The sequence below is a fragment of the Procambarus clarkii genome, chromosome 25 (genome assembly GCF_040958095.1).
Source record: "Procambarus clarkii isolate CNS0578487 chromosome 25, FALCON_Pclarkii_2.0, whole genome shotgun sequence".
Classification (NCBI taxonomy): Eukaryota; Metazoa; Arthropoda; class Malacostraca; order Decapoda; family Cambaridae; genus Procambarus; species Procambarus clarkii.
Window position 1 is genome coordinate 4,338,504 of NC_091174.1, and position 121,896 is coordinate 4,460,399.

The 121,896-nt window shown below is 41.5% G+C and overlaps 6 protein-coding genes across 15 annotated transcripts; 3 read left to right on the forward strand and 3 right to left on the reverse strand.

Annotated features, from left to right (window-relative positions):
* The first annotated feature begins 21,886 nt into the window (after positions 1-21,886).
* On the forward strand, positions 21,887-28,013 carry LOC123756407 (uncharacterized). 7 transcript variants are annotated; one of them, XM_045739535.2, is made up of 4 exons: positions 21,887-22,063; positions 24,225-24,574; positions 25,286-25,442; positions 26,423-28,013. In XM_045739535.2, exons 2-4 carry the CDS (start codon positions 24,286-24,288, stop codon positions 27,786-27,788), a joined length of 1,812 nt encoding a protein of 603 aa, XP_045595491.1. In that variant the 5' UTR covers positions 21,887-22,063; positions 24,225-24,285; the 3' UTR covers positions 27,789-28,013. The 7 variants fall into 7 exon arrangements, with proteins under 7 accessions (XP_045595491.1, XP_045595494.1, XP_069187280.1 ...); XM_045739538.2 differs by having other exon boundaries at positions 24,230-24,574; XM_069331179.1 differs by lacking the exon at positions 21,887-22,063 and adding an exon at positions 22,316-22,423.
* Positions 28,014-28,153: 140 nt separating this feature from the next.
* On the reverse strand, positions 28,154-33,888 carry CRIF (growth arrest and DNA damage-inducible proteins-interacting protein CRIF). The gene is made up of 4 exons (XM_045739542.2): positions 33,458-33,888; positions 31,832-32,064; positions 30,231-30,330; positions 28,154-29,544 (listed from the first exon to the last, which is right to left on the reverse strand). Exons 1-4 carry the CDS (start codon positions 33,659-33,661, stop codon positions 29,290-29,292), a joined length of 792 nt encoding a protein of 263 aa, XP_045595498.1. The 5' UTR covers positions 33,662-33,888; the 3' UTR covers positions 28,154-29,289.
* Positions 33,889-34,185: 297 nt separating this feature from the next.
* On the forward strand, positions 34,186-91,435 carry alphaCOP (coatomer subunit alpha). 4 transcript variants are annotated; one of them, XM_045739532.2, is made up of 22 exons: positions 34,186-34,309; positions 36,581-36,679; positions 74,040-74,187; positions 74,750-74,830; positions 75,783-75,990; positions 82,398-82,624; positions 82,792-83,031; positions 83,268-83,362; positions 84,043-84,178; positions 85,400-85,516; positions 85,702-85,841; positions 85,936-86,143; positions 86,486-86,665; positions 86,948-87,181; positions 87,435-87,677; positions 87,835-87,966; positions 88,243-88,387; positions 88,891-89,117; positions 89,264-89,458; positions 89,623-89,727; positions 90,279-90,578; positions 90,736-91,435. In XM_045739532.2, exons 2-22 carry the CDS (start codon positions 36,600-36,602, stop codon positions 90,970-90,972), a joined length of 3,678 nt encoding a protein of 1,225 aa, XP_045595488.1. In that variant the 5' UTR covers positions 34,186-34,309; positions 36,581-36,599; the 3' UTR covers positions 90,973-91,435. The 4 variants fall into 4 exon arrangements, with proteins under 4 accessions (XP_045595488.1, XP_069187282.1, XP_045595486.1 ...); XM_069331181.1 differs by having other exon boundaries at positions 75,783-75,969; XM_045739530.2 differs by lacking the exon at positions 34,186-34,309 and adding an exon at positions 34,394-34,506.
* On the reverse strand, positions 40,407-47,144 carry LOC123756406 (uncharacterized). The gene is made up of 2 exons (XM_045739534.2): positions 47,022-47,144; positions 40,407-41,778 (listed from the first exon to the last, which is right to left on the reverse strand). The coding sequence occupies exons 1-2, from the start codon at positions 47,028-47,030 to the stop codon at positions 41,281-41,283; spliced, it is 507 nt and encodes a 168-aa protein (XP_045595490.2). The 5' UTR covers positions 47,031-47,144; the 3' UTR covers positions 40,407-41,280.
* Positions 91,436-95,149: 3,714 nt separating the features above from the next.
* On the forward strand, positions 95,150-113,543 carry Cpsf100 (cleavage and polyadenylation specificity factor subunit 2). The gene is made up of 18 exons (XM_045739529.2): positions 95,150-95,320; positions 97,553-97,701; positions 98,439-98,598; positions 99,675-99,780; positions 100,773-100,861; positions 102,348-102,504; positions 102,815-103,002; positions 103,358-103,480; positions 104,520-104,620; positions 105,324-105,488; positions 105,942-106,086; positions 107,261-107,381; positions 107,744-107,865; positions 109,193-109,345; positions 109,822-109,960; positions 110,509-110,573; positions 111,021-111,158; positions 112,848-113,543. The coding sequence occupies exons 2-18, from the start codon at positions 97,553-97,555 to the stop codon at positions 112,938-112,940; spliced, it is 2,214 nt and encodes a 737-aa protein (XP_045595485.1). The 5' UTR covers positions 95,150-95,320; the 3' UTR covers positions 112,941-113,543.
* On the reverse strand, positions 113,532-121,176 carry LOC123756402 (uncharacterized). Its single transcript, XM_069331182.1, has one exon. The coding sequence runs from the start codon at positions 121,174-121,176 to the stop codon at positions 118,924-118,926; it is 2,253 nt and encodes a 750-aa protein (XP_069187283.1). The 3' UTR covers positions 113,532-118,923.
* Between the last annotated feature and the right edge of the window lie 720 nt (positions 121,177-121,896).

Consider the following 121,896-nt stretch of genomic DNA (forward strand, 5'->3'; position numbering starts at 1 on the left):
ATAGTGATGGTGGCCCTGGTCGTGGTGGTTCTGGTATTGGTGGTGGCCCTAGTATGTGTGGTTCTGGAAGTGGTTGTGGCCTTGGTGGTTGCGGTTCTGGTAGTGGTGGTGGCCCTGGTGGATCTTGTGGTGGCCCTGGTGGGGGTGGCCATGGTGTTGGTAGTGGCTCTGACGGTGGTGGCCATGGTGGTGGTGGCTCTAGTGGTGGTGGTCCTGGTGGTGGTGGCCCTGGTTTTGGATGCCCTGGTGGTGGTGGCACTGGTGGTGTTGACCATGATGGTGGTGGTCCTGATGGTGATGACTCTTGTGGTGGTGTCTCTGGTGTTGGTGGCCCTGGTAATGGTGGACCTGGTGGTGGTGGTCCTAGTGGTGGTGGCCCTGGTGCTTGTGACTCTAGTGGTTGTGAACTGGTGGGTGGTGGCCCTGGTGGTGGCGGCCTTGGTGGTGGTGGCCCTGGTGATGATTACTCTGGTGGTTGTGGCCCTGGTGGTGGTGGCTCTGGTGGTGGTGGCCATGGTGGTGTTTCTCGGGTGGTGGAAGCCTGGTGGTGGTCCTTGTGGGTGCTGCCCCTGGTAGCGGTGATCCTGGTAGGTGGTGTGGCTCTGGTGCTGGTGGCTCTGGTGGTGGTGTGGTCCTGGTGGTGGTGGCTATGGTGGTGGTGGCACTGGTGGTGGTGTCTCTGGTGATGGTGGCCCAGAGCTGGTCCTGGAGGTGGTTTTCCTGGTGCTCGTGGCGTAGTGATGGTGGCTCTGGTACTGGTGGCTCTAGTGGTGGTAGCCCTGGTGGTTTTTTCTGATGGTTGTGGCTCTGGAGATGGTGGCATTGTTGTGGGGCTAGTGTAATGTTTGCCCTGGTGGTGTGGGCCTGGTTGTTGTGGCTCTGGTGGTGGTTGCACTGGTGGTGGTGGCTCTGATGGTGGTGGCCCTGGTGTTTCTCCTGGTGTTGGCCTTGGTGGTGGCCCTGGTGGTGGTGGCTCTGGTCGTGGTTCACCTGGTTGTTGTGGCTCTCTTGGTGGTCGCTCTGATGGTTGTGGCCCTGGTGGTTGTGGTGACTCTAGTGGTGGTGGCCCTGGGGCTGTGGTGACTCTAGTGGTGGTGGCCCTGGTAGTTGTGGCACTGGTGGTGGCCATGGTGGTGGTCCGGGTGGTGTTGGCTCTCGTGATGGTAGCTCGGGTGGTGGTGGTCATGGCCCTGGTGGTGGTGCCCTGGTTGTGATGGCCCTGGGGGTGGTGGCTCCTGTGGTGGTGGCCCTATTGGTGGTCCTGGTGGTGGTAGGTCCTGTAAGTGGTGGCCCTGGTGGTGGTGGCATTGTGGTCTTGTCTCTGGTGATGGTAGCCCTGGTGGTGGTGGCTCTGGTGGTGGTGGCCCAGGTGGCGGTGGCACTGGTGGTGGTGGCCCTGGTTGTGATGGCTCTGGTGATGTTGGATTTGGTGGTGGTGGCTCTGGTGGTGGTACTGGTGATGGAGGCTCTGGTGGTGGTGGTGGCCCTGGTGGTTCTCCGGGAAGAGTTGGCTTTGGTGGTGGTGGCTCTGGTGGTGGTGGCTCTGGTGGTGGTGGCTCTTGTGGTGGTGGCTCTGGTGGTGGAGGCTCTGGTGGTGGTGGCCCTGGTGGTGGTGGATCTGGTGGTGGTGGTCATGGTGGTGGTGGCTCGCGTGTTGAGGCACTGGTGGTAGTGACCCTGTTGGTGGTGGCTCTGGTGGTATTTGCAATGGTTGAATTGGTGCTGGTGGTGGTGCCCCTGGTGATGGTGACCCTGGTGGTTGTGGACCTGGTGGTGGTGATCATGGTGGTGGTGGCACTGGTGGTGGTCCTGGTGGTGGTGACCCTGATGGTGGTGGCCCTGGTGGTGGTGGCACTGGTGGTGGTGGCACTGGTGGTGGTCCTGGTGGTGGTGGCCCTGGTGGTGATGACTCTCGTGGTGGTGTCTCTGGTGTTGGTGGCTCTGGTGGTGTTTCTGGTGGTTGTGGCTCTGGTGATGGTGGCATTGGTGGAGGTGTCTCTGTTGGTGATGGCCCTGGTGGTGTTCCAATTTGTGGTGGCCCTGTTGGTGGTGGTTGCTCTGGTGGAAGTGGCCCTGGTGGTGGTAGCCAAGGTGGTGGTGGCTCAGGCGGTGGTGGCCCTGGTGGTGGTCCTGGTGGTGGTGCCCCTGGTGGTGGTGACCCTGGTGTTGGTGGCTCTGGTTGTGGTGGCTCTGCTGGTGGGCCTGGTGGTGGTGGTCCTGGTGGTTGATGTGGTGGTTGCTCTGGTGGTGGTTGATCTGGTGGTGGTGGCCCTGGTGGTATTTCTGGTGGTTGTGGCTCTGGTGATGGTGGCATTGAGGGTGGTGGCTCTGGTAGTGGTTCCCCTGGTGGTTGTGGCCCTCTTGGTGGTTGCTTTGGTGTTGGTGGCCCTGGTAGTGGTGGCTCTGTTGGTGGTGGCCCTCTGTGATGGTGGCTCTGGTGGTGGTGGCCCTGGTGGTGTTGGCACTTTGTGATGGTGGCTCTGGTGGTTTTCCTGGTGGAGGTTTTCCAGGTGGTTGTCCTGGGTGGTGGCTCTGGTGGTGGTGGCACTGGCGGTGGTGGTCCTAGTGGTGGTGGCTCTGGTGGTGGTGGCACTGGCGGTGGTGGTCCTAGTGGTGGTGGCTCTGGTGGTGGTGGCACTGGCGGTGGTGGTCCTAGTGGTGGTGGCTCTGGTGGTGATCCTAGTGGTGGTGGCTCTGGTGGTGGTGGCACTGGCGGTGGTGGTCCTAGTGGTGGTGGCTCTGGTGGTGATCCTAGTGGTGGTGGCTCTTGTAGTGGCTCTGGTGGTAGTTCTGGTGGTGGTGGCCTTGGTGGTGGTGGTCCTGATGGTGTTGGCCCTGGTGGTGGTGGTCCTTGTGGTGGTCCTGGTGGTGGTGGTGGCCCTGGTGGTGGTGGTCCTGGTGGTGGTGGTCCTGGTGGTGGTGGTGGCCCTGGTAGTGGTGGTCCTGGTGGTGGTGGTCCTGGTGGTGGTGGTCCTGGTGGTGGTCCTGGTGGTGGTGGTCCTGGTGGTGGTGGTGGCCCTGTTGGTGGTGGTCTTGGTGGTGGTGGTCCTGGTGGTGGTAGTCCTGGTGGTGGTGGTCCTGGTGGTGTTGGTCCTGGTGGTGGTGGTGGTCCTGGTGGTGGTGGTGGTCCTGGTGGTGGTGGTCCTGGTGTTGGTGGTCCTGATGGTGGTCCTGGTGGTGGTGGTGGCCCTGGTGGTGATGGTCCTGGTAGTGGTGGTGGTCCTGGTGGTGGTGGTGGTCCTGGTGGTGGTGGTGGTCCTGGTGGTGGTGGTCCTGGTGTTGGTGGTCCTGATGGTGGTCCTGGTGGTGGTGGTGGCCCTGGTGGTGATGGTCCTGGTAGTGGTGGTGGTGGTAGTCCTGGTGGTGGTGGTCCTGGTGGTGGTGGTAGTCCTGGTGGTGGTGGTGGCCCTGGTGGTGATGGTCCTGGTAGTGGTGGTGGTCCTGGTGGTGGTGATGGTCCTGGTGGTGGTGGTGGTCCTGGTGGTGGTGGTGGTCCTGGTGGTGGTGATGGTCCTGGTGGTGGTGGTGGTCCTGGTGGTGGTGGTGGTCCTGGTGGTGGTGATGGTCCTGGTGGTGGTGATGGTCCTGGTGGTGGTGATGGTCCTGGTGGTGGTGATGGTCCTGGTAGTGGTGGTGGTCCTGGTGGTGGTGGTGGTCCTGGTGGTGGTGATGGTCCTGGTGGTGGTGATGGTCCTGGTGGTGGTGATGGTCCTGGTGGTGGTGATGGTCCTGGTGGTGGTGATGGTCCTGGTGGTGGTGGTCCTGGTAGTGGTGGTGGTCCTGGTGGTGGTGATGGTCCTGGTGGTGGTGATGGTCCTGGTGGTGGTGATGGTCCTGGTGGTGGTGATGGTCCTGGTGGTGGTGATGGTCCTGGTGGTGGTGGTGGTCCTGGTGGTGGTGATGGTCCTGGTGGTGGTGATGGTCCTGGTGGTGGTGATGGTCCTGGTGGTGGTGATGGTCCTGGTGGTGGTGATGGTCCTGGTGGTGGTGATGGTCCTGGTGGTGGTGGTGGTCCTGGTGGTGGTGGTGGTCCTGGTGGTGGTGGTGGCCCTGGTGGTGGTGGTCCTGGTGTTGGTGGTCCTGATGGTGGTCCTGGTGGTGGTGGTGGTTTTGGTGGTGGCCCTGGTGGTGGTGGTGGTGGTCCTGGTTGTGGTCTTGGTGGGGGTCCTGGTGGTGGCGGCCCCTGGTGGTGAAGGGGAAGAAAGATGAGGGCAAGAAATGGGACGGAAAAGACAAACGAATAAGATGGAAGAAAGGTGAAAAAAAGGGAAGGTAAGAGAGAATAGGAAAGAAGAGAGGATGAAATAAAGGTGAAGAGGTAACTGGTGATGATGAAGTGATGAAAGAAATGATGTGAAAGAATTGTGAAGAAGATAGAAAGACATATGGAATGCTATATCATGTGGTAGGTGAGCACGACGGGCTCACCATACCCGTGCTGCTTGCAACTTTTAGTTCCCAGAAGCTGAATCTATAACAACAACAAGCGACGGTCTCGCTTCATGCAGGTCGGCGTTCAATCCCCGACCGTCCAAGTGGTTAGGGCACCATTCCATTCCCCTGTCCCATCCCAAGCCCTTAACCTGACTTCTTCCCAGTGCTATATAGTCGTAATGGCTTGGCGCTTTCTTCTCAAAGTTCCCTGTCCCCATTACCCATGATAATGGGTATCCTAAGCGAAGAGAATAGATGAATGGTGTCGGCGGCCTTACCCCCCCCCCCCTCATGTACAAAGCCGAATTTCGAAAAGTTTCCCCAAGCTCAAGACCAAGTTCCAAGTTCCATAACTGAAGTTCAGACCAAGTTCCTATGACTCAAGGCGTTCAGTCAACAGCACTGACACTCGGGCTTTATTTTCTTCAAAGAGGATGCCCACATCAGCCATCAATCATTCATCGGCCGACCCGCATATATAGCGTCTTCTCGTAGAGAGGAGAAGGGAAGTCAGATAAGAGGGGGACAAGGAGGAAGGGAGAGAAGAGGGAAGGAGAGCAAAAGAAAAGGAAGAGAAGATGAGAAGGGAAATTAGAGGGAAAAAGTAGGTAGGGAGGGAGGGGGAAGGGAGAGGGAGAGGGAGAGAGAGAGAGAGAGAGAGAGAGAGAGAGAGAGAGAGAGAGAGAGAGAGAGAGAGAGAGAGAGAGAGAGAGAGAGATTTGTATTACTACAAAGTCATTCTGCAGCAATAATATTATATGATAACGTCAGAAATGTGGTGGACAAGCCCGTTTTGGCCTCAGATGTAAGATACACACACACACACACACACACACACACACACACACACACACACACACACACACACACACACACACACACACACACACACACGCACACACACACACACACACACACACACACACACACACACACACACACACACACTAACAATCTCAGCGTATACGATAGCCATAATAAAATAAGCTATAATACCGTTGTATTCACCCTACGTGAGACCAATCGTTGAATATGCAATTCCGGCATCGAATCCATGAGAAAATTACGAAACAATAACAGAAAATCTCCAGAGAGATATGAAAACAAGGTTTGTTCCTGAACTACAAGGCTATATAGTAAGATGAAAGTTTCTTTAGTTCTTTAAAGAACTATAAAGTAAGACGAAAGGATTAGAGAACTTGGCCTCAACACTGAAATAAAGACGCCATAGGTACCATGATCACGACGTAGAAGTTTTAGGGAGAATCAATGACGCAGTCAAAAAAATGCTATATTCAAATTATGTAATGACAGAACACAACAACAACATGGATTTAAACATGAGAGACAAGTAATGCGCAGAGTTGTTATATCTATCTAGGTAGTGTGTGTGTGTGTGTGTGTGTGTGTGTGTGTGGTGTGTGTGTGTGTGTGTGTGTGTGTGTGTGTGTGTGTTGTGTGTGTGTGTGTGTGTGTGTGTTGCAAGAGAGGAATCACCTTGCAATATAAACAAATATTCATCATGCATTATCAACCACCTCTCCAAACAATGAAAAAAACTTCTCGACGACAAGAGAATTCAAACTCTTTGCGTCCGAAATCAATTTCGAACCAAAATGATCGTTTTTTTTTATAAATTCACAAAACCAAATTGTGCCTCACAAAACAATTATTGTCCTGGTGGTCCGTGAACAACAACAAGTTCAAAACAACTGTACTAACGCAGAAATAGACTAACCTCTCTTGATAACATAATGTAAACAGTAGAGTACAAATTATTTTCACATTTTCTTTTTTTTTAGGGGGGACTAATGTGTTATTTTCTGCATCTTTAGGCACCACGTTTAGCGAAGGTTTCAGTTGTTTGGTCCTCTCGTGGAAACTGCGAGCAAAAAATGTGAACGAACACAAACTTTGGAAGCTGTCTCACGCACACACCATCACTGGTGTATGTTATGAGCAATGGAAAGGTGTAGGGGACAGAGAGAGAGAAAAGAGAGAGAGAGAGAGAGAGAGAGAGAGAGAGAGAGAGAGAGAGAGAGAGAGAGAGAGAGAGAGAGAGAGAGAGAGAGAGAGAGAGGAGAGAGAGAGAGAGAGAGAGCAAGAACAGAAAGAAAACGAGAAAAAACTGAATGAGAGAGAAGAATAGAGTGCGAGAGAAAAAGTAATACATTAAAAGAGAACGAGAAAAGAACAGAGTGAGAGAGACGAACAGACTAATATTCAAAAACAAAATAACAAATAAGGGAAACAAAGAACATATCGGATAAACGAGAGTAAAGGGTAATAATACATCATACATCGAGAGAAAACCATATACAATACCCTGGGCAAGGAAGAATACAGTCACTAATCTGGACACACTAATAAATGTAAACAAAAGATTAGTGCCACAACCCAACAACGAGCGCCCCAGAGGTCAGTTCTTCGTCCTAAGCCACTCGAAGTGCCACTCGAAGTACCACTCGAAGTGCTACTCGAAGTGCCTCTCTTGCCTGCCCCGTGACCAACCGGAACATCAGAGATTGTCTGGCACCAACAACATCTTCCCTTCACGAATGGAAAACAAATAAAGGAGAGACTGGAAAAGCGAAAGACTGGCACGACTGCAATCCCGCTTGGAGACTGGAAACTGGAAGAGGACCAAATTCTGTCTCTAGCATTTGGAACACTTACAATTTTAGTTACGAAATATTTAAAAACTTCGAACTTAGATGAGTCACAATAACGTGGCTGAAGAATGTTGACCAGACCACACACTAGAAGGTGAAGGGACGACGACGACGTTTCGGTCCGTCCTGGACCATTCTCAAGTCGATAAAAACTTCGATGTTCGGATACTAAGAACATTTATCGAGTGCTGAAGACTTCAATATAAAAGGTGAGAATCCCTGCGACTGGACTACACCCGACACAGAGGGTGTATCGAACCCGGATAACAAGCAACAACTCAACTCTGGAAAATTGAATCATTGACTCGTCTCCAACTCCTTTGGGGGAGGCCAAATGTAAAAGACTTGGAACTCGGTTCAATACATAAGACCGGTTGAAAGACGCGCGCAATAGAAAGCGAGTATAGTAAGTCTGATGTAAAAGACTACTGTTAAGACTATTAAGACTATTCAATAGCTCGGACGGTAAAGCTTCATCCTCATACATGTGGGGGACCAGGGTTCGAGTCTCCTAGAGTCCAGGGGAATGAAAAGTTTGATGTATTTACATAACAGAATTATCTAATTGATCGAGTAATTGTGAAATTTAAAATTGAAAAATGGTGATAGTGTGGGGAGGGGGGGAGAGCCTTAAACTTCGTATAATTTGTGAATTCTGAAAAGCTTGAACGTATTTGGGTCGGTAGAGCGACGGTCTCGCTTCTTGCAGAACGGCGTTCGATCCCCACTGATCCACAATTGGGATCCACTGTTTCTTTGCACATTGTGCATGTCCCAGCACCTATCCCATCTCCATATCCATGACGAGTGCCACACCGTCAAACAGGCTGACCGCTTCTTGCTCTTAATTACGGAGGGTAGAAATAGCCTAAGATACTCTATCCCTTTGAGATGTATTTCTTTCTTATCTCAATAAACATACTTGAACTCTTAATTACCTCTCAGTGAACGCAGTTCAGAATAACCACGAAACAACGCTTTTCGTAACTCTTCTTCTTCCTCCACCACCTTCTCTTCCGCCTCTAAACTAAACTAAAAAAAAATACACCAAGCCATAACGTCAGGCGGAAAGTTCCAATATATCTGGAATGTCATAATGTTCGGGTGCCTGGAACCTGTTTCAGCTACTGGAACAATGATTCACTGATCATATGAAGTGCTGGAACGATGACATTCCTGGAACTCGCTTAAAAACAAATGATGGCGGGTGTTTGACGATTAGAGAAACGCTAGCAATGGGTGCAATTGCTGACGAAGTTCGTTGACAGTACTGGAAGGACGGCACATTCTTACTCTAGGGAACTGTGGTGTTGCTGGTTTACTAGACATTTGCCATGTGCCCTGGGAAACAATACATTAGCGTGTGAGTGGAAAGTCCAACAGGTGTGGTCTGCAAGGCCAAACAGGTGTGTTCTGCAAGGCCAAACAGGTATGTTCTACAAGGCCAAACAGGTGTGTTCTACAAGGCCAAACAGGTGAGTTCTACAAGGCCAAACAGGTGAGTTCTACAAGGCCAAACAGGTGAGTTCTACAAGGCCAAACAGGTGAGTTCTACAAGGCCAAACAGGTGAGTTCTACAAGGCCAAACAGGTGAGTTCTATAAGGCCAAACAGGTGAGTTCTACAAGGCCAAACAAGTGAGTTCCACAAGACCAAACAGGTGAGTTCTACAAGGCCAAACCAGGTGTTCCGGATCATCAGCAAAGGGTGCCTAAAGGCTCAAGAGTACTTACCCAAGGGAAAACTTTAAACGGTATACATTAAGAACGCCGAATCGATGAACTTCCTAAAGTTCGATTAAGTTACTAGGACAAGAACAAGTTATTTAATTATAAAATACCTGGAATTAATTTTGGATGACTGACAACGCAAAGTTTGGATATTCATTAGGAATTTTTCATCGATAGAATTTTTATTATTCGCGATGGGGGGGCTGGAACTATGGAATATTGTACTCACCTAGTTGTGCTTGCGGGGGTTGAGCTCTGGCTCTTTGGTCCCGCCTCTCAACTGTCAATCAACAATTGTGGACACGCTTTGATGCTTAAATATTCCTGCGTGTATGCACTTTGAGGTCTTCTGTTCCAACCACTTGAACTGGACGGTAGAGCGACGGTTTCGCTTCTTGCAGGCCGGCGTTCAATCCCGTACGGTCCAAGTGGTTGGGCACCATTCCTTTTCTCCGTCCTATTCTAAAACCTTATCCTCACATACCTTTCTAAGTGCTATATAGTCGTAATGGCTTGGCGCTTTCTCTTTATGAAAGAGAAAGAAGAAAGTTTCTTCTTTATGAAAGAAGAAACCTTACTGAAGAAGTCTGCCAGAAAGCATTCAGGAAAAGAAAGAAATTTTTCCAATAACCTGAAAAATGCAAACACCTGGAACTCTTTTTTTTACTACACTGAAACAGTGTCAAACTTTAGACACTCCGAAAGTGCTGGAACAATAGACCACTTAGAACTTAGTCCCACTAAAGTTTGAACCTCTCTCTCTCTTGCAAGAGTATAGCCATGAAGAACCTGTTATACTAAAACCATTAACTGCCCAGTATACTCAACCCGTCCTCATCAACAAAGACCAAATGCTCGTTAATCCAGTAGCCAAACCCCCTTGTTTAACAATGGAAAAACGGTTTGCACAAGTTTAAACAACTGATGACGTTCGAACATTTCTCGGCCAGTGCTTCGCTAACGACCTCTGTTCGAATCACATACGCTACAAATGCTTCTAGCTCGGGCCTAGCCTAGGAGCTAGCCTCTTAGCCTAGCTCGGGCCTAGCCTAGGAGCTAGCCTCTTAGCCTAGCTCGGGCCTAGCCTAGGAGCTAGCCTCTTAGCCTAGCTCGGGCCTAGCCTAGGAGCTAGCCTCTTAGCTTAGATCGGGCCTAGCCTAGCTCGCGCCAAGCTTAGCTCGGGCCTAGCCTAGCTCGGGCCTAGCCTAGGAGCTAGCCTCCTAGCCTAGCTCGGGCCTAGCCTAGCTCGTGTCTAGCCTAGGAGCTAGCCTCCTAGCCTAGCTCGGGCCTAGCCTAGGAGCTAGCCTCCTAGCCTAGCTCGGGCCTAGCCTAACTCGCGCCAAGCTTAGCTCGGGCCTAGCCTAGCTCGTGCCTAGCCTAGGAGCTAGCCTCCTAGCCTAGCTCAGGCATAGCCTAGCCCGAGCCTGCTAAATCTCTCACCCACATACTGCCAATATTAAGTACTGCCAACACAACCTCAACTCGGAACATACCCTGATCAAGGCCTAAAACTATCCACAAAATTCTGATGTATAATAAAACAAAAAAACTTATTTTTGAGAAAACGAAAATTTTGAAAAACTCAGCACGTAAAATGTTATGGTTATTTCTTAGGGTTCGGCCTAAGCTTGGACGAGCACAGCTTGAAGACGTATAGATACTTCTTAATAGATACTAGAGAAGAAGACATACTATAGTCAAGAAAAGACCTCTACACTAAAGCCATGAAACACCCGAATATAATAATGATATAAAATAATCCGAAATATCCCGTAGCCTCTTTGGAAATCCCGGTGGAAATTTTGAATTAACGAAACACCAGGAGGACGTCTGGAATCCTGGAAATGGCGGAAGCTCAGGCGCTCGACCTGGAACCCCTGAAGTGGGGAAATGTCTTCGAACGCGAAGGTTCGCGAACGCGAACGCCAACACCGTTGAATATACCGGGAATATTGGAATACTGGAATATGTTATGACAAATCCTAATATACCCGTTTAATATTTACAATGATCATTCAGCAATATTATATTTCATTGGAATATATTTTTTGTACCGTCCATAGATGGTCTTTTTATGATGAAATAACTGCCTTGTGGTCATTTACCAGACCAGACTAATTTTGAGGTCACCAGGCCAGCCTGGTCTTGACGCCAGCAGACCAGCCTGGCCTTGACGCCAGCAGACCAGCCTGGCCTTGACGCCAGCAGACCAGCCTGGTCTGCTAGCAGTGGCCTGTGGGGCCTCGTAGCCTGGTGTGGGGCCTCGTAGCCTGGTGTGGGGCCTCGTAGCCTGGTGTGGGGCCTCGTAGCCTGGTGTGGGGCCTCGTAGCCTGGTGTGGGGCCTCGTAGCCTGGTGTGGGGCCTCGTAGCCTGGTGTGGGGCCTCGTAGCCTGGTGTGGGGCCTCGTAGCCTGGTGTGGGGCCTCGTAGCCTGGTGTGGGGCCTCGTAGCCTGGTGGATAGCGCGCAGGACTCGTAATTCTGTGGCGCGGGTTCGATTCCCGCACGAGGCAGAAACAAATGGGCAAAGTTTCTTTCACCCTAAGTGCCCCTGTTACCTAGCAGTAAATAGGTACCTGGGAGTTAGTCAGCTGTAACGGGCTGCTTCCTGGTGTGTGTGTGTGTGGTGTGGAAAAAAAAAAGTAGTTAGTAAACAGTTGACTGACAGTTGAGAGGCGGGCCGAAAGAGCAAAGCTCAACCCCCGCAAAACACAACTAGTAAACAACTAGTAAATACACACACACACACACACACACACACACACACACACACACACACACACACACACACACACACACAAGAGTAATTACACACATACATGACTTTAGACATACATTCTAAAGACACCCCACACACACACACACATATATATATATATATACGCAAACCATTACGCATCAGGGCGTCCAAATATCAATAACATGCTAATAATCAGCACTTATTGCGTATTTTCCAGGCATACGCATCTGGGAAGTTTGCCCGACTCATCACCGAACTATCTGTCATCTCGGGGCCTAAGCATGGCGTTGAATATGTTCATATTGTAAGCCCTGTAACCGCTACAAGACTCCCCCCCCCCTCTAACCACAACCACAACAACCACAACAACCACTAACCACCACACAACATCCACCAACAAAACCTCCTTTAAAGTGCTCCGAGGTAGTTTATAGCTCCCGCAATTTATATGTATCAGCCTTAAAGCTTTCCGGGGCCGCGTAAGCACGATGGAAAGCAAAGGGCAGACAGGCGAACTGGCTACAGGCTAGTAAACACACACACACAGACACAACAGTCAGATACACACAGACACAACAGTCATATACACACAGACACAACAGTCAGATACACACAGACACAACAGTCAGATACACACAGACACAACAGTCAGATACACACAGACACAACAGTCAGATACACACAGACACAACAGTCAGATACACACACACACACACAGACACAACAGTCAGATACACACAGACACAACAGTCAGATATACACAGACACAACAGTCAGATACACACACAACAGTCAGATACACACAGACACAACAGTCAGATACACACAGACACAACAGTCAGATACACACAGACACAACAGTCAGATACACACATACACAACAGTCAGATACACACAGACACAACAGTCAGATACACACACACACACACATATAACAGTCAGATACACACAGACACAAAAGTCAGATACACACAGACACAACAGTCAGATACACACAGACACAAAAGTCAGATACACACAGACACAACAGTCAGATACACACAGACACAACAGTCATATACACACAGACACAACAGTCAGATACACACAGACACAACAGTCAGATACACACAGACACAACAGTCAGATACACACAGACACAACAGTCAGATACACACAGACACAACAGTCAGATACACACAGACACAACAGTCAGATACACACAGACACAACAGTCAGATACACACAGACACAACAGTCAGATACACACACACACAACAGTCAGATACACACAGCCACAACAGTCTAATACACACACACACAACAGTCAGATACACACAGACACAACAGTCAGATACACACAGACACAACAGTCAGATAAACACAAGGCGAAACAGGCTGAACGTGTTGGTACACAGCACGTCCGAACAGACAGGCGATCTGAATATGTATGATAACAGACAACACAAAAGGGACGGAAAAATGACAGAACAGATTAACAAGTTAGCAAATAGAGAGAGACGGGTAGAATGGATTGACGGTTTAGCAAACACTGATTGACAGAAGGATGAGACAGTTGTTTTTTTCAGGTCTTAATATATGTGAGGGTCTTGTGATGCAACACTGGTGGGGGTACCAAGCTGGTGGTGCAACACTGGTGGTGGTACCAACCTGGTGGTGCAACACTGGTGGTGGTACCAACCAGGAGGTGCAACACTGGTGGTGGTACCAACCTGGAGCAACACTGGTGGTGGTACCAACCTGGAGGTGCAACACTGGTGGTGGTGGTACCAACCTGGAGGAGCAACACTGGTGGGGGTACCAACATGGAGGTGCAACACTGGTGGTGGTACCAACCTGGAGGAGCAACACTGGTGGGGGTACCAACCTGGTGGTACAACACTGGTGGTGGTACCAACCTGGAGGAGCAACACTGGTGGGGGTACCAACCTGGTGGTACAACACTGGTGGTGGTACCAACCTGGAGGTGCAACAGACCTTTAACAGAGGCATGAAATAGGACCTTTAACAGAGGTCTGAAGGAGGACCTTTAACAGAGGTCTGAAGGAGGACCTTTAACAGAGGTCTGAAGGAGGACCTTTAACAGAGGCCTGAAGAAGGACCTTTAACAGAAGTCTGAAGGTCGACCTTTAACAGACTCCTGAAGGAGGACCTTTAACAGAGAGGGAAAGAGTCGATCAACAGAGGATATTGCATGCATCACTTAATGCAGGTCGGCGTTCAATCCCCGACCGTCCAAGTGGTTGGGTACCATTCCTTTCCCTCCGTCCCATCCCCCAATCCTTATCCTAACCCCCTTCCATTCCCAGTGCTATATCGTCGTAATGGCCTGACCCTTTCCCCTGATAATTCCCTCCCTCTCAGTACGTTATGTTAAACATCATTGTGTCTGGCCAAAACCTGGGCGGGTGACCTCGAAGACTCTTTCTGTGTTTGTCAAACATCTTTAAATCTGGCGGCTGTTCTTACCTGAGTTAAGAAGTTCAGTTCCACGAGGTCTCCTTGCCTCAGGTATTCAGAATTCTCATGCAACTTTATCCCTCTGAACACACTCCAACGTCACCCATGTAAATATATATATACTCTGGGGGGGTTAATTTCAGAGTGTTTTGACTAGTAAGTTGTTTTTGGTTCAGCCTCCTTGGTTACAAGTCTTGTGTCTGAAGGGAGGTGGAGGAGAGTGGTTCTCGTGGGGGCGACGGGACAACGCTACGGGACACGTCTACCCCCTCTCACACCAGGACACACACTGACTGACTCTCCCACGGCGCCTACCGGCCTTCACACACCCTTCATCTGCACGCAACCGACCAAACAACAAACCCACCAACCAGCCTACCTATCCTGGCCTGTACCTGTCTGTCCTTCTAACCTAATACACCTGCCTACCTAACCTACCTACCTACCTATCTACCTATACTGGCCTGTACCTGTCTGTCCTTCTAACCTAATACACCTGCCTACCTAACCTACCTACCTATCCTGGCCTGTACCTGTCTGTCCTTCTAACCTAATACACCTGCCTACCTAACCTACCTACCTACCTACTTACCTACCTACCTACCTACCTATCCTGGCCTGTACCTGTCTGTCCTTCTAATCTAATACACCTGCCTACCTAACCTACCTACTTACCTACCTACCTACCTACCTACCTATCCTGGCCTGTACCTGTCTGTCCTTCTAATCTAATACACCTGCCTACCTAACCTACCTACTTACCTACCTACCTACCTATCCTGGCCTGTACCTGTCTGTCCTTCTAACCTAATACACCTGCCTACCTAACCTACGTGTCTGCCTGCCTGTCTAACCTACCTACCTACCTACCTCCTTATCTAACTTACATATTTGCCTACCTACCTCGCTTATATTTACCTGCCTGCTGGCTTACCTAACAGACATACAACAGAGATCACCTTCAACACTACAGTTACTTCACGATCAGGGTTAACTCTACACAGCAACTAGACAAAGACAGCCTAACACTACAAACGCCAAAGTAACACATGTCTAAGAATGTGTGTAAGGAATTTGGTGAAGGAAAATGTTATTGTGTCACCCTGATTGATTACCATTATACGTGCAAACGGTCAAGAAACCGGTCGGTCTAAAACCTGTACCACCATGAACTAGGTTAGCGTAGGTTAACGTAGGTCAGGTTAGGTTAGGTTAGGTTATCTTGAGATGATTTCCTGTCTTGTGATTCAGGTTAGGTTAGGTTATCTTGAGATGATTTCCTGTCTTATGATTCAGGTTAGGTTAGGTCAGGTTAGTATAGGTTAGATCAGGTTAACATAGGTTAGGCTAGGGGTAGGATGGGATGGGTCAAATTCAAGGCGCCATTTGATAGTGACATTCATTGCTAAGAAATGTAAATAATATGTCACTTGCAATTGACTTATTGATAACCATAACAATAAAATTACTGCATTATTAAGCATAACCACATTTAATGAACATTAATCTAATTAAATCCAGTTAAATCTAGACCATTTGAATTAAATCTAGTTAACTCAATTACAAATTAGTAAATGTAGTTAAATCTAGATATTTTTAAAATATACTTTGACACTATGGATACTTCCACCGTAACGTCACTCTGAGGATGCAATAAAATAATTATTGGCTTAATTTATTAAATAAAATCATGACTCGTCAGATGCTTCAATGGCACAAGAAAACAAATATGATTTTAATACATAATTTAACACAGCAATATTGGACTAGTATTATGTATTAATCGTATAGTATGTATTTGTACGCTGCAAATTTAATGTAGAAGTTCCACTTGCGGACTTGTTGGAGTCTGCACCAATATTGTAAAGTTAATAATGCTGGGGCGTGTTTGAGGCTATATAAGATAGCGGCAGACTAGGCTATATAAGCAGCAGACTAGGATATATAAGATAGCGGCAGACAAGGCTATATAAGCAGCAGACTAGGATATATAAGTTAGCGGCAGACTAGGCTATATAAGTTAGCGGCAGACTAGGCTATATAAGTTAGCGGCAGACTAGGCTATATAAGTTAGCGGCAGACTAGGCTATATAAGTTAGCAGCAGACTAGGCTATATAAGCAGCAGACTAAGCTATATAAGTTAGCAGCAGACTAGACTATATAAGTTAGCGGCAGACTAGACTATATAAGCAACAGACTAGGATATATAAGATAGCGGCAGACTAGGCTATATAAGCAGCAGACTAGGCTATATAAGTTAGCGGCAGACTAGGCTATACAAGCAGCAGACTAGGCTATATAAGTTAGCGGCAGACTAGGCTATATAAGCAGCAGACTAGGCTATATAAGTTAGAGGCAGACTAGGCTATAGTCCGCTATATTGAAGCACCTATATTACAGCTCCCCGGATGTACAGTGACCAGATTCACGAAGCGTTACGCAGGCACTTACGAACGTGTACATCTTTCCTCAATCTTTGATGGGTTTGTTTACATTTATTAAACAGTTTACAAGCATGAAAACTTCCCAATCAACTGTTGTTATTGTTATAAACAGCCTCCTGGTGCTTCGTTAGCTTGTTATTAACTGTTTAGTAATTGTAAACAAAGCCGCCAAAGATTGAGGAAAGATGTACACGTTCGTAAGTACTTGCGTAACTGCTACGTGAATCTGGCCCAACATATTGGAGTACCAATCTTACGAAGCTACAGGATTTTTATGACAAATATATTTCTTAATAGGCCTCCGAAAATACGCATATGGCCACAGGTATATCGCGCAAAAAAAAAATATATTCAATTGCGTATGTCACAACAAATCAAGTAGTTTTCTTAAATAATTTTGGCCCACACTATTACAAACATTCAGAGCCACAAATCAGTTATAATGACAAATTGCAGAACAAAGCAGTGTGAAAATAGGAGCTGAATACACACAATTTAAGAATATAAATAAATAGGGTGGTGGAAGAAGGGGGGGGCAATAGAGAGGTGATGGTGAGGGGTAGTGGAAAGGGTTACAGAGGGCGGTAGTGGAAAGGGTTACAGAGGGCGGTAGTAGAAAGGGTTACAGAGGGCGGTAGTGGAAAGGGTTACAGAGGTACATAAAGAGATGTAAAACGTGTGAGCTTAAAGGAAAAGTGAAGTTGAGAAGAGAGGAAGAAAATGTTCTCTTCAAAGAGAAGGGCTGAAGAAGAGAGAAGGAAAGTTGATTAGCGAGGGAAAAAAAGAGATGAAGTGGAGAGATAAGAGACAAACAAATATATATGAGAGAGAGAGAGAGAGTGAGAGAGAGAGAGAGAGAGAGAGAGAGAGAGAGAGAGAGAGAGAGAGAGAGAGAGAGAGAGAGAGAGAGAGAGAGAGAGAGAGAGAGAGAGAGAGAGAGATAAGAGGTTAGAAGCACTTGAGAAAGGGAGAGAGATGTTAAAAAACAAAACAGCATATAGACATAAAAATAGAAAATACGGTGAATAATAATCTTTAAAAATCTGAGCTGAGATGAAGCAGCAGACGGCAGATGCAGACTCCAGGATGCCCACCACCACACCAGCATACAGTCCTCCCTGACACCTATACACCCTCGTTTGACGGGTAAAATCGTAAAACCGGGCTCACCATAGCCCGTGCTACTTGGAACTTCTTGTTCCAGGTAGCGAATCTTTAACAACAAGGGTAAAACCATTTCATGTTTGTACCACACACCAAGAGCATAACAATGACCATTCACACAATCGCATCAACTGTGCCAATACCGAAGCTGGACCGTGGACACGACACCTGTCCGCCCCAATGGAGATTTTAATCTATTAGGCTGGATAATAGTCGATTAAGGGGTTAGATATCTTTTGTTTCAGCGGCGTTAGTGAATCGCAGTTTATTCTAACTCACACTAATTGTGTTCTAACTTACACTAACTGTATTCTAACTCACACTAACCGTATTTAGTCATATTTTCTACAGAGTATTTATTTATATATATTCTATTTAGTTTCTATAGAAGCATAGAAAATTATATTTTCTATGCCTCTGCTCACAAGGTTTCAAATATGCAGGCGATGAGTCACAATAACGTGGCTAAAGTATGTTGACCAGACCACACACTAGAAGGTGAAGAGACGACGACGACGTTTCGGTCCGTCCTGGACCATTCTCAACTCGATTGTGGTCCAGGACGGACCGAAACGTCGTCGTCTCTTCACCTTCTAGTGTGTGGTCTGGTCGACTGCTTCAACGTTCTGGAGTTTGTGTATCTAAAACTAGACTAGCTCCTCAGCTTCGCCAGTACCCACAAGTTATCTGTAAACATAGATATGGACAGGCAAACCACGCTAAAGACGGGCAAGTAAGCAAACTGAATGACAGGCAAATAAAAAAGAACGACAGGCAAACAAACATAACACGCCAGCAAGCAAGCAAACATAAAAACAAACACCTGACCCGCAATGGTAAGCTCAGTTGGGTCACAAGTGTTTGAGCGAGAGTTCGATTCCTGCACTGAACAGGAATCGAACCGTTTGAGCACGTTTCCTTGCACCTGCTACCGCTGTTCACCTGGGAATTAGGCGAGTGTTGTGGGGTGGCAACCTCAGGGAAGGTCAGGCGTTGGGTTAGATTACAAAAAAACACCAGTAAACAGTCACCCGAGAGTAAGGGAACTGTTGTGGCTTGAATACTGAGGAAGTCAATTGTTAGCTTCAATGCCTGAGGCCAAACGAGCTTCCTGTCTTCTGAAGAATTTAAAGGTGGCATCTCCTCACTACGAATCATAACTAAAGAAAGCGCTCTTGAGTTATTAGACCACATCATATGGTATTCTGGGAGATTGGTGGCTATACTACGTCTAAAAATTGATTGATTGGTGAATATTAAGCCACCCAAGAGGTGGCACGGGCATGAATAGCCCGTAGCCAGTCTAAAATTGTATTCAAAGAGATTATAAACAGTCCTCGTATGAGAGAGGTAACTGCCAAGCAGCATTTTCTGAATCATTTAACGCTTATCATTTACCCTTGCCTCGAGAACGCAGACATTAATGTTTCAACCGCTAAATGGCCGACGTTTACCGACCTTATCTCGTGTATTTGGAAAACAAATATGTATCAAGACAAGCATATTTACCTCCCCCCTCCGCCAACCTCTTTCTTCGACAAATGTTGTTTTATTATATATCGGTTTTATTTTCTCCTCATGTTGATGCTACCTATAACCTTTCCACGGGCTAAATATATGTGCAAATTGTACATATAGTTGATACAGTTATCATAATAATAATATATTCACAAGAAGGTACAATGGGTGGGTGAGATTACATAAGATTGGTGTTTGTATATTCATGAAAAGCCTAGCGTATAGCGTAAGCCACACGCATAATATTTCAGGCAGAAATGTTTGCCCGAAACGTTCGGGGGTTTAGTTTGTGGTAGAGAGTATAAACACCTCGGGTCTTCTCTCACGCTCCCATAAGTTCACATTTTAGACAAGTTAGCGTAATGATGGTCCAAGGAATGGTGAATTAATGGAAGGGGGAGAGCTGTGAGTGTGTGGGAGGGGAAGGAAGAGGAAGATCATGATGTTTACTGACTGAGGGAAGATCTATGGGGTTGTAGGCATGGAGAATTTGTAGGTGAAAAGGATTTGTCTAATGTGGTTTAGTGGGCGGGAGGATGAATTTGCATATAGAATCGAGCAACAAGGCAGGATGTACTGTATATAAATATAGGATCTAGGCTTAAGGTAAGTTGGATTTACATGTAGGATCTAGGAACAAAGTAGGATGCATTTACGTGTAGGATTGAGGATCAAGGAAGGACAGATAGGGATAGGGATATCCCCCTATATATCCCTATAGGGATAGGGATATCCTCCCATAGTATAGAATAGGGAATAGGAAAAAACAGATAGGGAATGGGAACAATATTTATTTGTTTTGAATTTGTGAAGTAAAGGCAGAGCCCTGGAGCAGGACACGCGTAAAGTGGTGGCCAGGACGGTCAAACTGGCCTGAATATTGTACAAGTAAACATTAAAGCCGAAGTAAGCAACCAAACATGGCGCTCACGTACCCGTTCACTCACTCACTTATTCACACACTCATTCGCTCGCTTGCTCACTCACTTACTCATAAACAATGGCCAGATATTTATGAATCCAGCCGCCGAATGAAAAACGCATTTTAAACACGACTCACAACTAATTACGTTGGAACAGTAACAGAACAACGTTCTCTTCCTGGGTTCGAATCGCATCTCCCTAAATGGTTCACCCATATACTGTAAATACAAATAACCATCAACAGAACCAAAATACACATAACCTAACCTATCCTAGGTCTAACACTACACTATAAAATTATATAAATATAAATGTACACCTCTAGTTTCACTGGAACATTATCTAACACAGTGCACAGTTACAAACCCATTAAGATTTCAACTTAGATTCAACAGAGCTAAAGAAGTTGTTAAACACATATGGCAAAATCTTACTGAAGCGACCATACGAGTCATAAATACTCATGCACCGCCCAAGTAAAACAGAAACAAGCAACACTTAGTGGGCCAGCCAGAGGCTTAGGGCCCGCGCAGGAATATCCCTGCAAAAAAAGTAATAACTGGAAGCCCTAATTCCTCTTTGTGGCACAGTTACAGCCCCGGTCCTGTATGCCAGGTAAGTCTTCTACGGGCTCACCATAACCCGTGCTACTTGGAACGTTTTATTCCCAGTAGCTGAATGTAAAACAACAAACAATCCTCGCTGTGGTTGTGCTCCACCGCGATAATAAGTTCAAGTTCAAGTATGTTTATTGAGACAAGAAATAAATACATCTCAAAGGGATAGAGTAGCTTAGGCTATTTCTACCCCCCCCCCCCCTTAAACCGCGATAACGTTTCTTTTTCTTGTTAGGTCTTAATAATATCGTGCACTTTGATCTTAAATATCGTGTGAGTTACATTGTACATGATACTGTGTGTCCTGCTATGTTCTAAAACACTCCTATCCGTGGAAATGATGAATATTTTCAAACGAAGAGAATTTGTCCTACCTTAGTTGAATATTGAGGCCGCGATGGACTCTTGTTGATGTTGACCAGACCACACACTAGAAGGTGAAGGGACGACGACGTTTCGGTCCGTCCTGGACCATTCTCAAGTCGATTGTGGTCCAGGACGGACCGTAAACGTCGTCGTCCCTTCACTTTCTAGTGTGTGGTTTGGTCAACATATTTCAGCCACGTTATTGTGACTCCTCGCCTGCGACTCATTGTTTACCTCTAGATGCTGGCGGCCCCTTCTAATCTATTTGCCTTACTATGGTATTTACTGTCCAGAAAAAGGCCTTCCGTATCCTCCGCAGAGGTCGGAAGACCGTCATCATCCAAATGCATGCCAATGTATGCATTTGGATACTTTGAATCCAAATTCAAAGTGGATTTGGATTTGAATCCAAAGTGGTTTCTTTGAATCCACAGCTGTATCGTGGTTTTCAATGGAAGAAACGCTGACCCTAATTGACAATTGATTGATTGATTGATAAAGATTAAGCCACCCAAGAGGTGGCTGGGCATGAATAGCCCGTAATATAGAGACCGTTGTGGGCCTCTTCTTGAATCACTTGTGATATGTATATGTATTTGTACTTACCTAGTTGTGATTGAGGTGTGACTCTTTGGTCCCGCCTCTCAACTGTAGGTTCCTGGTCTTCTTCAGCTCTATCATATCTAAATTTGAAATTGTGTATGGAGTCAGCCTCCACCACATCAAAAGCCAGTAAGAGTATGGTAGCTGCACAAATGCGGATGTACGTCATGTATTAATAAAAGAAATGGAAGAGTGTGGTGAGTGACACCTGGCGGTGAGCGACCACAACACCAGATGTAAACAGTTGTGTTGTGTGTGTGATGGAGGGCGACTGTGCTCTCCTCGGGAGGACGACACTGCAACACAACCACGCATTTGAGCTGTGACTCGACCTCTTATATTCCTCTAATAGGAATATGCTTTCATCTATAGGCCTACGTCGACGCATATAAGGTGTGACTCGACCTCTTATATTCCTCTAATAGGAATATTCTTTCTTTAGGCCTACGTCGACGCATATGAGGTGACTCGACCTGTTATATTCCTCTAATAGGAATGTGTTTTCATCTATAGGCCTACGTCGACGCATATGAGGTGTGACTCGACCTGTTATATTCCTTTAATAGGAATATGCTTTCATCTATAGGCCTACGTCGTCGCATATGAGGTGTGACTCGACATGTTATATTCCTCTAATAGGAATATTCTTTCTTCTCTAGGCCTACATCGACGCATTTGAGCATTGACTCGACCTGTTATATTCCTCTAATAGGAATATGCTTTCATCTGTAGGCCTACGTCGACGCATATGAGGTGTGACTTGACCTGTTATATTCCTCTAATAACATATTCTTTCATCTATAGGCCTACGTCGACGCACTTGAGCATTGACTCGACCTGTTATATTCCTCTAATAGGAATATGCTTTCATCTATAGGCCTACGTCGACGCATATGAGGTGTGACTCGACCTCTTATATTCCTCTAATAGGAATGTGTTTTCATCTATAGGCCTACGTCGACGCATATGAGGTGTGATTCGACCTGTTATATTCCTCTAATAGGAATATGCTTTCCTCTCTAGGCCTACGCATATGAGGTGTGACTCGACCTGTTATATTCCTCTAATAGGAATATGCTTTCTTCTCTAGGCCTACGTCGACGCATATGAGGTGTAACTCGACCTGTTATATTCCTCTAATAGGAATATGCTTTCATCTATAGGCCTACGTCGACGCATTTGAGGTGTGATTCGACCGTTATAGTCCTCTAATAGGAATATGCTTTCATCTATAGGCCTATGTCGACGCATTTGAGGTGTGATTCGACCTGTTACATTCCTCTAATAGGAATATGCTTTTATCTCTAGGCCTATATCGACGCATATGAGCTGTGACTCGACCTCCCGCTGGCATATATTCTTCCACTAAGGGAATATACTCTCATTCGAATTGGCAGGGCATATACGGCTTAGTCCCGTCGCTGCCCGTAATAACAGCAACAGTGTTTGGAGTGCTGTTGTCTTGTTCTGTTTTCACCGCTTTAGTTGGTAAGAACTTTGACATTGTTTACATTGCAGCGATAGTAGAAGCTATGGCCGAGAGTTGTTGGGCTTGTGGTGTGCTCTCCGGGAGTGGGAGGCTCTTGGTGTGCCCTTGGGGCATTGGGTGCTCTCAGGGAAGGGTGGACCTCTGGCTCTTGCTACCCCGGAGGTCACAGGAAGACGGTGATGAGCTTTTGCTCGGCTGGGCTAAACTTTAGTATTGGCCATAGTAATTCTTCCATTAGACTGTGACTTTGTTCGGCTACTCAGCATTCACAGGATTTTTTATGCTTCGATGATCTGGGAGTCGCTCAATGTCTATAGGTAGTCTTCCAGTTCTCTGTGGGGTGGGTGTCTGGCACTCGCCTCTTTGGGGGAAGTTGAATAGAGGTTTCCATGTACATACCTGCAAACCTGTACATATTTGTCATAGGGCAAATATGGGCCTGTTTCCCAACACAATGAATTATTTTTATCATTTTTATCAATCGGAAAGCTAGTTGTGTCAAAAGACTGGGTACAGCTTAACTATACCCCACTCTCACACTCCAAGCTTTCTTTATCAAAGGTCAGCCACTCTCAAAATGGTGTGCTAAACTGTAATTGAACATAGATTATAGCAAATTAATAATCTTTATCAAGAGACGTTAACGGCACTTTCTTGCACCTTGCAAGATCACACCATTCCAAACTATTAAGATAAGATATTTATTTAGGTAAAGGTACATACATTGAAAATGAGTTACAAACATAATGTCGGATTAATAGAACTAGTACTGTACATACAGTGCCTGAAGGCACTGTACCACGTAGAAGTGTACTACGTATACTATCAGTGCACGTACATACAGGGCATGTACATACATACATACTATCTGATCTTAGATTGCCAACAGTTGTAGAAACTTTTTTTGCTCTGTGTTGAATGTGGCCCTGGAAATTATTGTTTAACCATCTAGTATTCTTATCTCATTTTGGTACAATATTGAGTTATGAATTCAACTAACAGTTCATAGCAGAACATGTGTGCTTATGAAATTAACTTTTTTTTTTTTTTTTTTTGCTGACCTAGTGAAGATGAAAGTATATGGCAGAAGAAAAGATTCTTAAGATGCTAATACTGGACAGCCAGCATGGGAAAACACAGCCAAAGAAGACAACTAGTACACAGCAGGTGGGAGAGAAAGGCCATTCCTCAGAGAACTTCAGGCTGGCTGGAGGAGGTAACTATAGAGCAGTGTGACAGCCCACAGATAGATGAAGCAGATAATGATCCAGCTGATGCCAATGGAGAAGACGTTGGCAAGGATCAAAACTCAAGAAATGTAGGTGAACTGCATATTGAGGAAGTAGACGAGTGTGGAACAAAATTTGTCGTTCACAATTCACAGGTCACTAAGAGAGAAAAACATCAACATTGTCGTAAGTTCTTCATTAGCAGTTACTATACAAAACAAACCTGTTGTCCCACCATCAAAATCTGGTGAACATTTATTGACAAATATTTTATCTTTCATTTGTAGCCCCCCTTAAAAAAGCATTTGTCATTTGATGACTATTATTTATAATTAGTAACTGAAGCCATTAAAATAAAACTACCTCTTCTTTCGTCCAGGATGAAAGTGGGAAACAGGGTAATAAGGTATCCCCCCCCCCCTCTCCTTGAAAACTCTGCCAAACACAAGAATAATGCATTTCTTGTCTTATAATATTTTATTCACAGATGACTACAACACTATACAGATGAACATTAAATACATACAGTACAGTATGTATAAAGTTTTTATAAAAATTCTATAATTATCCTCAAAAAATTGATAATTTTTTATAACTCAATTTCATTTAGACTGGTCATGGTCAGTACAGTAATATCCTTGCTAATTGCATGGTTAGTAGTTGATTCCTAATGGTCCAATTGGTTGAGCACCATTCCTTCTGTCTGACCACATATCCCAGTTCTTAGTCTGCCCTTGTATGCCTTCCAAGTGATGTATGCAGTAGCTTAGCACTTTCTCCAAATAATTATTGTACTGCACCTTGTTTTCCATTTTCTAACATCATCATCATTACTCTGCCACATGACAAAATTCAAAATAAAGAGGGTTGTGCCATGAATTCTCTTGCCATTAACAGATCGAGTGAGAAACAAATCCAGTAGCAGCCATCGTCCACCTCTCGAGGTGTGGACACGACGTACAGGCAGACCTTCTTGCCCTGTCAATAGTGAGAGAACAATACTAACTGAAAGGAAAACAATTCTTTATGGACAAACTCCAGCTGCCATGTGCCAGTGAGTAGCACCATCCAAAAGATTAAAACAATGCGCATGTATGACTTACTGGTTGACTTTACCGAACATGGAAGTAGTTCTCAGAAGGAAACTAAGGTCTTACACAAGTCAATTTATGAAAACTCCTTACTCCCAGCAATTTTTCCATACAGTACTGTATTGCTATACATTATGATGATTTTTCTTGAAGTTTCTAAGAGAAACTTAGTTTCTTTTATAATATTATTTTGCATTTATTTTTACTATACAGCATATGTTACTAGTTATTATTACCCCTCCATTCCATTAATTGGATAATGATTTTTCTCATTTTGTGTATTGTATTATATTTTATCAAGTTTTCTCATAAAAGAATGTCTAATTTTCATTTATATTTTTAAGTTGACTGAGTTTGTAAAAAGCTCCTTATTGAGCATGTTATTCTGCTGGTCCAAGAGGCTTAGATCTTTTCTGTCATTCTGAAGATCATAACTCGGGCAGGAAAATACATGGCACCAACACTGCAGGGACTAATGCAACCCTGTGGGGGTCATAGGTGCTGGGAAACACTGGAGGAACTATTAATCCTTCAAAGACAACAGAGGTCAAAATTATGTTCTCAAACTCTAGAATCAGAGTCGCAATGATATCACTGATGGCAACCAGCGAGAAGCTCTGATTATCCTAACCTGTCACAAAAAACAGTTTTGAGTTTTCGAACAAACATTCGACTTTTTATCTTGGCTCGAAAGGTGCAAATTCAATAACTTCCAAACACCTTAAATGACTCTGCAAGGATGTATTAGCTGCTGTGGTGCTGGTGCTCAATGTTTTCTTGCCTGATTGATAATGATCTATACCATTGGAAGTGGCAGACAAGGTAAACTCATAAACTTTCCTTCTCATTGACCTCTGCTAACAGTGAAGTGTCTGGTTGATCCAACAAAATTCCATAGTTCATACATTCGTATAACCACAATTGTATGCCCTTCATCTTTCAGAATCCAATTAAATGCCATGGCAGAAGCTGCAGGAATGTCAGTAAGTGAATTTGCAAGACATATAATGGCAGGTGACACGCACAAAACTTTGCAGCTTCTGAGAGAGTTCCACACGCCTCACGTGCCTCAACTTACCCAGCTATTTGATGAGCTTGATGCTTGTGCCTTGTCAGAAAGCCCCTCAGAACAGCCGAATCATGGCAGTGGAAACTTCTTTTTGGATGATGAAGCACTTGTTGAGAATGAAGAATACTTTATATCAAATAGGAAAGCTGTTGCAAGAGTTGATTGTAACACCTTAAAAAATAATAGAGTTGGGTGCAAGACTTCATTAAGAGCCGAGTCAAGGAAATGTGACACATGCACAACAATTCCAAGTGTTAGTAGAGACAAAAATTATTTAAACAATAAGAATTCTGAGCAAAATGATAATTGTTTAGAGTTGGAGGAAGTGAACTCTTTTAAGAAAAATGGCTCGAGTGTCAAAGTAAGAGGCAGGAAAGGATTTAATCTAACTCCAAGAGAGGTAATAATGGATACCATTACTGTCATACCAGACACAGAGAGTGATGCTACTGCAGGCAGTGAAAGTGACTCGGAGATGGTTGTTAATGATTTAATTCCACACGTACCACAGCCAAGTGAACACCAACTGGCACGTGCTCATATGGTAAAGCCTTCACACCTTAATAGAATTAGTGTTAAAAGTAGTAGCTTACTTTCTGATCCTCCAACTTTGTCAACTGCTTCACTTGGTTTTCGAAAAAGCCAGTTAAGAGAAGAGAGCTCCGATTTAAATTCATTTGAAAGACAACAAAATCCCACACATGAGATTTCTACTCAACAAACAAACAAAATGCATGACAGTGATTACAATACAGTGTTGGCTGGATTATTTGAAGATGAATTATCAGCACCTCAAGTTCTTGAAAGTAATCGGCAAACAAAAATTATAAATAACAATTCACACAATCTTCAGTCAGACAAAACAGAATTGTGTGAAAATAATCCAAGGAATGCAAACAGTACTGGGTACTACAACAGAGTATTGGATACTCTCCTATTTGGGGAATGCACTCCTCTTCCACCTTTACAGTCGGGGTGCCATAATAAGACTGCAACTAGCATTGAACAAACTCGTCCAACTCTTGCATCATCTCAGGATAATTTTACTGCCAGCTCCAGTCAATACTCATCATCTGATATTGATAAATTGTTGTTTGGCTCACCACCAGAGGAAGTAAATAAAGAACTCAAGGGAAAGGTCAAACAATGTTTACAAACTGCAAGTGATCAGCAAAGTCAAAGGCCCATAACATTATCCCAAGAGTTGAGTGAATCTCCATGGGCAACTCTTGGAATTTAATCGACTTGTACAGAATATGTTTAAGAAAGATAAAAATCACAATAATTTGCATGTGATTCTTTAGTACTATTTAAAGTAAAGTAAAATGATATTTTGCCTAAATGCATAATTTCACGAGTTTATTCAGTGGCAATTTTATTTCTTATTAAGTAGTAATATTTCTTTCATATATTTTGGATCTCACATATAATGTATGCAAGATTTTAATAAATATTTTATGAATTATTTGCTTTTCTATGCAATTTTCTTGAATTAGCTTGTCCACCTGCCAAGACATGATACACACACGTACACACGTGTATTTACTTATGCACTCAATCACACTGTTTTTATTCAGCTTTTAGGATTTGAATAATAAACACGTGCAAAATTTCAGTAATTGTGTAATGAGAGGCAAACATATTTTGAGTATATACAATATGTAAATACATGCAGAATTCCAACTAGGAACACAATTAGTTGTGACAGTTTACCATTGTAAAAGAAAAATGTGTACATAACATAGATACATCTTCGGCAGAGCTATGATTTTTCATTAGCTGGACCCAGATTCATAAAGCAGTTACGTAAGCACTTACGAACCTGTCCATCTTTTTCTCAATCTTAGGCGGCTGTGTTTACAATTATTAAACAGTTAACGAGCTCAGAAGCACCAGGAGGCCGTTTATAACAATAACAACAGTTGATTGGGACGTTTTCATGCTTGTAAACTGTTTAATAAATGTAACCAAAGCTGTCAAAGATTGAGGAAAAATGTACACGTTTATAAGTTCAGTACTTGCTAACTGTTTCGTTAATCTGGTTTTTGGTGATCAATAGCTTCCTCTTACTGAATATTGAAATGCCAGAGAGTTGTAAAAGCCAAACAGACTCTTGAGCAAATAAAACATCACAAAACATAAGTGGATCAAAATAAGCTACCATCTAAGGAAAATTTGGTACCTTTGGGTAAGAAAAAAGCAAAAAATTGTTGCCGCTGTGTAAACACCCCAGATGCACCTGACCACCAAGTGGCAGCTCAGGCAAATCTGAGTTAGGTTGTTTACACTGTGGCAATGATTGTTTGCCATGTTACCTGGAAGTACCCAACTTACAGCAGTGGCTTCTCATGTTGTATTTATGCTATCGGATGTTTTCTCTCTTGGTTTTGGGGTAGATCTCTGATCCCCCAAGCTCCCCCTTGCCTTGTAAAGAGTGCACTAAACTTTGATTCTGGCTCTCAGTAGGTAAGGCTGGGTCTCGGAGGTCTTGGCTAGACCAGTATTAAGCTCAAGATGCTATTGAGGAGGGATGGGGGTCCTTTCCAGAAATATGTAACACACAAAATGTTTTAAAATATTTCCCCCTTTTTCTATACAGAGCTCTTTATCCTGCTCTGATACTATGCCTTTGTTCAACAACAAAATAATACCAGTAAGTACAAACATGTTCTGTATACAGCTTAGTCATTTCTTTCTCTACTTTTGATGGTTTTGAAGCACTCTTTAGGACAGCGGTATGCTCACACTATGGATGTCCCCATCATGGAATCTGGATCATCACTAGTGGGAGTCTTTTGAGCACTTTTACTCTCATCACTCTGATTCAGTAATTTCTGAATCATACGTTGCTGTTTTTCCAACTTCTTTGCAGCTTTCTTTTCTTTCTTCTCTTGAAGTTCCTTTTGTAACAGAGCCTCCTTGAAGCGCTCGTCTTTTGGATCAATTCGATAACCAAGAATTGATCGTACTTCCTCAATGAGACGTTCCCTCTTTTCCTATAAAATTAAAAACATTGATTAATTTAAAAATGAGAAATAATTTTAAATCAATACCGTAAAACAAAATATTATAGGTAATTATCAAAAAATGACCTACATTTTAACCTATTAATCTAACTTGTTTGGCAATTAAAAAATAATTGTCAGAATATATACTATATAATATTCTAGTATGAATGATGTGTGGTCCATAGCAAATATATTTCATTATAAATAATAATAGCCAAGTGAGGTGTGTGGGTAAATATAGAAGAATGAAAGGCTTAGAAAATGGGCAAACATTTTGAGTGATAATCAGGAAGCGGGCATTGAGTGTACACAACACATCATATGAGAGCTTGTAAAAAACACTGTAGACCTAGTCATAAGTAGAAGTTTGATGCTGTGGATGATTTCCTGGTGTGTGGCAGTGTTTGATACAATGAAGAGATGAATGTAAAATTTATATATTTAGCCTTCTTTTTCGATGTTTGACATGTCTACAAATACTTAGGAAGCATAACAAATGGGCAACAGTTGGACTTGCTCTTCTATATTACATCCCTCACCCCATGCAAGTTGAAATGAGGAAATGAAGATAATGATTAATGTACTTTTCTTCCTTTCAATAAAAGTAAATACAGTAATCTATCTCAATAATTTGGATATCTCCGCTGCTGGAACTGAAAATAAAGAAAACCTACCTTAGCTGCCAGCGCCTCTTTTTCCTTCTTTTCTATACGCTGACGTACTTCTTTCTTCCATCCTTCCAACTGGGCCATATTACGAACCATGGTTTCCTGACTGCAATTATATTTAGTTATTAATGAAGCTTTTGATAACTATAGTCAGATTAAGTACAGTATTACTGCATTGGGATAAAGAAATATATACACAATATACTGTATATGATACTAAACAGGAATGTTTATACTTGCAATAACTTTATGTTCAGCTCTTTACTGTCATGTTCTTATTGTTACACAAAAAAATTTGCTTATGTTTGTATTATTGTATAGTATAAAAAAAAAAGACTAAATTACTTACATTATAATTTTGATATCACTATAATATTGAAACAATGTTCACAAATTATTGATCTATTGCTTGATAAAGAGAAAAAGATAAATGCATATACAAATTTATTTTCACAATGCATGCCAGAGCATATTACTTCTAATCAATAACAATACTATTGTATTTTTTTGCTGCTCCATGATGGAGTTATATTAAGCAACCACTAATGTTGAGCACTAAATGTTATAAGATTCTCAAAGAAATTACCATAAACCACAGAGAAAATGCAAGCAGCAACACACATGGAGTGCTGCAGGGTACTAAGGTTAAGTACAGGGGAGCCGGTCAGCCGAGCGGACAGCACGCTGGACTTGTGATCCTGTGGTCCTGGGTTCGATCCCAGGCGCCGGCGAGAAACAATGGGCAGAGTTTCTTTCACCCTATGCCCCTGTTACCTAGCAGTAAAATAGGTACCTGGGTGTTAGTCAGCTGTCAGGGGCTGCTTCCTGGGGGTGGAGGCCTGGACGAGGACACTAAAAAAGCCCCGAAATCATCTCAAGATACCCTCAAGATAGGTCTTTACAAAATTTCACAATTGGGTGTTTATGCAGTAAGAGGAAACACACTGTAGCCATGCAATGAGAGAGGCTCTTGCAAGAGTGCCATTTTTTGCAGGAAAAGATTACAAAGTAAAGAATGTAGGGCTTGCAAAGGCCAGTGATCATAATGCAGTACAAGCATGAACAAGGACTTTGATGTTTCATCATAAAGTATTGTAGGCCATTTTTATTGTTATCAGCATTCAGTCCATCCTCCTGTTTATGTAGTACTTAAAGTAATGAGGAGGACTATCGTACATACATTGACATAAAAGGCAATTAGAAAGTAGAAATCGCTACTAATGAATTTGGACAAACCGGAAAATATTTTGTACTGATGTTGCAAAGAAAACCTAACTTAACCTTCATGGATCTAACACATGCTATCTAAGGCCAAATAGAGTACTGTACAAATATGTGCTATACTAGGCCTAGGAATATTTAAGTTTGGTTTTTAGCTTTATTTTTTAAGACTCTATATTGTGAACAGTAACAAATCCTACTATCTATTTGTCCATTACGTCTATGTATGTACAATGGTCCACATAGTTACAAAAAGTACTATCTAAACAGGAGAATGGGTTGCAGAATTCGTATAATGGCATAACACCTATTATAAGTCCTGGGTTAAGGAAGAACGAAAGGCTCCCGAAGTATGTACCTTAAAAAACCATTACATACTCTCTTACCTTTTTAGTATAGCCTCCTCCTCTTCTCTCTTTTTTTCCTTGGCCATACGAATCATCTCTACCACAGAGTCTGGATAGGCAACTCTCTCCTTTTCAGCATACATTGCCATTTCCTGTTTACTTGGCCATAGTTTGGCAGGACTGATGCCACTTGCAAAGCCATAATTGCCAAAGAGTTTACGCTGATAAGATAATGCAAGTACTTGCTCTTCATCTTCTGTTAAAGGTAGAGGCTGAAAAATAAACAGTTTGTTACAATGTACAAAAGGTTCTCAGTTATGGATACTGTACTGTACTAAAGATACTAATGCTAAATTAAATTAACCTATGTTGCATGTGATGCACAATATTTACAAGAAATTAGTTATATATATAGTTAGAACATTAATTTATAGTTAAAAATATCTTAGTTGTATATTACTACAATGTATCATTACTTAATTTAAAAAATGCAGAAATCTAAACTTAATATTTGTTTTTAAATAAACATTAAAAGATTTGTTTTTTAAATACTGTAATTTCTACAAAATTAGCTACAATTTCTGTTCATTGTTAAAATAATATTTAACAATATTTGGAACAGATTTTAAATATTTTTTCTGGAAAATAATAGTAACATTTGTATAATAATAATAATGTTTGTAAATTGTGCCCCGTACGGTAATTGGATGCAGCAGTCTTTTGATTACATTCATAAATAGATGCCCGACTCCAACCGAATCTCACACCTGCTGCTCATATACTGTAGTACCTGGTGAGTGAGGTTAAGTGGTACAATTCAATCATACAGGCCCTCACCTCTCAATCCTGACCTAACCTCTCAACCCTCACCTAACCTCTCAACCCTTGTGTAACTTCTTAACAATAGTAGTAGTACTGTAGTAGGCATCCATCAGTCTCGGGAGACTATGGAGGTGCGCTCTGGTTGTCGGTCTGGAGTGGCCTCTCCAGGGCACAAAGCCAGGGTAGGTCGATACAGGGAAGAAGCTGTCGCCCATGCAACAGGTCCCCTCCTCTCCATGGTGCCGAAAGTCTCCAATGGAATGGCAAACGCCAATACGATTGGTTCCAGTGCTGTTGCAGAAACTGTCAGAATGAGGTTGAAGGCAACAACGAACTGCCCCTAGGGGCTCCAGCTCCATAGTTTACCTTGAGGTTGGCAAAAGAAGGCACAGGGACTCCAAACCTGAAGACTGTCGTGGTCGAGGCTGGAGAAAAACCACCCCAGCAAGGTCAAGAACGACCACAACCTCCTGTAACAGAGCTTGGGCCACATGAGCCCCAGGAGGTGGATGTATGGGCCTCACATCTATTGGATCCAGACAGAGATCATCACAGCCCCCTTTCACCTGAGGCCAGCTTCCTTCATGACCCAGCAGAAGGAAGAGAACTCTTCCAGTACTCAACAAAACTGTTCTTAATATATGAGTGGGTGTGGGTATATATGAGTCAGTATAGTGTGAAATAGGATTTGTCATAGGCCAATAGGCCTTTTGCAGCTGCCTGTGGTTGTGACAAAAAGATATACATACACAAGATTACTAGCATGCATATTTCAACTGGATGGTAATGTACTTACTGTACATAATTTTGGGAAAAGTATGAGGGATAGTATTGGTCACTTACCTGTTGGTGAAATTTTGCATAATGCCATTTCCGTAATCTGGATTTATTTCTTTTCTTCTCAATTAAGTCCTCCTCCTCCTCTTCATTATCTGCCAATTTTTCCTCGGGAACCACTGGGACCTGCTGGAACAGTGGACAAGTCTGAGTGGCTAGGCTTCGACCACCTCTCCTGTAACCCGCTTGTATTACACGGTACAAACTCATATTTCTCGAGTTTCCCACTTCTGGGGGGTGCTCGGGGAGGGGCTCCTTCTGAACCCTACTGTCCCCACAAGGCTCTCAAGAGTACTCTAGCAACTTTGTAGATCTTAGCCTCCAATTCCACTAGAGTACAGGATAAGTACAAAAGTAATTATTATGATTTCTTCTGAATTCTGAGTTAGTCCTTCCGGCGTTCCACACAGCTGTACCGTGTTTACACAACTACGAGTCTAATTAAACTTTTAGGTCAAATGCACTATACGCTGGTGAATAATATATATATATAAACTATTTATTATATAATATATTTAATATATAGATATATAGTTCGGTCTGTTAATAGTGTTTCATATACAAAATTTTACTTGCAATTATTTACGCTCGTAATATCATTATGCCGTCACTTTATGGAAAGATTAAAATATTTCTAGATATATATAATAAAAAACCCTAATAATTAATCACAAATAACAACGAAGGACATAGGCAATTATTTTATTGATAAGTATTAGCTCAGGCTGAGTAATGAGAGAGACATGGAGGAAGAAATGAAAGGTGGTAGCCCTGAGCGAGGAGTCCACGTCATAACAAACGGAGTCAGCCCGTCAAGTGTCACACCAAAAACATACCTTTATTGTCCCTGTTGACCAGGTGAGACTCTTGGCTTCTCCTGTACTCGTGTATTAAAGCTGAAATGAGCCGTGTTGTTTGTGGTTGGTCTGTTTTAAGGCTTACTTTTGCGAGGAGTTGTGGAAGAAGTGGTTGTTGGTCACTCCGGCTTGGCAGCTCTCTGGTGCTGAAGGGCTGCCAGAAGGGAATATGAGTTTCGAGTCACGATTAATGAGAAGGTTTGTGAGTAATAATCACATTCCCATATCATAGTGACTGGGCCTAGAAGTAGGCAAACGAGTCACACTCTCCAGTACTGATTTATTTTCACGTATCACCTTTTTCCTGAACCACCCCTCCTCCCATAGCAGCCTTGTTTGAGATTGCATTCAAGAATACTGTTATTAAGCTTTACATTCTTGATCAATGGAAATTATCCAGGAACTTTAATGTACCTATTTCTGGGGGCAGAGTCTGCCACCTTCTTGGTAGCCAAGGAAGCTCTGACACCTTTGTCGAACTACCTTTGCCCGACTCTTGCCCCTCGGTGCAGGAAGTGGCTACAGATAATCTTCCCACTTCCTGCTGTTTTGACCCGATTCCAGAATGTAATGTAATTTTGCCAGAAGTCTATTGTCTGTTATAGAAAAAAACTTGCAATTGGTGAAGTATATCTATGAAAGCTGTAATCTTAATATTCTCAATTTTAATTTTATTTAAAAATCCTTAAATAGGACTAACAGACAATAGATCAATCGTTGGTGTATTGGTTTGCATTATGTTCAAATTCCCTGTTTATTAAATTAACAATTAGTTAATAGTATAATCAGAGATGGATCCAAATGCAGATTCATATTTGCACTTGCAAATTGTAAAATTGTAATTTTTTTAATGAGAACTCATGGTTAAGTATCTGAACCTTGGTATTTATAGTTATTACAAGTACATGTAGCTCTCAAACCCATCGTGGTAACACACAGTGATTAACAGAGGAGTTTTGTTATGCGAGTTCACTGTTTTAACACTAGCAGTCTGACCCGTCGGCACATACCCAACAGTAAATTTCTGGGCATCTCAACGTTCCGTTCAGCAATGACAAAATGCTTTGCGTTATGTTAGTTTTGAATTATAACTATAAATTGTATTAAAATGCCCATAAATGAGCTTGCTAGAGTATAGATTAAAAAAAAAAAAGTTTGATAATTATTCATGATAGAGCTAGGTATGCAAATGTTTAACAACATTTTGACATACTAGTTTTTCAACAATTTTCATGTATTTTTTTAACAAAAACTAAAATGTGTTCATGTGATCAGTCTATATCACTATAGATATAAAACGTTTTTCAAATTTTCTAGCAGGTAATTTGCAAATCGCTGTGAAAATACTCACAAGCAGATCTATTATCTAGTGATAGTTGCTTTGTCAATGTGATTACTGGATGGTCCCCTGATACTTCAGTTTTGTTTTTTTGATAGACCATGTTCATACTGTGCTTTGTCCATAAATGATTTTGGGAATTTTCAAGATGGGCAATGCATTGAAGCTTTTGTTTTAAGTATGGATGATGCGTTTGTGTTGCAAGAATGCTAAAGTACTGTACAAAATTTTGGGTTTAAAAGCCATGTAGAATATCTGGCAATTAAATTATAAAGCTTTTTGATTAGATGATAATCTGCATTTCTTGAAATGTTATCAGGTTTAACATTTTGTAAGGTACTGTAATTTATAATTTAACATAAATATGCTGGTATACCTATTTTTATTTGTTGGTAAGCTAGCTTTCAGAAGTGTCTACATACAGGGTCTTTGACAGGTAATGAAAATGCCAAAATTTAGGCATTAATTGTATTGAATTAAAACATCTTGATCCAAATATATTTAAGACGAGGATCAAACCAGCATTCTTAGTAATCCCAGATGTGCACCTTATCGTGCACCCGTGATAGTTAAAGATTGTTTAACCTGGGATCTGTCTGAATCCACTCAGTCTGGAGACAACATGCTGGAATACAACCCAAGTTTATCATTAACCTGCATACATTCTGGTTTAGGTAATGGAGTTCTCCACTAAACACTGCCTTCACATACACAGTGGAATCACAATAACGTGATAATGAGAGAATCTTTAGAGCCGTTCAGGGATTGAACCAGCAATGCTGTTCCCAAGATTTTATCAGATACAGGTATCCCATTGTGATTGCATTGTGTACATTTAAATACTTACATTTCAGCCTAGTATATGTACAAAGGAAAGAACTTTTTTTATCAAAGTGCATTTTTTAATGGCATACCTTTATTTTTTAATTTCAGTTTTGTTGATGAGCGCACAATGTTAACAAAATTTGAGACCAAGAGTGCAAGGGTAAAGGGTTTATCCTTTCATTCCAAGAGGCCATGGGTCCTAGCCAGGTAAGATAACCATTAAACATTTTATTTTTATATTTTGTAGGATAGTTGTCTGAATATACTGTACTGTGGTGTATTTTTTTTCAAGCTGATGGCCTGAAAAGGTAAGTTAAATTTTGTAAATTGTAGAATTGTGCATCTATATTTTGGTCTTGAAGAAAATTATGCAATTATAGCCAGTGATTATGTGAAGAATATGGTTATCATACTTCTAGTCCTCGTATGTAATCTATTTCCTGAATTGCAAAGATTTGTTAGTACAGGGAGTCGCTAATTTAAGATGCATTTCAAGAGGGATTTGCAAGTCTGTTATTCAATTCAGAAAAGATTTACCATAGGTATAATGCTATAAGTAGAGAATGCAATCCTAGACCACCAGGTCATCTTGAGATAATTTCGGGGCTTGGCGTCCCCGTGGCCCGGTCCTCGACAAGCCTCCTTTGTGTTACACACCCCCCAGGAAGCAGCCCATAGCAGCTGTCTAACTACCAGGTACCTATTTACTGCTAGGTAACAGGGGGCATCAGGGTGAAAGAAATATTTTGCCCATTTGTCTCCGCCTCCACTGGGGATCGAACCCGGAATCTCAGGACTACGAATTCGAAGCGCTGTCCACCCAGCTGTCAGGCACCCTGTTACCAGACTAACATATATAACACATTTTAGGTGACAGTTCAGAATATATCAATGTTTTATTTTACTTGAATAATGAAGTTGCTCTGCTTGGTTTTACTTTGTTTTTGAGAACTGAGGCAGTTTAATTGCTTGAATGTGGTACAGTATTTGATACATGGGTGGCAGAAGTTATCTTCAGTGTCCCTGGGTACTGTTGATTGCTAGAATGATATTCGTTCTCCCTTTCCCCTACCCCCCAGGGATATTCCTGAGTGACCATAAGCCTCTGGCTGGTCCACTAAGTGATACGGTACTCATTTTTAGTTTGACCTGTTTAGGCGGTGTACGAGTTTAAGATTTGTATGTTCCCTTCAGTAAGACTATGCCCAATGTGCTTAATAACTTCTGCCCTGTTAAATCATACTTGGTATGTAATTCTGCACTGTTAGATAATATTCCAGTGGTCTGTCGGGCATTTCTCCACAGTGCTAACATTTGTTCTCATCTTCTGGAACTTTTAAGCTTATTTCCCATGCACATGGTTATCCAAACCCGATGCAATGTAAGTGTTTTTGATACAGGCATTGTCAAAACTGAGCAAAATTATTAAAGATAACATTCACACTCTTGCTTTTCCCGCTCTTTTAGCCGATTTACTTAGCCGATTCTGAGTAAATGTTGTTACAGTCGCCAAAACCCCTTCAAATCAGCTTTTATGAACAGTATTTACCTTGATAAACATAAAAAAAAATAGTCCACAATTTGTCCACAAAAACTGTCCAATGCACAGTAGATATCAATAGGATAAAAGAATTATAATAACTGGGGTAGTGAGTCAGACGAACGACACCCCCAGGTATGTGGACATTCTTGTGGTGCCGCACACAGCCAGTCAACCATTCAGATGGAAAAGAAGCACTGTTCACATTAAGGGGATGCTTGAGCAGGTTAGAGAGCAGATTAGAGGGGGGGGGGGAGGCTGCAGCTGTCATGGAGCGAAGTCACGGGAACGGTGAGCCTCCAGCGTGGGTGGACGCCCACACGGCAGTGTTGGGATGCCACGTGGGGTATACAGAGAATGGGAAGACGTTGGTGTGCATTTTAACAAAAAAATCCCATATTATTCGGACAATAGGTGGAATTTTTACAAATTTTAAAATTAATGACACTCATTGCGTCATCAAACACTGTGTATTTTGGTTTGATGGGATGGGTCATATAGGTCAGATGGTGTGCTATTAGTGTGCCTTTGGGCTTGTTTTTGTATTTGCTTGCCTGTTTATCAATCTTTACTTAACTTTTCTCGTCTTGAAATTTGGTCTTTTTCAACCTGTCCTGAAGAAATGACTATTCTAACCCCCTCGATTATCTTATTGTCTTCACTTCTGTCTAAATGTGATATAGGCAATCAGAATTACCGACTTATTTTTACATATCGGGGAAAATATATACTGTACAGTATTGTCAGTATATCGAGTATTTAAGTTTTTCTTTGCCTAATGATTTGTCATATTTGGTTTCTCAACAAAATTATAACATTCGAGGTAGATAGGTTGGAAGTCTGCGAGATATTCCATGCTCAAACAAAATCCTCCCTGCTATGAACAACATCCCCTGAAGCAAGGGATTGATATTGGTAAAGAATTTGTTCAAATGAACCAGAAATTTTATTCCACTTCAGGTCGTTAAAGTGAGGTTGCACAATATCTGAAAGCCTCTGTAGAAAATCTGCATGCACTAGTAACCATGACATTATTTACTGTCCAAATGATTTACAGACTCATCCACAGCTTATGTTTACTGTGCTTTCCCAGGTTTATAAAAGGCCATTTACAACTTTTCTTGCATGCCTTCTTCACTGTCTGCCACGGTGTAAATACTGTACCTGTAACTGATCCACACGGTTGAGAGGCGGGACCATAGAGCTGAAGCTCACCCCCCTCAAGCACAACTAGGTGATTACACTAGATTGACGGGACACCACGAGCGTAGCTCTCATCCTGTAACTACACTTAGGTAAGTACACAAGAATGTAGGTAAAAGAATCTGTAGGTGGCTTATTTACTCGTGCAAAGTGACTGCTATATGCCCAATAATTAACCAACTGTTAGGTGCATGCTATAGAGGTAATTTGTTTATTCTGTAGTATGGTGATAAAACTGTCCTGTAGCATCTAAGCTCACTTTTCTGGACTTATGGGAAGGATCCATAACAGGATAAGCATAATTCTTACCAGGGAAGTCCAAAAATGACCATATTGATTTGAATTTCCACACATACACCCTATAAATAAAAAATATAATTTAAAGCAAACTTCAGCTAACCTTGCTGTAGTTTGTCATCTTGTTTGATACAGTAGCTCTTGAAAATTTACTTAACCTAATCTCCAGTTATCCAGATTTCTGTCTGGATATGGCAAAGTTTTGCCACAAAGTTATCCAGATGCAATTGGCCAAATAATCCAAATATTCGTTTCAGCAGGCTTTGGATAACCGAGCTCATATAGTATTTTACTTCATAATCCAAGTTGCATCTCGCTAGAGCAGGATGTCTTAACTTCAGCATTACTGTAGAGGTTTTATGACTGACCCTTCTAAAAATAATCCTATTAACCTCGCTTCCCGTATTAATAAACATTGTTCGTCATCTACCTAGTTGGAGTTGCTATTTAAAGATCAGATGCATTTGTGGTGTTCATTTTGTAACCCTGAAAATATTTGTACTATGAAAAGCATTTGACATGCTAATGTATTATGAAAGTGTTTCACATGCAAATGGTTAGTTGCCTTCAAGGTCAAAGTTTTAACCCATTGGTCACATCGCAACCCAAAGTATTATATCGCAAAACTTCTGTATCGTACTGTACAGCCGCTTATGGTTTACTGATGTACAATAACATTTCTACCCTAAAATTTAAGATTATATTTCAGAGTACTGTACTGTAGTGTCTGCCTATCATCCTCCTTCCTTAGGATCTTGTAAGGCGAGGGACCATAATTTAGTGACTGTTTGGTCAGTTGCAATTGCCTTTTTTTATTTTCCATCCATGTTGTGAGTACAGTGGAAATATGTTTATTTGAAACTACTGTTCACTTATTTGGTACATATAGCTATGTTAATGGGAATGTTTATTAATAAAATACTAGAAGTACAGATTTCATACAACAGTTTTGTTAAAAGTAATAGTGGTAAATGAGATGAAAATAGAGAGGTCTGATGTATAATTTACACTTCATTTTTCTCAGTAAGCATGAATTATAAAATAGTAGATTCTTTTGAAGAACTGGTATTATAATGTATTAGCACTTCCCAAAGAGCCATAGGAAGTAAAGTTTGTCACTACGTTTATGGACTTGGTACTGTAGTAACAATAACTGGGCTTTGAATAACACTTGACCATGTTTACCACAATTGGACGTCATTTGGAGTAAATAATGATTGAAGACTGATTACTGGTAAGTTAATTTGTGTGTTCATGACATGTAAATATTATCTGCATACTGTTTGGAGTGCATTTTAGAAATGATTTTAATGCACTGTACAGTATTTACATCGGTGCTAAAACTTGTTATAAATGACTATGAATTGCAACTTTTCATCATATCACTGCTAGTGGTGATATAACTAGTGTGCTTCCAGGCGAGATTTAGGAAGAGCAGACGTTATTACTCGCAGCAATTTTCACGTAGTTTGAAGATTTAAGTATTTAAATGTATTTAAATATAAAAAGGTGATGGTATTGGTGAAGTGAAGTAATCAGCATAACAAAATTCCATGCATAAGGGAATTACTATATTAGTTTTAAAAAAGTTGCACAAGTTGTCAAATTCCAACAATACCGTATGAAATAGGAATGGTTTTAACATTTACTTATAGATGACATACACTAGACTTATATTTCATTAACAGTCCTCTTTCTTTTAACATAGGTTGATTTGTAAAACTGTGATAATTATGGTTTTATGGTTTGATGTAATGAAGATGAATTTTTATTGTGTTCCTGGAAATTGGCGACCATTTTGACGCTGAGCTCTGGAAGGTGCTTCACTGCCGTCTTTTTCGGTTGCACTCAATCGGTGAGGAGCTTCTGCAAATCGCTCAGATTGCTTGACAGAATCGGGGCGACGACGTCCGTTGCGACGTCTGCCTGGTCTGCGTTGCCCTTCTTCTGCATTTGTTGGGGTAGTAGACTCTGTTGGGGCAGGAGGGGCATCTGCCTGAGGTGCAGAGGTAGTGGTGGTGTCGGCAGCGGTAGTGTCTGCACTGGTTGCATTTGTAGCGTCATCCAGAGCCTTGGGGGCTACATCTTCAGTGGCAGTTGCAGGAGTGTCCGAGGTGGAAACAGACTTTATTTTTTCCGATAGTTCCTTTTTAAGACCAGGATGTTGTCTTAAGATCTCCTCGATGGTGACTGCTCGAATTTCTAAGCCTTTATCTTGAGCATTGACCAGCAATGCAGCACACCCCGCCAACAGCACCAAGGTGGCCTGCAACAGGACAGAATAATAAGGTTAAATTACAGGTTTATATCAATAAATTACATTACAGGTTAAATTCAACATTCAGATTTATTATACATCAGTGAATGGCAGGTGTAGTCATTTGAGTTGGGAGGTTGTGTGGGTGATAAATGTCAGTGGTGTGGGGGTGGGTGGGTGGATTTGGGATAATTAGTGGTTAAACAAATATTGTATTTTGATAAGTCGGTAAATCCACTTGAAGCAACCCATCACACGAAATAAAAAAAATTGCTTAAATTATTACCTATATGGATAAGTTGGGAGGGTGGAATAAAATACAACTGCATTATAATTGATAAATCTTGCAGTAATGTGTGCGATAAAAATGCATAAATGAAATCAAATGCCAATTATGTAATTCACCATCATTCCGTTGAGCACGGAGGGGGAAGCAAATTTCAACATATTGCAGACAAAGTGTACATGACATTTGATCATGAGTCACTGCAGATTGCAATAAGAACTTGAGAAACTTGCAAGCAAAGGTCAGCATTGTAAGGTGTGTTCCCACAGGAGGCGGCGGAGGCAGAGGAGGTGGTGGTGGTTGGATTACTCCAGACTTTCAGTAGCATACGTTCCATATCTTGTATGATTACCAGTATAGCCAGCTGGTAGTAGTGCTGCACAAGATGTGTTATATATAATGCTGTCTTTCATATTAAGATGCCTGGCCTGTCAGCTGTTGAAGGATGTTGCATTATGTTCTTGGTAAATAATGCAGACACCATAAATTTTTTTGTTTTACTGATAATTGTTACTGTTGATTGGTTGTCACTTGATCTGCAACCTTGTGTGATGTGTTAAACGATGGCAAGAGGTGGCTGGATGCATAAAAGATGAACATAATGGTACTAGCACACTGCAATATTTTACAGCAGGTTTTTTTAAGACTAGTTTTTTGTATACTCTCATAAGGGCATACACAACAGAGCCCAATTTATCATGGAATCATACTGACCTTACAGTTGACTATATTCAGGTTAACTGTAACTGGCTCTCGCTTGGCTCTTCACCACTCGGCTCACATTATGGAGAAGCGTGATGCAGGTAATAATCTGGTGCAGTGACGTGTGGCTGTTCAAGGTGTGGATTTTATGGTGAGGGAGGAGGCAGTCGTGTGTGGCTTTTGTGGAGGCGGGTGACGAGGCAGTCGCGTGGCTTTATCAATTGTTAGACACGCTAACAATGATGACCAAACCACAACTTGGAAAGATAGAGAAGCGACAACGTTTTGGTCCAGCCTGGACCATTATCAAGCACACGATAAGGGTCCAGGATGGACTGAAATGTCGTTGCTTCTCAATCTGAGTTGTGGTTTGGTCATAATTCCTTCAGCCACATTATTTATTTATTTATTTATATACAAGAAGGTACATTGGGTTTGTGAGAATACATAGCATAGTACAGTAATTACACAATTGTAAAGCCACTAGTACGCGCAGCATTTCGGGCAGGTCCTTAATCTAACAGATTGGGCCTCATCATCCTAACAAGGTCTAACATTGGCCCTCCAGAGTTCCACCTTCAGAGCTATTAGTGGTTTAATGCAGTGACTTGTCTCCAAATGTCTGATCATGCTATATTTACACATGAAAGTATTATTGAGTTAGCTTTTGCTGCTACTAACCCCCCCTTTTTTTTTTTTTTTTGTTTACCACCTCGAAGCTGAATTTCTTTGGCATTCCTGCAGGGCATGAAGGTGATGAGGCTCATTGCCACTTGAATTGAGGATGGATGTAGGTTGTCATTGTCACACACACCTGCTACTGCCACACACAACACCTGCGACTGTAATACACGACACCTGCTACTGCCACACAACACCTGCTACTGTTACGCTTATCTAGGCTCCCCTAAACCAACTGCTGACCTTCCCCAGCAGGAAGAAACCCCACAATCCTTAACTCCCGGGTACCTACTTGCTGCTAGGTGAATAATAGAGGAATTGGGTGAAAGTAAACTTGCTCACACACATGTTCTGGTACAGGAGGTGAACCCGGGACCCCTTCAGTTGTAAACCAGGATTTAGAATCTAGCGGGGTGGTGTAAGTGGATGGAGTTTGGGGGGGGTATAATAGAGAGTGGGGGGAACCTTGTTGAACTTTGCAGCAGGATAGATTCAAGGATAGTCTTTCCTTGGATAGTCTATCCTTTACTCAAGGATAGAGGAGTGGGGGGGGGGTTGCTTCGATCAGGTGGTGGTGCGAGTTTTTGTCTTTTGTCTGGGGGGAGGAGAGGGTTGGTATGGAAATCTGACAGCAAGATAGTGTGGGTGAGAGCGAAATTATTGGAACCGGTAAGGAGTGGGGAGGGGGGGGGCGGGAGTGGTGGGGAAGATGGGGGTGTGGTTACTCTCACTTTCACAGTTGCAGCAAAGTGTGCCACACCACCTTCACCACTACTCCCCCACCCCCCCACCCCCCTCTTTCCACCACTCCCCTACCACCCCCTCCCCCACCTAGCAGCACTTTGGCAATACCACACCCGGGTTCAACTACTGTACTAATAATTTTAAAAATGGTCTAAAAGGGCTTTGCAGACAAAGCACAAATGCATGCACTTGTGTTACGAAGAGCCATTGGTCAGGAAATTGTTCAGCAACTATAGAAACTAATTACATTGGTTACGTTTGTCTTTATGTGTGTGTGTGTGTGTGTGTGTGTGTGTGTGTGTGTGTGTGTGTGTGTGTGTGTGTGTGTGTGTGTGTGTGTGTGTGTGTGGAGTACTGCAGGGTAAGTAACAACGCGTGTTTAACAAACCAGGCTATCTTTTTTCTTAACTCTGCGCATTATAAAACTAACCCCTTTTTCTTGTACGTTTGTCTACTACTTGCTCCTCCTGTGTTGTTGTTAGATTTAGCTACTGGAACAAGATTTCCATGTAGCACAGGCTATGGTGAGCCCGTAAAGTGGACTGCTTCTCTGATTGATAAAGATTAAGCCACACACGAGGTGACACGGGCATGACTGCTCCTCCCTTTTTTAACTCTTTTATGTTATGGGTGTGGAGTGCACGGGCTCACCATAGCCCGTGCTACATGGACATTTCTTTCTGAGTAGCTAAATCTAAAACAACAACGGTGTGGAGTGGAGACCATCCGAGCGCCGCCTCACTCGGCGAAGCATGACACGAAGGAGAAAGTGTTGCGGGACATGTTATTGGGGCTCTGTTCATGGCTGTCGTGGCGTCTCCATAATGGACTCTCCTTGCTTCAGTCGGGCTTCCTTGTTGGTGATGCCACAGCAACCTTCCTGCATGCCACAATGTTGATGTTATTGGTCACACCCTCAGAATTACCTTCATATCGGGGAATTTTATTTATTGCATTTTTTGACACTCCCTAGGGCGTTCAATTCCCGACCGTCCAAGTGGTTGGGCACCATTCCTTTCCCCTCGTCCCATTCCAAATCCTTATCCTGGCCCCTTCCATTTGTTATAAAAGTCGTGTAATGGCTTGACGCTTTCCCCTGATCATTAACAATTCTTCCCGCTGATGAGTATCATCAGCCTTGAAGGGGGAGGGGTTAGGTAGGTTGTGTAGGTTTGTACGCATCTTGAGACGCAAAACGGCTTCAAATTTAATGCTTGTCAGTTTGTGTAAACTCCCTCAGGTCCTGCAGCCAGCCAGCCAGCCAGGCAGGAGATGCCTGGCGAGGAATTAAGTTTTTGTCTTAATTAATGATGAATTGTCTGAAATTTCATGGGTGTCGTGACGAGTGGAGAAGAAAAACATTCCTCCTACTATATTAATTGGCTAAAAATTAATCCTTGTGTGTGTGTATATATATATAGGGGAGTAAGGACGTTTTGTCGACGGGGAGGGGGGGGGGGAAGGGAGGGATGGGGATTGTCATGGAGAGTGAAAGGTAGGGCCTGTGTGTGTTACGGTCTTGGTGTGATGGACAGTGTAAGGTAAGCGACTAAAATCAAACGACATGTGTGGGTGTGTGTGTGTGGGGGGGGGGGGGATGGGAGAAACTAAGCTCGCCTTGCCGCATGACTGCATGACATGACGCGCCAATAATATAAAAAATATATACATCAAGTTTTTTTTTTTTTAATCATTGTTCTTGCGTGGCGACCTACATGTCTCAGTCCTCCGCTTCGTGTCTCCTTTTACTTTCTCAAGCGTTGGCTTCAACTGTTGACTGAAGTCAACCGTAAATTTTGTATTTTAGTCGTGAAAGTTGACTTTGATAGATAAATGTTGACAAGTGGTAGACAACGAGACGTGACAACATTACAGGTACTGAGTGAGGCGAGTGGCACAGAAAACAATTTGTCTTTATTTTGCCGAATCTGTGAACAAATGGCCAGGCTACTGAAGCTTGGTTCAACTTGTCTGGCAAATCTCTACAACTCTTCCTATTGGGGAGTGTTGTACATGCTGCTATGGCGGTGTGTCCACTCACAAGATGAGTGGCGCTGCCCAATAAACTCGCCCCTCGGGGCAAAATTTAAATTAATCTCTACAATGATTAGTCATCCCAGTATCCAAGAGTAAGGTTAATTCAACTTTGAATCGACGTTAGCCTTAAGTCTCCACTGGGATGGCGGTCGTGGAGACCAAGGATTGGAGAATGATGCCACAAGTTAACAGTGAAGCCATGGAGATGGATGGTGAATCCTCTTTAGACACTGTAGACATGGGCTGTAATGGGGTATCTGTAAGCTGGGTGGCTGCGCTAGGATGCTTCACAGTCACGATACAGGAGATTGGGTAGTGGCTCCTGCTGCTCAGGTCTGTACATGTCCAGCGTATCCATTGAGCTTGAGTTCTGCAGAGTTATATCCATAGTGGCGATGGACGTAGGTGCTGTAGGGCGGGCAAGACGGCACTAGGCGTTGCCGGCATACAACAGCAGCCTCGTAATGGTTTTGAGCTTGCGGTGGCGGACAACACTTTAATCTTAGGAGCGAACACGCACACACATACACAGACCTTCGTTCGAGTCGGCGGCGCCCACCATGTTTTCCTCGTATTGCACAGGTTGAGTTGGCAAGAATGACCAGGTCTAGTTACGGTGTTGTTTAACCACACAAGTAGTGCTCGTCCTCGTCATTAGCACTGACCGGATAGCTGCAGTAGTGCTCAGTCCGGTACATTCATTACCGGAAGGGAGGGGGTTATTCTTAAGGTGGCCACGACGGTATAGCTAGCGGCGCTGAGGGCAAGAGTGGGTAAACATTCTTTATAAAGTAGTACTCACTAGTCTCATGGCTGAGCGGCGACGGGGACGAACTCTGACACACTGGAGGGATGGCGGACCATGCTGGCGTTTATATACCACGATAGAGTTGCCGAGTGCTTTATAGATTGTGCGCGCGTGTGTAACCAAGGTGGTAGTGGGGACGAGGACGAGGTTGTTGTGGGTGTGAGTGACGGTGACGGTGGTGCGTGCGTGTCAAGTGGTAGGCGACGGCAGGTCACACGTAGAAGGAATAGTAAAGCTTGATGAAATGGGGAGAGTGGAGGAGTAACGGACGAGGTGTCAGCCAGCCAGCCACCAAGCCAGTCACACACACAGTAGTCAAGGTTGGTGGTGTGGGTTAACATGTTGTCATGCTCTTGTTGAGTCGCTGGTGTTGACCCGCGGCAGCTGTCTGTCATCATGGCGACTCCGGTCGCCCGGGCCCCAGGTTGGGTGTCTAAGGGGGAACACTGCCTCGCTAATAACACGACGGCCATTTCCACTTTTTGAGTAGTCTTTCCCAGTGTGGCGTGCGCCCCGGGAAGGTCAACCGCCCTGCAAGGCTCCTCAACGGTGCTCTGACATGATTACAACACGCGCACCACCAATGGTCTTGCTGCCACCTCCACTCCCACCATTATTACCACCACTACCACCCCCGTCAACCACCACCACCACCCCTCCCCCACTACCACCCCCGTCTACCACTATCACCATCCCTCCCCAATACAACCTATCAATAATACAAAGAAATTTGAGGATGGTGTGAGCGCAGACAAAACAGTATTAACATCAGAGGTGTGATTCAAGTTGACCGCATTACCAGCAAGCGTAAGAAACAAGGTTGTATCTTTAAGCAAGGGGGGGGGGGGGACGCTGCAAGAGAAGCCCCGGAGGCATCCAGCGCCACCTGTTGAGGTTGGTGGTAGGTACACACACAGCTGGGTCACCCAGGGAAGCGGAATCGCCTCTGAATCCCTTCAAGGTAAACACACCCACGCTCTCAGTGTCCCTCTGAACACACCCGGCACACGTGTTCAGCGGAACTAACCCTCAAGCTAGCCGCGGAACGTACCCGCTCCTCGTAGGACACTACGCCGGGTTTGGATGCCGTGCTCCTCTTAAGTCTGGTCTTCGTCTTAATCCCTCGTGATATCTCGTTTAACCGACGGGAGACATCTCCCGTCACGCAGGGTGCAGTCGCACCTCCACAGATATCCAGTATCAGCTCTTGATACTGGTAATGGCTCAAAAGGGCCACCACTTACGGGCTATTCATGCCCGTGCCACCTTTTGGCTGGCTTAATCTTCATCAATCAATCATTCTCGTTTATCGTCAGTGTGACAGTGACTTGTGAAGGTGTGGGGGGGGCACATGTTGTGAATGACGAGATCAGAATAGTAAGACACAAATAAACAAAGGTGGGCTGTGATCACGATGATTCAGATGACTGATTGAATATCAGTTCGTACAGAATGAAAATAAACGAAAGTGAGTCAAACTCGCTTGAGAACTGTTCAAAGAATGTCCGTTTGCTTGAGCGGAGAGTTGGGTTGCTTCGGGATTGATTGATTGATGAAGATTAAGCCACCCAAGAGGTGGCACGGGCATGAATAACCCATAAGTCCCCTCACGTCTGGTGTCACGTTAAATCATCCGCCACCCCCCTCTCTTTCCTCCCCTTCTCTCAAGTGCTCACTGTTCCGGCTCTTTCCCCTCACTATAACCTCCTCATCTCCCCTCACAACACTTTCTCCTAACGCTCCCCTCCCCCCCCTCCTCATATCGAGGAATCAGTATTGCGGTAAACTTAATGATGCAATTTTCTGTAGTGTGGTTGTCCCTATCACCGTACGGGAGGGGAGGGGGGGGGGTTGTGATGCAGAGGTTTCACCAAACCCCCAACACCAGTGCGTACTGTACAACTCAAGGGTGTTTGCTCTAAGAGTGATCAACCACATAGACTCAAGAATTACATAAGCTCAGCACGATTTTTTTTTATTGTTTCTTCCTCTTAAAAAGCCCAAGATGTCCATGTTTTCTTAAGTCCATTCCCCTTCCTCTGTCTTTCCTTCCTTCTACCTTCTTTCCTTCTTCCTTCCTTCCTCCTGCACCATGAGCACACTGCTGGGTCTGGCCAACATAGTTCAGAGGTGAGAGGTCCAGAGGTCATCGTGCAAGTGAGGTGAAGGATAGAGAAGCGCCAATTTGTTTAGCAAGAAAGCAAGCAAGCAGGCAAGCAGGCAAGAAAGCAGGTGAGTAGTCTGTCAAGTAGGTAAGTAGTGGGTCAGTCTGGAGTTGCAAGCAGGCCAGGTAAAGTAGTCTGGCTGGCAAGTGGGTAGACAAGCAGGCAGGCAGTCTGGCGGGCAGGTTGCCAAAGAGGGCAAAGTACTGGAACACAAGAACCAGTTCGGTTAGACTGTTGTTATACAAGGCCGGGTACTGTGGTTGACTAACAAGGTGTCAAAGTCACTCCTGGTAGATTTGGCATTAGGCCGGGTATATGGTCCTGGGAGATGGGGAAGGTACACGTGGGCAGCGGCCATTTGGCTTGATATTTGTCTAGTTCCGAGGACACATTCGAGGTACACACAGCTGGGTCACCCAGGGAAGCGGAATCGCCTCTGAATCCCTTCAAGGAATCTGGCGTGGATGTTGTACCGGAGGGAGAACTAGTTATATCCCCCACCGGGGGGAACTAGCTATATCCACCACCGGGGGGAACTAGTTATATCCACCACCGGGGGAACTAGTTATATCCACCACCGGGGGAACTAGTTATATCCACCACCGGGGGAACTAGTTATATCCACCACCGGGGGAACTAGTTATATCCACCACCGGGGGAACTAGTTATATCCACCACCGGGGGAACTAGCTATATCCACCACCGGGCATGACCAGGTGGTGGTGGATACCGGTTTGGTCTCATCTAGGCGGCGGGTTCAATCAAGCTGGTTGTGAAATTTGGTTAGTCATTGTTCCGTTTCGTGGAATTAGTTCACCTTGCCCGAGGCCCGGCGTTCTTAGGCCACGTCCTTGGTGTCCGTTGTTCGTGTCCAGCCCCCAACCCACGTTAGCATGATTTTAAAGCCTTTTGACAATATTTTCCTATGCCCTGGAATTCTAATTGGAGGTTAGGAGGGAAAAGTCCAAAAGCTGGACGAGTGGAGAAGCACGGCTCCGGACAAAGGCCAACAGAGGCGCAAAAGAACACTACTTTAGATAGAAAAATAGAATGATATCGCCGTAAACCTCCAAATAAAATAAAAACTGGGGGGCGTAGGAGAAAGGGGGGGGGGGAGTTAGAGGGGGGGGGAAATGGGGGGGGGGGTTGACCTGGATTAAAGTAAAGGTTCTTTGGCATTGCCGCCTCCATAGAAAGTGTTCGATACCCTCACCTCTTGGTCACGTCGTGACACGCCTCCACCCACACTCTTACTTGCCCCGGCGGCTGCTGCTGCCCGTGGTGGGTGGGGGGGGGGGGAGGGAGATGGTTTGAGTGGACAGGGGTCAAAGGTCGGTCTGGAAAGACCTTGGCCAGGTTTTGTCGTGACGTATTCATCGCCTCACCTTACCCCCCCCCCCTCGTTCCCGCCCCCCTCGTCTCCTTGCAACAGTCTTGTCTGCCTCCACTACTTTCTTGGCTATCCCCCCCCCCCCTCTCACCACCTTAGCCTAGCCTACTGTCCTCGCCACACAACTCTTCACAATATATGCCCCCCTTTCCCCTGAATATATATATTACGGGCTCACCATAGCCCGTGCTACATGGACACTTCGTCCTGAGTAGCTAAATCTTTTAACAACAACAACAACCCTGAATATATGTTGGAACCCAATAACTTTGTTCCACTACGGGCTCACCATAGCCCGTGCTACTTTGAACTTTTTGTTCCATGTAGCGAATCTTAAACAGCAGCAGCATTCCCTTGAAAGTATACTACTTAGCAGGCTCCCCGCTCCCCCTCTACCAACAAGCCACTGGGTACTAGTCTCTTGAGCCTGGCAAAAGATGTCCAGAGACATTGCAGTAGCCATACACAGACTCAGACTTGGTTACAAGTGCTGCTGGGAGGTAATAAACACAATAGTGTCATATTTGTGGACCAGATGCAGAGGCGCCACTATTGCACTACTTACTGGAATGTGAAGCTACTGAAGCCCTGCGCATCAAACTCAACATTAATCCAATGACAGCAGCTGCATTAGATGCACATTCAACCGCGACTACAATGAGTAGAAAATAATTTGAAGAATGAAACACACTAGTGAACATTATGCCTCTATTTCCGCCACCAAGATAATATGTTATTAAAACAAGACTAAAACCAGTGCGCTAAAACAGAAGCGGAAAAGAAACGGGAGAAAAGGAGGAAACCCCACCTCCATTTAAAACTTTGACCCAAATATCACAAGTAACAAGATGACCCAAATATCACAGTTCATTTGATGCATCACGTTAGTGTGATCTCTGTGTGTGATCACAGTAACAAGGTTATCGGGAATAACGGAACTCAATTACGGGTTCACTATAGCCCGTGCTGCATGGACGTTTCGATCTGAGTAGCTAAACCTAAAACCACCACCACCCCCTGAACAAATCCACAAGGACCGTGACGAGGATTCGAACCTACGTCCGAGATCAAAGTCAAGACTCCAACCTAGAACAATCTCCCCCTCACCCTCTCTCCCCCCCTCACCCCCTCACCCTGACCCCCACCCCCCTCCCTACTCACTAATATGCGTTACGGCACATCGCCTTGGAAGAAATGGTCCCGAGCACTGAAGAAAGTTGTCATGATTCATGCGTCGCGGGGAGCAGCCTTTGTTTTTCTTTGTATTTTCTTAAGTTAAATTAAAAAATATGATTCTATATTTAAGATAATTATATAAATGCTCTAACTTGAACATTAAACAAATCTGAATCCCTGAAGGTGTGACATCACACACACAGAGATCACACTAACACAGAGATTAAGGCAGTGTCTGGGATGCTCCCGGACGCAGGTTCGAATCCTCGTCACGGCCCTTGTGGATTTGTTCCCTTAAGGTGTGTGTTATACTTGGGTGTTGTGGGGTCTGGTTCCTTGGAGATGCTAGACTATTGGGTCACTTGGTGTGGGTAGGTCTCGTCTGGGCCTCATCTGTCTAACATGGGCTCTTCCAACACTTCGATCGTGTTGCTCACTTTGGTGACTTCTTGTTGTTGTAGTCCGGTGTTGAGGGCGTCTTAGTGTTCGTGCGGTGGATGGGGTTCTGCTGTTCTTTGGTGACTTGTTGGTGACTTTGGTGACATTATTCGGGTAGCTGCCAATGCTGAGCTAATAGCTATTCTGTTGTGTTGACTAGACCACACACTAGAAGGTGAACGGACGACGACGACGACGACGTTCCGGTCCGTTCTGGACCACAATCGACTTGAGAATGGTCCAGGACGGACCGAAACGTCGTCGTCCCTTCACCTTCTAGTGTGTGGTCTGGTCAACATAATTTAGCCACGTTATTGTGACTCCTCGCCTGCATATTCTGTTGTCTATGAAGCTGTATAGTGGGGCTGTAAATCTGTTTACTGCCCCCTCCAGGGGCATCAGGGTGAAGGAAACTCTGCCCATTTGTTTTTCCGCTGGCTGCTGGGATCGAACCTTGGTCCCTAGGTCCACGAGTGTAGAGCGCTATCCACTCAGCTAGCCAGCCCCCTGTGCGTGTGGTAGGGGGGGGCGGGGGAGGAAGGAGGGTTGCTAGTGGTTGAGAATGTTCACGGATCAACTCAAGTGTTAAGAACATAAGAACAAAGGCAACTGCAGAAGGCCTATTGGCCCATACGAGGCAGCTCCTATTTATAACCACCCAATCCCACTCATATACATGTCCAACCCTGTTACTGAACCAGTATTTACCCGTCTTTCCTAAATCTAAACATAAGAACTATTTAAACATAACTACGTCTGTTATACAGACGAAGATAGCGGGAAGGTGTACACAAGAATGTATATATATGTTTCAAATTGCACATGTTTGATATCTTTCAAAATGTTTGTATGTTTAAAAGAGTCTTTATGGATGTGTGTATTTTGCATGTCAAGACTGAAAGGTCTGGATTTCACAATAAAACAGTACTCAAAAGTTTCACGTTTAGACTGTGTAAATTTTGGTCTTGTCATTTATTTTAAATTTATCGCCATTGTGGTTTTTTTTATTAGCTGGATTTTTTTTTTTTTTTTCGTTATCGGAAAGTGAAAACAAAAGCGAGGGGAAACTTTGATATAATGTTGTTGAGGGCCGGTGGCAGTATCTGGCATCGTGCTTGCCGCCAGGATGCCATGTTGTTATAGATTCAGCTACTCGGAACAAGTTCCAAGTAGCACGGGCTATGGTGAGCTCATAGTGGACTTACCTGGCACAGAAGTACCTAACCTGTCCATGCAATCATTGGCCTCATACAAAGGGGATATTTGACAAAGGGAATATTATTAGGGTATTAAAAGTATCAACTCAAGACAGAACACAAAACAATTGGTATAAATTGGATAAGTTTAGATTTAGGAAAGACTGGGGTAAATACTGGGTCGGTAACAGAGTTGTTGATTTGTGGAACCAATTACCGCGTAACGTGGTGGAGGTGGGGTCCCTCGATTGTTTCAAGCGTGGGTTGGACATGTATATGAGTGGGATTGGGTGGTTATAGATAGGAGCTGCCTCGTATGGGCCAATAGGCCTTCTGCAGTTGCCTTTGTTATGTTCTTAAGAGACAATGAGTCTCTCTCTCTAAAGAGACAATACCTTACTCCATACCTTCGTCCTGCTGTAAGATTTGTGCCTAATTCTTATAAGGACGGTGAATATTAACTTCATACCTATATAACACGTCAAATGTTCTTTCGATTAAAAAAGATAGAAAGTGAAAAATGCTTTCACTGGCCTTTCACTTTCCCCGATGGCGTGGCGAGCGAACCTCATCTTCCCTGTCTTGGGTTTCACTACACTACTGACTGACTGACTGGCTGGTTGCGTTACCTGTAGCTTTGTGTTGGGTTTGGTCATCACGGGTGAGCCTTCACCACTGTTTCCGCTCCTGGTAGCTTGATGGATGAGAGGGGGATTACAGGTACACATGTAAGACTCCCATGGGGCAGATTCACAAAGCAGTTACGCAGGTACTTACGAACGTGTCCATCTGTCCTCAATCTTTGACGGCTTTGGTTATATTTATTAAACCGTTTACAAGCATGAAAACTTGCCAATCAACTGTTATTGTTATAAACAGCCTCCTGGTGCTTCGCAGCTCATTAACCGTTTAATAATTGTAAACAAAGCCGCCAAAGATGTATAGGTTCGTAAGTGTTTGCGTAACTGCTTCGTGAATCTGGCCTCCATGTACCTTGTATCCTTGTCTCTTCCCCTCAACATGTCATGTACCTCCCCTCATCCCCACACGCTCATACTCACAAGCAACTTGACATTGTTGGTGTGGCTGTGAAAATCTTATAAAGATTGTAAACAAGAATAGATAGCCTTGAATTTTGCGACGCCTGGAGGGTGTTGGCTGGGTGCTGGCGTCTCCATAACTTGACGCAAATAAGAGTAATTCCTTCCGGATTTAGTTCAGCTCTGATGCGAATGGAGAGTTAGTTTATATTGGCACTTTTTCGAGCTTTGGCTGGAGGATAGCGAGAGTGGTTCGGGGGGAGAGAAAATGGCCAGAGTAGAGTAGTTTGAGAAGCTTCAACGATATCGAACCGAACTGGCGCAGTTTCGTGTCCTTGACAGAAATACCTCTCGGACGTAATAGACCAGAGTAATTGCGGTCGCTATCTCTGTCTTGTAGCTGTTAAATGAGGGCAAGGTATTATATATATATATATATATATATATATATATATATATATATATATATATATATAATATATATAATATATATATATAATATATATATATAATATATATATATAATATATATATATAATATATATATATAATATATATATATATAATATATATAATATATATATATATAATATATATAATATATATATATATAATATATATATAATATATATATATATATAATATCTACTTCCGAACTGCTGGCAGTTTCAATGACCGCAAAAGTTGGGTTGGTGTGCGCGCGCTGGACTACCACTACAGCATACTTGGGTTGAACTTCAGCTCCTCTGTCCCGTCTCTCGACCTTCGATTGGTAGGTACTCGGGTTCAACTCGTTGGGTTATGTCGAATTTACCTGCAAGAGTCCACGTATGGGCATCTGCCTCGACAGCTTGGCTTAATCGCCCTTCCTCCTGCTTGGTTCGAGCGACGTGTGAAGTTCATCTCTTGTCTGGGAGCTCGAGGGACCAGTCTGTGCTGGTACTGCACTGTGAAAGGGATCCAATACTTGTAGTATGAACACATTCATAAGGGCCGTGATGAGGGTTCAGAACCTACGTTCCGGGTGACATAGACTTGTAGTACGCTCTACAACGTATTCCTAATTGTTATCCTTACCTGCAGATGCTTCACAATAACGTGGCTGAAGTATGTTGAGCCTTCACCTTCTAGTGTGTGGTCTGGTCAACATACTTTATCCTTTTTATTTGCCTATTTATTTACCCATGACGCTTCGTGGTCTGCGAGGTAGTGGCAGAGTAGGTAATAGGTATGGCGCTGAAGGTGCATGTTGTAGAGATTGCCATGATAAACTGGGGTGAGAAATAAAATTGTTTTTGGCCTTGTTGTAAATAACGTGACGTAGGAAATGCATGATATGAAAAAGTGTTTTTAAAGTTTCTGTTGGACAAAATGGGGTGATGCGGTATTTTGTTCCCGTGTGCCTTTAGTGTGCACGCCGGGGCGCCTAGCAAGGTACTGGATTGATTGATTGATGAAGATTAAGCAACCCAAAAGGTAGCACGGGCATGAATAGCCCGTAAGTGGTGGCCCTTTTGAGCCATTACCAGTATCAAGAGGTGATACTGGAGATCTGTGGAGGTGCGACTGCACCCTGCGTGACGGGAGATGTCTCCCGTCAAGGCACGGGAGTTTTTTATTTTTGTTTTATCATGTCGTGGTGGAATCGACTGAGGCGCGTCTGGAATCATCCCGGACGTAGGGTCGAACCCTCAGCATGGCCCATGCGAGAGTCAGGGGTCCCCCGTTGTATAATGGCCAGACTTTAACGTGACAGAGATGACGTGAAGTACTGGGTAGAGGGAGTCCTTCTCGGAAGGCTTAGGGTAGCGTGATTTACCTCACCGCTTCTGAGGAAATTGATGGGGCGGAGACCCCTACCATTTCCTGTCTTCGTCCCCCTCTCCAGAATGGATTAATCATAAATACAGGAGCATGGGAATACCTACATACAGGTGTGTGTGTGTGTAATTGCCTAGTGCTTGCGGGGGTTGAGTTCTGGCTCTTTGATCCCCCCTCTCAACCGTCAATCAGCTGGTGTTACAGGTTCCTGAGCCTACTGGGCTCTTATCATATCTACACATGAAACTGTGTATGGAGTCAGCCTCCACCACATCACTGCCTAATGCATTCCATTTACTAACTACTGACACTGAAAGTTTTTTCTAACGTCTCTGTGGCTCATGTGCGTACTCGGTTTCCACCTGTGTCTCCTTGTTCGCGTCCCACCTGTGTTAAATAATACATCCGTGTGTGTGTGTGTGTGTGTGTGAACACCACACATTGGCCTTACTGTTAGCGCCTTGGAACAGGATTCCCAGAATACCGTTATTTTTTGTGTGCATTCCTTCCTTCGCTCTTCTTTCTCCTTCTGTGTGTCTCTTGTTAGAGGAAGGTTGAGGTGAAAGTGTTGTGGAAATAGATAGGGATAGACGGTAAGTGGGTGATGGTGCGTAGTGATGCCTTGGGAGGATGTGGATAGATGGGGGAGGATGATGATGTGGGTGAAGGAGAGCATTGGGCTAGTGGTGGAGAGGTGAAGAGGGGACGTTAAGGCAGTGAGGGTGAGGCAAGACCGACCTGGTGGTGTAGAAGGCGCACCACCTCGCGCCAACATTAACTACTTTCACTGTTAGTGCCTCTTGGTCCCCCAAAGCCGCCCTCTGTGGTGTGATGGATGCTCGTCAAACTTTCAACACTTGTGGGGGGGGGGGTTGATGGCCCGGGGGAGGGGGAGGAAGGAACCATCTTAACACCGGAGGGAGGCGGGGAGCAGGGTTCTTAAGCAGGGTAATTAGTTGAGCGTCGTTACCCTAGGTGTACCCAGCAGGAGGCCTCGTGTCGAAGTATTTCAGTAGTCTGGTGTAGTTGCTTCCCTAATGTGTCTAGCTTTGGAGCTGTCTAATCGTAAGATCATAAGAACATAAGAACAAAGGCAACTGCAGAGGGACTGCAGTTGCCTCTCTGTGTCTTAACTATTGAATTCCAGAAATTGCCTGGAAATTTAAGGGATACGGTTCAGGAGGAAGATTAGGGCAGTGGCCTTCGTGTGTGTGTGTGGGTGGATGGGTACAAACAACGCTGCGAGGGACAGCGTGCGGCACACCTTCTGTCAGGATATACAGTAGATTCATCATGTAGGCGGGCAAGGCAACACAGGTGGTGCTCTAGCTCTTGTCATACTGTTAACAGCACAGGGAAGGGTTGGCTGTAGTGAAGATGGCTTTGCGTACACGCGATACATGGGAGCCAGAGGGAGGGTGTGATGGGGCTTGAACACATCCACAAGGGCCGTGACGAGGATTCGAACCTGCGTGTGATGATAGGGCTTGTTGTGACGAGGAGGAGGACAGGGAAGGGCGTGGCTGGTCTTGTAAAACAAGTCGTGGATACAGACTACACAGCCTGTATCCCAGGCTGTGTAGTACCAGTATTGCATCGATACATTATTGGGGGGGGGGAGGGATGCGGGAGATCGGGGTCGGGGCATTGACCTGAGGGGTGAGAGGGGGCGCCATGCTGGGGTGGTGTTAGGGGGGGCACTGGCCCCCCCACTCTTTGGGTCCAGAAGAGGGATCGGACAAAGGGTAGATGGGCTGGTTGAGTCATGAGAGGGAGTGGGGTGGTGATGGAAGGGGTCACTCCGTGGTCAAGACATGCTGATGGCAGACGTAGACTAAAGCTTTACGGGCTCACCATAGCCCGTGCTACATGGACATTTTGTTCTGAAGAGGCGTAGACTACATTGCTGTACATGTAGTCAGTGAAGGAGCATGTAGTCAAGCTTGGTTAATAAGCTCCACTTTCAGCAACATTACAATTAAAGAAACTTGCGCTCCGGAGCAAAATTAATTTAAAAAATCAAAACTAAGGGGAAATGGTAGGCTTATGGAAGTGTAGAATAGGAAGAGCTCCGAGCTCCATACTTCGTTTTCTTCCATTTGGGGCAGTGATGTACATGCTGCTGTGGCGGTGTGTTCACTCACAAGATGAGTGGCGCTGCCCAATAAACTCCCCCCTCGGGGCAAAATTTAAAATTTCGTCTGCTTTGGTAAATTATCCACAGGAGTCATCTCCCGTCACGCAGGGTGCAGTCGCACCTCCACAGATCTCCAGTATCATCTATTGATACTGGTAATGGCTCAAAAGGGCCACCACTTACGGGCTATTCATGCCCGTGCTACCTTTTGGGCGGCTTAATCTTCATCATCATCATCTTCATCATGGTAAATTATCATTTCATGAGGAGATTGTATACTTGGACGACCCTGGAGGGTAGTTCGGGCATGGCTTGTTGCATCCCTCTTCTCGTCTAGGGATATAGAGGCCAAACTTAGAGTTCCATCCTCGTAGGACAAGTGACGTGGTGGTATTGAACCACTCAACGCCATCTCACGTCATGGAGAGTAGAGCTCACGCTGTCTACCTGTCCCAAGAGCTCAATGAATGTCCAATCATATGGCTCCACGGCACCTCGCCATTTCGACAATTGTTAGTCCTAAATGTCCCCCCCAACGGTCATAAAACAAAAAGTGTGTAAAAATTGAGGGCTTTGTTAATAAAGGTGATTGAAGAGCAGATGGGGCGGTGTCAAGGATAACTGGGGCGGTGGTGGGCGTGGGCTGGCAACCACAACTCACCTGTTGTGGTGGAGGCTGGTTGGGGGGACAGGGGGGGGGGGGGGGTGGAGGCTGGTTGGGGGGGGCGGAGGGGGGGGGTGTGGAGGCTGGTTGGGGGGGGCGGAGGGGGGGGTGTGGAGGCTGGTGGAGGAGATAAGGTACTAAAAACTAGGGGGGTGGTATTAGAAGTAGCAACTTGAGGCAGGAATTAGTGTGAAGTTTAGAAGAGTAACAGTGGTAGTAGATGATGATAGGCGAGGTCTAAGGTGGTGGTGAAGGAGGCGGGTGTAGTGATGGCTGGAGTAACATCAGTGTGTCTTGTCCTCGCCGTCACTCTCATCTTCATCTATCACTCTGTCTCCTGGGTAAATTAGTGGCAAGCTAGAAGTGAGGGGTGAGAAAGAAGTGGGAAGACAGTATGCAAAGATGAGTGAAGGAAGTACACTATAAAGGTCATACAGAAACAACTATTGATACCCTCCCAATAAATGTCCCAACCCCCCTCAATAAACCCATCTTTCTTAAACCCTTCACTGCCATAACCCCCCCCCCCCTCTTCAAAAGCCTCCAAGCCATGTAAAAACGCCCCCATCCCCCCCCTCCATCACCCCCCATCCCCCCCTCCATCACCCCCCATCCCCCCTCCATCACCCCCCACCCCCCTCCATCACCCCCCACCCCCCCTCCATCACCCCCCCCCACCCCCCTCCATCACCCCCCACCCCCCTCCATCACCCCCCACCCCCCTGACAGCACATAACGGTAAGACCAGCTCTGATCCAAGTGGCAGCATGCCTCTCCCTTTCCTCCAGCAGCCGTCCGACTCTGGGCAAGGAGAGACAAGGTCTTGGGAAGGTAGAGGGAACACTGAATACCAAGACATAAACGCCCCTTACAGAGCCACAGGGTGTTAAAGGCACTTCTTGCTATCCTGTGGATACTAGATATTTTGGTTTTTTGAATGGGCAGGGATACGTGGTTATCTTGTGTAAGCGTAGTTACTAAGATGTAGTTACAGGGAGCCAAGGTCGTGTTGACATCTTTTCCTAGTAGTTTGTCATTGTTTTGAAGCTCCCAGCCTGTGTGCGCTTGCCTGGATGAGTTTAAAGTAGGTGGGGGTAGGTGGGGGGGAATCTCTCCTCTCTGCTTTCCCATTCAAAAATATCAAGGCTTTTTTTGTTATCATAAACATCTCAGTGTTGCCTCATTTACCGTGCAGTTGCAGTAGGTGTGGCCTTGTGCTTCATCTCACAACCTGAATGAACTTGCCGTTAGTTAGTCGTGGCTGCATAACTTTCCTAGGGACAAGATGCACATGTTCTCTGCGTACAGTTTATCGCACCTTTGCCGTTATCAGATGCGTGTGAGCTCCACACTCACTCTCTCTACGTAGGAAATGTAGATGTTTATCTCTGAGAATGTTTGGTAATGTTTATTGTTTGTGTTTATGTATGTATTAACACGATGTACTGAACGGGGTGAGAATAGCTTGAGCTATCTCATCCCTTTGTGTGTATTTTACCTCAAACTTATTTCAATTTTCACTCTTTACGTCGCGTATAGTGGCATAGTTGCTTGTGTATCAGGAGAGGGTACTCACCTAGTTGTGTTTGCGGGGGTTGAGCTCTGGCTCTTTGGTCCCGCCTTTCAACCGTCGTGTGTGTGTGTGTGTGTGTGTGTGTGTGTGTGTGTGTGTGTGTGTGTGTGTGTGTGTAGGGAGGGGGGTCGAGGAGTCTCGCTAGGTTTATGTAATATACGCGAGTCTTTGTATTGAATGTGTTGATCTATGGCGTGGTTTGGGGGTTGACTGTGGATGGTTGGTGGTGGTGGTGTGGTTGATAGTAGGGCTGGTAGTGTGGTTGGTGGTGGTGGTGTGGTTGAGAGTAGGGGTGATGGTGTGGGTGGTGGTGTGGTAAAGTCAGGCTCATGACTTGCTCCTGGTCGTCCTTGGTGGTGCCTGCCGGTCCCCCACACAAGCCTCTCACCTCACCTGCCGACACACATGCGTGCATGCACGCGCACTCACGCACGCCTCCAAGATCATGCAAGACAGAGAAGGGTGAACGGATTGTAGAGTCTTGGAGTGTGTGGGAGACAGCCCAAGACGGTACGTCACAGGAGAGGGTGGACACGATGTAATCGGGAATGTGAATAGATTGATAGATAAAAATTAAGCCACCCAAAACGTGGCACGGGCATGAATAGCCCATAAATGTGAATAGAGTATCACGACTTTATAATAGTCCAGGACGGACCGAAACGTTTTACGGGCTATTCATGCCCGTGCCACCTTTTGGCTGGTTTAATCTTCATCAATCGACCGAAACGTTGTCATTTCTCCATTTTCTGTTGTGTGGTTTGGGTCACCCATTCATCTCATGGTTATATCCCTTGTAGATGTTATAGATTCAGCTACTCGGAACAAGTTCCAAGTAGCACGGGCTATGGTGAGCCCGTAGCTTACCTAGCACAGGAGCAGTGCTGTGTGTATTTTTTTTTTTTTTTTGTTATCCCTTGTAGATGTTTGTAAATAAGTTGCTCCGCTGTCATAAGGTAAGACAGCGAGTCTCAAGGATTACACTAAAGAATGCCGCGCTCCCATGACGGTGGGTTGACAAGTGTAATAGTGTGACCCAAGTATTGGTGTAGTGGAGGTGGACTCTGTCACGTGTTATCTTGAGTTATCTTGAGATGATTTCGGGGCTTTAGTGTCCCCGCGGCCCGGTCTTCGACCAGGCCTCCACCCCCAGGAAGCAGCCCGTGACAGCTGACTAACACCCAGGTACCTATTTTACTGCTAGGTAACAGAGGCATAGGGTGAAAGAAACTGTGCCCATTGTTTCTCGCCGGCGCCCGGGATCGAACCCAGGAGCACAGGATCATAGTCCAGTGTGCTGTCCGCTCGGCCGACCGGCTCCCCTTATGCAAACGAAAGATTATGAAAGATTTCCTTATGAAAACGAAAGATTATGAAAGATTTCCTTATGAAAACGAAAGATTATGAAAGATTTCCTTATGAAAACGAAAGATTATGAAAGATTTCCTTATGAAAACGAAAGATTATGAAAGATTTCCTTATGAAAACGAAAGATTATGAAAGATTTCCTTATGAAAACGAAAGATTATGAAAGATTTCCTTATGAAAACGAAAGATTATGAAAGATTTCCTTATGAAAACGAAAGATTATGAAAGATTTCCTTATGAAAACGAAAGATTATGAAAGATTTCCTTATGAAAACGAAAGATTATGAAAGATTTCCTTATGAAAACGAAAGATTATGAAAGATTTCCTTATGAAAACGAAAGATTATGAAAGATTTCCTTATGAAAACGAAAGATTATGAAAGATTTCCTTATGAAAACGAAAGATTATGAAAGATTTCCTTATGAAAACGAAAGATTATGAAAGATTTCCTTATGAAAACGAAAGATTATGAAAGATTTCCTTATGAAAACGAAAGATTATGAAAGATTTCCTTACGAAAACGAAAGATTATGAAAGATTTCCTTATGAAAACGAAAGATTATGAAAGATTTCCTTATGAAAACGAAAGATTATGAAAGATTTCCTTATGAAAACGAAAGATTATGAAAGATTTCCTTATGAAAACGAAAGATTATGAAAGATTTCCTTATGAAAACGAAAGATTATGAAAGATTTCCTTATGAAAACACCCAATACGCGCCAGACTCTTCTGTTGAGGATTGGGACGGGGGGGGGGGGGGGGACGAAGAGAGCATCATTTTTACCACCAGCCTTCACGGTTTGGCACGCATGCACGCACGCACGCATACATGCGTTCGTGTACCATCGGTGCACGACACTGCACGCAAGCCGGGGCCGTACACCACTCTGCATACTACCCGAAACCCCTTGTTCGTGAAACCCCTTGTTCGTGAAACCCCTTGTTCGTGACACCCCTTGTTCGTGACACCCCTTGTTCGTGAAACCCCTTGTTCGTGGAACCCCTTGATCGTGGAACCCCTTGATCGTGGAACCGCTTGATCGTGGAACCGCTTGTTCGTGGAACCGCTTGTTCGTGAAACCCCTTGGTGGTCTTGACTTTCTATGGTGGAAGGTTGCGAACTTGGACCACTCTGAGGACAGTCGAGTGTGTCCTAAAGGCAGCGATATACTGTGAAAGATAGGAGAGGATGAGAGTAGAAGTAGCCTAAGCCACTCTTTATCATTTTCTGATGCATCTTATTGTCTCAATAAACTTACTTGAAGATAGGAGATGGTGTCGCATCCTCTGTAGATGAATCCTGAGACACACACTCAATTTGTATATATATTAAACCTCGCCAAACGGAGAAGAATAAAGTAAGAATATTTCATGGGGAGGTGGTTGGGGGAGAGGGGGTTATGAAGAGGTAAGGGGAGTATAATAGGGTAGGGATGTGTTGAAAGAGATCACCAACATCATTTGGTCCGGGAGACATCTCCCCGTCACGCAGGGTGCAGTCGCACCTCCACAGATCTCCAGTATCAGCTCTTGATACTGGTAATGGCTCAAAAGGGCCACCACTTACGGGCTATTCATGCCCGTGCCACCTTTTGGGTGGTTTAATCTTCATCATCTTGAAAGAGATCACAAGTTAACCTGTAGGACGTGTACCAGCTGTGACGGCAGAGGGGGAGAGTGAGGGACGACTGGTAGGAGTGAGAGAGATGATGTGGGAGAAGGCAGCTGAGATACCTGTGTAGGTGCTCGCAAGATGAACCTGGAATGCACATTAAATACCTACCTCCTGTTGTAGATTTGCTACCTGGAACAAAAAGTTCCAAATAGCACGGGCTATGGCGAACCCGAAAAACAGCTACCGTAGCTGGCTGTAGATGAATTCAGGAACTGGTTTATGAAGAAAAGCATTCAGGCAAGCGGGGTCTAGTTGGAAGTGAAGGAAGGAAGGCAGCACCTTGGCATAGAAAGATTAGAATATAAGAACATGAGAACAAAGGTAACTGCAGAAGGCCTATTGGCCCATACGAGGCAGCTCCTATCTATAACCACCCAATCCCACTCATATACATGTCCAACCCGCGCTTGAAACAATCGAGGGACCCCACCTCCACCACATTACGCGGTAATTGGTTCCACAAATCAACAACCCTGTTACCGAACCAGTATTTACCCAAGTCTTTCCTAAATCTAAACTTATCCAATTTATTTAGATTAAGGGCCTACACCAAGCCACTCCTCACGCTCTGCCATCAATATTTGTAACAGTTACGAGGACGAGACTGGTTCGTGTCTCGTGATGACACTTAACGATAAGGTGCTCGCTAAGACTGTTTAGGAGGAGCTGGACTTCATATATTGCCTCATGGAGCTATAGGGAGGTGGCGATGCTGGCAGCAGGCAGCCTCCCACAGGAAACATTTCCACCAGGTACACACACGTTAGTAACGGAACGTTGTTTAACGTTACCGAACTTTTCACACAAGTCAGTTCCGCGATTAGAACCCCCCCCCCCCCCTTTCCCAAATCCCGTGGAAATTGGTAACGGGATAATAATCAAATGTTTACAGCAGCGTGGCGAGTGGAGCTATTTCTAAAATAGTTAACTGTATTTTTTTAGCTATTTTTATTTTTGGATTAGTTAATTTCTTTGTCTTATACTAATCGTATCTGTATACGTTAAAGTACGTTTATCGATACGATAAAATACATCTCAAAAGGATAGAGTAGCTTGGGCTATTTCTACCCTCTTGTAGGGAGCAATATGTCGGTGAAACAATTTATTCCTCTGATATTTGCTCAGATTATTTTGAGCACCGGTTTGCTTAGGCATTTACTTCGTATCTTCACCTAAAATCAGGTACTGCGAATAAAGGCGAGCTGGAAGGAACTGGCTGTAGGCCGGGTCAGTCACGCTCGGACCCAGGAAAAACGTATATATGACAACATACTTTTATTTGTAATATTTAAAATTCGGGATATATTTTCTTCCACTGGTGTGTGTGTGTGTGTGTGTGTGTGTGTGTGTGTGTGTGTGTGTGTGTGTGTGTGTGTGTGTGTGTGTGTGTGTGCAGGTGTTAGCTGACGGCCCCGCGGAAATATTGAGGGGCGGGAGAGCTGGCTCTTGGATCTTCCTTGTGGGGTGTGAGAGCTGGCTCTTGGATCTTCCTTGTGGGGTGTGAGAGCTGGCTCTTGGATCTTCCTTGTGGGGTGTGAGAGCTGGCTCTTGGATCTTCCTTGTGGGGTGTGAGAGCTGGCTCTTGGATCTTCCTTGTGGGGTGTGAGAGCTGGCTCTTGGAGCTTCCGTGTGGAGTATGAGAGCTGGCTCTTGGAGCTTCCGTGTGGAGTATGAGAGCTGGCTCTTGGAGCTTCCGTGTGGAGTATGAGAGCTGGCTCTTGGATCTTCCGTGTGGAGTATGAGAGCTGGCTCTTGGAGCTTCCGTGTGGAGTATGAGAGCTGGCTCTTGGAGCTTCCGTGTGGAGTGGCCCTTCCTGATGGTGGCCGTGGCGTGTACGGAGTGGCCCTTCCTGATGGTGGCCGTGGCGTGTACATTGTTCCTCCAAACTGTGATTACCTGACGTGTCAGATCTGGTCCTGCTTGCAGGTCCCTGGCATTATACGAGTCGTCTTACAAGCGTTCATCCTGATGTCCCCGAAAGGTTTCTGACATTTACTTGCCATTGTGTGCTCCCGCCTTTTTCCTGATTGGCACTTAGTTGTGGTCTCATTCGTGGTTGTCTCATGTGTGTGTGTGTGTTCCTCTACTTCTAATGTCCCGGTCTAGTGTCAAATATTGGCTGTTGTAGAGGTTTTGGATAATACAGTAGTTGGTGTGGGGGTTGTTGTTGATCAACAGCTGCAGGCGATGAGTCACAATAACGTGGCTAAAGTATGTTGACCAGACCACACACTAGAAGGTGAAGGGATGACGACGTTTCGGTCCGACTTGAGAATGGTCCAGGACGGACCGAAACGTCGTTGTCCTTTCACCTTCTAGTGTGTGGTCTGGTCAACATACTTGATCAACAGCTCTTGGCTCTGCTACCGGGTATTTTAATGGTGATCCTCTACGTTCTCACAGAAGTGTTTAGTTTTGCTAATCATCTTCGTAGGCTGGGTTTTCTTCCCACTAATATATACCCAGGAGGAGCTAAAGTTAATACTTGGAGTAGAGTCTGATAATATTTTGCCCCGAAGGGCGAGTTTATTGGGCAGCGCCGTTCATTCTGTGAGTGAACATGCCGCCATAGCAGCGTGTACAACACTCCCCAATAGGAAGAAAACCCGCTGGGTTGAATGTCTGTCTCGTGTCAACTCTTGCACCCAGAAGGGTGTCGGAGTCTTCAGATAACCTCCATAGACGCCTTCTGCCACAGCCCTTTCTCCAAGCTGCAGTTTCTCTCTTAGAATTTTGATAATTACTTACTTCCCTCTTGAAAAGAAAGAAGAGGAGTTAAATGATGGCATAAGTTTAATAATTATACGGCGCCAATGGCAAAGTTATTACAGTAACGGATAAAGTATTTATTATTCAATCCATCAGTCATGACTCACACGTAAAAGGGCAACAAGTTCATTTGAAAATGGGAAGTGTAATGGGCGCGTATGTAATGGTGAGACACAGGCATGACATTAGAAGAGGTGGAAGTGTGGCTCGTGTGGGGACTAGCGGTGGAGCTCGTAGTTCTTCGCGCTCACTAACAATATTCACCATTAACATTTTAATGGGGAAAGTTTTGGAATTGGGGGAGAGACGGGTGGTGGACTACATCTTGGGCAAGCTCCGGTGGCTTACTAACATCTAGAAGCATTGCGGCCTGGGGCCAGATTCACGAAAGCACTTGCGAACGTGTACAGCTTTTCTCAATCTTTGACGGCTTTGGTTACATTTATTAAACAGTTTACAAGCATGAAAACTTGCCATTCAACTGTTATTGTTATAAACAGCCTCCTGGTGCTTCGGAGCTCATTAACTGTTTAATAATTGGAAACAAAGCCGCCAAAGATTGAGAAGATATACAGGTTCGTAAGTGTTTGCGTAACTGCTTCGTGAATCTGGCCCCCTGGTCTCCACAAGCTGGGGGAGGGGGGGCAAGTAACTTGTAAGTCGCTTCCGTAACGTGTTGCAGCCGAGGGAAGAGTAGCAAAGCCACCATTTGGTCGGGTGGCTTGCCAAGCTATCGGGTTTTGATGGGTGTGGGTAGTGAGTAGCTAGGGGTGCCGACGTCCCTAGTGAGTAGCTAGATATGGGTGTGGGTACTGACGCTAGCTAGATCAAACTAGACGTTCTCCAGCACACACCATACATACACAGCCTCGCTCCTGTGCCAGGTAAGTCCACTACGGGCTCACCATAGCCCGTGCTACTTGGAACTTTTGTTCTGAGTAGCTGAATCTAAAACATCATCCAGCACACACCGCTCAGTGGAGGATTAGGCCAGCAGAGCCCGCTTCCAGATAGGTAGTTCGGGCATGTAGTCGCTGAACAGTTGTATCCAGAATGCTAACGTGGAAATTTCCTTTTGTGTTGATATAATCGATGAGCGTCAGCATGGCCAGTATAAAGTGAAAGTTACCTATACAGGAATCTGCAAATTGTAATTGGAAGAGCAAATTGGATTCAGGAAGATAGGTAAAAACGATCTTTGCATCCCATCCCCTAATACACTACGCTGCCTGCCTCCTAACCTTTACCCTCTCTCTCTCTCTTATCCTGAGGTGTGTGCTAGATCACCTTGGTTCATATCCTTCCAGCCCTGCTGAGAGTTTTTCTCTCTCGATACATCTCCCCCCACCTCCTTCCCCCCCGCCTCCTACCCCCTAACCTCCTACCCCCTAACCTCCTACCCCCTAACCTCCTACCCCCTAACCTCCTACCCCCTAACCTCCTACCGCCCCTTCCCAAAATGAAAGTACTTGAAGTAATTATTTGGACGAAAGCACCAATATGTAGTGATGGACCACCAGAAAGTTGACTTGTAATTGACAAGGCAGAAACTTAATTTTTTTAATTTTTTTGTAACTGCAACGTACATATGACACACAGACATGGAGGATAGAAGAAAATGTGTATATGCTGCTTAGCATTGTAAATGTGTGGCCACGTTTGTGGTAGAAAATAATAATAATAAAACTTTAAGTACTATCATTTCAGGAGGATAGGCTGCCTTCCCCTCCTCCTTCCCCCTCGCAACATGCATACCCTTCCTCTCCCCTCGTCTCCCTGATATCTTTCAGTCCTCCCCGGTGGTGGTGGTGGTTCCCCCCGGGTGTACAGAAGTATAGGTGGCGGTTAGTGAAGTGCGGGGCGCCACCTTCCGTCCGTCCGGTTGGTCTACACCCCACCCCAAGCCTCCCTCCATGAGTGATCATCAGTGTGCCTTGATAACCTTTGTGTTTTTACCGCCTTTGGGCGGGCATGTTGACCCCAGATCATGCACAGGGAGCTGGCCTCTTAGCATTTTGTTGTTGTTGTTAAAGATTCACTACCTGGAACAAAAAGTTCTAAGTAGCACGGGCTATGGTGAGCCCGTAGTGCCTTCGCCTCTTAGCAGTATAAAATACTGCTTTTATACGTAAACTTCTTGGTACTGTTGTCTTCGCTCAGACACTTAGACGTTTAATATGTTAAAAGAAAATAAGTGTCTTATGCTTGTATGATTTTGGTCTCCTTCCCACGCAATTCAATTCAAATTTTCTTAATGTACCCCATACCCATCCCGTGGGCTGTGGTGAACAGGTTAATGTCACATACACATGTACATATATATAGATCCATGTACACAAATACATATCAAGTCATTTTATATCACAAGTGATTCAACAAGAGGCTCACAACAGTCACTATACAAGGCACTTTATATCTATGGTGAGTCACACAGTTACTAGTCTTGCTCCACACCCACCCAACTGGGCGGCAGCTTTAGTCACGTGCATGCATTACCTACAGTAAGCCAATTTTGGATACCTCCTCCCACGCTACTAGTCCTTGTATCACATGTGAAGGCTCTTGGGTTTTTTCTGCAACCCCAAAAAACCCAGCTGATCTCTTCTGCCTATTTGCTCAACCTGTGTCTCTCCTATCTATATTCATCTAGATTTTCATCTCTTTAACGCCTGTTACTATAAATGTTTTCAAGTTTTAATTAAATTAAAATAATTTTAATTTAATTAAATTTTAATTTAAAGATTTAATTTATATTTAATTTATATTTAATTTAATTTTGGCCCACCGGCTGTGGGTTAGCGACAGGAACCGTAAACAAAAATCAAAATCAAAACTAACTGACCTAGGGCACCCCGGAATATAATATACACTGCTACGTTACCCGCCTTAGGCTTGTGTGTCGTGTCGGGGAAAGGTAAGCCGATATTTCACCATTCTCGGGGACTTTGCGTGTAGCCAACCACATGTAGAGGCTTGTGTAAGTATCTATTATTGTTAGGTTGATACTAATGCTGGAATATATTGTACAAAAAAAATCACCACACCAGTCAGCCATTTTCCCACAACTCGACCCGTTGTTAATATTTGAACTTTCACTGGTCTCGGAATGATTTAAAAACTATATTTTTAGGATCTCCGGGTTTTTTCCCAAGATAATTTTCACGCTTTTTACATTTTATATTTGCGCGCCATTTTCCTTAGGCGTCTACTGTCGGAATTCCAAAATACCAAAATCCAAAGTTTTCTTGCATATCCTTTTGCTAAATAGTTCTTGCGCATGCGCTCACTCGCCTATTTGTACTGGCAAGATTGAGCTTCAGCTCCTGGATCTTCATTTCCAGCTGCCGGTTGTCTAATGCAATGATTTCACATTTCTATCGTCTACTTTCAAAATAATGAATGGAATAGGCTTCTTCTATCTACTAGTTTAGTTCCATTTTCCTACCAGTCTTAAAATAAAATATCAATGGCTCGTCTGTTTCTCAAGACCTCTTGTTTTATTAGTATTCATTGCGAATATTTCTTTTTTTCACCCTGTTAATCCCCGTAAGTATTTTACGGTGCGTGTTCTCCTAGCGACGTTATCTACCTAGATAGGTAGATAGGTCCAGCTACCTACTTTAATACTCCGTCCCTCGAACGTCTTGCACATGTCTCGTTACACTACCTTTTCAAATTTCCTTGTGTTGTATACTCGAGGACTGGTCTCGTGTAGGTGGTCATACAAAATGACGTTTACTACAAAAAAAATGTGTACTTGTGAGTTTGTACATGTACTTGTGTGTGTAAATATACACAATATATATAAATGTGTGTATAAATATACCTTTTTATACAATAGGGTGACGTATGAGGCAAGCGAGAGTGAATGTATATTGTCTTGTACACAGTACCGTACTGTATATATTATATAATTTTTTACGATTGGTCATTTCCTGTGTCGTCATTCACCGTTAGCGTCTTGACCTTATTCGACTTGACCTTTCACTGGCTGGCTGGCTCCTTCCCTCCCCTTGTCTCCACCCTCCATGCACTCGCTCAGTGGTTTTTGCGCACCTGGTACCATTTTCAGCTGTGCCAGCACTGTTGTGTAGCAACATTGTGTTCCTTTGTGTTCCCGCCTCAGTGCTCCTAGCCGTGTTGTATAGTGAGTTATGTATTGGTGTTGCTTCTAGAGGGCTTTACTTCTGTGAATATCGTCTTTATATCGGGTCTCTCCTTGGTAGATATCCTGAAACATAATAGATATCTTAGAGCGGTTTTATCCAAGACTAATAAACTATTTTCTAGTGTTTTCTTGCACAAAGGAAGGATTGATATGGCTCCTAAGAATATGGCCTTTTTATATGTTAACATAAGCCTGAGTTATCATGCGAGGGGCGCGCTCTGCTCCTCAAGCGTGGCCAGGTTATTGAATTTAGTGATTAGGTGCTGCAATCACGGGGAAGCCATTTCCTGGATAATGATACAATTGTTAGAAAAAGTGCTGTAATACGCATGACGTCACACAGAGACGAGGCTAACTATAGCCCGTGCTACTTGCCCCGCTCCTGTGGCAGGTTAAGTCCACTACGGGCTCACCCTAGCCCGTGCTACTTGGAACTTGTTCAGAGTAGCTGAATCTTTAACAACGCTCGAAGTCTTGTCTTGCGAGAGCCGCGTTCACTGGCCAGCTTCACCGGGTTTAAACGAAACAAAAAATGGGTTGGTGTGTTTTGCGTTCATTGGATGATTGAGGCTTATCACTTTCATTTTATTTGTGGAACTATGTATTGTTCGATTCTGTTAATGAAGTAGTGATACGGTTGCATGAATGGCAGAGTATCATTTCGATTTTAGAGTATCTTTAGGATATTTAACCTATGCTGCTTTACTGTCTCTGGGATGTGAGAAATGTGAAGATAAAGATGAACCGTGTTCAATTTAATCCACGTGCTGCTGGATTAGAGAATTAGTTTGATTTTTTTTTTTAACTTTCTCACCTGTAATTTCATTTTTTTATGTTTATTTTGAAATATTTTGTAAACTGATGGGCTGAAGAAAATGAATTCCATAGTTTTGATGGTCAAGACAATACTTTGCATCGATCAATGAAAGCAGTAGTCATGAAACCTGACCATGACACTAGGTCATGTAGCACCTGGCTAAGCAGGTGCTTAACATTATTGTAGAGACCCCTCTACCTTCTGGGAAACAAAATAGTATTGTAGAAAGACTTGAGCCTTCCTGTCTGTCCCCTCCTAAATACTGACCAAGGTTTGATAAGCATTCCATATTGAAGTACTGTACTAGAGAACAATTAGGAAGAATATATATATAGAGGGTTAAGCCACATAATAGTGTGAGTGGAGGGAAGTAACAGCTAGGGGTCTTCTCAGGTTGAACAGATTATGGTAGGCTGGTGAGGGTATTCTGTGTTGTATTTGTGGAAGCCTGGAAAGGAGATGGCAAACTTGGTGAGTGTGAGGAAGTAGTGTGTGTGGACTGTGCACCTGGTCTTGTGTAGCAGTGTGGATGGTTTTGTTTGCATTATAACCTTCTTTTACTATATTCCTTCTCTTGCTACATCCCCCCCCCCCCCCACACCTGCCACCTCCCTTTTTCTGTTTTCTCCCTTTCCCCCGTGTGTGTTGAAAACACACAGGGGGACACACATGTGCGCACTCACATACTGACAGAAAATGAATGTGCCTTCATCACGGTATTGTATCTTAAGCTCTACAAACCTTTGTTAGTTTTGCAGGTTTCCCTTCCCTTTTTTTTCTGCCATTACGCTTTCACTTTTGCTTCTCGCTCAACAGTACAGAGTCCAACAGTGAATGTGCAGGTTCTTGTCTTCCATCTCATTGTCCTAAGTTGATCTAAGTTAATCTACACCTACTTTATATCAGCCTCAGCAGCAACCTCACCTAACACTGCTGGGGGAAATGGCATGGGGTATGGGATGGACAAGGGCTGGTTGGGTTCAGCCTGTTTTAGGTACTAATAAAGAATGGGATTTTCATTGGCAAGTGTGAAATATTTGGTGTATATTCCATAGATTTTCAGTGCTTCATAAACAATTTTTTGAAGGTGGTAAGAGGAGAAAGGGGGGGGGGGGACAAGGAAGTAATGGGGGGAAAGGAAGAGTATAGATGAAGAGGTGGAAACAGCAGTGCGGTGGGGGGGGGGGACCTAGGTGCAGGCAAGATACCTCTTCTATATATATAAATGGAAATGTGTGTGTCTGAGGTTGGAGGCCAGATGGGGAAATGGGTGGAAGGGAGAGTACAGTGATAGGAGGGAAGGAGAGACGATAAAGAGAGGGCCAGGAAAAAGGAAAGGGGAAGATTGGGGGGGGGGCGAGGGGAGAGTGAGGTGGAAAGAAGAGGCAGAGGAATATGGGGGCAAGGCATGAGACTATCCTGGCCACCACTGGGGTACCCCTTCTAGTACAGTATATCTAAATTAGAATATCTTGGTCTACGCTCCAGGCCACCAACTTAGTACACAAATTCCTGTGGGATATGTTTCCGACATGGTCAGGTCGAGATTGGAAGAAGAAAAGTGCCAATTGACATGGTGCCAGTAGGGGCCCCATGACAATTATTTTCATTTTATAATTCAGTATTTAACATCATGTAGTAATTTCTTTAAAAAATGTATCAAAATTTAGTTACCATTCTATGACTGTAATTAGCTAAACTGTGTAGGCAGCCCACTATTCCAAGCTTGCCTCCACCAAATTCTCCCGCAACTAGCCAAGGCTGTAAATGCCTCGTGACTGGTCAGTGTTCTCGTATACATGGCACACTGAGGGGAAGGGAGGAAGGGGTAAGAGGAGAGGGGAGGGAGGGTGTGGAGACTGGAGTATCATGCTGGAGGATCATGTTGTGAGCCAAGAACAGTGTCCTTGCCAATGGTGTAGTTACTTCTCATTTTTACCATCAGGCATTTTTACCATCAGGCATTCTTTAATAACATTGGTAAATGTTATTAAAAGAACAGTGCAGTGCTTTTGATCTTGAATAATATGGTCAAGGCTTTTTGTCCCGAAAACTAGTGGGTGTGTCATTGAGCTAAGTGGGTGTCCTTGTAGACATACATATAGCCTTGATATACAAGATCCTACTTTTTGCTGTCTGGCCCACATACGTAAGCTGAGCTTCGGGAGTTTGTGTTGAGTAATACAGTATAAGGAATTTCCTCAACAGCGCTTAAGCTTAGGTTGTATTCCTTGTAAATCCATTAATTTTTTGGTATTATTCTGATGAGGTAGATTTTGAACTTAAGATTGGTGGAAGATTAAGCCCATTCAGTGTGTATTCTATGTGTATATCTGTAAGGTTGACAGAGATAGAAGTCAATTAACTGCTTGATCATATTGCTTTTCAGGTGACTTAGTAATCTGTACCAATTATTTTTTCCTGTAAGGGCTGTGACTGGTTGAAAGTGAAAATGCTGGTCAGGCATAGGCCTCATTTGGCCTATTAAAATTTATTAAATTTTAATTTCATAAATACTTTAGTTTTCCCATGAATAAAGTGCCATGTTTTAAAAGATTTATGGTTTAAGTTCTGTATATTAACTTGGTGATTTCATCCGTGTTTACCAACAGCTTGCACAGTGGCATCATCCAGTTATGGGACTATCGTATGTGCACACTTGTGGATAAGTTTGATGAACATGAAGGACCTGTCCGTGCTGTTTGCTTCCACCAGCAGCAGCCTCTCTTTGTGTCTGGTGGTGACGACTACAAGATCAAGGTCAGCCCATCTTTGCCTAATCTCGCAAGAAGTTGATGCCATTGAGACAAAATTTATTAAAAACCAAAATCCACACGAGATAGCCAGATTGTCCTAATCGCATTCGCTTTTGTGCTGCCTTGTTTCAGTACCTAAATTAAGTGTTAATGGTCTCACTAAGCTCTGTTGCTCAGAGTATTTTAGCATAGCATATTGTAAATACCTCTTGGTTCCATACCTTTTTCAGCAGAGCAGAAAGATACCTGTAAAGAGCTTTAAATTTACATACATTTTTAATTTCTATAATGTTTGTGCTCCAGTAATGTAAGTAGTGTACATGTACTGTAATATGCATACGAGGTTTTGATTGTTGCTACTTTATTGTACAGTGTGTTTTCTGACTAACACTGTCATCATTGACTATTGAGCTTGTGTGAGAATTATATGGTTATAAAATATAAAATTACACTCGATTTTTCTTAAGATTTTATAGTAAATAAGTGGGATACTGCACAGTATCTGTGTTATCCAAGTGCAGTGCTCTACTTCTGGAACCGTGATAAACCCCCATGTTAACTGGTAGGTATGGAACTACAAGCTGCGGAGATGTCTCTTCACACTACTTGGACATCTGGACTACATCCGTACTACCGAGTTTCATCAGGTTAGTAATGCTCTAATTTTTTGTTAAACGTGGCATTGTTGATCCAGGGAACTTTAATCTCATTTAGCTGCATCATGATGCACATGTTAATAAAGTTCAGAAATGTTGCTGATATAGTAAGGTAGAATGACAAATAGGTTGGAAATTAAATTTCTAGTCATGAGTTGAGGGTTTTTGAGAATGAATAGGTTATTGCAGTGTGTTAAATACATAAAAATATGTACTCTATATATATATAAAGGAAATTTCATTAAAATCTCTTTAAGAGGCTAGTTTAAATATACCTTACAGTAGATTTTGTTCTATTGGAGAAGTGTTCCTAGAGAAGCCATGCAGAGCCAAACTGTGTAATGTTTTGTACAATTCTTTTAGGAAAACTGAACATATTCATGATCCCAAGACTTTATATACATTAAATGCTTTGCAGATGACAAGTTACAATATCATGGCTGAAGCATAGTCAAATTGTAATGATTTTTGTTGTTGTTGTTGTATAGATTAAATCTATACAACATTGTTAAATACAAAAATTCCAAATTATCATAGGTTCTTTTATAAACAGTTAAATTTATGCAAAATGTTAGCTATAAAATATGTACCCATATACATTTAAAGCAGTTTATAATTTTTGAAAAAGGATTTGCTCTTAGCTAAGCTTGAAACCTGAGATGACAGTTTAAAACTGGAGTTATTTTGCTTCTTGAAAACTGTTGGTGTCAAATGCTGACCTATTCTGACTATACATATTTCCACCATGGGAACAGAACCTAGCCAAGTGTGCCATCGTGTGGTTCATTTTGGAGAATGACTTGTCTTGCTGTACATTTGTAACAAGTAAATTGCACACTACCATGAATGATGTACTCAAGGTTAGACCATCTTGAAATTGTCTAGTTGTACAAGACAATAAATGTGCATGTAAAAAATTTTTTTTTTTCATCACCCCCCACAGGAGTATCCATGGATTCTGTCTGCCTCAGATGACCAGACAATACGTATTTGGAACTGGCAGAGTCGTTCATGCGTGTCCATCCTGACTGGACACAACCATTATGTTATGTGCGCTCGCTTCCATCCAACTCAAGATTTAATTGTGTCGGCTTCGTTGGATTCTACAGTTCGAGTGTGGGATATCTCAGGTATTCCTGGCAAACCAGGAGGTATGCATTGCTCGAGCTGGTACCCATGGAATTTGAAATATACAGTCATGCTCTTTCTACGTTTTGGTCCCAGTTTCCATGCTTTAACTCATTTTTTGGGTCAATTGACAAAGATTAATAAAGTTCTTGTCACATTATAAAACATTAATTCTAAATTGCACTGTGCATGTAGCCTAGATATTAATTGGTCTAGATCATTTGAAGCAATTGCATGTCTGGAGAGGCTTTGGTGAGGCTTTATTCAGTGCTGTGGCCATTGGTACACAATATATACTGTACCATAATTTGGGATTAAACTTATTGCAAATGTTTCTATTAACACTAATGCAAGACTAATCACAAACACTATATCAGGATTAACACTAATATGCAGTATTAAATGGCACAGTTATATTAACATTTACACAAATGGTTTAATGTTTTGTTATTGTTGTAAATAAGTATTAAGTGTTTATATTGCTAGTGTGAAACTAGCAACTCGCAAGGGGGAGAGAATAAGTTAGTTGGGAGTTTCATTTGATTTGTTCCAATTCTGAATAATAATGACTTGCTGAGAGAATATCCTCGTGTACGGTAACGAAAGGCCATGTAGTAAGTGCGCTACTTTGTGGTCTCTTGCCATATACAGTAACTAGTTTTAAGCAAAAACTCAATTACGCAGTACTGAAGAAGTGTCTACAGACCTTTGTATCAATGTTCCCAAGTTAACTAAGAGATTTTGTATGTAATACTGTATTATAATGTGCTATACAGCGGTTAGCAATGGCACACAATTGCTTCAAAATGTTTGCAGAGCTCTTGTTATTGTTTATATGACCAACCTATATTAACCTGGAAGTATTTCTTGTTACTCTTGTTTAAAATTTAAAAGAACCTTGGTCTTTTATAATAAATTTGTTGAATGTTTGTACTAACAGCTTTGGTAAGTAGTAGTATTCTTGGGCATTGTTGTTGTAGTGTCCATCTGGCTTTTTTGACACTGGTTTCTCTGTATGTAGGTCTTGGCATGAATATTTTAGGGTTACTATAATTAATATTAGATACTGTAGAATTGGTGTGTGTGTGCTTTTTAGGGGAGATTCTTGGCCCAGGAACTCGTATTTCAATCTTGGCAATAGAGGAAAGTTTAACATTTATTGGCACTGAAGTGATAAATTTGCAGTTTAAATGTTTTTTGTGTATTGAAATTATGGAAGTGTTTATTAATGTTGCTATCTTTCATTGAATTAATAGATTACCAATGTGCAAGTGATAACAGAATGAAAGTAATTGTAACTGTACCAGTTGTCACAGTCTGCTAGTCATCAGTGTTCCCTTTTGTGTTGGCGTCCAAGTTTGTCTCGCTCGGTTTATAATATACATATATATATAACAGTACTTTGTGTACTGCATATACATTTGTAGGTACAGTACAATCAAAGTTGTTGTGCATGTAGAAAATCCATTAATCTTTGTTTTTCCTGCTAGTTTTCAGATGTATTTGCAGTGACGTCTTGGCCTCGTTCTTAGAATCATTTGTTCTTTGTTTTGCTTAGCAGTGTTCTCAAGTGTTCCTCTTTCTAATATCATTGAAGCAAAAATGTAATTACGCTAAAGTAGCCAGCCCATCTACATAAAATGGCAGAGCAGTGCTATACTTGTAGTAACAATTTGATCAAAAGTACCAATATGTGGTGATGAACCACCAAAAAGTTGACATTTTGTATTAAATGTGGCCAAATGGGGGGGGAGGGGGTTCCTGGAACATATAGAACCTAACCTCTCCTAGATATCTAGGACTGGTTTTTAGTTTATCTGAACTCTTAATTTAATTTAAAAAGTACAAGGAAGTTAATGTTTTAATGGTTCATCACTACATACTGGTACTGTCAACCAGATAGTTACTGTGAGTACTGTACAGTGTACTGTACTGTATGTACTATCATTTCAGGAGAATAGGTTGCTAGTAGCCAGTCAACTTAAGGTATTAAGGTATTGCGAACAGTAAATTTAAGACAAAATTCAATTCAATATTACACTATTATTGGCCAAATCCTTCAGAGTTGATCTTGGAATAAAAGAAGTATGTTAGGTTATGTACAGTAGTTGTCGGGAAGGGAAGATAATATTTGACAGCGATACAGAATTTCTTAGTAGTGGGAATGTTGTTTGGACACCAGTCTGTGAGGGAAATTAAAAGGTATAGTAGTTAGTCAGTATATGCTTTTTAAGTTACCTGTGAAGGATGAATATAGAAACACTGATGTAGAGAAGGTTTATTGCATTGTGTTGCAGTGTGTGTGTGTGTGTGTGTTTACACATGATTAGGGGTAGGGTGGCAGTGTTGATTTATAGCACCTCGCCATTACATTTTTGCAACACAATTTGGAACTATTGTTGTGCATTGACAGTTAGTTAATGTCAACACACAAGTTTGTGTATTGACAAGTTGACGTATGTCGAGGGTGAGCTTTTCTTTCCTTCACAGCCTTCACTTGCAGAAAAGGTTGGACGTATAGTACTGTACATGTTTAGTAATGGGGAAATGTATCTAGATATTTTTGTATACTGTAGTTTGTAACATTTGTGGGTTTTTGCTTTACAGGTGATTGTATTATAGGTAGAATGTAGAAAGTTTGTGTGGTATAATGTATTTGGAAAGTAACATTCTTAATACATTAAAAAATTGTGATGCAAGCATGTCAGAAATAACATTATTCACCATTGCATTATTTAGTGCTGTATTATGAATAAACAGACTGACCAACCCCTCTCCTCCATCTCCTTTTTGTCATCTTGCCTTTTCCTTTATTATCCCCTTCCCCCTTCCTCCCTTTCTTTTGTTTCTTCCTTCCCCTCTGTACTATTCCCCTCGTGTTGTCCCCTTACCCTCTTTACTGACGCTCACATTTCCTTCCTCTGTTGCCTACCCTGTTGTACCTTCCTCTGAAGGTACTCTTCCTCCATCAAAGAAATTCAGTTGTCATCCCACAGTAAACTGTAGCCTTTCTGCTTGCCTTGATGTCATTCTTGTAAAGTCGTAAATTCACCGCTAACGTCCTTTTAACTCTTTCTCCTCCTCCACTAAACATTCATTGCATATGTGACCTTTAGCATTTACAATTAGTAAAATTATATGCATTGCACTTTGATTTTATTTAGTTATTGTAAAGTAGAATCCTGACAGCAAGACTGGCAATCGTAATCAAAAAAATTCTGTAGTAGTCTCAACCAAAACTTGTAATAGAGAATGACTGTGTGATATTCAGCACACTATAATGTGACATGTTAGTCTGTAAATTTCTTAATAAATTCTGCACATTGGTGATAAGAATTAACCAGCCAATATTAACTGGAGCAAGAGCAAGAGTGGTGGTGGGGGGTTACGGGCAACTTGTGCCCCTGACCCAAGCTAGCAAAACCACTCCTGGGTACCAGCGTGAGTAGTGCTGCTGCTTCTGCTGCTGCTGCTTTATAACGTCTTGCAGGCCTTGTTACCCTCGCTATTCAGGTATCTTGAGTGACAATTCTGCTTTGAAGATGTGTAGTTTAATTTTTTGTGTTCCTACTTCAGTACATTCAGTGCATGTCCATTGTCTAGGCATTTCACATTTTTGAAAAGATTTTAGTATGAAAAGTAATAACATTCTTGTTTAATATTTATTGAAGGCATAGCAGTGGTGTGCTCTATAAATGCGCCTTAACCATCCTATATAAATTTGGCCATCAGGTTAGTTTTGCTACATCTCTTAACTATCAGAACTTTGATGATGATAGCGAATGTGAAGATTGACCACTATAAACGGCAGTATCCATATTGCATTACAAAGTGGGATTGTACGATGACTGATCCACAGCATTATGATCATTCTTGCACTTCGTTACAAAAGACAAAACGACTAGATTAATTCTGCATACTTTGTAGTTTGCTAAATTTTAAAAGTATTTACCACTTGCTTACAAAAGGTAATCAAAATGCAGAAGAAAACGTCAGGTTATTTTGGCAAGGAATAAGGAGATGGAAATTGTCACACTTGTCTTGGCTAAGATTCCAAGGTGTTGCAATTTTGGTAGTATGGAATGAGAGAGAGAGAGAAGTTACTGTTTGTGTGTACAATACTTGATCAAACAGGGGGCACTGGGCATTTTGAGTACTCAATCAGTTCCTGACCAAAGCCAATCTACAATGGGTTTGGACAGTAAATGGATGGATGACTGTGTGCCATACTCTTGGACCTTTACAATTATGTAGACTTCCTATGTCCTAAAGGATATATCTAGACAAGCTCAAGGATTTGGGCATTGCGAGAGGAAGCTCTATATGCTGTTGCAGTATCGGGATGATTATGAAGGCAAGAGCATATCCACAAAATTTAAGGTTTATCATTCTTTCATGTTTGTCGCAGCAAATAATTTTTCATTATGTGAATGCCACGTTATATTATTCCCCTCCCCCTTTTTTTTTCATTTACTCGAGTTCTTGAAACAATTGAGACTCGTGAACAGCTTTGCTTATTCTTTTCACGTTTTGTTTCTTCCCCCTTCATATGATTTGGATTTTACACTTGGCTGTTGTGGTGCATGCAGACCTTACACCTTGAGTTATTTAGCTAAGCTAGTATTTGGTTTTGTTTGTCCTGCTTGAGCATTTTACAAGTTCTGTGGCTAGTGCATAAGTTATTGTGTGTAGCATGTTGCCTTTTCCAAAAAATTTAAATCACTTGTGATTTAAATACAGTATGTATTTTGTATAGTAATTAGTGTCAAAATAATGTTTGTCTGTTAAACTATTACTTGTGTGGCTTGATATGTACATGACGTGTTTGTTAGAATTATTACTGTTAAGTATTATTGTCGCTGACTTGTCACAGTTACTCGTGTAAACACTGCTGTGAGGAAAGTACAAGGTCTTCCTTTCTCTATTCATGGTTGACTTCTTTGGTTATACTTATTGCAGTACCCTTTGGCCTCCATTCCACCATGCCATAAGGCCCTTGGATCCCTTCCATTTCCCCACACTGCAAGGCCCCTTGGTCCATCCCCTCTCTACCCTTCCAATGCACTACATAGCCATTGGACCACCTTCCTCCACAACGTAAGACCCCTTAGCTCACCCCTAACCCTTCCACCACACTGTAAGGCCCTCCCTCCACTCCCCATCTTTGGAAGGCCCCTTGGCTCCTCATACCGCAGAGACTGCCATGCCCCTTGCCCCCAAAGGTTGCAGTACTGTATATAGAGTATGATAGAAATATTGCAGTAATATATTAAAGTTAGAGGTAATTCATGAAAATTTGAGACAAGATTGTGGAAAGATGCTGTGATTGCAAATGGACTTTCCCAACAAATGAGAAGTGGCTGGTGAAGAATATTTGATCACTGTTTGAATAGTTCTAGATGTGTGCATGCTGTCTGTACGATGGCTCCGATTGGTTGAATGTCTTCACTTTGATATTCAGAGCACTGGGCAGAAATCAGTGTCAATATCCATCTCTGACCCATTATAATGCTTTGTTTTACCAAGACAGTTGGAATACCCTAATTCATGCCAGTTCTGACTTCATCACTGGACATCAGTATGCTAAAGTTGAACAAGAAAGTTGTAGTAGAGCATTTATAATAGGACTAGGGGGGCCGTGTCGGCCTAACTTGAAGTTACCCGTTTCCTATTTGGCCGTCTTCCTAGATCTTTAGTCATTTTAGAATGTTGTCATATCCAAGGCTGCAGGGAATATTAATTCACCATTTGAGCTATCCAATGTATTTGTGCAGATGTTTTGTGTGTGGAGAAAATGTACTTGTTAATAATTATGAATGTAAGTAACCTATGCAGTAAAGCCTCTATTAGTATGGTTAGTGCCAAGGGGGGTTTATTCCAACTTAATTCACCATTTGAGCTATTACGAATCTTAGTACTTTATTTCTTAATAAAATTCCAAAGTACTGTAAGGTTGGAGGACTTGTTAAACAGTTTCATAGACTGAAAGCATGATGTACAGTACTTGGTACTTGACAGTGTTGGATAGTATTCTATCAATGATTTGTTGTTGTCTTTGTGGTGTTTTAATGTTTAGAATACTGAAGGATAATAAATTAACAGTAAAACTGAACTTAAATACCTTGAATGTTGAAATAGGGTAGCTATAATGGCTTATATTGAATGTTAGACATACAGTATGTGTGTAATATAACATTATGAATCTGTGATCAATAAATCTCTGCATGCATTAACTTTTTTGTTCTCTCATTTGCTTCTGCTTTGCTATAATTTACTCAGCCAAGTGGGATTTGTGGATAAAAAAAATGCTTGTGTAATTTAGTTTATCGTGTTGCTAAAATTAGTTGCCATCTCTAATTTAAATTTCAGCAAATGTTAAAGGTCATTAGATGTATATAATATATTTAAAATTTTAAATGGTCATGGGCAGGTCTTCGCAAGAAGAATGTATCTCCTGGTATGGGTGGTATTGGGGGAAGTGACGACCACCACACCCGCAACCCAGAACTGTTTAGTGCAGGGGATGCCACAGTACGCCATGTGTTGGAGGGTCATGACCGGGGGGTTAACTGGGCTGCATTCCATCCCACACTGCCGCTGGTCATCTCTGGTTCAGATGACCGCCAGGTTAAACTTTGGAGAATGAATGATTGCAAGGTTAGTGAATGTTAATTAGCATACTGTACATGTAATGTTCTGTGTAAATACCATTGCTGAGGGTTGTCATAGTTTGGCAGATGTCCAAGTGTCCTCGTGTGTTTATAAATGGTTTGATATTACTGGTAGCATAATTGGATATGGGACTAATTTGTAAATTATTTCAGGCGTGGGAAGTGGACACCTGCCGGGGGCACTACAATAATGTGTCCTGCGTCATGTTCCACCCAAGGCAAGAGTTGATTCTTTCCAACTCTGAGGACAAGTCCATTCGCGTGTGGGACATGGCGAAGAGAATATGCCTCCACACCTTCCGTCGAGAACATGATAGATTCTGGGTCCTGGCTGCACACCCCTCGCTCAACCTGTTTGCTGCTGGACACGACAGTGGCATGATCATTTTTAAGGTGAGAAGAAAGTTTTTTTTCCCATATTATGACCACTAGGTAATTCTGGTGTGGTTTTTGTTAATTTCCATTTTCATTTTGTTATAATTATTAATCTACTGTAGAGTAGTCAATGTTCACATGAATATAATTTAAGACATGCTTTCTTAACACACACTTACCTCAGCCTTTAATTTTAGAGTAGTTAGAATGATTAAATAGGTAATAGCCCTGAATTAAACTGTTTACATTTCCAGCTGGAGCGGGAGAGACCTGCTTATGCCTTGCATGGAAACCTCTTGTATTATGTGAAGGAGCGCTTTCTACGTCGCCTTGACTTGACAAAGAACAAGTGAGTGCTCGCTGCTTGAATATCTTGTAGTGTGTTTACATTCTTTACATTACATCTCAAGCTTTGTCTTTACAACGTTCTCATTTTACTAGTGTGTGGTGTAAGTATTCAGTGCTTGCACGCACAGTTGTTCATGGAGTAATGTGAGCGTCCTCTCTAACCTCGCTGGTGATTGGCAGACATGCTTCCTTATGTTGCCCTTTGCACTGCCGTTAAGCAAAAATGTATAAATCATAATTTATTCAAATTTATTACTTAGGTAACTGAAGAATTAACAAACTGTCCTAATTCTCAATGTTCTAATTACATGTAATTAGGATACCCAGCAAAGATAGAATTGCTTTAGATATTGGATAGACCAAGAGAGAATATCACTCCAGTAGGTGCTGTGTAGTTACTGTTAATTAGTAGTCCAGTGTGAATAATACATGTAACAAATTGTTAACTGGTGTATATGTATTTTATTAAGCATCTCCCCATCCTGGGGTTTCTCTTTGATATGAATTCGTTATTGTGTTATATACTGCATATACATACTCTAAAAGTCTTCTGAATGAGCTTCATCCACAGTAATTATTAATTTTAAATTGAGTGATACATAATACATGTGATTTGAGTGGGAATATTTCCTACATGTACCAATTTACAGAAAAGCCAGTATCAGTATTACATGTTTACAGGGATGTTGCTGTCATGCAGCTGCGTGCAGGTTCCCGGGCACCAGTACACAGCATGTCCTTCAATCCAGCGGAAAATGCAGTCCTCCTCACCACTCGTACGCACAACATGGACAACAGCAACTATGACTTGTATCAGGTGAGCTGGACAGAGAGAGGCACTGCCAGCAAGGACGCGAAGACAAATTACACACAACGACAAACCTTTATTCATCCTGGTTAAAACATTGGTTATAGTCAATGCTTCTCATTTTCTGGCATTTTTCTTTCAATGGGATGAACTCAATTTGATTTGCTATACAGTATAGTCATTATTGACAAAACACAATTTAGTTTAACTTCTAACATAAATGTGTGTAAAGTGTGTTAAATCTAATTGGGGTAAATGATAGCATTCAGGGAATTGTCATCTTGCCTGGCCTCTTTTAACATTTTAAGAAAACAAATTTTCCAACACTTTTCATGCCAAAGAATCTAATTCTGAATCAATTCGGTTGCTAGCCAACTGCACTAACCACTGCGTTGTAAGTTCACCATCTGTATGCATCACTCGAGCCATATCTCTTCATATCTTCTTTCTATTCAAGGCTTTCATTGCACCAGCCAATTAATTCCTTGTGTGACAATGTCTCTGACTTTGGCACAAACTTTACTTTCATTACTTTCAAGCAGTCCCTGTGGTAGTGATAAAACATTCGCCCGCGCTTCGCAAGCAATTTGGCATGGGTTTGTATCCTGGCCGAGGTGGATTGACTAGGCACCATTTCTTAATTAACTGTTTGCCTCTGTTCACCCAGTAATGAATGGGTACCTAGTGGTTAAACAATTTGGCGTGTCATATTTAAGGGATAGTTGAGATTAAGAACTTGCTCAGATAGCTGTATATGAGTGGGGCTTTATAAGAATGTAAGTACAGTACTTTTGTATATATAAATAAAATAAAATAAAAAATTAGACTATTGGCACTTAAACTGATCTGCCCCTTTTAGCACAGCTTACTTTACCCCTACCGATATACTGAATTTCTTTCTTCACCACCATCACATTATTTTGTACACAGCATTTGTCTATAGTCAAACACACACCTTCTAACTAGTCTACATATATCTTTTGTAATTTTATCAGAACTACATCACCTGTATTCATAAAATTAGATATACACTATTCAATTCCACCATACTAAGTCTTCTTAGTATGATGGAATTTTCATTTCATTCCAACTTCATTTCCCAGTATTTTCTCATATGCTTCTCCAACGTTATTCCTATGTACATTAAACAACTATGGGGACATTACCATGCATGCTCTCTCACACTGTATATGCCAAAATATATATAGCAGTTGAGGGTTGGTGTTGCAGATACCGAAGGATTCCGACCCCCAGAACCCTGATTCCCCCGATTCCAAGAGATCTGCTGGGTTAACAGCCGTGTGGGTGGCCAGGAACCGCTTTGCCGTTATGGACAAAAGCCACCAGGCGAGTACAAATAAGTTACATTAGTACTGTATATCATTGGCTCAATAATTAATGGAACTTATGATAGGATAGAATAAGATTAAAATTGTTATAAGCTGAATTGAATTAATAGTTGAGGTTTATGCAGTATTGTGCATTTATTTAGACTTGGGGTAAAATATTTTATATTTGTTATTATTCCCCAGTTGGTGATCAAGAATATGCAGAATGAAGTTACCAAAAAAGTAACAACTCCTCCCTGTGATGAGATATTTTATGCAGGCACAGGCATGCTCTTGCTTAGAGACAGTGATGGGGTCTCTCTCTTCGATGTCCAGCAGAAGAGGCAAGTATTGCTCTATAATCATTCTTGAATAATGTTAGGCATGTTTCTCTTCATAAAAGTGTAATAGTATTTAACCAAGTGTTCTACCTTGCAGAGTACTGGGAACTGCTCGCATTGCCAAGTGCCGCTATGTTGTGTGGTCTGCTAGTATGACTACTGTGGCCCTGCTCTCCAAGCATACAATTCTTGTTTGCAACCGCAAGCTTGAACGTCTCTGCTCCATCACAGAGACCAACAGAGTCAAGTCGGGTTCCTGGGATGATAGTGGTGTATTTGTTTATACAACAAGTAATCATATCAAGGTAAGATTAAATGTGCCAACTTTCCACAAGCTCTCAAATTTCTCATGATTGGCTCATTTCCGGTGTTTTTCTTGAATAACTAGCCTGGTAATTTAGTCTTTAAAAGGCCATTTTTATAATTTCATGTTTGAATAAAATTAACTATTGCACGAGCCCATTTGTACTAGAATGTGTCAAGACCTTAGATAGTATGTTTCTTGCCCATATCAGTTAACATGTACATCAGATTAGTTCATATAAAATTTGTTGCAATCTTGCAATATTTAGCTTTAATATTTATTGATTACTTTGCCATAATTCTGAAGTGTTTGCCAAATCAAAACAAAATTTTTTTTTATGTAGTATGCACTGACAAATGGCGACCATGGCATCATCCGCACTCTGGAGCTGCCAGTATATGTAACACGGGTATCTGGTAGCTCGGTGTATTGTCTGGACCGTCAAGCAACACCTCGTGTCCTCACCATTGACTCCACAGAATTCCGCTTCAAATTGGCACTAGTTCAACGCAAGTATGATGAAGTAAGTTTCACAGAACGACAGATATTGGTTTGTACACACATTTTTAAATTGTTTTTGCCATCTATTTTCATCCATTACCTTATCTCAGGTGGTGGTCACACTTGCTTGCAAATTTCTTGGAGACTAATCTTTTTTTATTGTTCATAAAGTGGTATTAATGAGTACAGAATCCCGAATAGACATCTGGAAGTGGCTATTAATTTGTGTAAGTAAAAGCATCTAAAATTTTGTTTTCTACATGCCTGGATTTTTTTAGTTTTGTTCTTTTCCCATATTGTGTAGGTGCTGCAAATGGTTCGTGGCGCCAAACTGGTGGGACAGTCGATCATTGCATACTTGCAGAAGAAAGGTTACCCAGAAGTTGCCCTTCATTTTGTGAAAGACGAGAGAACACGATTTCTCTTGGCCTTGGAGTGTGGAAATATTGATGTTGCTTTAGATGCTGCCAAGGCTCTTGACGACAAGGGATGCTGGGAGAAACTGGCAGAACATGCACTCCTGCATGGCAACCACCCAGTAAGATCAGCATACCACTATACTTTATTAAACTTTTTTCCCTCCCTTTTTTTTTCATTTCTTGCCATTATCACAAATAACGTGTACACATTGTAGGCCTCTACCTTTTTTTTTTCTTTTTCTTTTTTATAGTAAAAGGTGACATTTTATGATATATAATTTAGCAGGATATCCTTTGAATGTTGGCATTATAAATGTATCGTTTCCATTTTGAAGTCTCTTTGCAAAATAAACAATAATGAATATTTTACAGGTGGTAGAGTACTGTTATCAACAGACCAAGAACTATGATAAGCTCTCCTTCCTATATCTCATCACTGGAAATTTGGCCAAACTTCGACGCATGATGAAGATCAATGAAATCCGCAAGGATTACGAGGGCTGGTACACGAATGCTCTGTATCTGGGAGATGTGCCGGAACGCATTAGGGTTCTGAAGGCATGCGGCAAGACGTCGCTGGCACTTCTGATGGCTGCCACTCACGGCCACACTCAGGTTATTCTTCAGAATTTGTATCTTAATAAATTTAATACAATCACAATGTGGAAAATGTTTGTTTGTGTAATATGACAGAAAGGTTTGAAGGCAAATATATAAAATATATATCTATCTATCTATCTAACTTAATTAGGAAACGTGTTTTTCTTATCAGGAAGCAGAGTCCCTTGCATCCCATGTGGAGGGTGGCACCATTCCTGAACCTCTACCCAATGCCCAGTTGTTGCAGCCACCTGTGCCAGTCCAACCAATGGACACAGCCTGGCCACTACTCACTGTTGCCAAAGCAAGTGATAAGTTACTATTTTAATATTCGTTGCCTGTGTTGAATTCTTTTTCATGATGCATTATATGGCAACTTTATACTATACAGAGTACTGATATGAGCTGAAATGAGTAAATCAGATTTTCAATTTTAATTATTTTTGATTGTGTTGACACATTTGACATTTATATTGAATAATTTTGTAATATCTGAGCTTTTCCCCAGATGCTCCCTGTTTGTATACGTATTTGACTTTGTGTCTAAATAAGACTATAAAGTTGTTTTTTGTATCAATAGGGGTTCTTTGACACTGCTGTGGCCAGTGGAAAGAGTGGTGGGGGAACTGTGGCAGCCATGGCTGTTGATATTACTGGTGATATTGCTGGAGACGGTTGGGGCGATGACGACGAGGAGACTGGAGATGGTGACATGGCCTTAGAAGGTAAGCTTTGGCTTGTTTGTAAAGACGCTAAGTAACAGTATTTGTTTGTTTTTTATTTTGGTGGTATGTGATCTAATATATGTGTATAATATACAATTGAAAATTCTGAAGACAAACCCAACATTAACTAGCACTCGTATATCCATGCATATTGTTAGTTTTTATTTAAATATTTCCTTCCCTTTCCTGTACATAGATATATTTGTATCTGTTAATCAAGCTATATATCTATAGCTGGACAAACAATTTATTGTTCACATACAATTCTTAAATATAAAACTTGTATGTACGTGAAAGCAGAAGTGCGAGAGCTTGAAACAGTGAGAGGTTTGTGTGGTAGTAACCTGGAGAAACATTTGTCATGACCACGGTTCTGCCAGGATGGAGTAAGGTGTTGGGGAATATAGACGGATGATAATTTTGTATGTGAAAGTTCATTTTAGATTCCTGTTGTGCCCATTTCTTGATATTTTGGGTACTTAGCGATTGTATCCATTTTGTAGGTGGAGATGGTGAAGGTGGAGGCTGGGAAGTGGATGATGACCTTGAATTGCCACCTGAATTGGAAGGAGCAGTCACGGTTGGTGGTGCTGATGGGGAAGATGGGTACTTTGTGCCACCTCCAAGGGGTCATCCTCCCACACACGGATGGACACAGCGCAGCCAACTGGCCATTGACCATATACTGGCTGGTGCTTTTGAATCTGCCACCAGGCTGTTGCACGATCAAGTGAGTTGTATATAGTTACTGTACTCTTATATGACATGAATCGGCAGTCTGGATGAGTGTGTGTAATTTACATATTTAACGTTAAATGTCAAATTGTTTCTGTTTACTATTCACAGTTAGATTTTATCGAGTTTTATGGCTTCCAGGTTGGTGTAGTGAACTTTGAGCCGTATCGTGATTTGTTCCTGTCATCGTTTGCCCACTCTCGCACTAGTTATCCTGGTGCCCCGGCCCTCCCATCTCTCTTTGCCTACCCAAGTCGTAATTGGCGGACAGCACAGACAAAGGATCAGTTGCCTGCTCTTGGTTTAAAGCTGTCAAGTCTAATGGATAAATTAAAGGTAAATTTCTATCTTTATGTAAATGTAATGTAATCCACTACTACTAATGGATCAAGGTACAAGGTCTAAGTATTTTTGCACAGTACTCTCCTATAATTTGATTGAAATTGTAAAATGGTGAACAAATTACTTTTAACATTTTTTTTTCTGGTGTCTGTTTGCAGGAAGCGTCGCAGCTAACGACCGCAGCCAAATTTTCTGAAGCCGTTGAAAAGTTTAAAGCAATCCTCCTGGCTGTGCCCCTCATCATTGTAGACACAAAACAAGAGGCAAGTCTTCACATTAAACATTATAATTTTTTTAGGTTATTAGATACCTAATTGGAAAAAGACTGGTTATTCACAATTATTGAATGCTAGATACCTCAGTATCTTTGCAGGCCTATTGGCCAGTATAATGGTGAGACTAGATGATGAATGCTTCGTTAAATCTTAAGGGTCAAATTGTCTAGCTGTTGAATTTAAATTAAATGGTACTATCTTTGTTTCATCTAATTAGCCGAGAACTTGAATAGCTTTTATGATGAAATAAAAATAAATACTGGAGACATCTGTCATCTTTGGTTTATCTTATTTTTGTTGTACTTTCGACTAGATAAATTTTTGTTTTATCCTATCACAGAAAGATATAGCTGAATCTATGGTAAATTTATGAGTTTTGCCATTTAGAAATTCCACACATATTGCCTTGGGAGTAGACAGTAGGATGGGTTTTTTAAACAACTTAATATGTAAACTTTAGTTGCATATTGGCAGGCCTGTGGGTTTAAGTTTTTCTTTAATTTGCTGTTGTATATGATGAAATCAATGTTTCTTTATAGGTTAGTGAAGCACAGAATTTGCTACGTGTGTGTAAGGAGTATGTGGTTGGCATTAGTATGGAGCTTCATCGTAAAGGCCTCGGTAAATCGTCGGAGGAAGAACTCCAACGCTCTCTCGAGTTGGCTGCATACTTCACTCATTGTGAGCTACAGCCTGGCCACCAGATTCTTACTTTAAGAACTGCTGTTAATTTGGCATTCAAGATGAAGAATTACAAGATGGCAATGAGCTTCGGACGTAGACTGGTAAATCTGGGACCAAGGCCAGAGGTGGCTCAGAATATCAGAAAAGTTGTACAGGTAGGTAAATGGTGTTCTTTCTGCTGTTTGGGGCAGTGTTGGATTTTTTCTGTACAAATTTGTGTAACCCCATGAAGAGAGTGCACTAAATACTTAGCAGCACCTTTTTACACATTATTAACTTATCCTGTATAAATATTAAATTTCTTTGTTTCAGGCCTGTGAGAAAAACCCTGTTGATGAAATGGTAGTTCAGTATGATGAACACAATCCCTTCACTGTGTGCGCCAAGTCATATGTGCCAATATACAGGGGTAAGCCAGAGGTGCAGTGCCCATTATGTGGAGCATCATACCTGCCAGAGCACAAGGGCATCACCTGCAGAGTCTGTTCTGTCGCCCAAGTAGGGAAGGACTCCATTGGCCTACGTATTTCTCCATTGCAGTTTCGATAGATGTATTGATAAGCCAAAATGAATCGTATACCGTATACATATTGTGGAACATTAATTCATGATCAGTGATGCACATTTCCAGTATTCTAATAAATATTATGTAAATTTGCTTAAATGGCTTTGTTGGTTACATTCATATACATGATAAGAAGTTTTGAGCGTTTCTCTAGATCTTTTAGTAGCATATTGTTCATTGGATATTGTGATAGAGATTTGGTGTTGCTGATACTGTAAGGTTCTATCTATTATGTACCAAATCCTTTTTTTTTCCTTTAAGGTGCACGAAGTTTATATTTTTTAATATTTTTAAGTGTCGAGAGAGTATTCAGTAATCATTGTTATTGGAACCACAATGAATTGAAATTTGTTAATACAGTACATCATACATAGAAATGGAATAACCCTATTGATTTATTTATTCTGAATGATTACTGAAAGAAATTAAAATTATATATATACTGTATACTGTGTATTTATCCCTACTGAAATTTAAATACTTATTTCCAGCTGAAGTTCACACAAAACAAAATTAGAGCCTTAATCATTTCTTATGAAGTATCCCATTTGTACAAGGGCCTGAAAACTTGGCTGTGAGATAGGTAAAGTTCTAGAAATTGGCTACAAGTCTGTCAAGGGATTGAGAGAATAAAGGAAACTAAGGCCTATTGACTTATATGCACTGCAGCTCCTAGTTATATCCTTTTACAGGCTCACCATAGCCCGTGCTACTTGGAACTTGTTCCGAGTAGCTGAATCTGTAACATGGTTATATCCAACCCCTCAAATCCATGAATGTCTAACCTTCTTGGGGAAAAATGTAACTTTGCTATTGTTACCTGGTCATTTGTTTTATAAATCTACGAGGTTTATTTCCAAACCAATACTTACTCTGGGTTTTTTCTGACTAAAAGAAATTTGCCATTTGTGTCCATTTTTCCACATTCGACTATGTTGCTATGGCCCAAGCTAGTAATCCTTCATAAATTGATTACCCTATTTTGTACTATCATTGGGAGTGGAAACATCAGCCTAGAAAAAAGGAGCAAATATACTGATGGTAAAAAATGCTTTTTATGATGTACTATTCTATATATATAGTATTTTATATCACAGTAACATTTGTCTGTACTATAGCATCACTGATAAGCAAGCATTACACTCCAGCAACCATCCACAGCAGCACCCTATTTCTTCTTATAATGAAGTGTACAGTGATCCTTATTGTGATCCTCAAAATAAAAATGTACACATATACTCCTTACAAATTTTTGGCCAACAACATGGGCTGGATGGTAGAGCCACGGTCTCTTGGTGCAGGCCGGCATTTAATCCCCAACAGTCGAAGTGGTAGGGCACCATTCCTCTTCCCCGTCCCATTTCAAAACCTTATCCTGATCCCTCCCGAGTGCAATATAGTCGTAATGGCTTGGCACTTTTCGCCGATAGGTCCCTCCTTGTAAACTGCTTCTACCCAGCCACGTTCATCAGCGTATTCCATGTGTTTACCTAATGGCAACTACAAGAGCCAAGTCTAGCTCTGTTCTGCCTGTTATCCACTCTTGCCATAAACATCCAAATTTGTCTCTGCTTTTCTCTTGCTTTGCCCAAATTCCCATATACAGTACTTAGGAATATATTCCCAAGTATATTCACTCAAATACACACTGCCAGTCTACCATCATCCATTAATTCATCGTACCCAAACCATCTTGTTAGGGTCTTCATGATGAACTAATCTGTGTGGTTAATTCTAAAAACGGTTGATTTGACTAGCTAACAACTCCCTCTTGCCCTTATAACTTAGATTATATACATGTACAACCAACTACTGCCCGATTAGTTTAACATTGATGGTGGGAAAGTTTTCCCAAAGCCATATTAACCAATAATATAAAAATATCTTTTTTTGGCAATTGTAGATTAATAAGAGACTTGGCATGGTTTCTCTAAGGGTCATCTGAATATCTCAAATTTACTTGGTAACAAGAGGCCATGAAAGTGACAGCATGAAGTTATCAGGACCAAACACTGCTTAAGGCACATCATCTTTTGGTGAGCACCCCTGCTTCTTTATGCTACACTTGCAGCATGGCTTCCACTGTGAGGCATGTTCCCAGTGTGTTAAGGATGTTCTTGGGAGCAGGAGAGGTACAAGTTGATTGGTATCCTACTGCCAAACTTACTTAATAAAGCATTAACATCAACTGTTTAACTTGCTTCCTTAAATACACAAAGGGTTGGAATTTCCTACAAACTTCACCTCTAAATCGCATCTTCTGTATTAAATATATCTTCATCGCTGTATGACTTCCCAAGCTCCATGCATGAATAAGATAACTACCTTACCTACCTCACAAATTGGCTTATTTCATTGAATCTCATTTGAGGCCATAGACGTAAAGATTAAAACAACTGCAAAGATTGTGTGATTAAGCTGTAGAGAGAAATGAAGCACCATGATGGTAAGTTAGGTGTATGAGGAACTCTGACGTTCCTGGAGGATAAAGCAACATGAACAGGTAAAAGGAACTAAATCTAACATGCTATAGATAAGAATTATTAAGAAGCAGAGGGGATATATGGCTCACCTTAATACAGTACTGTACTATGGTTTTCCATAAAATGGAAGAGAAAACCTGCACAAGTCTTATCAAGGTATGTCCTTAATCAAGCCATCGACTAATTTCCTCCGGGATGCAACCCACAACAATCGCCAAACTGCTATAAGTGAACAGGATCATCAGGTGAATTAATATTTTTTTTTTTGCTACAAGTGAACAGGAGCATCAGGTGAATTAAGATTTTTTTTTTTTACCAAATGCTTCCGTCATCCAGTCCTACCATGGGAATCAAACCCGGGACCCTCTGGCTGTGACCTGACCGCGCTGATATTGACATCAAAAGATAGTGAACTTGAGGTGTTCAGGATGTAGTGACGTCATAAGACAATGACCGCGTGTGTTGCTCATAATGTAATGACGTCATAAGACAATGACCTTGTGCCGCCCAGGATATATGAGCGTCATACGCCCATGGCCCACCGACGTACAAATAAAAAAAAATTAGATTTAGCTTTTTTATTCAGGTAAAGGTACATACATTGAAGATGAACTACAAACATAATGTTTGTAATATTATGTTAACATTATTAACATTAATACAAACATAATGATGTACAGGAACGGTACAAGACACTGATTATGTGCTGCCTAGGATCAGGGACGTCATAAGAAAGTTACGCTGTGTCATTCTAGATGTAGGAATATAAGGGAATTGGAATTTTCAGGGGAAAGTACCAAGTCATTACGACTATATAGCACTGGGAAGGGGGGTCAGGATAACGACTTGGGATGGGACGGAGGGAAAGGAATAGTGTCCAACTACTTGGACGGTCGGGGATTGAACGCCGACCTGCATGAAGTGAGACCGTCGCTCTACCGTCCTGCCTAAGTAGTTGGGTATGTAGGAATATAAGAAAATGATAGCGTAGTGTGTCGCTAGATACTAGACACAGATGTCGCTAGATCGTTAGATACAGTGACGTCATAAAACAATAAGAAAATGATAGCATAATGTATCGCTAGATACTAGACACAGATGTCGCTAGATCGCTAGATATAGTAACGTCATAAAACAATAAGAAAATAATAGCATAGTGTGTCGCTAGATACTAGACACAGATATCGCTAGATCGCTAGATAGAGTGACGTCATAAAACAATAAGAAAATGATAGCATAGTGTGTTGCTAGATACAGATGTCGCTAGATAGAGTGACGTCATAAAACAATAAGAAAATGTTAGCATAGTGTGTCGCTAGATACTAGACGCAGATGTCGCTAGATCGCTAGATATAGTGACGTCATAAAACAATAAGAAAATGATAGCATAGTGTGTCATAGTGTGTCGCTAGATACTAGACACAGATGTCGCTAGATACAGTGACGTCATAAAACAATAAGAAAATGATAGCATAGTGTGTCGCTAGATACTAGACACAGATGTCACTAGATACAGTGACGTCATAAAACAATAAGAAAATGATAGCATAGTGTGTCGCTAGATACTAGACACAGATGTCACTAGATACAGTGACGTCATAAAACAATAAGAAAATGATAGCATAGTGTGTCGCTAGATACTAGACACAGATATCGCTAGATCGCTAGATAGAGTGACGTCATTAAACAATAACCGTGTGGTGCTCAGGAAATAATGAAATATGGCGGCGGCGGTGTCAACAAGAATGGTGGCGCGAATGGCCTCGTAAACTTTGATATATAAGAGGGGAAAATCGCTCTTAGCGAATCGCCACATTCCCAGCACAACGATAAAGGCCAATTTAGAGGGGTAAGACGGTGTTGAGGCGTCTTAAATAAGGGGGGAAACCTAGCCAGGTGTCTTGGTTTCTGATACGGTCTTGTTTTGATAATTACTTACTGGGGTTTCTGATCATTATTCTCACGTTTTTGGGTTCTAATGAAGGTTCTCATGTGTTGGTGTCTTCTGTATTGGTGCAGTGACATGAGTGTCGTGATCTCTAGTGATGGTCCAGTCAGCATATGGTCCTTTCCAACACTGGTTTTTTCACACTGAACGGTTTTATATATTTATTTATATATACAAGAGTTCTTACAGTCTTGTACAGCCATTAGCGTGCATAGCATTTCGGGCCAAGTCCATAATCCTAATTGTTCCCTGGAATACGACCCGCCAAATTGTTTAACAACCAGGTACTCATTCACAGTTGGGTGAACAGAGGCTACAGTTAAGGATTGGCGCCCATTCAATCCTCCCCGGCCAGGATACGAACCCAGGACCAAAGCGCTCGCTAAACGCCAGGCGAGCGTCTTAATCACTACACAACGAGGATTGCTGAACGTTTTGTCCATATGTTGCAAGCCATTTGTTGCACGAAGTGACATCGAGGTGTATTTTGTGTTGTACTGTAAGTTTCAATTACACCTACCAAATTAATACCCAGCAGGTGCCAGTATCCAAGATCAACATAAATTTAATGTTGAATCAATGTTGATTCAATGTTGAATTAACATTGATAGCATTGATTCATTGTATACAATACAATACAATACAATTTTATTTAGGTAAGGTACATACATACAATAAATATTTACAAGGATTGTTTAACTTATAGGTATAGCTAGTACATACAATGCCTAAAGCCACTATTACGCAAAGCGTTTCGGGCATAACATCCTGGGAGCATTGTGGAACCAATGTCACTCTTGGATATTGTTCCCAGTGGGTAGTTGTTTCATACGCGCTGAGGTAGTTGGTGGCATGCGCAACACATCCTACACAAACTCAAAAAGCTGTCCAATGAAATATATGAAAATTCACTTTTGCAAACAGAGTGGTAAACGAAACAAGCTAAGTGAGGCGGTGGTGGAGGCCAAGACCGTCAGTAGTTTCAAAGCGTTATATGACAAAGAGTGCTGGGAAGACGGGACACCACGAGTGTTGCTCTCATCCTGTAACTACACTTAGGTAATTACAAGATGGGTCACACCCCAAATATTTCTACCATCCTGCACACAAAATTTATACATATCATATATAAATTATTGGTTAATATTAGAGCCAAAATATAGCACTATAAACAGAGTACAAATCTTCTACCAAGTATGACTATAGACACTGATTGAAGTGCAATGACATGATGTAGAAATGTACATAATCTGTGCATCATAAAAACCAGTGTAAACATAACACCTCTTAATGTCCACCGACTGATCGAACTCAACTAGAACTTTGACCGTGATCGGTTTGTAGTAAATTCTTATTACAGTCGGATTTGTTCTCGGCTCACAATTGAGAATTCTGAGTTTGAATCCCAGGCAAGACAGAAGTGGTTGGGCGCATTTTCTATCCCCTAATGCCCCTGTTCACCAAGCAGTAAGTAGGTACCCAGGAGTTTGTCAGCTTGTTGTGGGTTTGCATCCTGGGAGGGGGGGGATATTGATTAGTAATTAGACCTTGGGGGGGGGACCTCAATATAAGCCTGACCTGTACATATACACTGATTTCCTGTCCCCTGACAATGAATTATTACTACTAAATAAATAGGTAAATGCATCTTTAACATGCCCTTCCTTTCATAATAAAAAAATAAGTGGAGTAGCAAGTAGCAGTCACCAGTGGGACTTAGGCTGGGAACAGAAGGCAGTGAGGGGTCCCTCCACCATTAGTAAAGGTTCTAAAGCAGCAAGCTGCTCCTGGGGACTGTGAATGCTGAGTCAATGACTGACATCTTTGGGTTTTAATTACTGTGGCACCATTTGGCACTAATCAATGCGTCATCATTTGATGCTTCTTGAAAACAACATAATTTCCACTGAACACATTATATGATGTACAGTGTTCAGTTTTTGAAGGATTAACAAAACCATTCAAACCATACTCATACATTGTGTTTTCAGTTTGATATATTTTTATCCTCTTTATAATAGTCATATTTAGTTGTGTATGGCATTACAGTAATGTGTTTTCTTCACTAAATTCAAAATTTGTTCACAAGCTTCTCATATACTCCGTCGATGACTTTTTTCGATGGTTTTTCAGATGACATCCATTGTTAAGTTTGAGGGCATTTGGGGCGTGGGACAGGAGACGCCGCACTGTTACCTCCTAACTGTTGATGACTTCACCTTCCTCCTCGACTGTGGCTGGGATGAGAAGTTTGACAAAAATTATATTGACCGGCTGGCAAAGTAAGTTTAGAACCTCATATTTTATTTTATTTATTTATTTATTTAAATATACAAGAGTTCTTTCATTCTTGTAAAGCTACTAGCACTACTAGTTACTAGTACATAGCATTACAGGCAGGTCCTTAATCCTAACATTCTCCAGAATGCTACCTGCCAGAGCGTTTAACAACCAGGAAATATAAATTTCTTAATGCAATTTAAAACTGTTTGTTGAATTACAGTATAATATAGTATAGGTAAAAATACATATTCTGCTAGAATCAAGTAATGTATTTAAAATCTTGTTTATTTTAATATTGGGACTTTAATTATTTAAAAAATCTTAGATGTCATGTGCATAGTTTAATGAAATCTAAAATTAGAGATCTTGTAAGTTATCTGTATTTACAAATGTTATGTGAATTGTTATAGAAATACAAATAAATTTTGTGTTATTTACTAGTATAGTATTGTACATTACAGTATATTGCTGTACCAAATATAAATTGAAACCCCCCCATTTTGTATATTAGTTCTGCATGTCATATGAGCATACTGTGTACATAGATTATCAAAGGCCTGTATATAACATAGTTCAACTTTACATGTAATAAGTGCATGGCTCTATGATGGTAAACTGTTCCTATAATTTGTTACATACCTGAACTACCGTTTTTTTCATAACTTCTGACAACATATTGAAATATCATCTATAACGTGTTTGCAATCTTAACATAACTTTCTCTTATTGTGCATAGGGTCATTCCACGCGTTGATTGCGTTTTGATATCATATCCCGACCCTCTACACATGGGTGCCTTGCCATACTTGGTAGGAAAGTGCCAATTGTCATGCCCGGTGTATGCTACCATACCTGTCTTCAAGATGGGCCAGATGTTCATGTATGATTGGTTTCAGGTGAGTAATCTTTCTGGATAAGGTTACCTTGAGGGGTTTTCAGGGCTTAGCGTCCCCGCGGCCCGGTCGTTGACCAGGCCTCCTTAAAGGTTGACAGTCTTAATATTTTGTCTTGGGTGTTTTATTTTACTGAGGGCCATTAGCTTCTAATTGTTGATTGTATTGAGGCCCACTTAATTATTATAATAATAATAAAGTTAAAAAATTACAATATACAATTACAATTTTTATTATGCTCTATTTAAATTGAAGCAACTTGATTAATGATTAATAATAGTAATAATAATCGTGGTACTAATTATCATAACAGATAATGGCAATTGTATTGTGTGATCATGGTTGTATTTAGAATGAGAAATTGTAATATATTTGCAGGATATAAAACATTTTAACTAATAACATAATTATAGCACTAAAAATATAATTGTTTTACTCTGTTAACTATAATGTATCATACAAACTCTTTGGTAGAAATGATATTAGTATTAACAGTAATACAACTAATAATAGTGACAACAAATAAAAACACAAGAATGAAGGTAACTGCAGAAGGCCTATTGGCCAAAGAAGTTAAGGTGTAACTTAGGATCAGTTATAGATTAAGGGCAATATTAAAACTAGTTTATATAATATTTTGTGATTACAGCAGTTAAATATGTTTTAGCCATACCATTCAATGTTTCCTTAGACAAGGACCTAATGTTCTTATGAACAAGACTTTGCACAGTCTTGGCACATCAACATTCCAAATTGAAGCATTAGGGATACAGTACGTACCCTGGTTTGTGCCTTTAACCTTTTGGTCCGACTTGTTAATCTCAATTTCAGACTCGGAAGGGCAGTGTTAATTCCTGTTAGATTTTTTGTGCCCGAGAAAATGGTGCAAAAATAGTGTGTGTGTAAATTGGTAATGTATATACTGTAAAGACTAAAGGGAATTTTTTGCAAGTAAGGTACTGTACAGTACTGTATTTGAGAAATGACAGCTCACATACAATCATGTACAGTAATATTGAATAAAATGCCTCTTATCTTCAGTTGGATTTTTAATGATGCCGATTTAATTTTACTTACAGAGCCACCATAACTATGATTTGGTGGAACACTTTACACTGGACGATGTGGACTCTGCCTTTGAGCTCATCACACAAATCAAGTACAACCAGAGCATACCAATGAGAGGTAAGGTTTGTTGTTGTTGTTTAAGATTCGCTACTCAGAACGATTAGTTCCAGTAGCACGGGCTATGGTGAGCCCGTAAGAGGTAAGGGCAGTGTGCACTCTCTGTAGTTTTCAACACAAGTTACCCTGTTTTTACGCCACTCTTACCAGTAACATGTAATGGGGCAAGAAAGGCAAAACTACATTTGGCCACTTGCCTGTTTAATCTGTGATGTTGTAAAATATAAAAAGCAGTACAATAGGTACCTGGGTGTTAGTCAGCTGTCACGGGCTGCTTCCTGGGGGTGGAGGCCTGGTCGAGGACCGGGCCGCGGGGACACTAAAAGCCCCGACATCATCTCAAGATAACCTTAAGATTGTCCATGAAGTAAAGGCAGGAATATAGGTCACAGTGAAGGTGCTCTTGCTTTGAGTTTAGTTATTATACATGCTATAGAAACAAAAATACCTAAAAAGCACTGGTTGCTTATTGCTTATTGGGTTTAAAATATGAAAAGATGTACATTCATGAAAAGATGTACAGGTTTACAACCCTATGGGTGAAAAAGCATCTCCTGTTTTCTGTCCTACATTGTGTCTGTCTTTTGGTTTCTGTCCTACACTAATACAACACATTGTAATGGAAAACTGAGCCAATCATTGTAGATTGGTATTATATCCTTAGTTTGTAGAGAGTAGATAAGTGCTATAAGACCGTCCAAGTGGTTGGGCACCATTCCTTTCCCCCCGTCCCATCCTAAATACTTATCCTGACCCCTTCCAGTAGATGAGAGCTTATTTAGCTCTCCTTAGTAGAGCTAAATACGTGTTCTGTGTGAATGTATTCATGCCAGAGATTAGAAGCATTGCAATATACAGTATGCCCTAGGGATAATTTTACAAGTTCAGGTCCAGTACTTGTATATCATTTTCAGATAGAAAAATTGGGTGTAGGTTGCTTATTTTATTTAAACGTATAGCCATTCACATTGGCTTTTTATTTTCCTTTTCAGGAAAGGGAATTGGACTGAATATTTCTGCCCAGCCTGCAGGTCACATGATTGGAGGCTCCATATGGAGAATATTGAAAGATGGAGAAGGTGTAAGTTCTATTCATCACCATAATGGAAAAAACAAAACAAAAAATCATAATAAATTTAATGATTTGAAACTGACATTAAACAAAAAAAAAATTCTAGACTAAATCTCCCCTACGTTTTCAAACCATCCAAGCCAGCTTGTGGTCCCCGCATACTGCAAACCTGAAATCAAATGGTGATCAAGTAGGGATAAAGGTGAGGAGGGTAGGGTTTGGGTCACATTGTCACTTGTATCGAACCCTAAGTGGCTTTGCAAGTTTCAATTATTTCTTTGTGACTTTTTTTTTAACTTTAAATGTGACCCATTGAAATTTCAATAAGCAGACACTTAAGATAAGGGTTGATTCCCATTCCCAAGCCACACATACTATTGAGATTTGCATTGACATCTTAAAATATTGATGTTTGTAAATAAGCTGCAAAAGATTTCAAAATATAGTTGATCATTGGCTCTTTTTAGGTTAAATCTTTGAATGCAAAATGTTTTTTGTAAAAAGCATAAATCTCTACAAAAAAAAAATCTTGAAATATGTGGTAAGAGTCATTAAACATTTAGTTACTTTTCTGTGGGTGGTTACTTAAGGGGGGGTGGCTTAAGTGAGCTGTGGGTGGTTACTTAAGGGGGGGCTTAAGTGAGCTGTGGGTGGTTACTTAAGGGGGCTTAAGTGAGCCCTTGTGCCCACCTCCCAGTCACTAAAGAACACACCAACTGATATATATGCTTTTCTCCTTATATAATTTTTGGTTAAGAAAAAATCTAAATGGTTATAGCTGTTCTACAAGCCTGCTCATTTGAATGATATTTGATTCCTTTCTCTTGTATGGAAACCTATTAAATACAAAGCACTGTAACCAAGTTAGCTTCATGATTAGTTTTATAAATGCAGAGCCGGAATTACTTTGCTCATCCATCCATTGTCATTATCCTGCTTCCCACTTGTGTGAATGAGGAGGCACCAGCCTGTAAAAAGATTGGAAATGATACTATAATCAAAGGTTATTGATGTTAAAATGAGAAATGAGCCATTTATGCCTTTAGGGGGAAAATTGGTTCCTGGCTCTCCAACCGCTGATATCCCAACCACTTGGGCTGGATGGTAGAACGACGGTCTCGCTTCATGCAGGTCGGCGTTCAATCCCCGACCGTCCAAGTGGTTGGGCACCATTCTTTTCCCCCCGTCCCATCCTAAATCCTTATCTTGATCCCTTCCAGGGGCTATATAGTCACAGTGGCTTGGCACTCTCCCCTAATAATTCCCTTCCCTTCCAACCCTAGATATTGCAGGGGAATGAGAGGCTTATAGCACCATAGTGATAATAGGATCACTGCATCCCAATACCAAAATTGTCTAATACCTTGCTAATATCTCAAACTTCTGTCCATTTGAAGAAAATTTGTTGAAATACTGGCATGAATATTTATTTTGAACATTTTAACTCATGAATGCATGTGTTGTAACTTAATATCACGTATAATTTTTCTTGCAGGATATTGTGTATGCTGTTGATTTCAACCACAAGAAAGAACGTCATTTGGGAGGCTGTGAGTTGGACAAGATCACTCGCCCATCTCTCCTTATTACTGATGCCTTTAATGCTTCGTACAGACAGGAACGTAGACGCCACCGAGATGAAAAGCTTGTAGGTTAGTTTTTTTTTATGTACAACTTCAGTACTTCAGTAAAATCACCACATTGTTTCAACTAGAAAGAGTAAGAAGTTTTCTTACTATAAATGTCAAACAAAATACAAAAATAAGAGTGTCATTTTGTAGCCCCATTTACTCAAGAAAAATACTGTTTAGGGCCAAAAATAGAAGTGCTGCAGACAGATTTGCTAAATCTGTCTGCAGCACTTTTATTTTTGGCCCTAAACACTATTTTTCTTGAGTAAATGGAGCTAGAAAATGACACTCTTACTTTTGTATTTTATTTGACAAAATTTTATATTTTCAGCCCAGCTCCAGGAGACGTGCCGGGCAGGAGGAAATGTTCTGATAGCCACTGACACGGGCGGGCGCGTATTGGAAATGACACACATGCTAGAGCAAATGTGGAGTACTCGGGAGAGCGGATTGTCTGCATATTCCTTGTGTATCCTCTCAAACACAGGGTACCATGTCATACATTTTGCCAAACAGATGGTAATGTCATAATTCTCTTTAAATAGTAATTTGTTAATGTACATTACTGTATATACATTTTTTTTATATAGGAAAATTACAGCTTATATGTTACAAACATTTGGTAGTGTGGCAGTGGTGGATGACACAATCACCCAATGTTATGTACCTATTACAACTATTGGTCAATGGGACCTACTTTTTTGGGGGGACTCTTAAACCTATCTGCTTCTATATTGTATGTTCATCTAGTTTGTTACTCAATCCATCCTGGGAAACTAAAGTTGTCTAGTACAGCAATCTGCTCTTTTTTTTCAACTCTTCGATAAAGTGAAAATTTGTAATTATATTTTCTTTATGAATATCATCTTTACAGATTGAGTGGATGAGTGAGAAGTTGACTAAAGCTTTTGACTCGCTGCGAACAAACCCGTTTAGCTTCAAACATCTAAAGTTCTGCCATAATCTCACGGACCTCAACCGTCTTCCTTCTCCGAAGGTAATTTGAATTCGGCTGCCTTCGGCTCCCAAAGTAATTTGACATTGGCTGTCTTTCTTCTCAATGTAAATGGAACTTAGATGCCTTCCCTCTCCCATGGTGATCCAATGTTGCTGTTTTTTCTTAGATAAAGCAAAAAAAAACAAAAAATTGCATGCCCCCCCCCCATCCCAAAAATAAAGTTGGTAGCCTTTGCTTGGTGTTTACATCAATTGTAAACACTAATTTAATCAAATAATCTGACTTTGGCTGTCATCCCTCTCCCAAGGTAATTATAGTCCACCTCTTTGCATCAAGAAATTTTTCAATAACTAATTTATTTTCTAAATGTAGTATTGTGTTCTATACTTTGATATTTAGAAATTGTTCTATGTGGTAATTAGTGACACTTGAATATATGAGATTAAGTTAAGGATCTTGCTGTTAGTGAAAGGGATTGTACAGCTTGCACACATTATTACAAAACCTGTGATACATGACTTGTGTCTGTTAACAATTATTGCAGGTCTGGATTCATTCACTTATTTATTCATTCACCTATTTATTTATTTATTTATTATTTTAAGTGTTTATTCACTTACAAGTACACACACACGTGCATATAAATGGCAAACCAGTTTCAAGAGCTGTTTGCCTATGATATTGAGCTGAAATCTTCACACATTAATCGATTCCTACCTATGCAGTACAGTATATCAAGTATTTAGTAGAGTACTTAAAATGCTAATGCATCATGTCTATTTGTGCCTGCTGCTGTGAGAACTTATGCATAACACAAATAGACTGAAGACACTAGTAGTGCAGTAAGAGCAAGAGGAATAGCTTAAAGTATCCAATAGAAATTTAAATTAAAGCTTGTGAAGACTGTAAAGGGCAAAATAATGGGGAAGAATAAATGATGATAATATGTAGCACCCTTCAGCATTCAGTATATTGATCGTTAACAGGATGATCAATAATTTTTATACATGAGCATTATCATTACTGCATTTCCGCTTTCATGGTACTGTAAGTTAAATATATTATTGTATTTGGACAGGTTGTGTTGGCTAGCTTTCCTGACCTGGAATGTGGATATGCCCGAGAACTGTTTGTTCAGTGGGCCACCAATCCTAAGAACACTATCATCTTGACCTCAAGGTAAGATTGCATTATGTGTGTACATGGTCACAGATTATCTCTCTCTCAGTGCTGATGTTCACAGCTTTGGCCTAAGCTCTATCAGCAAAGTCATTTTATTCATGGTATTCTGGTTCTTGGTTCATGGTCACAGGTGTTTACATCTCGGCATTGGGTACATTCAGCCATCCCTCACCTTTGTGTTTGCGTTGTCAGTTTGTTTACCCACCAGGTTGCTTTATTGGCAGAGTGAGCGATACTTATATAAGTGATATATGCCCACAAGCATCTCTCTCTCTCCTTTGTTGGGAGTCAAAATATAGTTAAGTTAGGGATAGTTGAGCATGTTTGCCATGACACATAGGCCTCTTCCTCACACAGGCAACCCACCTGGTAGCTAGTGAGAGCCTTCGTTTAGCAATCAAAAGTGTTGTCAAGTAAAGACATTACTTATGGAATAGCTCTTGATGGTCATTTATGGGCTGCAGTGATCAATTTTTCTGTGGCTGAGCCCAATATGACTCTGCAGGAATGTCTCAAAATTTCCTGTAGTGCTATGTTGTGCTCTGCACTGATGTCTAGGAGACTGGGATCATGCATGACGGAACAGCCTAATAAGACATCTCAGAAAGGTACTTTCCATCTTAATTCTCCGCAGTAATTAAAAGCTTGTTTTTAACAGGGGTAGTTCGTATCAAAATTGTAAAATTGGGATTATTTCTAGGACGGGCCCAGACACGCTGGCAAGACGACTTATAGAAAACCCACATATTAAAACCTTTAAACTTCTTGAGAAGAGAAGAATGAAGCTGGAGGGACCCGAGTTGGATGACCACTACCGGCAGAAGCGAGAAGAGGAGGAGGAAGAACAGAGGATCAAAATGGAAGAGTAAGCTTGAAAGTTAATATGAACATTTTCTGTTTAACTTTCTTTTGCAAAGTTTTAAAGAATTTGATATATATGTATATACTGTATAAGTTAAATACATATACTGTTTATATATATTTCTTCTATCTAATTGGTCTCAAAAAGCAAAAAAGTAGAGAGATGCATAGATACTGAACTATATCATATAAGAGAAACTACAGACTTAACTGTTGCATGTAATACAACATAAAGGATAGTCTGTATCCTTTTTTAGTGGCCCCAATTTTTGTCATGATCATTAATATAAACCTTCATTGTTTTATACATTGATTCAAAAGAAATCATCTCATTTATTTTGTGTGTGGAACATTAAAGAGACCGGGTTGCAGAGAGTGCTAGACTTGGATTCACTGTATTAACGTATGTACGTAGTTTCCCCCACGTGAGTAATAAGGTTTAACGTCTGACCATTAGGGTAGAATCATCAAGCGACAGTGAAGGCGAGGAAGGGCTGGAGGCGGGCAAGCATGACATTATTGTGCTACATGAAAAAGCTGGTACCCAGAGCATGTTTCGAAGTCGTAAACACCATCCCATGTTTCCTTTACATGAAGAAAAGGTGAGACAAGAAAATTGTACAGGGTATGATTGTAGCATTCAAATACCAAATACAAGTACAATACATTGTGTGAACACTTATGAGTTGTAGTGAAAAGTATTATCGGAATTCATATTTGGTCTGTGGCATTAGCCGCTCAGTGTGAATCAAATCATCTGTTTTCAATGCTACATAATAAGTAGAAGAGTGCATTTCACAGTGAGCGCTTAGTGCACCAGACATTCACATCATAAGGTCACATAGCCATTCAGGATGTTTTATAACACTGCTTCTCTGAGCCATTGTCAAGCATTCTTGTACAAAATATTTTGACTGACTTTGTGGAACAACTTTGTGGTGAACCAGACCCTTAATGTATAATTGGTGCAGTTTTTATTTTACTGTATGGTAGTGAAACATGTCTTGTAGAACAGAGTTCCAGGGCACAAGGAATGCATTTAGATAATCAACTTCCTTTTTGCAACCTTCAGTGTACATACACAAATGTTAAGTCCTGGAGCATTTGTATGATGCATCATTTATGGTATGGTTTATAATTTTGTCTGAAATTGTAGATACATACTATATATATTTTGCAGATTTTGTAAGTCATGATTTGAGATGCCAGTACAGGAGTTCAATCACAGTTTGTAGAGTTCTGTACATTCACTCATCTTTCATCTTTCTAACTTACTTCCATGCTGAATATGGAAGGTCTGTATCAAGCTTCATTAGAGAACTACAATTACTAATTAAAGTTAATTAAATTTTTTACATTAAGCATTGTCTTCTGTCTTGTACATGTATGAATGACAACTGTGTTTTTTGTGCGGAGCTTCTGCCAGTCTGTCACCTTGTTTCTTCAGCAGCTATCTTAATCTAATATGTGAGTTGGGTGTTTACATATTCAGCTTCCATATTCAGGGAGCCGGTCGGCCGAGCGGACAGCACACTGGACTTGTGATCCTGTGGTCCCGGGTTCAATCCCGGGCGCCGGCGAGAAACAATGGGCAGAGTTTCTTTCACCCTATGCCCCTGTTACCTAGCAGGAAAATAGGTACCTGGGTGTTAGCCAGCTGTCACGGGCTGCTCCTGGGGATGGAGGCCTGGTCGAGGACTGGGCCGCGGGGACACTAAAGCCCCGAAATCATCTCAAGATAACCTCAAGATAACATATTTGTTAAATACATTGCAGGTACGAGGCGATGACTACGGAGAGTTCATTAACCTTGAAGACTTTGACATAGGATCCATGAAGGAAGAAAATAAGGAGAATATAGATATACAAATTCCTTTTGAAGACGAGGATATTATGGGTGAGTAGTGTGGGGAACAAGTTGAGAGGTAAGTCCCTAATATAAAGTGAGATAAGAGTGTTGAGGAGCACAAGGCTGATGGTTGAAGTACAGTGCTACAATATGTTCAGTCAAACTTAATTCCACAAGTTCATATATGCAGACCCTATTGTCATTACAAATTATCACTAATAATATTGAATAAACATGAATATTCGACCTCATAGCCATTATCTGCCCCCTTGATCAGCTACAGTTCAAATATTTCTAGTTTACAGTTAGTTTGATAAAGAGCTAAATACAAATATTATTAGGCTATATATGTATTCAGTATAACCCAAATTTAACTGAAAAGGTGTTTTTTGGTATGGGCAATTTTCCAGATATTGAGGAGGTACCATCGAAATGTGTGTCACAAACGGTAACTGTCAGAGTTGCAGCCCAGATTCTCTTCATTGACTTCGAGGGTCGCAGTGATGGCGAGAGTATTCGTAAGATTGTGGAGGTGAGATGAATGTCTCTTATGGTTTTTAAAGACAATAATTTATTTCCATTTCAATTCTGTTTATGAAGGAAGCCCACGATTGAATTATTCATGCATAGATTCTCCTATGATCTCTTTTTATATCTTAGTGGTTTGGGAAGATGTTCGTTGATGTACTATTCACAGATCAGTGTATTCCACACCCGGGTTTATCATTTTTGAGGAGTGTATAGAGATGGTTTGGTAATATTGGGCAATATGATGATAGTGATGGAGAGTATAGTAGTTATGTGAATTTTAGGGTAGAAGGAGAGTAATGTCTAAAAGATGGGCAGGCATGGTAAGTGTGATTAAAGAAGTGAGGCTATACTGTGGACAGCACACAAGAAGGATGAGGATATGTGGACTCTGTTTACAAAAAAGCTATGAATGTTTTAACATAATTTTTGTTAACATATAAGGAGTACTGTGTCCCCCTAGTCTTACAAAGGAATAGACCACTGCTGTGGGTAATTAATTCCTTGATGTGTAACTGTGTTGGTTCGCTATGTGACATTTAGAATGGAAGTTGAGGTGACTGGGTGGATGGTATTGGGTATCCTCAACAGGAATGAATAGCTTATAGTTTTGTGATTATTATTATTATTTTTTTTTTTTTAACATTTGCAGTTCAGCAATATGTGGAAAATCTAATCTCACACAGAGGGCCTCACAAATAACGAGATGTATATCAATGAGAAAATCCACTGGCGCTCTGAGGTGACTGGAACCTGCAGTGGCAGAGGTTGCGGCAAGCAGTACGCTGGTTGAAGCATGGGTCGTGGGTTCCAGTCGCCTCTGAGCTCTGGTTGATTTTCTCAATGTACCTATTATTAGTGAGCCACATAGACCTCTGGTGGTAGATTTTAGAACTATTTTAACATATTGGAAGAAGACCTTGAGCAATAGCTTGAAAGTGAATAAATATAATTGTGAAAATTTCTTCATGCATGGAGTGATGCCATTGGATGATTCCAGTAATATGTTTTGAAAATAATTCCCTAGGAACTTTTGCAATAAAGTATTGTACTTTATTTTCCTCCACAAATTAGATGATGGTATTTATTTCATTGCCCAGATATGTACTGATGTCACAGAATAGCACATCCCCCTCAAGAACAAAAGGGATAATATAGCTAATTAACCCTAATTTGACAGTGTAGCAGAGAAGAATAGGTCTTGAAAGGCATGGAAAAAGTAGAGAACTTGGCACTGAAGATGAACATGCTAATAATTTATTTATTATTTAAAACATGTTTTTTAGAACTGTCATGAGAGATATTTTAGTGCCTATACTTTTTTTTTCCAGGCAATGCATCCACTAAGAGTGATCCTGGTGAGAGGCTCCCAAACAGACCTACAAGCTTTTTCCGACAACATCCGCACCATGACTCGAGCAAAGGTGTTCACCCCAACCCTCGGGCAGGTTGTTAATGCCTCAATGGAGTCCCACATTTACCAAGTGAGTCATGAATTAAATATATCTTCCAAGGTTGAAAATATAAGCAGTGTTAGCCCATTTCCTCATGATATTTGGCAGCTTAAGAGGAATAAGTAGATAAACATCTTTTGAAAATTGCAGTCCAGTTGACCTGACCGCACATTAGAAGGTGAAGGGACGACGACATTTCGGTCTGTCCTGGACCATTCTCAAGTCGATTGTGAGACTTGACTTGAGAATGGTCCAGGACGGACCGAAACGTCGTCGTCCCTTCACCTTCTAGTGTCTGGTCTGGTCAACATACTTTAGCCACGTCATTGTGACTCATCGCTTGCAGTCCAGTATTCAATAACACTTAGGAAGGCTATTAAACTTTATGCCTCATATTTAGTGAAATTTCCTTGAGATTTGGGCACTTGGTATGCACTCACTGCTTCTTGGGTTGATATGTTGTCACTGTGGGCCTTATTTAATTGAATACTTTACTTCCTCTTCAGATCAAGCTTGCAGAATCATTGGTTTCATCACTTATGCTGCTGCCTGCAGGGCGTGACATGGAGGTAGCCTGGGTAGATGGCTGTGTTTCTTTCCCGGCAGAAATCACTGATGAAACAATAGAAGGGGCTGACAGACAAGGTTTGTCTCTGGCCAAGTATTTGTGTTCAAGGAGATAAATATTTTTTCTGATGGTCAGATTCAGTAATGTTGACCAGACCACACACTAGAAGGTGAAGGGATGACGACGATTCGGTCCGTCCTGGACCATTCTCAAGTCGACAATCGACTTGAGAATGGTCCAGGACGGACCGAAACGTCGTCGTCCCTTCACCTTCTAGTGTGTGGTCTGGTCAATATACTTTAGCCACGTTATTGTGACTAAACTATTAAACCCCTCCCATGGGATGTGGAAGCATGTAGCTTTTAGTGAGAACGTAATAATAAGTTCCCATTGTCAGAGATGGGAAGCCTGTGTATATACATATACTTTAAGCTTATATCAAGGTTCAATTGCAGGTTGAACTACTGACATATAAATCCATATAAATTGATCCGTCTTACTTACAGATGTTGAAGAATAATTCTAAAGAGAGATTGACAATTGTGAGTTGGGCCAATTGCGACCACTTATAATAATTTGTGTAAATTAATCTTGCTAATCCACTACCAAAATATTTGTATTGCAGTTATCTCCAGTGAAAATCAGCGCGATAGTGAAATGGCAGTGCTCAATTTGGTCCCAAAAGAACAGGTAAAATTAATGGCTACTTTTATATTTATTTTGACATGCTACAATAGGAGTGAACAGTGAACTTAAAGGGCAGTATGGTTCCCAGAAGAGAATAATTTTTTTTTTTTTACTATTAATATTGCCATTACTCTAAAGAAAATTCTTGTTTTTAACCAAGCAGTGTTGTCTGTTTTGTTTTACTGACTTTCTGACTGTCTTTCCTTGGTCGCGGCTAACATGAATAAATTTACAAATAATTTTTGTTTATAGAGCCTTGCTCCCTGCACCTCTCTGAGGGTGGGGGGGGGGGTCAGGTTCTGGCTCATGGTCCTTGGTAGGCCAATAAGAACTCTATGACCGATGGCACTGAGTGGGTTGGCACTTGATCAGTATAGTAGCTTTAGGGAGCGGCCGGGGCTTACCCAGAAATTGGTGTTTCATTACAATTTTGTTTTGTTTCCCCACCAGGCACCCCCTCATTGTCCGGTCTTCATCAATGATATTCGGCTGAGTGAATTCAAGCAGGTTCTTAGTCGAGCAGGAATAAATTCAGAATTTAATGCTGGTATTCTGTGGTGCGCTAATGGCACCTTGGCTCTCAAAAAAGTAAGTAAACATTATTATTAATCAGCTCTTGGGTCATGTTTCTTCTCAGATACAATACCTTATTATGCTGTTCATCCATTTTCTATCTTGCTAAAGTCCTCTTTCAGTAAAAGCTACACTTTGAATGTCTTCATCCATTATTACAATTCTTATCTAAATAAATAGGGTTAAGTGCTTAAACCTTCTTATGGGGTTTGAAAAGAAGGATTACCACAACTAATTACAGCTGCACCATTCTGCACTCTCAACACACACCTTAATTTTTTCTTTTATGTCTCCACTTTTTTTTATCCATTATTTATGGATGCTTTCCAAGGCAGGATCACCAAAGGGCCCATTGGACAGGATAACATCTTGGCAGAGTGATATTTTGCTTTTGTGCAACAGGAATCTTTTCAAACATCTCTATCATGCCATACTGGTGCTAGGGAGTCACTGGAGAATAATTCAGCCCAGCCCAACTGTAGAAAATTTAATCACTTGTATACAAAGCACCAGTTTTGCACATAGCTACCTTCAATATGGCTAACCACCAGATAACAGCACTCACACCATTCTAGGGCACTCTGCATTGGGTCTCGGCACATTGCTACGTGACTCATCCGCTTGATAAGTGGGATAGGCGCAAGTCCAGATTCAGTCGAGTGTGTTGTTTACATATTTAGAAATCTAGGTTTCATTGAGCAGTGGTCTAAGGTTGCAGACATGCTAAAGCAGTTTATACATTTGTGGTTCCATGGTGCTTTGCTCCAATACTAAACATTTACCCTGATAAAGTATCTCGGGAAAATCTGGTTAGTTTCATGTACAAGCGAGCAGTTTGTTTCCCCTTTCTCTCTGATGCATGACCTTTTGTGATCATACTTGTGTGATTTTTGTTTGGTCATAGACTACCCTTGCCCTTTTCTTAAAAGTTGGACAGGGTATTCATTCTTTTTAGAATTGAATATAAGTAGTCCTCAGGCCTGGAAGGGCTGTAATCAAACCCTTCCCCCCCTTTCCTGTCTAACGATCAGCCCACCCTCATCAACAAAGGTCAAATGCTTATTAATGCAGCTGCCAAACTTCCTGTTAATGAATGAGAAAAGGTTTACACATGATTTGCGACTGATGACACTTGAACATTTCTCTAGCATTGCTTCGCTGACCTCCGTTTGAATCACAACTCCATAAACGCTTCGTCCATGTACTTCAAGTACAGTGTTTGCCAAGAGAACCTAAACACCTAACCTAGCCAAACCTACACCTAATTATACATAGAACTTTAATAAATAACTTGCATATTAGAACAAACCCATTTTTAATATACAGCATATTAAAATTGATGAATATGTTTTGGGGCCGGCTGGCACTTTAAAGAGCCTGGACAGGCTGCTAATGATGCCTTTAGTGATCTTGTCTGAGGGAGCATCTGAATGTCTTGCTCAAAAAGACACTTTTCATGTTCATTCAGATTTTTTTCTTTTACATGAAATATGGATGATGATTTATTAGCCAGTGAAGGAGAGGATATCAGCTTTCACAGTGAATTAACCAAAACTATGTTTGAAAATACACAATGTATCTTATCACTGCAACTTCAAATAAATGTATTTTATCAAATTTAGACTTGGTAGGCAACTTTGGCTGTTAGGTATGACATTATATATACTGTACAAATTTAATTAAATCAAAATTTCTTTCCAACAGCAAGATTCTGGCAGCATATCCCTAGAAGGCCCGCTAAGTTCCGATTACTATGAAATTCGTGAGCTTCTGTATTCTCAATATGCAATACTGTAATGAACATTCATTAACTGCAATGAAGGATCTGCAGAATAGAGGTTAACTGAATTTTAATTAATCTATGATTTTTAATTATCATGGCAGCATGTAACATGACCAAAATAAGGTAGCACAAACATCACACACACACACACACTGGTATAAGCGGACAATTTTTGGAGCGAGACTGCAACTGCTGTCTACATAATGTACCACTGATGTAACTGTGTAGCCCAATGTTATGTCATATTACTCATAGTTAGCATGTATGATAAAGATTGTTAACTTTATATTGAGTGGGATGTAAACAGGGACACAGGGTATTGAGTGGGATATTGGGAAGTCTGATTTACCGATTGATTGCCAGTGAGGAAGTTAAATTTGTTTATATTTACCAGGTTAAAAAAAAAAATATCCAAAAATACAAGTACAGTATATTGTCTGTCCTAAATATTTTGAGAAGATATCATAGGTATTGCTCCAAGTTTCCTCATAGATAATGTGATTATCATTTACATGTTGAAAAGTTGCAAGAATAGTTTACAGATAAGAATAAAATAAAATGTTTTTATAAAAAATACATTAAAGATGTACAAAAAATACAAGTGCTAAACTTTACAAGTTTTATTTATTTACACATCACTTTTGTCACAAACTAATATTTGTGATAATACTTTCTGCGATGAAAAAAAGCTTCGTTGGAAATTATCAGAAACTTAAGCTTTCACATCAAATTATACCACAAATGCTGTGCAACGATAATTTTTTTTAAACTGGAACTACATTATACAATATAGTGAGATGGTTTTCTTGATAGAGGGCTGACCAAGGAATGCTTATATCATTGGAAGAGGTTTGAATTTTTCTATATACCACAGTAGTTTTTTAATCCATGTGCATCACAGTGTAGTTTATAGTATACAAAGAATTCACATTATCACGTTGAATCAATGAGAAAATCCGTAGGAACTATGAGGAGGATGCCTCGGGAACCCTAGCGGATTCGGTGGAGTCCCAGGTTACATTACTTTTGTAGCACATCGTGGTTTAGAAGTTCAAGGTGTGTGCAGGTTCAAATCCTTCTCATGTCTCCTAATTTTCTCATTCTATGGTTTTAAAAGACATGATCATGCTGTGCTGCCTCAAGACACTTGAGTTTTGTTCTGGAACTAGACTTGCTGAAAAATTCTGATTTCCTTTGATACAAGTGCACCTATAATGGATAATATTTAAAAGTACAATTTATTATGCACATTTCTTTCAGAAAAAACATTTACAACACATTTGGTATACAATAAACAATAATTTCTGTCAAAGGTAGCATGTGTCTCATGGCATACATAAAAGTAACAAAAAAGTAACACTTTGCCAGTTGGTTATACAGCACTTTGTTGTTCAGAATATTTCTCATAGTTATCATTCAGGATTCCATTACAAGAACACAAAGACGAAGGAACAATAGGGGAAAAAAAAAAAGATTCTCAATCCTGAAAATCAAGATATTCTATAAGACGGTGAGCAAAAGTTTGCAGAAAAAGGCAGCTCTGACAGTAAGGTGCAGATCTTCCTTAAAGTGCCCACAGCACACACATAAATGAACACTGCTACATGCACCGGCAAACATTGCTTCAGAGCACAAGTCTGAACACACCAAACTGGTAAGAATGTTATATATACATATGTATATGTTGTATTCTATGTACGACCCTCCCTTCTGAATATTTGTAATGCATACAGAGGGAACTTATAAAGTATTAAAGTACATCCTCCTACCCCTATTCATTAATCTCTTCAGTAATTTATTTTGCGTATAACTTTTAGTTTTTCTTTTATTTGGCTTGCTAGTGTGATCCCAACAGTTATTTGGGCTGTTCAATTAAATGCAGTGTTCCAACCATGTTGGAACACATGCACCCCCCCCCCCCCCCCGCCACCCCAATGATCTAAACAACAAAAGTTATTTTATGCGATACCAGTACAGCATTACTATTTTGTCAGTTTTCTGACCTGCATTTTACCAGTAGCAGCATTACTATTTTGTCAGTTTTCTGACCTGCATTTTACCAGTAGCAGCATTACTATTTTGTCAGTTTTCTGACCTGCATTTTATCTTTACTTTATCGTTACCTCAACTTCTGGTAGTCATCCAAAGTGTACATTCGTCCTAATTCATCCTAATCCATTTGTTATCTTTTTAAACTTTTCCATTTTCATTGTCAAAATTTTTCATGCTCATTTTATTGATCAGTTATGCTGCAGATTGCCAACTTTTTGTGATACAGGGCAAGAATATAAAGCATCACAAATATGCATCGGGAATCCTTGGCACCTGATAGGGAATTCATAAGGTAGGAGGCAAGGGAGTATATAAATATATACCCAGTAGTAGTAGGCATCCATCAGTCTCGGGAGACTATGGAGTTGTGCTCTGGTTGTCAGTCTGGAATGGTCTCTCCAGATCGACAGTATGTATATACAGTATATATATGTATATGTATGCGTGTATATCATGCACACACTAGTGTGGATTATCTATTTGTACCTGCAGGATCAAGCTGTTAGGTCTTGGATCCCATCCTTCACATCTAACCATCAGTTGTCTAATGTACTGACTTCCAACCTATTTTCCTGTCATATCTACTACATGTATTTTCTCACACATACCCCAGGATACACCCCATAGCAGGTGTCTAACTCCCAGGGATTTATTTACTGTTTTTATACTATGATTCCCGAGTGTTGTCTGCTCAGCTAGATATGTACCGCAACCTTGATTCGGCAAACCTTACTTTGGCAAATCTCCAGTTGCAACACGTACTTTGCCAGCCGGGTTTACTCGCCCGCTTTCCTGAACAAGTGTTTGCTGGTGGGTAATGTGTGGATTTGCTTAGAAGGCAGGGCTGGAGTTCACAGACTTGTGGGAAGGTTACTGGGCCCTTAAGTACACCAATTTGTGGTTATGTCTTAACCTCTAAAAAATAAGATTTAAAGGGTTGAATCCTGAGAAATACTGGCAATGAGAGTGAAATATCTTTGCAGTTAGGTTCCCGCGGTAGTTATCCATTTTTATGATCTGTTGAAATTAAAATTTTGATAATTGAAATAAATTCGCAGGAAGAGAACTATTATGGTATAAATGGTAACAATTATTGTGGCTCCAATCACATTTAAAATTATTTTTGCAGAAAGTTGGAGTCTTGGGAAAGCCATTAAGCATATTTCAAATAGAATTCTATGGTTTATTTTCAGTCGGCATGTTTCATTCACATATGTATGAGAAAAATTATTTTTTTTAATGAGATTTCTAGGCTTGGACATGGGAAATTAGCTAGATGTGATAATCTCTTTGCAGACAGATTCTCCTAGTAGTGGTTCATCATATGATAGTGTTACAATCAGGTATAGTTAGGGTTTTTCATGCACCCACAAATGGACGTTTTCAATAGAGAGAAAGCAATAGACCCTTCCATAAAGCCCACGAATGGAATCCCCATAGCCGAGACATCTGTATAAAAGGCCTGGACCATGCTCGAGTCAGCATAGTGATTAAAGACTAGACTTTCATAGCTACTTACTAAATAATGTTTAAGTGTTTAACTAGTGTTTAAACTGAGTAGAAATAGCAAAAATTAGTTTTCTTGACTATAAATATGCTCTGTTGATGTTGAAAAGAACCTAAATATTTTCATAGGATAGTTTCATTCCCATTGATTGTTAGTCTTTCCTTATATAATTTCCTTTATTACAGCCTCAATGTCATTCCCCTCTAGTTCATAGTTTTCTGTAAATAAATTAAAAAAAAATTTTTGGATTCTTTACCTGTCTTCTTTTCCTCCATGGTGCCTATTCTTGCTGTCTAGGTTGATTAAACATAGGACTAAGAAATTAATTAACAGGTGCCAATAATAGGTTCAAATTAAAATTAATTAATTAACCCATAGATCTTTGGAAATGTTAGGGTATGAATGATAACATTAATACCATGATAAAATCATAATCCAATTTTTGTAGATGAACGAGTTGGCCAAATTTTTACCGGGAAAGACCAAAATGACAAAATTTGAATTTATTTGGGTTTTTGTTCACCAGAAATCTTAGTAATCCAAATTTTTACAAGTTAAGCACTCGAAAACTAAAACTCAAGTTTATTCGGATTACCAAAATTTGGATTACCGAGCTCTTACTGTATGGTAAAAGCTGCAAGGCTTTGTTGGAAGCCTTGCAGTTTATTACAGGTAATTATACAAGTACTGAACTGTACAGCAGGCATGTCAAACATGCGGGCTGCATGCAGCCCTCTGCAAGCACACCTGCTGGCCGCACAAAGGACACTAATACTTTACGTATTACTATGTAATACAAAGCATACTATATTCTGCAATAATTTTCATTAAATGACTTCAATTAGTTGTCATGTGTAGCCATTATAACAACAAATATGACCCATATGGCCCTTGGGGGACCCTCAGTTTAACATGCTTGCTGTACAGTACTTGCATAATTACCTTTAATATGTTATCAATACAAACAATTACAACACTAGTGAATTTAATTCCATTAAAATGATGATTGTAAACTTGTAAGGGTATTTTTCCAAGGTGTAAATCCTTATTTGCAGTTGCATACCTTTCCTGTTTGTGGCCTAGGAAATTAATAGGAATGATCAAAATTATGCATAAAATGACTATGCCAGGAAACTGCCATAAACACTACCCATTTTCTGTAACTTCCTTAATTGATATTGTAGGAATTTATCAAACAAATCATTAAAATTAATAACTTGCTGTAATAGTGGAATACAAACGCTCTCACTATTTTATGCTACTGAATAAAAGAATTTTATGTCTAGAGATAAATACTGTACCAAGCTGTGGGCTTAACTTTACATCTTTCTGAATAATTTTATTTTTTTTCCCAGTTTTTGCTAAAGTACCTGAAACTTTGAATATACCTATACTTCAAGCCTGACAGCCATTTTCTTTCTTTGCATATTTTCCAACAAATACCATTAGAAAAAATGTGTCAAAGACCAAAAAGATTCGTATGTTTATATATGAAATTAAAAACTAATTTGTACTTCATTGCAATTACACATACTGTACATGCCCCTGAAATTAAAAATAAAGTGAGGAAATCAAGGGCACAATATTTAGCTAAATTTGTACATACTGTCATGTTATACAATACCTACTTTGTGTTACCAGATTTGTAAACTAAATATTAACATTTATTATTATTTTAAACATGTGCATACTTGTATGTAAACATTTACAATTAATGGAATGCCAGAGGATTGTACTTTGAATTAATATAACCCAACTTTTGTACATCTCTTGCAAGACCCTCTTTTTATATTTAATGACTACCACAATGCTCAGGCAATCAGACCATAGGCTTTGTTCTGCAGTATAAATTTATAGAAGAGCAACTTGATTGAGCCAGAGATGGCCCCATAAACCAGGTCATAGCTTATACACTATCATTTGGGTTTCTTTGCTAAGCAAAATGCCTGTTAATCCCCACAACTCTGCTACAGAGCTAAGACTGGAAACCTGTTTGCCTTTATCTTCTCCTCATCTCTTTTACTCTTGACTTATGCTCTTGTAAACAATTCTACTTACAGCTTGGCCTGAGGCAAGGCTTCTTTTTCATTCAAGGTAACTCAAGGTTTTGTTAGTTTTGATAGCCCCAATAAATTAACGGAGAGTTCAGGTGGTAGAATCTGTAGGGAACTCAATAATCCTGACTGATTACTTATCCATAAAGAAGTAGTTTTAGCAAAGATGCCAAATTAGATGCGTGGAGACAATGTGGAATTGAGTTCATACAATTAAATACCGGTTTATATATATTAAGCACACTAGCTGTTGGTATATTGATTTATACTTCATTTCCTTTCGTATCGTGAGATGCTTTAAAGTAGGGTAAAAAAGGTTGTTCTTAACTTTGCTAGGCTCCTGTATTAAGAATTTATATTACATTAATTTGCAAAAACTAACATTTAGTGCCACATAAGGTGGTTAATATAATCTTCAACATTAACTCCACCTGTAACAATAGAATTTTGTAGAGGAATAGTTGACCACTTTTCACCAAACTGATCACACACATTTTTATCAGCCATGCTAAAAATTGAATTTTCATTGTTTGCACACTGTATTCCAACATGAAAAGAACTTCGAATATCAAAATTATGAGAATTGGTTAAATAATTTTTAGTAGGATTTGAGTTTAACTTCAACTTCTGTTTTTCTTCACTACCTAAGTTTAGCATTTCCAAAAAATTATTGCTGCATTCTTCCTGTCTTTCACTATCCTTAGCTGCACCCTTCTTACGTTCCAACCATAATTTGTACATTAACAAGGTCTCATTTTTTATATCACTTACCAAAAGTAAATCATGTCTCATGTTCTGGCTAAATATCTTATTGGCTTCTAATGGGGCATTTTTTGTTAGTTTGTGGTGGTACATTTGTGAGCCATTCTCGGCTTGTACTGTAGATTTAGTCCAACTTGCCTGATCATAGTCTGGTTCAAACTCTCGGAATGCGGCGGCATTTTGCAGCTGTTTACTACCTCGTTTTGAGTGCCTATTTTGTATACTATTCTCCTCTGTAATACCCTTTTCATTCAAAAGCAACACTTCATTCTTTTCTCTAATATCTCCTTCCTTAATAGTGTGTATTCCAAGTTCATTGTTCTTTTTCACTTCAAAATCCAACAAGAAGTGTTCTTCTGTAATTTTGTCTTTTACTGCTACTGTATTGCCCATTTTCATTCTTTGGTGTAATTGTGCTTTTTCTGCATACATACCATTAAATAATGCATTACAGTAATCATTTGTCCAGCCATGTTGCAGTGTCATTTTATCTTGCACTCCTGCTTGATCTTTGATTATGTTTTGCACTTGTGTGAATGTCCGTTCAAGTGAACTATTCCTCTCCATATTCAGTTCGCTTCCAAACATTTTTTCATATATTAAACGTTCTTCTTGATTTAATATTCCACGTGTATCTTTGCTATTTTGTGGTCTGTCACAGACCTGCAGAGGAGCCGAATTGTCTTGCAGGATAAATCCATTTTGCTGCCACTCCCTTTTCCAATTTGTTAACCCATATTGTGTCAAATTTATTTCTTGTGGTATGCCACTTGGCTTGGAACTCCTGCATTTGTCACTGTTCATCATTAATGTTTCATCCTCCAAAACTTTCTTTTCCTGGGATATTGCATTATCCAGACCAATCATATTCCATGAGGGGATTGAAGTGTGTGCTGCACTGTTATCCTGCAGTACTGACACCTGTCCAGCTACTCTCTCTTGTGGTAGAGTAACATGACATGAACTAAAGGCTGTATTATTTGGTACAAAAGCCTGCTGCCCCACTGAATTTCCTTCAATGGGCACTCCTTGCATTTTCTCTGCTGGTAGCATATTATTCATCCTTGACATAACTTGCAAATTTATATAATGTTCACCAGCTGCCCTCTCTTGACCCACCTTTGTGTTTAGTGTTAACAATCTATCTATTGACTCCACACCTTGTTGTGCCACTGTACTCGGCATTTTCATTATCTCTTCTGTTTTATCTGCCAGTATCATAGGCGGCTGCAGTGTCATATCTCTGCTCATGCTAGCTTGTGTTGAACTTTTATTATTAGTTTTCCCATTTTCCTCTTCCTGGCTTGGGTATGTCATCTTTGATGGTTTAGTCAGCTTCAGATGCAATGATCTGTTACCAATCTCCAGATTTCCTGATTTTGAGCCACTATATTCAACATTTTCTTCAGATGCCTCAACTATTCTAATATTAAAATCCGGATGCTGAGTCAGATGAAAAAATAGTGCCATGTTTGACTGGAATGTCAAGCCACAGCTAAAGCACTGTGAGAATAAAGTAGAGTGCTTACCCTTTTGTATGTGAAATCTCACCCCCATTAGAGAATCATATGCTTTACCACATTTTTCACACAAATACTTTTTAGGTTTCAAATTGCATTCATCACAGCATTTTCTAGATAGTGATGTTTTGAGAACTTGTTTTTCACATTCACTACAAGTACTGTATTCATTTTCTAAATGTGTCTTTTTATGTTCATTGTATTGTCTCTTACTTGGATATACACTATAACACATTTTACATCGATAAGACTTTCCTGAACTGTGCACTTTAAAATGTTTTATTAATGTTTTCTCTTTGCTAAATTCTTTACTGCAGTCTGGACAATGAAAGCACTTCAAATTGTTTGCCGACATGTCTGTCTGTATAGCTTGAACAAAAATTTAAGAATAAATGTATTTTGCAGTATAATACTAATACTTCAGCACTTCTTGAATTACTGCAATTCTTGAATTACAGCATTTGTACAAAAAGAATCAATGAACCTTCTTTGAATTCCATTCCAAAATCTCAATAATATCAATACAGGATTGATATCCAACACCTCCAGGCATCTTGAATACTGTATTTGCCATAACTTTAACACAAGTCTTGTAAAGCTGTAATTTTAAGTTCTTGACTCTTAATTCTCAAAGCTTTTGAAATATGCCTCAATCCACATCAGCTCTTATCTGAAATTTAAGAAAAATTATATTGTACTGTACTCCTTTACCAAGAAAAACTAATTATTTATCCATTGGCAAGGGAAAACAGTATTGTCAAGTTCTAAAACAAATTAAATATATGTTAGGAAACTCCAATTTCTGGTTTTGTAATTGTGCAAAGAGTAGAAGAGGAAGGCCAAGAAAATGAGCAGACATGTTGAGTGATAATGTGTAATTATTAAATGCTGTACATTTAAGCAATGCACCAGTAGTGGCAATGAATACGACCAAGCAGTAGCAATTTCAGGTGGAAATTATGGCTCATTTTGGTCTCAGTGTTACGAAATACTGTACTGTACTTTACAATCTAAATACTGCCGTGGAAATTTTACATGAGCCTGGCTATAATAGTCTATCATGCTAGTGAAAGGT

Coding starts and splice junctions, on each gene's coding strand:
- LOC123756407 (XM_045739535.2), top strand. CDS start 24,286: ATGGGAAAACACAGCCAAAGAAGACAACTAGTACACAGCAGGTGGGAG. Junction 24,575..25,285: donor AGAAAAACATCAACATTGTC/GTAAGTTCTTCA, acceptor TGCCATTAACAG/ATCGAGTGAGAAACAAATCC. Junction 25,443..26,422: donor ACTCCAGCTGCCATGTGCCA/GTGAGTAGCACC, acceptor TTCATCTTTCAG/AATCCAATTAAATGCCATGG.
- CRIF (XM_045739542.2), bottom strand. CDS start 33,661: ATGAGTTTGTACCGTGTAATACAAGCGGGTTACAGGAGAGGTGGTCGA. Junction 32,065..33,457: donor ATGCAAAATTTCACCAACAG/GTAAGTGACCAA, acceptor TTTATTTTTCAG/CCTCTACCTTTAACAGAAGA. Junction 30,331..31,831: donor GAGGAGGCTATACTAAAAAG/GTAAGAGAGTAT, acceptor ATATAATTGCAG/TCAGGAAACCATGGTTCGTA.
- alphaCOP (XM_045739530.2), top strand. CDS start 34,478: ATGAGTTTCGAGTCACGATTAATGAGAAG. Junction 85,842..85,935: donor TTCGATGTCCAGCAGAAGAG/GCAAGTATTGCT, acceptor TCTACCTTGCAG/AGTACTGGGAACTGCTCGCA. Junction 86,666..86,947: donor TTCAACGCAAGTATGATGAA/GTAAGTTTCACA, acceptor CATATTGTGTAG/GTGCTGCAAATGGTTCGTGG.
- Cpsf100 (XM_045739529.2), top strand. CDS start 97,553: ATGACATCCATTGTTAAGTTTGAGGGCATTTGGGGCGTGGGACAGGAG. Junction 98,599..99,674: donor TCATGTATGATTGGTTTCAG/GTGAGTAATCTT, acceptor TTTTACTTACAG/AGCCACCATAACTATGATTT. Junction 103,481..104,519: donor ACCGTCTTCCTTCTCCGAAG/GTAATTTGAATT, acceptor GTATTTGGACAG/GTTGTGTTGGCTAGCTTTCC.
- LOC123756402 (XM_069331182.1), bottom strand. CDS start 121,176: ATGTCGGCAAACAATTTGAAGTGCTTTCATTGTCCAGACTGCAGTAAA.